The 144,179-nt window shown below is 41.7% G+C and overlaps 2 pseudogenes; one reads left to right on the forward strand and one right to left on the reverse strand.

The window, feature by feature from the left end:
- Positions 1-13,310: 13,310 nt before the first annotated feature.
- Positions 13,311-79,616, reverse strand: LOC104674316 (annotated as a pseudogene).
- A 4,627-nt stretch (positions 79,617-84,243) lies between these two features.
- On the forward strand, positions 84,244-86,230 carry LOC104674325 (annotated as a pseudogene).
- The last annotated feature ends 57,949 nt before the right edge of the window (positions 86,231-144,179 follow it).

Below are 144,179 nucleotides of genomic sequence, written 5' to 3' on the forward strand. Positions count from 1 at the left end.
GGCTTTACTGAGCAAAAAGAGTGCCCTTGTTGCAAGCCAAACCAAACCAGTGACCTCAAGATGAGCTTCCAGAGCCTGGAGTTACCTCTTGCTTGCAGCAAAAATATACACATTCACTCGTGGCCTTCAGCTCCTTCACCTCTGGGTGGTCACTCAGCAGGAGGGTGGAGACTCTGCCTGCTGGCAGAGACCAGATCCCAAACAAAACATTCCCCATTAAAGTTGTAAGAAACAGTTCTCTAGCTCCAACCCTGTCTACCACTGTTGGTTTCCCCAGTCACCCAAAAGCTTCTCCCATCATTTCTGGGACATTTCATGGATATTTGTGATTCTCTCAACAACCCCATGGTATACACTACTTCCTCCAATTCTAACACCAGTTTTCTGAAAGGACAGGCACTGCCCCTACTCTGAAAGCCTGAAAGCCCCAGGAAGGTGCTTCACCCCAGTCCTGCCTCCTATGCACACGTCTGTGGCCAAGCGGGACATCAATCCAGCCCCCTTGCTATGCACTTCTTCCCTAAAGAAGACAGAAGCCTGAATCACCCCCAGCACCCTAGCGTGGGGGCACGGCCTAGGTTCTCAGGCACTGCTAAGATCCCAGAAGAAGGTCCAGGAGGATGACGTGTGGCCTTGCTGCGCTAAAAGTTGCCTTTCAGGGTTGGTGCCAGGCCTGGAATCTGCCCCAACAGCCCTCCAGGCAAACCCAGATGGGGCCTGAATCCTGGAGATTTCAGTTTGATCTTCAGTTCCTGACATACCTGAAGTGTAGGGCCTGGGGTGCTGCAGCCAAGAAATCACAATATACTTCCAGTCCTGATCCCTTCTCTTCTAACACGCTATGATTACTGATATCAGAGGTGTGAGCACCACCCCCAAGACTCAATTCCCCAGGAAATTCTCTGCCTCCCCAGTCCCCAAACTGCCCAATATAAGATATTCTACCCACTTCCACCTAAGCTGGGGCCAAAAAGAAAAAGGATTAGTCAGACAGGAGCTCCTCACCCACAGTTATTTACTCATTTCCTCAACCTCTGATTTCCGGCAAATAGCCCCAGATGCGTTAACAAACATTTGACGAAACACTCATGACGACTAATGACTGAACAGGTCCTGTCCCTCGCCTGCGGGTTACAAGTGTGCAAAGGGACAGGAGGTCAACAGTAGGGCCTGTTTGGACTCAGGGTGAAGATGGGAAGGGGACAGAGGGGTAGCAAGAAAACCCAGAGATGAATAAAGTCAGGCCAGGGTTGTCACAGCCACCAACCAGCAGAGAGAAGGAATTTGAATACAGCACCATCATTCCCCTCCTCATCCTGGAGGCTGTGCTTTCAGTCTTGTAGCCCAGGGACCCTCTTTCTTGTTTCAAAGGGGCTTTATGTGAGGGGGAGACCGGCAGGAAGACTCCTCAGAGTGAGATACACACAACATGGGTGTCCTTCTGGCATCCTATTCTGCAGCCCCAGACACAGATGGGGGAAGAAAATACACCTGGAGTGACAGAGCCTTCCTCCATCCCTTTCCCCCAGTGAGCTGCAGACCCAAGGGCGGCCCCCTACCTAGGCTACACCAGCCCCTTACCTTCTGCTCTGCACACTGCAAAGGCAGATGGCTGGGCTTTCCCCACTCAGAGCTTGGGGAAGGAGGAATTCATTTCAAAGACAAGGGAAGGAACTTCTCTTCCCCTAGGGCCCTCTCCTCTCACTGTGGGTTTTGAGGAAATTATCAGGGGAAGAGGGCTCTGCACATGCCCACATACCCTCTCTGCACACAGGCCCAAAGACACTTGAGGACATGCCACCTGCCCCATCTCTCACTCTCATGCTCACACTCGCGTGTCAGACACCCGCAGAAACTCACGGTCCTGTCTCTGCATGCCAGGTCTTGGAGACATAGTGGTCCCTGCCGGCTTTGTGCCTCTGCAAGTCCACTTGGCACTGGGCTGGGGAGAGGCAGCCATGGAAGGCCCATGGCATCTTCCCAGCAGGAGCAGGGAGGGGCGGCCACCTAACGCAGATCTCAGAAACTGGGGGAGCTGGGGTGTGCTGCACACCCATAGGCCCAAGGCGTTTTTGCCCTCCCCTCGGACCACGGCTTCTGGCTTCCTCTTAGGCTCAATCTGTCCCTAGAGACTGGGGGTGGGCGTGGGGAAAAGGGGCTGAGGGGGGGAACTCCCTGTTCTCCTCCCCTTCCTGCGGCTGTCCTACAATTAAGAAAGGCGAACTTCACCCAAACTGTGCTTCCTGGGGCGCTCTTTGTTCACTGCAGGCCTGCCTGGGCAGGAGGCAGAATCACTGGATGCGAGGAACTCACCGGGAGGGGAGGGAGCGTTCACCCCGCAGCAGGAGCCCCATGCTCCTGTCCTCGCCCTGGAGGAGGGAGAAGGTGGAGAGAGAGACCCCGGTGGGCCAACAGACCCCGCTTTGAGAAAGAGAGGCAGAGCCCCTCGCACCAGTTCCTACACAACGTGGAGCCCCGTCCCCATCCCAGTGACAGGGAGTGGCTCCCACTGTGGGGACTGTGTGGAGCCCCTGCCTGGGGGTCCTGGAGTCTCTGCCTCCCCCAGCCACGGGACATGCGGATGTGTGAGGAGCTGGGTGGGAGGATGTGAGGGGAGAAGGGAGGCCTGGAGGCCGGGGCAGGTCTCAAGTTCCAGCCCCTGAGAGGCCCAGGCCCCTCCATCAGGATAGACACCCAAGCCGCCGGCCAAACCCAAGGAGAAGCCTCTGGGGAAGGAGCTCGGAGGTGGCAGAAAAGGGCTTCCGTAGGCAAAAGCAGCTGGAGCAGGGAAGGGATCTCAAGATGTGGCAGGGTTTAAAGAACGGAGGTACTGACGAACGGCGGGGGCGCCCGGGCTCCGAAGCCTCCATGCTCTCAGAAGCCGTCCCTCCGGGTTTCCAGTGCGCACTCTGCCGGCACTTGTGGCCACGCGGATCAGCTGCAGGGCAGCTCCCTCCTGAGGGAGCGCGGTCCTTGCAGGCGGCGCTGCAGTCGCGAGGGGCCCCGTTGCCTGGAGAGCAGGGCTGCGGATCCAGCCAGCCAGACCTAGGCCCCCTGCTGCTGCGGGCTGTGGCTAGGCTGCCGCCCTCCTGAGAACCTCGGTGCTCTGGATCCGGCCCTGCCCCGCTGGACCACCCGCTCTTCCCCTGCTCTTCCCAGCGTCCTGGCTCCGGACCCCTTCCTGGTTATTCTCTCTCGGGACTCTGGGAGTGTCCCCCGCCGCGCCTGAGCCTCTGCCTGGTTGTCAGACGCCTGACGCCGCTGACCGCTGAGCGCGCTGGGCTGTGGGAGGCTGCGCCAGGCCGGTTCACAGCCCCCAGGAGGCCAGCTCGAGTTCCCTTCCAGTCCGCCTGCGCCTGTCCGCGCTTGCCCGACTTTATTTATTCCACACTTAAGAATTTTAAACTTAACAAGCTTTTCCAAAAAATATTCTCTCCCATTCTGTGGAGTGTCTTTTGTTTGTTTTGAGACAGGGTCTCACCCTGTCGCCCAAGCTGCAGTGCAGTGGCGCGATCTCCCCTCACTCACTGCAACCTCTGTCTCCCAGGTTCAAGCGATTCTCCTGCCTCAGGATCCTGAGTAGCTGGGATTACAGGCACCCACCATCACGCCTGGCAAATTATTTTTTATTTTATTTTTTGTAGGGATGGGGTCTCCCTATGTTACCCGGGCTGGTCTCAAGTTATCCTGGGCTCAAGCAATCCTCCCGCCTTGACCTGTCAAAGTGCTGGGGTTACAGGTGTCAGCCACTGCGCCCAGCCCCATTTCTGAAATAGAAGATCCTCTTCTCACTGAAGTATATCCAGTCCCTTGTCCATCAGTAATGACCCATTTTAATCCTGTGATTTATTTCAGAGTTCATCTCTTTTCCACGGATGTGTTCCATATGCGTTTCACATTGTAAGTATTTAAAAATATTCACTCTTACGTTTTCCTTCCCGTCATATATACATACATGAAAAAAAACAACAACAACAACAACAACAACAACAACAATGCAGCAGTATCTGGCGTTCCATAAGAAAATTAAGCCATAAAGTTTACTTCTTAGTATTTTATACAGGTTAAATAAAATGTTTTAGAAAGGAAATGCTTTTGAAAAAAATTATTTTATGATCCTAAACCTTTGAAAACAGGTGTAGCACAATTATATTAATCTTGGAGAAGTGCTCAGTTAGATGTATCTCTATAGACATGTGTAGATATATAGGCATAGATATAGAGAAATATCAATTTTTCTTATAGCATGAAAAGGAAAGGCATTTCAACAATGGTGAACCAAAGAAAACATATCTCATTTAAACTGCTTAGACTGATAAAAATTTAAATGAATATTTAATATGATGATGAATACGGACAGAATTCTCATACATTCCATATTAGGATTATAAAGTGTTTCACATTTAGGAGTTGACAACCAGACAATATCTATTAACATTTAAAATACAGAAAAGGGGCCGTGCGCTGTGGCTCACACCTGTAATCCCAGCACTTTGGGAGGCTGAGGCGGGCAGATCACGAGGTCAGGAATTTGAGAGCAGACTGGCAAGCATGGTGGAACCCCGTCTCTACTAAAAATACATTTTAAAAAAATCAGCCAGGCATGGTGGCACGTGCCTGTAATTTCAGCTACCCAGGAGGCTAAGGCAAGAGAATTGCTTGAACCCGTGAGGCAGAGGTTGCAGTAAACCAAGATTATGCCACTGCACTCCAGCCTGGGCGACAGAGCGAGACTCCATCTCAAATAAATAAATAAATAAATAAATAAATAAATAAATAAATAAAATACAGAAAAGCAAGTAGTAATGCTAGTCCTGAGAATCTCCCCCCAGGGCCAAAAATGCAGGCGAAAAGACAAGAGCACAGTGCTGGACCCCAGTGCTTCCACAGGGTGAACTGTATCTGCCAGGATTTACAGAGGTTCCCCGCTTTCATGTATGCACTTTTTGCACATTTTCTGAGATTCCAGCTTTATAATAAAATTAACAGTAAAACAAATTTAATTTTGATATATCATTTTTCAAAATAAAAAGACGTTCCAAAAGGGACCTTTTTTTTTTTGAGATAAAGTCTCACTTTGTCACCCGTGCTGGAGTGCAGTGGCACAATCGCAGCTCATTGCAACCTATGACTCCTGGGTTCAAGCAATTCTCCTGACTCAGCCTCCCCAGTAACTGGGATTACAGGCACCTGCCACCATGCCTGGCTAATTTTTTGTATTTTTAGTAGTGACAGGGTTTCTCCATGTTGGCCAGGCAGGTCTTGAACTCCCGACTTCATAAACCACCCACCTTGACTTCCCAAGGTGCTGGGATTACAGGCATGAGCCACGCACCCAGCTGAGGCCCTTTCAAGTCGCTGTGCAGCTGAAGGGGTATGCCTGAGGCCACCCAGAAGAAAAGTCATTAATAAAGGCATGGCAAAGCACTACTCTGTTTTTTTGGTCTGTTTACACCACAGTGGAGAAATAGCCTGAGCTGAGCCCTGCTGACTTCTTCCCCGGCAGTGAGCCTGGACCTTAAAGCAGCATTCTTTGTTCCCTCCTCTCCACCAATGCCTCCCAATCTGCCAGGCTGTGTTCACTGACCTCAGCTGCATCTGAGGGTCACTGAGGCCAGTGGATCTAGGGGAGCTTTCTGCTGGGCCAGAATTCCTCCAGCATCACATGCTGGACACAGCAGTGGACACAGCAGTCAGCTCCTTCATAGTTGATTCTTACACATTAAAAGAATATTGGAGATTTAGAAACACACCAAGAAATATGGGACTTAATGTAACAGTGAAACAGCAAAATAATTCACATAACTAACTTCATTTCCATTTAAGGTGCCTTCTTCTATTCCTGCACGTAGGCGAGGGTAATTTTACAGCACTGAGATAAAATGATAAACAGCAATTATATAGTTTTTGAAACTAACTCTTAGGTTAAAGGGGAAGCATATGAACAACTATGCTTTGGTGGAGATTTACAGGAACATTGTGACCTGGCCAAGGACAAGGAAGTTCCCAACCTCCTCAGACCCTCGCTGGCTCCCAGGTGTCTGCCATCCTCAGCCCCCTCTGGAACTCAACCCTCTCCCCTTTGCCAGCCCTTTACATAAAAAGAGCCTGACATCTGTACTGACTTAAGCTGCTTCTTTAGAACATTAGTTCACCATCTTCTTCGTTTTCTGGCTCTTCAAACTAAAGTCACCTTACTTGCCCTAACTCCTTGTCTCCTGATGTATTGGCTGGTGTGTGGGAGCAGAATGAGGTTGGACTTGGTTACATTACTTTCTCTTCACAGAAAGTTTGGATTTTCTTTTGCAATGAAAGAACCTCTGCACTTGAGCGCTTCATTTTTTCTTCTAATTGAAACACTATCAAACTACATTTCTCAAAACAGTTCACTGTAAATATCATTTTATGTTATTGTAAGTGAATAAACTGATATTTTATTCTCTACATACTAATAATACTTTGAAAATATATGCACTTCACAGTAAAGACTTTCAGTACTCTGTAGCAATAGTTTTTCTAGAGTAATAGTTACAAGCCATAAATTAAAACCACCATTTTTTGCTTGAATATGTATACATTAAAAAACAAAAGGCAGCTGCGCGTGGTGGCTCACGCCTATAATTCCTGCATTTTCTGAGGCTGAGGCCAGCGATCACTTCAGGTCAGGAGGTCAAGACCAGCCTGGCCTACATGGTGAAACCCCGTCTGTACTAAATACACAATGTAAGCCGGGTGTGGTGGCACATGCTTGTAACTCCAGCTACTCGGGAGGCTGAGGCAAGAGAATCAATAAACGTAATCCATCATATAAACAGAACCAAAGACAAAAACCACATGATTATCTCATAGATGCAGAAAAGGCCTTAGACAAAATTCAACAGCCCTTCACATGAAAAACTCTTAATAAACTAAGTATTGATGGGATGTATCTCAAAATAATAAGAGCTATTCATGACAAACCCACAGCTAATATCATACTGAATGGGCAAAAACTGGAAATACTCCCTTTGAAAACTGGCACAAGACAGGGATGCCCTCTCTCACCATTCCTATTCAACATAGTGTTGGAAGTTCTGGCTGGGCAATCACGCAGGAGAAAGAAATAGAGGGTATTCGATTAGGAAAAGAGGAAGTCAAATTGTCCCTGTTTGCAGATGACATGATTGTATATTTAGAAAACCCCATTGTCTCAGCCCAAAATCTCCTTAAGCTGATAAGCAACTTCAGCAAAGTCTTAGGATACAAAATCAATTAAAGACTTAAATGTTAGACCTAAAACTGTAAAAACTCTAGAAAAAAACCTAGGCAATATCATTCAGGACATAGGCATGGGCAAGGACTTCATGACTAAAACACCAAAAGCAATGGCAACAAAAGCCAAAAGTGACAAATAGGATCTAATTAAACTAAAGGGCTTCTGCACAGCAAAAGAAACTACCATCAGAGTGAACAGGCACAGAATGGGAGAAAATTTTTACAATCTATCCATCTGACAATGGACTAATATCCAGAATCTACAAAGAACTTAAACAAATTTACAAGAAAAAATGAAACCACCCCATCAAAAAGTGGGCAAAGGATATGAACAGGCACTTCTCAAAAGAAGACATTTATGCAGCCAGTGGACACATGAAAAAAATGCTCATCATCACCGGCCGTCAGAGAAATGCACAAAGAGACCACAATGAGATACTATCTCACACCAGTTAGAATGGTGATCATTAAAAAGTCACGAAACAGGTGCTGGAGAGGATGTGGAGAAATAGGACAACTTTTACACTGTTGGTGGGACTGTAAACTAGTTCAACCATTGTGGAAGAAAGTGTGGCAATTCCTCAAGGATCTAGAACTAGAGATAGCATTTGACCCAGCCATCCCTTTACTGCGTATATACCCAAAGGATTATAAATCACGCTGCTATAAAGACACATGCACATGTATGTTTATTGTGGCACTATTCACAATAGCAAAGACTTGGAACCAACCAAAATGTCCATCAATAATAGACTGGATTAAGAAAATGTGGCACACATGCACCATGGAATACTACACAGCCATAAAAAAGGATGAGTTCATGTCATTTATAGGGACATGGATGAAGCTGGAAACCATCATTCTGAGCAAACTATCACAAGAAAAGAAAACCAACACTGCATGTTCTCACTCATAGGTGGGAAGTGAACAATGAGAACACTTGTACACAGGTTGAGGAACATCACGCACCGGGGCTTGTTGTGGGGTTGGGGGAGGGAGGAGGAATAGCATTAGGAGATATACCTAATGTAAATGACGAGTTAATGTGTGCAGCACACCAACATGGCACATGTATACATATGTAACAGACCTGCATGCTGTGCACATGTACTCTAGAACTTAAAGTATAATAAAAAAATAGAAAAAGGCATATCATGCAAACAATAATCAAAGGAAAAGCAAGTGTGGCTATATTAATATCAGATAAAGTATTTCGGAGCAAAAAAATTACCAGAGACAGACATAAAATAATCATAAACATGCTGACTCACCAAAAAGACATAGCAATCCTAAATGAGCATACACCACATAACAGAACTGCAAAATATGTGAGGCAAAAACTAATAGTACTGAAAAGCAAACAAATTCAGTTAGAGACTTCAACACCCCTTTCTCAACAACTGACAGAAGAAAAAATCAGAAAGAATACAAAAAAACTCACCACCACCAACCAATTTGATCTAGTTGACATTTTATAGAATATAACACCCAATGACAGTAGAATACACATTCTTTTCATTTGCTCACAGAGTATGTATCCAGATAGACCATATCCTGAGCCATAAAAGAAACCTAGAAATTTAAAAGAATTAAAATCATATAGTGTGTTTTCTATTCAATGGAATGAAACTGGAAATCAACAACAGAAAGATAATAGTAAAACTCCAAATATTTAGAAACTAAGCAACACACTTCTAAATTCTGCACGAACCGAAGGATGAAAATAAAATACACCACAATTTACAAAACAGCTAGAGCAATGCTGAGACAAGTTTATACCATTACATGCTTACGTAAGAAAAGAGAAAAAGTCTCAGATCAATAATCTAATCTCTCAGGTGGAAAACCCAAAACAAGTAAAATAAACCCAATACAAGCAGAAGGAACGAAATCATAAAAAGAACATAAAAAAGTAAAACTAAAAATTAAAATTAAAATAAAAAAGATCTAAAATAAGTGAAATTGAAAACAGAACAATTATCAAAAAGAAAAAAAAAAAACACAGAACAATGAAACAAAGTGTTGGTTGTTAAAAGAGAGAAGACACAAACTGCCATCATCAAGTATGAAACAGGGATCATTACTATATACCCTGCAGATATCAGAAGAATAAGGAAATACTACAAACAATTCTATACATATAAATCTGACAACTTAGAAGTAGTAGTCCAATATTACAAAAAGCACAAACTACCAAAATATACTCAATATGAAATAGGTCATTTGAATACCCTTTTAAAACTATTAATGAAATTGAATTCATAATTTTAAAAATTCCAAAAGAGAAATCTCCAGGCCCAGGTGATTGCATTGGAGAAATCCATCAAACATCTGAAGAATAAACAGCAATTCTCCACAATCTTGCCTACAAAATGGAAGACAAGGGAACACTTCAGTATTCATTTTATGAAGCTATTATTATTGATAATAAAACCACACAAAGACAGTGGTACAGAAAACCAAAACTAGAGTCCAATAGTCATGAATATAGATGCAAAATCCCAACAAAAGATTAGCAAATATAATCTTTATGCCACAGAGGCAAGGCTGGCTCAAAATCTGAAAATCAACCAATGTAACCCACCATTTTCTATTTTCCAATAAGAAACATCATCTGATCATATCAATCTATCCAGAAAAACATTAAAAGTCAGCCTATTCCTGAGAAAGGAACTCAGAAAAACAGAAGTCAAAATGCACTTATGATAAAAATTCTCAAAAAAGAAAAGAGCAGAAATTCTTCAACTTCATAAAGAAGATCTAAAAACCTGATCAACCTTATTCTTTTTGATGGAATACTAAATATATTCTCTCTAATATCAAAACCAAGGTAAGGATGTCTGCTTTCACAGTGCTGGAAATTCTAGCCAGCACAATAAGGCAAGGGGGAAAAAGTCATAAAGATTAGAAAAGAAAAATAAAGAACCTGCTCTTATTTGCAGATAACATTATTCTGTATGTAGAAAATCCCAAGGAATCTACAAAAACGTTCCTATAAGTACAGTTCAACAAAGTCATAGGATATAGCATAAACATATAAAAATAAATTATATTTCTATATACTAGCAATGAACATATGGACATTGTAATAAAAAATACCACCTACTGTGGGGAAAAGAAAGAGAGATCAGCCTGTTACTGTGTCTATATAGAAGGAAGTAGACATAGAAGACTCCATTTAGTTCTGTATTTGAGATGCTGTTAATCTGTGACCTTACCTCCAACCTTGTCCTTGCAAGAGACATGTGCTGTGGTGACTTAAGGTTAAAAGGATTTTGGGCGGTGCAGAATGTGCTTTGTTAAACAAGTGCCTAAAGGCTGCTTATGGTTAAAGGTCATCGCCATTCTCTTTAATCTCAAGAAAGAGAAAAACATTTGTCTCCTGCCCCTCCCTGGGCAATGGAACATCTCCGGGTAATACCCATTGTGTGCCTTGCTTACTGAGTGAGGAGAAACCGCCTTTAGGAATAAGGTGGGACTTGCTGGAGCAATACTGCTAAAAGGTTTATGGAGATGTCGCATATACATCTCAAGGCACAGCATTTTCCTTTAAACTTATTCATATTACAAGGATTTTTTCATATGTCTTACTGCTGATTTCCTCCCTACAATAATCCTATTGTCCAGCCACTCCCTTATCCTTTTAATGACTAAGATAATTCTCAATAAATACTAAGGGAACTCAGAGGCCAGTGCCGGCATGGGTCCTCTGTAAGCTGAGCGCCGGTCCCCTGGGCCCCGCTTTTCTTTCTCTACACTTTGTCTCTGTGTTTTATTCCTTTTCTCAAGTCTTTCGTTTCCACCTAACGAGAAACACCCACAAGTGTGGAGGGGCAGGCCACCCCTTCAACTTACAATCACTCAAAAAAGTGAAATAATTAGGTACAAATCTAACAAAACACATACAACATTTGTATACTGAAGAGTACACAATGCTGATGAAAGAAAACAAAGATTTGGCTGGGTGTGGTGGCTCATGCTTATAATTCCAGCACTTCGGGAGACTGATCCAGGAGGACTGCTTGAGCCTAGGAGTTGGAGAACAGCCTGGGCAACATGGCAAGACCCCATCTCTACAAAAATAAAGCAAAAAATATTAGCTCGCTGTAGTGGCAAGCACCTGTCATCCCAGGTACTTAAGAGGCAGAGGTGGGAAGATGGCTTGAGCCCAGGAGACTGAAGCTATGCCATAAGCCATGTTCATGCCACTGTACTCCAGCCTAGGCGACAGAACAAAACCCTATCTCAAAAAACAAAAAACAAAAAACAAAAAAACAAAAAAACAAAAAACAGAAGTTTTAAATAAATGGAGAAATACATTGTGTTCAAAGATTGGAAGGCATTAATCCTTCCCAAATTGACATAGGGGTTTAATTCCTATCAAAATCTCAGCATGATCTTTTGTGGATATAGACAAAATTATTTTTAACATTTGTATTGAAAAGCGAAGGAACAAGAGTAGCTGAAACAATTTTGAAAAAAGCAAACTAGGATAAATCACTCTACCTGATTTTAAGACTTAATATATAGCTACAGGTATAGGTGGAAGGATGGCTACACAGATTAGTGAAACAGAATAGGAAAAGAAATGAACCATGACCTAAACCTCACACCTTATACCAAAATTAACTAGAAAATGGATGACAACCTTATGTAAAATATAAAGCTGTAAAAGTTTTAGAAAAAAAAAAATAGGAGAAAAGCAAGATCTGTGGCTAGGCAAAGAGTTCTTATCACCAAAACCTCGACTCATAAAAGGAAAAACTGATCCACGGGGCTTCATCAAAATTAAATACTTTGCTCCATAAAAGCCCATATGAAGAAGGTGAAAAGACAAGCTACAGAGTGGCAAAAAATGTCTCCAAACCACATACCTGACAATGGACTAGTATCTAAAATATACAGAGAACTCTCAAACCTCTACAGTAAAGAAGAATAAACAATCCAATTAGAAAATGGGTCAAAAGTCACAGATATTTCAATAAAGAGGATATAAGGATGGTAAATAAACATATGAGAAAATGTTCGACATCAGTAACAACTGGGGAAATGGCAATTAAAACCACAATGAGATATCACCACACACTTATCAGAATGGCTAAAACAGAAATAGTCAAAACACCAAATGCTCTTGAGGACATGGAGAAACTGGACCACTCAAACATTGCTAGTAGGAATATAAAATGGTACAACTACTCTGAAAAACATTTTAGAGGTTTCTTTAAAAAAAAAAAAACTAAACATGCAACTATTATATGACCTACAATTGCATCCACTGGCATTTATTGCTTAAAAAATGAAAACTGTGTTCGCACAAAAACCTGTACCCAAACGTTTATAGCAGCTTTATTGACAATAGGCAAAAACCGGAGACAATCTAGACATCCTCCCACAAGTGACTAAACAAACTGTGGAACAATCACACATTGGACTATTCCTCCACAGTGAAAAGGAGCAAGCTATTGGTACATATAACGAGCTAGGTGAAGCTCCACAGAACCGCACTAAGTGAGAAAAGCCAATCCCAAAGAGCCACATACTGTGTGATTCCATTTCTACATTTTTGAAATGATGAAATAAATAGAAATGAACAGCAGCTTAGTAGTTGTGCCTGCAGTTAAGGAAGAGGTTGGTGGGAGAAGCAGGTGAGTTTGGCTCTAGGAGGGCAGCATGAGGGGTCCCTGTGGTGATGGGAATATTCTTCCACTTGACTGGATTGATGTCAGTATTCCGGTTGTGATGTCGCACAACGGTTTCACAAGATGTTACCATTAGGGGACACTGGTGAAGGGCAAAATGCAGGACCTCTCCCTGTTATTTCTTACAACACTGTGTGAATCTACAATTACAAAGTTATAATTTTAAGGATCTAAACCTCTCTTAAAGCTACATAAAGTAATTGTGAGATTTATGACTTTTCTTCCTATCATTTGAAAATCTACACGAGAAGACCCTTCCACAGTTGAGTTTGACTGACTTGGTAGAGATGACTGTCTGAAGAGAGTGGGAGTACGCACATACATCTTGGTCCCATATTTCATATTTTCATTTACAACTTAAACCCAAACTACTTCTCCAAGAGCTTCTACCTTGGCGCCATAGAAATCCGAGTTCTTCGTTAGAAATTCTGCCGATGTCTGCACTGTGACTCCGGTCTTCTCACACTGCAGCACACAGTTTTCCAGCATAGTCTTACCATGGTGAACAACTGGGTTGAAAAAACACGCTGATTGCTTTAAGAAGTAATGTGCCTTTCCCAATGTTAGAGATAGCCTGGTGCTGACATTAGCTATGGCCTAATATTTCTCAATGGCTATCATTTACATTTTCTTACCTAAATTACAAATTCATAAAATATAAAACAATGAATATTTTGAGTTATTTTCTACAATCTAAAAGCAACATTCTTTAGAAAGAATGACTTATACAAAAGTACTTTCCATTACCAGAAAAAAAGGCATCAGAGAGCAATTTTGCTGAGTATCTCGGAAGAAAAAGACCTTGATTCAAGAAAGGGGATACAAAGATTTCAGGAAACAAACACTACTCCCATGTGGAAATAAATTCAGTCTAGTGCTGCCTTGAATACAGAGAACAAAGACCACAACACTGGAAAGCTTTAAAAGAAAAAAATCACCACACAGAAAAGAAACTAATATTAAACAACAAATTATTATCAATAGGCTATTTTTCACTTCAGGGTTAAGATTGCTAAGTCGTCACACTACGTACATAAAAAAATAATTTTTTAGGCCACATGCGGTGGCTCACACCTCTAATTCTAGCACTTTGGGAGGCCGAGGGGAGCGGATCACCCAAGGTCAGGAGTTCAGGACCAACCTGGACAACATGGTGAAACCCCGTCTCTACTAAAAAATACAAATATTAGCAGGGCATGGTGGCAGGCACCTGTAATCCCAGCTACTTGGGAGGCTGAGGCAGGGGAATTGCTTGAACCCAAAGGGCGGAGCTTGCAGTGAGCTGAGATCACGCCACTGCACTCCAGCCTGGGCAACAGAGTGAGACCTCCACCTCTCCGGTTCAAGTGATTCCCCTGCCTCAGCCTCCTGAGCAGCTGGGATGACAGGTGCCTGCCACCACACCTGGCTAATTTTTGTATTCTTTAGTAGAGTCGGGGTTTCATCACATGGACCAGACTGGTCTCGAACTCCTGACCTCAGGTGATCCACCCACCTCAGCCTCCCAAAGTGTTGGGATTACAGGCCTAAGCCACCGCACCCAGCCTAAATGAATAAACTTTTTTTTTTTTTTTTTTTTGGAGACGGAGCTTTGCTCTGTTGCCTGGGCTGGAGTGCAGTGGTGCGATCTTGGCTCACTGCAATCTCTGCTTCCCGGGTTCAAGGAATTCTCCCGCCTCCGTTTCCAGAGTAGATGGGATCACAGTCATGTACCACCATACCTGGCTAATTTTTGTATTTTTAGTAGAGATGGGGTTCCACCATGTTCGCAAGGCTGGTCTCAAACTCCTGACCTCAGGTGATCCACCCTTCTCCTCGGCCTCCCAAAGTGCTCGGATTGCAGGTGTGACCCACCACGCCCAGCTTCATAAATAAATAATCAGCCTTCCATACACACTCATACCCCAGAGACATTGCAGGTTGAGTTCCAAACCATCACAATAAAGGAAATATCACAATTAAAGTGAGTCACACAATTTTTTTTGTTTCCCAGTGCATACAAAAGTTATGTTTATGGGAGTCTGGAGCAGGTGGATCGCTTGAGGCCAGGAGTCTTGAGACCAGCCTGGGCAACATGGAAAAACCCCATCTCAACAAAATACAAAAATTAGCCAGATGTGGTGGCGCACACCTGTAGTCCCAGCTATGATCATACTATTGCACTCTAGCCTACATGACAGTGAGACTGTCTCTAAAAACAAAAAATAACTAAAAGTTGCATTTATACTAATGAGCATATGAGTTTATACTAATGAGTGCTATGTTTATAATGTATCTGTTAAGTATACAAAAGCATTATGTTTTTTAAAAAATGTATACATCTTAATTTAAAACACTTTATTTTGCTAAAACATGCTAACAATCCTCTGAGCCTTCAGCAAGACATAATCTTTTTGCTGGTAGAGGGTCTTACACCTCAATGTTGATGGCTGCTTACTGATTAGAATGGTGTTTGCTGAAGGTTAAGGTGGCTGTGACAATTTTTAAAAATAAGACAACAATGACGTTTGCCACATTGATTGACTCTTCCTTTCATGAAAGGATTTCTCTGTAGCATGTGATCTTGTTTGATAGCACTTTACCCACAGTAGAAAGTTATTCAAAATTGGAATCAATCCCTTCAAAGTCTGCCTCTGCTTTACCACGTTTACATAATACTCTAAATCATTCGTTGTCATTCAACCATGTTCACAGCATCCTCCCCAGGAGATTCCATCTCAGGAACCCACCTTCTTTGCTCATCCATAAGAAGCAACTCCTCATCTGTTCCAATTTTGTTCCAAGGTTGTAGCAATTCAGTCACACCTTGAGGTTCTACTTGCTATCATCAGGCTCTAGTTCTCTTGCTATTTCCACATCTGCAGTTACTTCCTCCATTCAAGTCTTGAACCCTTCAATCATCCATGAGGGCTGGAATCAACCTCTCCAGAACCCACTTTAATGTTGAGATTTTAACCTCCTCCCATGAATCATAAATATTCTTAATGACATCTAGAATGATGACCTCTTCCCAGAAAGTTTTCAGTTGACTTTGCCCAGACCCATCAGAGGAATCACTATCAATAGCTGGTAGAGCCTTATGAAATGTATTACTCAAATAGTAAGATTTGAAAGTCAAAATTACTCCTTGATCCATGGGCTGCAGAATGGATGTTATTAGCAGACATGAAAACAACATTAATCTCCTGGTACACCTCCATCTTTAATTCTCTGATGAACAGGTACATTGTCAATAAGCAATCATATTTTTAAAGGAATCTTTCTTCTTTTTCAGTAGTAAATCTCAATAATGGGCCTGAAATATTCAGTAAACCATGTTACATACAGATGTGCTACCATTCAGGCTTTGTTGTTCCATTTCTAGGGCGCAGGCAGAGTAGATGTGGCATAATTCTTAAGAGCTCTAGGATTTTCAGAATGTTAAATGAGCACTGGCTTCAACTTAAAGTCACTAGTTATATTCGCTCCGAACGAGAGAGTCAGCCTGTCCTTTGAAGCTGTGAAGCCAAGCATTGACTTCTCCTCTCTAGCTATGAAAAGTACTAGATGGCATCTTCTTCCAATAGAAGGTTATTTCATCTACATTGAAAATGTGTTGTTTAGTGTATCCACCTTCATCAATTACCTTAGCTAGATCTTCTGGTTAACTTGCTGTAGCTTGCATCAGCACCTGCTGCTTCACCTTGCACTTTCATGTTACAGAGATGGCTTCTTTCCTTAAACCTCAGGAACCAACCTCTGCTAGCTTCAAACTCTTCTTCTATAGCTTTCTCACTTCCCTCTGCCTTCACAGAACTGAAGGAAGTTAGGGCTCTGCTCTGCAATAGGCTCTGACTTAAGGAATGTGGTGGCTGATTTGATCTTCTATCCAGACTACGGAAACTTTCTCCATATAACAATAAAGCTGTTTCATTTTCTTATCATTCATGTGTTCACTAGAGTAGTGCTTTTAATTTCCTTTATGAACTTTTCATTTACATGCAAAACTTGGCCAAATGACCCAAGAGACCTAGGTGTCAGTCTATCTCAGCTTTCTACATGCCTTCCTCACTAAGTTAAACATTTCTAGTTTTTAAATTTAACGTGAGAGACATACCATTCTTCCTCTCACTTGAACACATAGATCCCATTGTAGGGTTATTAACTGGCCTAATCTGAATATTGCTGTGTCTCAAGGAATAGGGTAGCCCAAAGAGAAGGAGAGAGATAGGAGAATGGCTGATTGGTGGAATAGTTAGAACCCATACAATTATCAGTTAAGTTCACCATATGGATGTGGTTCATGGCACCCCAAAACAATTACAGTAGTAACATCAAGATCACTGCTCACAGATCAGCATATCATCTATAGTTTTTTTAAAAAAAGGCTTGCAATATTGTGAGAGTTACCAAAATGTGACACAGGCACACAAGATGAGCACACGATCTTGGGAAAATGGTGCCAACAGACTGGCTTGAAACAGGGTTGCCACAACCTTCAATTTGTAAAAAAGAAAACTCAGTATCTGTGAAGTGCAATAAAATAAGGTATGCCTATACTCAAGAGTGACATTTCATTAAATTCCATCTTCTATAGAAAGTACAGTTTTCCTTCAAATCTTAGAACAAACGATAAACCAAACATTCAGATATTTACTTAAGATTCCCTCTACAGCATCGTGCTGAGCAAATTTTATGCCTGAGATTTTAATATCAGCACTGGTGCAGTCCACAAAAGTGTCCCCTTTGCCCCTCTTTTCTATCACAATGTCATCTGGTAGGCCCTATCATAAGGAAGAGAGAGCAAGAACACTCAAGATGGGTGAGGAAAAACGCCTAAACATGAACACTCTAGAACAGCTTTCTCTAGTTTAAATGACTGCAGGTGACAATGAGACCAGTCAACCATGTTGCATTTAAATAAAATATATCTCCCCACATATCCTGTTTAATTTAAACCAGGGTATCCAACTTTTAATAACTCTCTGACTAGCCCCTGTATCAGGAAGACAACCCTATCAACTATTCCACATCAGCTCAGCACTAAATTCACTTACAAAAGTGCTACAAAAAATAAATAATGTTCGAGACTAGTCCAGGCAACATAGTCAGACTCCATCTCTACAAAAAACAAAAAAAATTCATCAGGCATGGTGGTATGCACCAATTACTCACCTCACAAGGAGGCTAAGGTGGGAGGGTCACTTGACCCCAGAATTTTAAGGCTGCAGTAAGCTATGATCATGCCATTGCACTGCAGCCTTCATTCTTGGTGACAGAATGAGACCCCATCTCAAATAATAATAATAAGGACTTACAGTTGAGTCAAAGAACTTTAAAGCACTCACCCTTGGAAGTTTGTTTCTAACTCTAACATTCTATGATTCTAATATAAATTATATTTGAATAAACCTAAGCAGTTCTCAAGATGATCTAATTTTAATATTCTCTTAAACAGTTGGCTTAAAATCTGACAAACTGACTAGTTACTAGAAAAAAAAACAGCCCACCTCATTAGCAAATAAAAAGCATCAGATCAAGGCTGGGTGCGGTGGCTCACGCCTGTAATCCCAGCACTTTGGGAGGCTAAGGTGGGTGGATCACTTGAGGTCAGGAGGTCAAGGGCAACATGGCCAACATGGTGAAACTCTACCTTTACTAAAAATACAAAAATTAGCTGTGTGTGGCATGTGCCTGTAATCCTAGCTTCTCAGGCAGCTGAGTTGGGAGAATTGCTTGAACCAAGGCGTAGATTGCAGTGAGCCAAGATCATGCCATTGCACTCCAGCCTGGGTGACGGAGTGAAACTCCGTCTCAAAAATAAAGCATCAGATTTCAGGTGCAGTGGCTCACGCCTATAATCCCAGCACTTTGGGAGACCAAGGCAGGCAGATCACTTGAGGTCAGGAATTTCAGACCAGCCTGGCCAACATGGAGAAAGCCTGTCTCTACTAAAACTACAAAAATTAGCCAGGCATGATGGCAGACACCAGTAATCCCAGCAACTCAGGAGGCTGAGCCACGAGAATGGCTTGAACCCAGGAGGCAGAGGCTGCAATGAGCTGAGATCACACCACTCCACTCCAGCCTAGGTGACAGAGCAGACTCTGTCTCAAGAAAAACAAAAACAAAAAACCCATCACATTGGTATAAATCTTGCTCAAACCATTAATGCAAGTCAAACACCTGAGTGGGCTTACAAAAAACTGGAGTATCAGAAAACTAAAGAATTCACTTGACTTCCTTTATAAAACAGAAGCACATAGACAAAGCTGTAAGAAGTAACTCTCATTGTCTAAAGACGAGTCTTTGAGTAAATGAAAGCAGCAGCTGTTTTTAACAAGCAAAGCCGCTCAATGTATCTACACTGGAAGAGGACAAAGGCTTTGGGGGCCCTAGAGAATGCAAGGGGACTCCACACACTGAAATGCTACCAGGGGTGTACTCTGAATGCCTGAATTATGAATAATTTTGTTTCTGACTGTTGTATGTATCTGCCTGTGCTTTGCATATTTTCTACAATAACCATTGCTTTTTATCATCAGAAAAAAGTACAAAAAGAATTGCATATTGAGAAAAAAGATTTTTACATAAATTTTTATATAATGATGCATTTCTTTCCACTTAGAACATAAAACCATCACCTAAAGGAATAGATTTTCAAAACAAGAAAGAAAAACCCTATTGTAAGTACTACTGACAACCTGCACATAGTAGGTACTCAATGTGTATCTCTTCTTATACGGGCTAACTATAGATCACTATCAGATGAGCTTGAATCTAACTCATGAACACTCCATATATGCACACTAGAGATACCATCTGATTCCCCAATTCTCATACCTATACTGTTAGTCAATATACAGCCATTTTTATATCTAATCTATCAGCATTCTATATGTCTGTTTACAACACTCTGGCAATTACATTAAAATTTCCTCACCAATCTAGGAGGAATTCTTATGTACCTTACAAACTACAGTATCAGTGTTATTTCCACTATGCCAAAAAAGTGTTTTTATCACAGTGATTTATCTTGCACATGTGTTATTTATATACACACATATATTATACATCAAAAATTGGAGAGTAGAAAGAACAAAAATTATACACATAAAACAAAAAAGGGGTAAGATGATGTACTAGGAACAAGAGAAAACTAAACTTCCAGCCTTGCTTCCATTTAGAAGTTTTGACAAGATAAAGAGCATAGCTCAAGCAGTTTCGGAACAGCTGCACAAGTCCCAAAATGATATATGATTTTTTGCATTATAAGCTTCACTGCTAACTTGAAGCTATTTTGGTAAATAGTTGAACAGGTGTAACTAAATTTGACACATTATGAAAATATACAGGACCAAGACGAACAATTGTAAAGTAACCTAAATTTAGAAATCACTCTAAATGAACAATAAGATTATAACTGTCAAAAAGTTATTATTATTTTTTTTTAGACAGAGTCTTGCTCTGTTGCCCAGGCTGGAGCATAGTAGTATGATTTTGACTCATTACAACCTTCTCCTCCCAGGTTCAAGTGATTCTTCTGCCTCAGCCTCCCGAGTAGCTGGGATTACAGGTGTGCAACAACATGCCCGGCTAATTTTTGTATTTTTAGTACAGACGGGGTTTCACCATGTTAGCCAGACTGGTCTCAAACTCCTGGCCTCAAGTGATCTGCCCACCTCGGCCTCCCAAAGTGCTGGGATTACAGGTGTGAGCCACTGCACCCGGCCCAAAGAGTTATTTTTAATGGAATCTTTCAACATTAATCTTTTCTAAAGTATACTTTGGTCAAGACACAAAGCATATCATTTGTGACATTCAGCAAGCATTTAGAGAATTAAGATAATTTGTACCAATTTCAAGTTAAGTGCCCTTCATTATACCTCTCACAAAAATAAGCTAAGTGTAAAACAAAAAACAAAAAGCCGTGTACTAATATATCTGTAACATCTATGAGATAAGACCAAGGAACAAATTTTTAAAATATTAAAAATTTTTTAAATATTGCTAGAATTTTTTTTTTAATTCTAGAAATTAGATTTCCTTTCCATAAACCACCTACAATCTGGAAAGTATGTTTCTTCCTAATGGTCTTTTTTCTATATGAGCCTGTGAATATCTCCCCAACATATACACTGCTACAAAGAACCACAGCTCAAGTTGCTGAAACACTGGGTCAACCTCTTTCAAGCTTTCCCTGTCCTTAATGTTTCAAGGCAGCTAACTAGAAATCAAATGGGTTCAAATCATATTCTTGGAGTTTCAACAAGATCGGTGATTTATTGTTTACTTGAACATTTCAGGTGTGAGAGTTTGGCTGTGTGTCTTCCACACTCACCTTCCAACTCAATGGAGTCAGCAATGGAGAAAGTGCCAGGTATCACATAATGGCCAGGACAAACAATAACAGTGTCACCTTCGAAGCAGGCATTTATAGTAGACAGTGGATCACTACGGAACTAGAAAACAATAAGAACACATTTGTAAATATACATTCCCAAAAAACTAATTTGAGTATTAGTCTAGGTGCCTTCATGTCTAACTTTGAAAATGGAAGCCAAAAACCGCATATTGAAGCATCTCCTTTGATGGTGCACTGACCTAACACATGCCTGGTAAGTGACTACTGAGGACGAAAGGCAGGGATCTCACTACCTTCCACTGCACAGAAAACTATCTTGGGAAAGCTCCTGTAAATACTTTGTGGGATTTGTGAAAATCTGTGGTGAATCAGAAGAAAAAAAAGCCACCTGGAGCGAGAAACTGTTTACCTGAATTTCTCTTCCTTCCTCACCGGGCTCCTGGCAAAGCCCGTCCATGAGCAGGGACCGCAGGAGACCAGCCATCATAGTGGAGGAGATCACGTGAGTGACCTCTGACCGCTGGGACGGACACCCTTTGCTTGGATATTAGAATTCTTCTGATAACCAAACACATACCTTAAAGAAACAAAACAGGCCTATCAATAAGACAACAAGTAAGAAAAGATGCTAAGAATTACAAAGACACACATACCTCAACAAAGGATTCTCAATGAGTTTCAGCTTTTGTTTCAACTGTTCCATTTCTGAATAAAAGGTTAACCCTTCCACCACAGAGATATTTTCCTGCTTGGAATCAGAGTTACAATTTGACAGACTGCTTCTCAGATTTAAAAATTTCCTGTAACTCTCCTCACATTGAGACAACAGATTGCGGTAGTCAACAATAAGTCCTGATGGAACTTGGTCTTCAAAATGTTATAATGCCTGAAAGTTTAAAAGCAAATTGAAATCCGCTGCCTTTCAGGCACATTTTCCTATCATTAAAACAGCCCACTTAGCACTCCAAGAGCCAGTAAGAAAAGTGTTTTATGGTATATAACTCAGGTACATGTTAAATCATTCTGAATAGCACTCTAATAATAGTAAGTGGAAGCTGTTGGAAGTTTAAAACACCATTTCCGTAAGGTCACTAATTTTTCTTCTCTTGAGGAGTTGTTTGCTTTTTATCTTGGATCCAAGCATTTGTGATTTAGAAAAACTGAAAGTTCATGTTGCACAATTTGCAATTACTATTTAATAAGAAATTATTTTCTTCTCATATATTAGATTCAAAAGCTTAATAAGAAGGCAGCAGGGTGCAATTTGGGAGAGGGAGTAGGGAGAGCAGTACCTCAAATTGTTTCACAACAATGTTTAAGATTACTATATTTTTCATGGATCTGAATATGACTTTGAACATTTTTTAAAGGTTACTGTATTTATAGGATCAAAAAGTAGAAATGACTCAATCTACTCCTTCCTTCTGTTTAAAGCACTATGGCACAAAATTATGCTGAATATTCCCTAAGGAAGATTATTAAAGAATTTCAAAAACTAAACCCTTGAGATTCTGAGGAGGAGAAAAAGGTGCCATTACTAAACTAGAGAGTGACTGAAACAAAATAACCTTGTACTGGACAACCATACTGGCACTTCAAATGTATTAATTTACAAACTTTCTCAAATATAAAAACAGAACACAGAGTATTTCTAGATGCAATAAAATAATGTGTAAATGTGCAATCAAGTTAACATATAAAATAATGGATTTGAAAATAAAGTAAAATAAGCCAGGCACAGTGGCTTACACCTGTAATCCCAGCACTTTGGGAGGCCAAGGCAGGCAGATGACTTGAGCCCAGGAGTCTGAGGCCAGCCTGGGCCAACATGGTAAAACCCTGTCACAAAAATACAAAAATGAGCCTGGCATGGTGGCATGCACTTGTAGTCTCAGCTACTTGGGAGGCTGAGCTGGGAGGATGGCTTGAGCCCCAGGGCCCAAGGCTGCTGTGAGATCTAATTATGCCACTGTACTCCATACTCCAGCATGGGCGACAGGGCAAGACCCTGTCTCAAAAAACAAACAAACAAACAGATGTTCAGGGCCCCATCCAGACCAATTAAATGGTTATCTGGACATAGAGGGGTATTTTTTAAAGTTCCCTGGGGACGGTAATGTGTAGCCAAGAGTGAGAACTATTGCCTTAAATGATTTTTTTTTTTTCAGTTTAGTCATGCTTTGAATAACTTAGGGAAAAACAAAAACAAGATAGAACCATATCTTAAACAAACTTTTACATCAGATATGAACACTTAAACATAACTTTTCCCACTTTTCAAGTAAGTGAATTAGGCAAAGCTTGAAAAGCAAGGATTTTGTCTACTTTGGTTAATCCAAAAGAACGAGTGAACAGCTGTGAAAGAAAAGGAAAAACAAGAAAGTTTTAAAATTTTAAAAATAAAAAAAAGAAATTGAGGATGAAACTGTGGTCTGCTAAGTTGTGAAGTTCTGCTATGGAAAGAAAGCACTGAAAATGAAACCAGTCATCTCCTAATTATTGCAGACTGGGCTGTTAGTCCCTTTACCCTCTAGTGGAGTCTTTTGTTGTTGTAATGAACTTAAGCATGCCTCTATTCAATTAAAAAACCTCTGCTGGCTCGCGTTTAGTCCTCAAAAAGAAGTCCTGAACGTGGTACTATAAATAGATTCATAATCTTGCCATATTGCACTTCTCCTGCCTCAGAGCCGCTGTACATAAACTCTCAATTTCACAAGCTCTTTCAAACCTCCATGTAACTTGTTAGTCAAGCTGCCAGAAGTGTCTTCCGCCTTTTCCACATGATAAACTTACAGTTCTATTCCATGACTCAGCTTCAATGTCATCCTCACCAGTACCATGCCAAGCATTTACACATCATTCCCATCTGCACCTCCCCCAGTGTTGATTCTTTCAAGCCAGAAACATGTAAGTCAGCCTTGACTTCTCTCACCTCATTCACATCTTCTCATCTCCGATATTCACTTGACCACCAAGTCCCAGTCATTCTACTCTCTCAGTAAGCCTCCATCTGTCCTCTCCATATCCCCACTCTAGTCCTCTCTCTTGCCTCTTAACTGGTCTCTCTATTCCAACTCCCTCCATTTGTTTTCTATACAGAAGCCACAATGAACCCTTGAAATCACAAAGCAGCATTTTATGGGACTGAGGTGGGAGGACTGCTTGAGCCCAGGAGTTCGAGACCAGCTTGGGCAACATAAGGAGACCCCCATTTCTACGGAAAAATTTTGTTACAAAATTAGCAGGGTGGCTGGGCGCGGAGGTTCACGCCTGAAATCTCAGCATTGGGAGGCCGAGACGGGAGGATCACGAGGTCAGGAGATCGAGACGATCCTGGCTAACATGGTGAAACCCTGTCATACAAACAATTAGTCAGATGTGGTGGCAGGCACCTGTAGTCCCAGCTGCTCGGGAGGCTGAGGCAGGAGAATGGCATGAACCCAGGAGGCACAGCTTGCAGTGAGCCGAGATCGTGCCACTGCACTCCAGCCTGGGTGACAGAGCAAGACTCCGTCTCAGAAAAAAAAAAAAAAAAAATTAGCTGGGCAGTAGTGGCACATGCCTATAATCCCAGTTGATCCAGAGGCTGAGGCAAGAGGATGACTTGAGCCCCACAGTTCGAGCCTGCACGGAACCATAATTGCATCACTGCACTACAGCCTGGGCAACAGAATAAGACCCTGTTTCCAAAAAAATTAAAAACACAAAACACAAAACTAGTCATATTCAACCAAGAATAAAAACCCTTCAGTGGCTTCCCACTGCTCTTAAAGACAAAAATGACTAACCACCTAACAAAGCCCCACACTGTCTGGCCCCTGCCAACCTCTCTAATCTCATTTCCTAGGTCTCACCCAGCACTGTCTGTGTTCCAGCCATGCTGGCTTTTCAGCTCCTTCAACACACTGAGCGCCTATATCTTTTCCCTTCCCTACCCCTGCCTCCCCTTTCACCCAGCTAACCCAAGTTCAAATGTCATTATTCCAGGAAATAACCCTAGAACTGCAACTTGACCTAACCTCAGGACACTCTGTAATTCTTCACAGCACTGACTGCTATTTCCAATCATGCAGACATCTGTGCGTGATTATTTCATCAAGGCTCATCTCCCACCTTTAGACTGACAGCTCCCTGATGATGGCGTGTCTCATGCACCAGACATACCCCACCCTTGACTAAGGATCTGGCACTCAAATATTTATTGAATCAACGAACAAATGAAATCCCTTATAATTTGACCTTCTCTGGGCACTGACCCAAATCTCAGCCCTCAAAATGCAGTGTAAATTTAACAAGGCTCCTCTTCAAATAATACTAAAAAAAAAAAATTCCAGATACTTCCTTTTCTACGAACTTCTATGCCAATAGAGATTAGCTCCCTGATTCCTAATTTCCTAAACGTATCAGGTATCCCTTTATCTTCAAATGCTTCAAATGACAGATTTTTTTTAAATGAGAAAAACAAAAGGGAGTTATTTGGGTTCTGGACATAAACTGGTTCTTTAGATTCACTCTGCTTGGCCCAATACTGAACATCTAGGGTTAAATGTTCTTGCATACAATCGGAAACTGTCCGTAAGATGTTGGCAGCAGGGCCTGAAACGTTCTGCTTCTTTGCAGAGCATTCGAGTTAAGCTCAGCAAAACCAGGTTAACTCACCAATGGTATAGAAAATGGAAAGTACTTTTTATACTACAAAACACCAAGCAATATTATTTACATTATGGTCATTATATATTACTCAGTCTTTTAGTTCCTGAGGGAATATAAGTCTATTTTTAAATAGCTAAAAGTAAGCCTTCTTTGGTGAATATACTTACCTACAGAAGATCCAAAATAACATCTGTATAGGGAACTATCCAATAAAAGATTGATGTGAAAAATTGTTTAAATCATACCCACTGATCCAGGTATGGGCTTTCTTTCCCATGGAAGGGACAAGGGGTGCACTTGTGCAGTGGAAATAACTATGGCAAAAAATGCTGACAGGTATGAATACATCCCCTAAGGATCCTAGAGGCAGCCTAAGAAAACACTTGCTTTGAGCAGACATATGCTTAAAAAAAATGTGTATTCGTCTTTTAGCAGTACACACAGCATGGTATATAACCTGCTTCACTGTCTTTCTCTTTTTCTACTTTCTGTACTCTTGTATTGAAATATACCAACCATAAGCCTTAACATCCACAACTTTTAAGTCAGTTTATAAATACATACAAACCCAATTAAGAATCCCCTACTTTGTTAACATTTGCAAAAACCAAGTAAAAGATAAACAGGAATTCTTTATACACTTGACCCTTGAAGAACACAGGTCTGAATTTCGTGGGGTCCACTGATAATTTACACTGAGTGTGCCAGCCTCTCCTGCCTCCCTTTCCACCTCTCTTCCACCTGTTTTGCCTCTGCCACCCCTGAGGCAGCAAGACCAATCCCTCTTCTTCCTCTTCCTCCTCTGGTGAAGATGATGAGGATGAAGACCTTTATGATGATCCACTTCCACTTAATGAGTAGTAAATATATTTTCTCTTTCTTATGAATTTCTTAACATTTCCTTTTTTCTAGCACTTTATTATAAGATAATACACATAGCATACAAAGTATGTGCTAATCAACTATTTATATTAATGGTATGGCTTATTTTCTGGTCAACAGTAAGCTATCAGCAGCTAAGTTTTGGGAGAGTCAAATGTTATACTCAGATATTTGACTGTGTAGGGGTAGGGGGAGATAGGCACCCCTAAATCCCACATCATTCAAGAGTCAACTATACTAGTTTTGTCATCTTTTCTGTAAGTTTGAAATTATCATTAAATGATTTAAACCATTTTTAGCCAGGTGCACGGTGGGTAGCGCCTATAATCCCAGCACTTTGGGAGGCCAAGGCAGGTGGATCACCTGAGGTCAAGAGTTTGAGACCAGCCTTGCCAACATAGTGAAACCTCGTCTCTACTAAAAATACAAAAATTAGCCAGGCGTGGTGGTGCGCATGTGTAATCCCAGCTACTCAGGAGGCAGTGGCAGAGAATTGCTTGAACCCAGGAGGCGGAGGAGGTTGCAGTGAGCCGAGATCACACCACTGCACTCCAGCCTGGGTGACACAGCAAGACTCTCTCAAAAATAAAAAACAAAATAAAATGATTTAAAACTTTTAATTTTTTTAATTTAAAAAAGATTATCCTATCTTTGGATATTTTTAATTATTGCAATGACCAAGTTTACAGTTGAGTTTTAAATCTGGGTCTAACACAGACCAAAATTATTTCATTTCATCCAAAGTTTCTGGCCACAAGGTTATTTTTCTCAACTTCTTTCCCTACCTGACATGCTTAATTGCAAGGGCTGTCTGGTCAAACACTCCCGAATCATCAAACACCACCCAGAGCTCCTGCAGGGGCAACCGATGTTCCTTCAGATCGAGGAGCTCCTTCATGCACTCCATGGTAAAAGTGCTCACTTGAGAGTCACAGAGGTATGGTTCAGCAAGCCTCACCACCGCCTTCAAGGCTGCAAAGTCCACATCTGTGCCCTGAAATTTAAAATAATGTGACTTAACACATGGAAATCTAAATTAAGATACACCTATAAGATACTACTGACAATCTGATTTTTTTAAAAAGCATACAACATGGGTGGGGAGCCTTTACCCATAACATAAAGGATGAACAAGACAGGCTGGCTCTTACCCTCATGGAGCTTACACTGTAATCAGGAAGATCAATAAACACAATGATAACGAGTAGGTGACAGAGAATAACTAGCAGCGGTGGGGATCTGGTTCTGCTGAGATGTCCAAGGAAGTCAGCTTGGAGCAAGGCTGAGGAGGATGAGAAGGAAGCAGCCATCTGAAGAGCAGGGAAAGCGCAAAAGGCCTGTGGCAGAGACAGGCTTGGCAGCTGGAGGAGCAGGAAGGCAGTCCTTCATGCTGGAGCCAAAGGGAGGAATTGGAGCAGGGGGCGTGTGCAGTGGAGCAGCAAGACATGAGGTGAGAGAGAGAGAGGCAACAAGATCAGGACATGAAGGACATCTGAAGGAGCTTGGATTTTACGTGTTTTCTATACAATGAGAAGCCATAAAGCCAATACTAAGCCCTTGTAAAGACAATACATTAGGAGTTTTAAGCAGAGAAATGGCATGCTTCTGTTTTAAAATAATGACTTTGATTGGTTTCAGAGAACTGATTGGCAGGGGGGGCCCTATCATAACCAAATGAATAGGCCTGAACTTCAACCAAAAAATATTAGCATAATCCAAAATTTTAAAACTCACAAGCAGTAGCTGCAATCCACTGCCTCGTACATAATCACTGCAGTATGTGATGCCATTTTCTAAGGGAGCTGCAACAACAACTTGTATTCACACTCCCTGGTTTGTCATTTTAGGTTACTAGGGCTTTTTGTGGTCCGTTAACAAACACTGAGAAAAATTCAAAGCTGTAATTAGAATGCAAATGTAAAAGGCCTAGTCAGGTGAAAAATAAGATTGTTTTTACATTTTGCAGTGGGACCCACTGTCAAGAGATTAGTCACATATAAACAAATTTCTAGGCAAAAAATGGGCTAGTTTAAAAATGCCTCTTAGCAGAGGTTGCAGTGAGCCGAGATTATGTCACTGCACTCCAGCCTGAGCAACAGAGTGAGACCTCATCTCAAAAACATAAATCAATAAAAATGCCTCTTAGGTTTGAGCTGTTCAATGAACTACAATTAAGAAGTTAAAAACTTCTTTGAAACCATTAACTTCATAATTAGTCCTAATTTTTTAAGTGATCTCAAATACCCTCTTTTAATTAATTTAAACCAGTTTAATTATCTGGTAACAACTCAGTTGCCTTTAAATTTTGCAGAACACTTCCTACAACATGGCAATTAGATGTGAAAAACATGCTATTTGAATCAGCTCATAAACTTTAATTAAAAATAAGCACTTCAGCGGTGACAGTCTGAAGTAAAGTGCTTATAGCTAGAGACAAAGGTGTTAACAACAAAATTAACCTTACCTCAACTAGAACCTTGAACACATTAGTGTGCCAGACTGCCTATCATCCAGATGGCTCAAGGACCTTCTCTAAGAACTCAGCTGTGCATTCCTTTACCTCAAAGTCCTTACAGTCAGCTACAAACAAATGAAACACAAGAAGAACTGAAAATGCATGAAGCAGAGGGAAGTTCATAAATCCACTTAAATACACTATCTCAGAAACAACAACCGGCAATCTGAGGGACTGAAACAAATAATCTACCTGTAAACTAAAAAGACAAAAGATGGAAAAAACAAGCCAGGCATGGTGGTTCATGCCTGTAATGCCAGCACTTTGGGAGGCCAAGGCAGGCAGATCACCTGAAGTCGCGAGTTCGAGACCAGCCTGAACAACATGGAGAAACCCTGTCTCTACTAAAAACACAACATTAGCTGGGCATGGAGGCGCATACCTGTAATCCCAGCTACTCAGGAGTCTAAGGCAAGAGAATCGCTTAAACCCAGGAAGCAGAAGTCTTGGTGAGCCGAGATCATGCCATTGCATTCCAGCCTGGGCAACAAGAGCGAAACTCTATCTCAAAACCAAACAAACAAAAAAACACCTACTCAACTAAAGTGTAATCTTGATAGGCTCTGAATTGCTCATAGAACAAATGTTGATTTGTTCAGAAAATTTCTGGGAAAAAGGTTTTTCATTCTGGCATGAAACTTTGTAAACTAGAACCTGGTTTATCACCATAGCTATAATCACTGCCTGAATCTTCATCTAGGAACAAACCTAAAAAAATAAATAAATAAGTAAGCTACAGTGCCTTATTGAATGCTTCTCTTTTCATATCCTTGCATAGAAATCTCAAACAAAATACAAACAAGAATTTTAATATGAATGGTCTAATTACCTCTACCGTTGTGAACTAGTTTTCCAAACTTAAAAATATTTCAAAATGCAAATTCGACTTCAAAACAGTAAGAGCGTAAGATCTTTGGGGGAGGGGGGGTGAAAGATGGCCGAATAGGAACAGCTCCAGTCTCCAGCTCCCAGCGCGAGCGACACAGAAGACAGGTGATTTCTGCATTTTCAACTGAGGTACTGGGTTTATCTCACTAGAGAGTGCGGGACAATCACTGCTGGTCAGCTATTGCAGCGCAACCAGCGAGAGCTGAAGCAGGGCGAGGCATCACCTCACCTGGGAAGTGCAAGGGGGAAGGGAATCCCTTTTCCTAGCCAGGGGAACTGAGACACATAACACCTGGAAAATTGGGTAACTCCCACCTCAATACTGCGCTTTAAGCAAACGGGCACACCAGGAGATTATATCCCACACCTGGCCAGGAGGGTCCCACGCCCACGAAGCCGCCCTCATTGCTAGCACAGCAGTCTGTGATCTAACTGCAAGGCAGCAGTGAGGCTGGGGGAGGGGCGCCCACCATTGCTGAGGCTTAAGTAGGTAAACAAAGCCCTGGGAAGATCGAACTGGGTGGAGCTCACAGCAGCTCAAGGAGGCCTGCCAGTCTCTGTAGACTCCACCTCTGGAGACAGGGCACAGCTAAACAACAACAACAACAACAACAACAACAACAACAACAAAAGCAGCAGAAACCTCTGCAGACGCAAACGACTCTGTCTGGCAGCTTTGAAGTGAGGAGTGCATCTCCCAACATGGAGGTGGAGATCTGAGAACTGACAGACTGCCTGCTCAAGTGGCTCCCTGACTCCTGAGTAGCCTAAATGGGAGACATCCTCCTCTAGGGGCAGACCAACACCCCACACCTCACACAGTGGAGTACACCCCTGAGAGGAAGCTTCCAAAGCAAGAATCAGACAGATACACTCGCTGTTCAGCAGTATTCTATCTTCTGCAGCCTCTGCTGCTGACACCCAGGCAAACAGGGTCTGGAGTGGACCCCAAGCAATCTCCAACAGACCTACAGCTGAGGGTCCTGACTGTTAGAAGGAAAACTAACAAACAGGAAGGACACCCACACCAAAACTCCATCAGTACGTCACCATCATCAAACACCAGAGGCAGATAAAACCACAAAGATGGGGAAAAAGCAGGGCAGAAAAGCTGGAAATTCAAAGAATAAGAGCGTATCTCCCCCTCCAAAGGAACACAGCTCATCGCCAGCAACGGATCAAAGCTGGTCAGAGAATGACTTTGACGAGATGAGAGAAGAAGGCTTCAGACCATCAAACTTCTCAGAGCTAAAGGAGGAATTACGTACCCAGTGCAAAGAAACTAAAAATCTTGAAAAGAGAGTGGAAGAATTGATAACCAGAATAATTAATGCAGAGAAGGTCATAAACGAACTGACAGAGATGAAAACCATGACACGAGAAATACATGACAAACACACAAGCTTCAGTAACCGACTCGATCAACTGGAAGAAAGAGTATCAGCGATTGAGGATCAAATGAATGAAATGAAGCGAGAAGAGAAACCAAAAGAAAAAAGAAGAAAAAGAAATGAACAAAGCCTGCAAGAAGTATGGGATTATGTAAAAAGACCAAATCTACGTCTGATTGGGGTGCCTGAAAGTGGGGGGAAAATGGAACCAAGTTGGAAAACACTCTTCAGGATATCATCCAGGAGAACTTCCCCAACCTAGTAGGGCAGGCCAACATTCAAATTCAGGAAACACAGAGAATGCCACAAAGATACTCCTCCAGAAGAGCAGCTCCAAGATACATAAATGCCAGATTCACCGAACTTGAAATGAAGGAAAAAATCTTAAGGGCAGCCAGAGAGAAAGGTCGGGTTACCCACAAAGGGAAGCCCATCAGACTAACAGCAGATCTCTCGGCAGAAACTCTACAAGCCAGAAGAGAGTGGGGGCCAATATTCAACATTCTTAAAGAAAAGAATTTTAAACCCAGAATTTCCTATCCAGCCAAACTAAGTTTCATAAGTGAAGGAGAAATAAAATCCTTTACAGATAAGCAAATGCTTAGAGATTTTGTCACCACCAGGCCTGCCTTACAAGAGACCCTGAAGGAAGCACTAAATATGGAAAGGAACAACCAGTACCAGCCACTGCAAAAACATACCAAATTGTAAAGACCATCGAGGCTAGGAAGAAACTGCATCAACTAACGAGCAAAATAACCGGTTAATATCATAATGGCAGGATCAAGTTCACACATAACAATATTAACCTTAAATGTCAATGGACTAAATGCTCCAATTAAAAGACACAGACTGGCAAACTGGATAAAGAGTCAAGACCCATCAGTCTGCTGTATTCAGGAGACCCATCTCACATGCAGAGACATACATAGGCTCAAAATAAAGGGATGGAGGAAGATCTACCAAGCAAATGGAGAACAAAAAAAAGCAGGGGTTGCAATCCTAGTCTCTGATAAAACAGACCTTAAACCATCCAAGATCAAAAGAGACAAAGAAGGCCGTTACATAATGGTAAAGGGATCAATTCAACAGGAAGAGCTAACTATCCTAAATATATATGCACCCAATACAGGAGCACCCAGATTCATAAAGGAAGTCCTTAGAGACTTACAAAGGGACTTAGACTCCCATACAATAATAATGGGAGACTTCAACACCCCACTGTCAACATTAGACAGATCAACGAGACAGAAAGTTAACAAGGATATACAGGAATTGAACTCATCTCTGCACCAAGCAGGCCTAATAGACATCTACAGAACTCTCCACCCCAAATCAACAGAATATACATTCTTCTCAGCACCACATCACACTTATTCCAAAATTGACCACATAATTGGAAGTAAAGCACTCCTCAGCAAATGTACAAAAACAGAAATTATAACAAACTGTCTCTCAGACCACAGTGCGATCAAACTAGAACTCAGGACTAAGAAACTCAATCAAAACCACTCAATTACATGGAAACTGAATAACCTGCTCCTGAATGACTACTGGGTACATAATGAAATGAAGGCAGAAATAAAGATGTTCTTTGAAACCAATGAGAACAAAGATACAACATACCAGAATCTCTGGGACACATTTAAAGCAGTGTGTAGAGGGAAATTTATAGCACTAAATGCCGACAAGAGAAAGCAGGAAAGATCTAAAATTGACACTCTAACGTCACAATTAAAAGAACTAGAGAAGCAAGAGCAAACACATTCAAAAGCTAGCCGAAGGCAAGAATTAACTAGGATCAGAGCAGAACTGAAGGAGATAGAGACACAAAAAACCTTCCAAAAAATCAATGAATCCAGGAGTTGGTTTTTTGAAAAGATCAACAAAATTGATCGACTGCTAGCAAGACTAATAAAGAAGAAAAGAGAGAAGAATCAAATAGACACAATAAAAAATGATAAAGGGGATATCACCACCGACCCCACAGAAATACAAACTACCAGTTCAGAGAATACTATAAACACCTCTACGCAAATCAACTAGAAAATCTAGAAGAAATGGATAATTTCCTGGACACTTACACTCTCCCAAGACTAAACCAGGAAGAAGTTGAATCCCTGAATAGATCAATAGCAGGCTCTGAAATTGAGGCAATAATTAATAGCCTACCAACCAAAAAAAGTCCAGGACCAGATGGATTCACAGCTGAATTCTACCAGAGGTACAAGGAGGAGCTGGTACCATTCCTTCTGAAACTATTCCAATCAATAGAAAAAGAGGGAATCCTCCCGAACTCATTTTATGAGGCCAACATCATCCTGATACCAAAGCCTGGCAGAGACACAACAAAAAAAGAGAATTTTAGACCAATATCCCTGATGAACATTGATGCAAAAATCCTCAATAAAATACTGGCAAACCGGATTCAGCAGCACATCAAAAAGCTTATCCACCATGATCAAGAAGGCTTCATCCCTGGGATGCAAGGATGGTTCAACATATGCAAATCAATCAACGTAATCCAGCATATAAACAGAACCAAAGACAAAAACCACATGATTATCTCAATAGATGCAGAAAAGGCTTTTGACAAAATTCAACAGCCCTTCATGCTAAAAACGCTCAATAAATTCGGTACTGATGGAACGTATCTCAAAATAATAAGAGCTATTTATGACAAACCCACAGCTAATATCATACTGAATGGGCAAAAACTGGAAAAATTCCCTTTGAAAACTGGCACAAGAAAGGGATGCCCTCTCTCACCACTCCTATTCAACATAGTGTTGGAAATTCTGGCTAGGGCAATCAGGCAAGAGAAAGAAATCAAGGGTATTCAGTTAGGAAAAGAAGAAGTCAAATTGTCCCTGTTTGCAGATGACATGATTGTATATTTAGAAAATCCCATTGTCTCAGCCCAAAATCTCCTAAAGCTGATAAGCAGCTTCAGCAAAGTCTCAGGATACAAAATTAATGTGCAAACATCACTAGCATTCTTATACACCAGTAACAGACAAACAGAGAGCCAAATCAGGAATGAAGTCCCATTCACAATTGCTTCAAAGAGAATAAAATACCTAGGAATCCAACTTACAAGGGATGTAAAGGACCTCTTCAAGGAGAACTACAAACCACTGCTCAGTGAAATAAAAGAGGACACAAACAATGGAAGAACATACCATGCTCATGGATAGGAAGAATCAATATCGTGAAAATCACCATAGTGCCCAAGGTAATTTATAGATTCAATGCCATCCCCATCAAGCTACCAATGAGTTTCTTCACAGAATTGTAAAAAACTGCTTTAAAGTTCATATGGAACCAAAAAAGAGCCCGCACTGCCAAGACAATCCTAAGTCAAAAGAACAAAGCTGGAGGCATCACGCTACCTGACTTCAAACTATACTACAAGGCTACAGTAACCAAAACAGCATGGTACTGGTACCAAAACAGAGATATAGACCAATGGAACAGAACAGAGTCCTCAGAAATAATACCACACATCTACAGCCATCTGATCTTTGATAAACCTGAGAGAAACAAGAAATGGGGAAAGGATTCCCTATTTAATAAATGGTGCTGGGAAAACTGGCTAGCCATAAGTAGAAAGCTGAAACTGGATCCTTTCCTTACCCCTTGTACGAAGACTAATTCAAGATGGATTAGAGACTTAAATGTTAGACCTAAAACCATAAAAACCCCAGAAGAAAACCTAGGTAATACCATTCAGGACATAGGCATGGGCAAGGACTTCATGTCTAAAACACCAAAAGCAATGGCAGCAAAAGCCAACATTGACAAATGGGATCTAATTAAACTAAAGAGCTTCTGCACAGCCAAAGAAACTACCATCAGAGTGAACAGGCAACCTAGAGAATGGGAGAAAATTTTTGCAATCTACCCATCTGACAAAGGGCTAATATCCAGAACCTACAAAGAACTCAAACAAATTTACAAGAAAAAAACAAACAACCGCATCAAAAATTTGCAAAGGATATAAACAGACATTTCTCAAAAGAAGACATTCATACAGCCAACAGACACATGAAAAAATGCTCATCATCACTCGCCATCAGAGAAATGCAAATCAAAACCACAATGAGATACCATCTAACACCAGTTAGAATGGCAATCATTAAAAAGTCAGGAAACAACAGGTGCTGGAGAGGATGTGGAGAAATAGGGACAGTTTTACACTGTTGGGATTATAAACTAGTTCAACCATTATGGAAAACAGTATGGCGATTCCTCAAGGATCTAGAACTAGAAGTACCATATGACCCAGCCATCCCATTACTGGGTATATACCCAAAGGATTACAAATCATGCTGCTATAAAGACACATGCACACGTATGTTTATTGCAGCACTATTCACAATAGCAAAGACTTGGAATCAACCCAAATGTCCATCAGTGACAGACTGGATTAAGAATATGTGGCACATATACACCATGGAATACTATGCAGCCATAAAAAAGAATGAGTTTGAGTCCTTTGTAGGGACATGGATGCAGCTGGAAAGTATCATTCTTAGCAAACTATCACAAGAACAGAAAACTAAACACCGCATGTTCTCACTCATAGGTGGGAACTGAACAATGAGATCACTTGGACTTGGGAAGGGGAACATCACACACCGGGGCCTATCATGGGGAGGGGAGAGCGGGGAGGGATTGCATTGGGAGTTATACCTGATGTAAATGACGAGTTGATGGGTGGTGACGAGTTGTTGGGTGCTGATGAGTTGATGGGTGCAGCACACCAACATGGCACAAGTATACATATATAACAAACCTGCACGTTATGCACATGTACCCTAGCACTTAAAGTATAATAAAAACAACAACAACAACAACAACAAAAGATCTTTTATAGATTTTTGTTGTTGCTCTTTGAGGTTTTTTGGGGAAGAAGAAGGCTGTTTGCTTTTGTCTTAGAAACGGTCTCACTCTGTCACCTAGGCTGGAGTGCAGTGGTGCGATCATAGCTCACCACAACCTCAAACTCCGGGGCTCAAGCAACCCTACTGTCTCAGCCTTCTGAGTCGCTAGGACTACAGACATGCACCACCACATCCAGCTGGAAGACAGTTGAATTTTAATTCAGTGGAAATCACTCAAGTTCTCCTGCAAAGCATACAGCCTGTGATTTATACTACAGTTAGCAAGTTAAAATAATCAAGTATCTTAGTTTTTTCCAAAACAATTCCATAAAGCTCCTTTAAGAAAGGGAGCTTTTGGTGTTTTAGACATGAAGTCCTTGCCCATGCCTATGTCCTGAATGGTACTACCTAGATTTTCTTCTAGGATTTTATGGTATTAGGTCTAACATTTAAGTCTCTAATCCATCTTGAATTAATCTTCGTATAAGGAGTAAGGAAAGGATCCAGTTTCAGCTTTCTACTTATGGCTAGCCAATTTTCCCAGCACCATTTATTAAATAGGGAATCCTTTCCCCATTTCTTGTTTCTCTCAGGTTTGTCAAAGATCAGATGGCTGTAGATGTGTGGTATTATTTCTGAGGACTCTGTTCTGTTCCATTGGTCTATATCTCTGTTTTGGTACCAGTACCATGCTGTTTTGGTTACTGTAGCCTTGTAGTATAGTTTGAAGTCAGGTAGCATGACGCCTCCAGCTTTGTCCTTTTGACTTAGGATTGTCTTGGCAATGCGGGCTCTTTTTTGGTTCCATATGAACTTTAAAGCAGTTTTTTCCAATTCTGTGAAGAAACTCATTGGTAGCTTGATGGGGATGGCATTGAATCTATAAATAACCTTGGGCAGTATGGCCATTTTCGCGATATTTATTCTTCCTATCCATGAACATGGTATGTTCTTCCATTTGTTTGTGTCCTCTTTGATTTCACTGAGCAGTGGTTTGTAGTTCTCCTTGAAGAGGTCCTTTACATCCCTTGTAAGCTGGATTCCTAGGTATTTTATTCTCTTTGAAGCAATTGTGAATGGAAGTTCATTCCTGATTTGGCTCTCTGCTTGTCTGTTACTGGTGTATAAGAATGCTTGTGATTTTTGCACATTAATTTTGTATCCTGAGACTTTGCTGAAGTTGCTTATCAGCTTAAGGAGATTTTGGGCTGAGACGATGGGGTTTTCTAAATATACAATCATGTCATCTGCAAACAGGGACAATTTGACTTCTTCTTTTCCTAACTGGATACCCTTGATTTCTTTCTCTTGCCTGATTGCCCTAGCCAGAACTTCCAACACTATGTTGAATAGGAGTGGTGAGAGAGGGCATCCCTCTCTTGTGCCAGTTTTCAAAGGGAATTTTTCCAGTTTTTGCCCATTCAGAATGATATTAGCTGTGGGTTTGTCATAAATAGCTCTTATTATTTTGAGGTACATTCCATCAATACTGAATTTATTGAGCGTTTTTAGCATGAAGGACTTCATGTCTAAAACACCAAAAGCAACGGCAGCACAAGCAAAAATTGACAAATGGGATCTAATTAAACTAAAGAGCTTTTGCACAGCAAAAGAAACTACCATCAGAGTGAACAGGCAACCTACAGAATGGGAGAAAATTTTTGCAACCTACTCATCTGACAAAGGGCTAATATCCAGAATCTGCAAAGAACTCAAACAAATATACAAGAAAAAAACAAACAACCCCATCAAAAAGTGGGGAAAGGATATGAACAGACATTTCTCAAAGGAAGATATTCATACAGCCAACAGACACATGAAAAAATGCTCATCATCACTCGCCATCAGAGAAATGCAAATCAAAACCACAATGAGATACCATCTCACACCAGTTAGAATGGCAATCATTAAGAAGTCAGGAAACAGCAGGTGTTGGAGAGGATGTGGAGAAATAGGAACACTTTTACACTGTTGCTGGGATTGTAAACTAGTTCAACCATTATGGAAAACAGTATGGCAATTCCTCAAGGATCTAGAACTAGATGTACCATATGACCCAGCCATCCCACTACTGGGTATATACCCAAAGGATTATAAATTATTCTACTACAAAGACACATGCACACGTATGTTTATTGCGGCACTATTCACAATAGCAAAGACTTGGAATCAACTCAAATGTCCATCTGTGACAGACTGGATTAAGAAAATGTGGCACATATACACCATGGAATACTATGCAGCCATAAAAAAGGATGAGTTTGCGTCCTTTGTAGGGACATGGATGCAGCTGGAAACCATCATTCTTAGCAAACTATCACAAGAAGAGAAAACCAAACACTGCATGTTCTCACTCATAGGTGGGAACTGAACAATGAGATCACTTGGACTCGGGAAGGGGAACATCACACACTGGGGCCTATCATGGGGAGCGGGGAGGAGGGAGGGATTGCACTGGGGACTTATACATGATATAAATGATGAATTGATGGGTGCTGACGAGTTGATGGGTGCAGCACACCAACATGGCATAAGTATACATATGTAACAAACCTGCACGTTATGCACATGTACCCTAGAACTTAAAGTATAATAAAAAAAAAAAAATATAAAATAAAAAAAAAAAAAGAAGGGAGCACTATCCCCTTAGATGGGTTAACCTCCCTTTATTTCTAATATCAGTCTAAAAAAAAAAAAAAAAAAAAAAAAAAAGATTCCAGACACAAGGTTACATTATTGATTCCATTATATGAAACATCTAGACAAGTAATCCATAGGACAGAAGACAGATTAACGGTTCTCAGGGTTGGGAGGAGGGCTTAGGGGACATGTCTGCTTAATGGGCACAGGATTTTCTTTGAGGTAAGTTTGGAATTAGGTAGAGGTAGTGATTGCACAATATTGTCAGTGTATGAAATGCCACTCATGTATGCTTTAAGATGGTTAGTGGTACAGCATGGGATTATGGTTAATACGATTGTATACTGAAATTTCTCACGTAGATTTTAAATGTTCTGACACAGAATAAGCATGAATAAGCATTGTTCATTGGCTGATTAGCCTTACACAATGTTAAGTAGATATTCAAATTGCGTACATCATAACATGTAAATTTTTTTAATTAAAAATTGTAATGCTAATGGTTTATTAGTAAATTTCTCAATAAAAAAGAAACCAACCTAAAAAAAAAAAAAAAAAAAAAAAAAAAAAAAAAAAAAAAAAAAAAAAAAAATATATAAAAAATAAAAAAAAAAAGAAAGGGAGCTGACTTCCCCTAGATGGTAAACCCTCCTTATTTCCTACATAGTTGTCAATCGCCCCTCAATAACAGGGATAGAGAGTCTTATAATCCACAAGGTTTCCTCAGTAGGCATAGGTTCCTCACTGATTTCAATGACTGTGTCTAAGGAAAATCAGAAATGCAATCACATTAGGTTTGGGCTTATATAATGTTCATAAGGTACGATTCGACCAGTGGCATATCTATTCTGTGTATAGAGTTTTAAAAAAATACTACAAATAAGTAATGCTAAGAAGGGTAGCATTTAGAATGTAGAGTATTTTCCAGAAGTGGTTTCAGGGAAGGTAACTGAGCTGTTAGCAGATACCTTTTTTCTCCCTCCCCCTTGATTTTCTCCTTCCCTTCCCTCCTTCCTTCCATTTCTTTGTCCCTGTTCAGGCCACCAGAAGTACTTGACCCACAGATGACCAAAGTGTACTCAAGGGTCCACTGCTCACAAACACTGATGCACATGAGCCTTAGAAGGCGTCAGTATCTTACTGGCTGCGTGACAATCACTCTGTGCCTCAGCTTCCTCGTCTATAAAGGGAAGATAAAAATAGTACACCTACTTCAATTAAATTAAGAAGATTATTTGTTAATAATTTACAGCAGTGCCCATTATATAATGTATACATTTATTAAAGAAATAGTAGTACTTCAGCACCATTCTTTTTTTTCCCAGCACCATTCTTTATAGTTATATGGAGGTATAATTAACATATACAAGTTATATACATTTAAAGTGTATAACTTGACGGCCAGGGGCAGTGGCTCACACCTGTAATCTCAGCATTTTGGAAGGCAGAGGTGGGTGGATCACCTGGGGTCAGGAGCTCGAGACCAGCCTGGCCAACATGGTGAAACCCCATTTCTATTGAAGAGGGTTTTCTCCCTCCTCCATTTCAATCCCTCTACCTGTGGCCCATCACAACCTTCTACCTGCCCTAAGGTGGCTGCCACCTGCTCTTCCCGGCCTTATTTATAGCTTTGTTCTCTTTCTCATCACTGGGTCCACATGTCTACACATGCGCTCCAAAATACCTGTTCTCCTAAAAACACTTTAAGCCCATCTGCAGCCTTGAGATCCTGCTCTCTTTCTTTCTCTGTAGCCTCAAACTGCTCAGCATAGTGCCTTCCCACTCCTGCTTTCTTGGAGGCCAGTGGCCCCTCTGGAGGCCACTCCTCACACCCCACAGCAGCACTGACTCTGCTGACCACCCACCTCTGTAGTCTTCCCTCCCTTGGCCTCTGGGTCCTCACTTTCCCGGTCCTCCTTCTAGTTCACTGACTATAGTACCTCAGTCAACTGCAGTGAGAAAGTGAAAAAGTCCAGAAATAAACAATTGTGGAAAAGTCCAGAAATAAACAATTCATCAGTTTCAAATTGTGTGCTGTTGTGAGTAGCATGACTCATTCCTTTTCCAACATATCACACTGGCACTGTCAGGGCCAAGGGAAAGCTCAACACTCACCCTCTGAAGGTTCACTGGAAGTTAACTGTCAAATGCCAGATTAACAGAAGACCTATAAAATTATTAACATGCCCATAAATCACACTGATTACCTTACCATGCAATGAGGTACAGATGGTTCTATACCCTTCTGCTTAGGGTAAAGGGAAGCAGAGAAGCATGGATGATTTTAGAGGGGGGGTACTAAATGATTTTCAGGGAATTCAATGGGCTTAAATAACATACAGTGAGTGAGGCCGGGCGTGGTGGCTCATGCCTGTAATCCCAGCATTTTGGGAGGCCAAGGTGGGTGGATCACCTGAGGTCAGGAGTTCAAGACCCACCTGGCCAACCCCAGCTCCACTAAAACCCCATCTCTACTTAAAAAAAAATACAAAATTTAGCCAGGTGTGGTGGCGCATGCCTATAATCCCAACAGCCCAGGAGGCTGAGGCAGGAGAATGGCTTGAACCCAGGAGGTGGAGGTTGCAGTGAGCCGAGATCATGCCATTGTACTCCAGCCCAGGAGACAAGAGTGAACGTCCATCTCAAAAAAAAAAAAAAAAAAAAAAAGAATTAAAAGTAAGTACAAAAAAAGAACACACAGTGGTCTGGGACAAAGCCTATTGGGCCTGTAGAGAAGATAATGGTTTGTGACAAGTCTGTCCAGGTGCCTTGGCCGACTTCAGTCTTTCTTCCTGCAATATGGAATCCAGTTAATGAAAACTCAGGGAGGTGACCAGAGGTGATTGCTTCCTTCTTTGGTGGGTTCAGACTTTAGGCAGAATAAAGGAATCTCAGAGAACTTTGTTCTGTGCTTGGAGAGACACAGAGGATTAAGAGATGGGGGAAGGGGGGAGGTCAGCGAGTCCTCGAAGCTGCTTCTTCAGTTCAGCCTGACAAAGCATCATATTTCAGGGTATCAGTTTATGGGCCCCCATATCACTTAGTAGCCATTTTGATTATCAGATCAAAAAAACATAGTGCAATTTATATAGGTTTCAGTACTATCCTTGATTTCCAGCAGTCATGGGGGATCTTGAAACATATCCCGAGAATAAGGGGCACTACTCTACTCCTTCTTGCTCTCATTTCTCTTCCCACCTTTCTGACTCCATGAATGGAGGTGATTCCCAGGAGTATTTACTAGGCAAGGGCCTAGGGCAGGTGTGACCACCACTGTGGTCATGCAGGAAAGGAAAGCAGATTTGCTCATTCATTCCACAAATAATAAATACATATAGTCCAGACTATGCACCAGACATTGTTCTAGATTTAAGGGAAACAGGGCAAACGAGACAGACAAGGTCCCTGCCTGCGCAGAGTTCACAGGCTAGGAAGAATACCCAACAAACAAGTAAAACATCAATTAACAAGCAAATTTCAAGTATTAAAAAAATACTAACAATAAAACAAAGTGCAGGCTGGGTGCAGTGCCTCACGCCTGTAATCCCAGCACTTTGGGAGACTGAGGCAGGTGGACCACTTGAGGTCAGGAGTTCGAGACCAGTCTGGCCAACATGATGAAACCCCATCTGCCTTAAAAATACAAAAATTAGCCAGGCCTCGTGGCATGTGCCTGTGGTCCCAGCTACTCAGGAAGCTGAGGGAGGAGAATTGCTTGAACCTGGGAGGCAGAGGCTGCAGTGAGCTGAGATCACAACATTGCACTACAGCCTGGGCCACAGAGTGACTCTGAATCTCGGAAAAAAAAAAAAAAAAAATTGTAACAATGTGATAGAAAATGCTGGGGGGAGACAAATTCAGACTTTTATGCAAAACACCTGATTTTAAACTTAGCAACTAATTTTTAAAAAATTTAAACACTATACAAGCCAGAAAAACTATTTCCCAGGCCAAATTGTCCCATGGCCCACCAGACTGCAACCTCCATTCTAAGGCCAAACTACTCAGGGCACAGTGCAGGGACCAGGAGGAGATTGTTGGAAATGCAGTCTCTCCCACCCCAACCCCAGACCTGCGGGATCAGAATCTGTGTGTGGCAAGATACCCAGTCCCCAAGTGACATCATTCACATTTGATGCAAAGTCCTTCTGAACTGACCTCTCTCCTGAGGCTTTATCAGTTTTCACATTCCTGCTGGAAAACTTGATGTGGGTTCTTGTCTGTGATTCACCTTCACTGTGCTGCAAAGCCAGATCCCAGCATAGCCCTTCTTCCAGCGCGGATGCCTCAGCTTCATCCTACCTCCCTGCCACAGCATGTGTGGGCCCCAACTGTCTTGCACTCCCACTGCTGGGAGAGCCTCTGGGAAGTCGCCCTCTGAGAAGCCTTCACCTACCCTACCCATCTCCACAATTAACTGCTCCCCTCTCACTGCCCCTAATACAGGAGTCGCAAACATAAATGCCCCCAAAAGCCAAGCTAATACCAAGCAGAGAAGCGGCCACTGGTGTATGTGCAGTGGGGTGTGAACCCAGTGTTGTTAGGGTGACCTTTCAAGAAAAGTCAGAAATCAAGATTTTTAAAGATATCTTCGTACTGAAACGTGACCAAGAGGCCGGGCTCAGTGGCTCACACCTATAATCCTAGCACTTTGGGAGGCAGACTGCTTGAGGCCAGGAATTCCAGACCAGCCTGGTCAACATGGCGAAAACCCATCTCTACTAAAATTACAAAAAAATTAGCCAGGTATGGTGGCGGGCACCTGTAATCGCAGCTACTTGGGAGGCTGAGGCGTGATAATTGTTTTAACCCAGGAGGCAGAGGTTGCAGTAAGCCAAGATCACATCACTGCACTCCAGGCTGGAAAACAGAGTGAGACTCTGTCTCATAAAGAAAAGAAAATGTGACCAACGGGTTTCAAAAATGTTAAACACCATGCCAGCCAAATAAACGTATCTACAGACCACCAGTTTGCAGTTTCTGAGACTTGGCCACTTGATATATTGTGACAGGGGCTGTGAGTTCTTCCAAGTAGGACACATGTCCTGTTCCCTTTTGTATTGCTAGCACCTACAACTAAGCCTGACTTAGTAATGGGAAAAACTAAATAATACTTTTCCTCTTCTATAGAATGTGACATCACTATGTCATTAGCAAAATGGCTTTGGTTTAAGAGTCAAGTACCGGGGGCCTGGACCATGAGGCTCTGCACCCAGCTGCCTGCAGTAATCACAGATTCATCAGCAGTATCACTGCCTGAGTCAGGGTCGGTGAAGGCTGCCTGTATTTGGTGTCCTCTGCCTCCAAATCGGACTATCAGCTTCCCCAAGAACAGAAATTGCAATGCGCTTTGATCCCCTGGGAGACGAGGGTCCCACTATAAGTTGTTACTGGATCCTTATGTGAATGCTTTGAGAGCAGATACGGACCAGGACAGACAGTGCATATTCTAAACAGCAGAGAAAGGGAGGGAGAGAGCCCCTGTCCTAGGAGGGCGCCCATCGGGGTGAGGCTTGTCTCTCCATCAGCAGTTGTACCGAGCCTGGGTGGGCCTGAGCGTCTTCTGTAGGAGAAAAAGGTGGCCTACCTTGCCACAGACTGCAGGGAGAGGAGAGACACTAGGTCTCTGCCACTCTGATTGGAGAGTCTGGGGCTCCCCCCATGAAGAAAATGGAAAAGAAAAGCCAGGCCGGAATCTTGGATTGCATTTTCCACTAGAGGGCAGCTTAAATTTTCAAAAGAAAATATATCTTGTCCACTTTATGAAGCACTGAAGTCCTTTCAGTTTCCTCTTGAGTGACCAGGCCCTTCATGAGGCCCCTGGGGATGAGAAGGAATGAATTCAGCCCTTCCCTCATGGAGCTGTCAGTCTGGTGGGGAAGCAGCAAATGAAAAAGAGGACACCCAGCCAGGGTGCACTCAGAAGCTAGACCAGTTGCCGTCAAGGAGAGAGAGAGCTGCTGTCAGGAGACAGAATCCCAGGCAGGGCCTCGGCATGGAGGTCTTGGGAAGACTTCCCTGAGAAGAAGGGCATTGAGTAGGACCTTCAGGATAAGATGCAGGCAGCCACTGGCCAAAGGTGGAGAGGGACAGATTCTAGAAGAACGGAGATGGGCATTCAGGAGGGGGGTTGGGGATCCAGGAAGAGGGGAGCCCTAGCTCGAGAAGCCATGAGACATGAGAGAGGATGGGGTTCCAGAAACAGAAAAGCCTCCTTGAGGACTCAGCATAGAGTGAGAGAAAGGGAGTGGCTAGAGATGAGGTTCTGGGGTAACAAAGCCTCAAAGGCCTTTGAAAAAGTTCAGATTTTAATCTACACATAATGAGCTGCCATTGATTAGCTTCAAAGAAGAAAAGAGGTGACTTGACTGCTGCTTTGGCAAGAACTGTCTGGCTGTTGTGTGGAGGACACACTGCAGGACTCAGCATTTGGGAACATCTGTCTCCTAGACACAACACTGTGTAAAACGAACAGCAACACCTCACATTGCACAGTGCTCTCTTGTTTACAAAAGGGGTTTCATTGGATGCCTAGCCCTCCTCCTTCCCCTCTTCCCCAACTTTAGTATGAGATAATTTTAGCTTCAATTTATATTAGAGGAAATTTGTTTCGTGAGTTCTTATGAGGTGCCCAGAGTCAGAAGCATCAGTAAATGGAGGAGACTGGATTCAAACCAAGGTTGACCTGACTTCCAGCTGAGGGCTCTTTTAATTATGACCTTGACTCTACGGCCCAAATATATATACATACACACACACACACATTTATACACACACATATATATACACACACACATAATGTGTGCAAGTTTTATGTTTATATGTATATGTATTATATAAAACATACACATTATATATATATTTGTATATATGTGTATTTTTAATGTATTTTACAATTTATATATAAACAGGTCAGTGTGTGTGTGTGGGTGTATATATATACACCCACACACACACACATATATTTGCACACATCATGTAAAACGGATGCTCATATCCTCGTCTTTGAAACCCTACAGAAGCAGGTCCGGTATTTCACTCTATAGGCTCTATGTGTCTGGATGTATGTAGTCTGGGAAACCAGTCCAGGACACAACTGAAAATCCTTCAGAAAGTAAGAAGAGAGGGGAACCAGTGTCCAACCATCTTCCTCCTCCTTCCAAGCCACGGGCACCCCTAGCCCTGCACAAGCCAGTGTTTGTGTGTATATCACACCTACTGAAAGAACAGATCAATGTGCTTGCTTCTGGATATGAAGAGTAACTGGGGCCAGGCACTCATACCTATAATCCCAGCACTTTGGGTGGCTGAGGCGGGTGGATCACCTAAGGTCAGGAGTTTCAGAGCAGCCTGACCAATATGGTGAAATCTCATCTCTACTAAAAGTACAAACATTAGCTGGACGTGATGGCGGGCACCTGTAGTCCCTAGCTTCTCAGGAGGCTGAGCCAGGAGAATTGCTTTGAACTCAGGAGTAGAAGGTTGCAATGAGCCGAGATCTTGCCACTGTACTACAGCCCGGGAAAAAGAGCAAGACGCCATCTAAAACAAAAAAAAAGAGTAACTGGGACTAAATTTACTTTTCCATCAACAAACAACTAGAAAACTGGACAAAATATATGAGACAACAGTTTGCAAGCAATGGACACGATAGGATGATGATCCCTGAAAGAAGGGAAACAAATGATGTGAGTCCCATCATTACCCTGACTTTCTGCCTGAGGCACCTTCCAGACTGAAGCCAGGAAAGGGAAATTTCAGCAGAGCACAGCATCTCACTGAGTTGAGGAAACAGAGATCAGAGTTTGGCAGGAGAAAGAGCCGGAATTTTGAAAATAAAAAGTACCAAGAGACTTGATCACAGGCCGGACACAGTGTCTCACACCTGTAAACTCAGCACTTTGGGAGGCCAAGGAGGGCAGATCACTTCAATCCAGGAGTTTGTGACAAGCCTGGGCAACATAGTAAGATCCCATATCTTAAAAAAAATTAGCTGGGTGTGGTGGTGCACATCCGTAGTACCAGTAATCTGGGAGTTTCAGGTGGGAAGGTCACTTAACCTCAGGTGCCACTGCACTCCAGCCTGGGTGACAGAGCAAGACTGTCTTAAAAAAAAAAAATCACAAAAAGAACTCCAGAAATCTGCAGAGGGTTCTCCTCTAGTCTCTTCCTTAATACTAAGCCTCACGTGAATAGGGTGAAACTCCATGAGGCTGGTCAAAGAGCTCAGTTAAACCATTACCACAACTCACACAAGGATGAGAGACATTTCAGTTCAGACGAGCCAGAGTGGTGACTCCTGGAAGGACTAGTTACCTAGAATGCAAACACTCACAAAACAGCGAGACGAACAAATCAACTAGAAAATGGGCAAAAATATGAGCACACGTTTTCACTGAAGTGGATATAAAGATGGCAACTAACATGAGAAAAATGCTCAACATCACTAACCACTAAGGAAATGCAAATTGAGACTCTTATGGGACTTTAGGTGTCCATTTTCTGGTTGGGCCAGAAACCTCTGTGGCCCCACACCAAGTTCTTGTCTTGGCCTGTGTCCAGGAAGAATGAGGTACCAATGAGATATGCAGACAATAAAGGTGAACGAGATAAAGACGAACTTGATTAAATGTTAGAACAGCACACAGCAGACCATAGCTCTTCTCTGTAGTTAGGTCATCCATTAAGTGTTCAGTTCTCAGCAGAGGAGAGGCCCTGAAGACAGTAGGTCCTCGTTGCCTGCAAGTCCTCCCCGCAGTTCTTCAGCAAGAGAGGGTAAGTCCTCTACCCAGCTCTTCAGCAGGAGACGGTAAAGTCTGCACCTCTCAGAGGAGAGGCAGCCCTGGAGAGTGGCTCCTCGCTGCTGGCAGGTCCTCTCCACAGCCCCCCAGCAGGAGAGGGTAAGGGTCCTCTCCATAGCTCCTAGGTGGGAGAGGACCTTCTCCACAGCTCTCAGTGGCGGGGAGGCGGCCCTGGAGAATGGTTTCTCTTTGCCAGCAGTTTGACTCTGCACCAATCAGCAGAGAGGGTAGGTCCTCTCTGCAGCTGCTCAGGTCACCTCTGCAGCTCTCAACAGAGATGATAAGTCCTCTCTGTAGCCAGCCATCTCATCAGCTCCACCTGTCGGCAGAGAGAATACACCTCTGCAGGTGATGGTCAAATGACTTCTGTCCTCTTAGTTGTCTGGATGTCTTCTGCCCTTCTCTGGCTGATCCCAGCACTTTCATAGACCTCCAAGGGGAGGAAGTGCGTGCTGATTGGTCCATGAGTGGCCAGGGGTGCGCCCAGAAGAGACACCACAAGTCCCCACTCTACAGGAGTAGTGGAGTGCATCTTTATGTCCAGTTCAGTGAAAATGTCTGCTCACATTTTTGCCCATTTTCTAGTTGATTTGTTTCCCTCACTGTTTTGTGAGTCTTTGTATTCTAGGTAATTAGTCCCTTCAGGAGTCACCACTCTGGCTTGTGATGCCAGCAACACTTCTCTTTCCGTCCTCAGGGCTTCTGCCTTGCACAGCTTCTCCCACATCTCGTTCAGCTCAGCTATAATCTTCTCTGTCTTCTGCAGCCTCTCCATGGCTTCCTCAGGCCCAATCTGGGGCTCTGTGTTGGGGGAGAATCATGGCTCCAGCTCCCCATTATGTGGAGTTAGGGATGAGAGTGAAACTGGAGCAGGGGGCAGACGATACAGCTCGCAGGGTGCCTGACACTTCTTCTTCCACCTTCAGGTCTTCCGGAGCAGAGGCTGACATTCCCTGAGCCATCAGTAGCTCCCGCGGCAGGGCCACCTCCTCCTGCAGCTCTCTAATCAGTTGGGCATTAGGGTCCTTGTTGATGGCATTGCAGATTTGCTTGGTATGGTCGCCATACCTGAGGGTGATGAGAGTCTCCTCATAATTGATGTCAGCAGGGCTCAGGGCTGCAATCATTGCTGTGCATGAGATCCCACCCAAATTTTCCCAGAGCAGCCAGGTGAGCACAGAGTCTCTGTAGGGGATAAAATCCGACTTCTGCTTCTATGACTGCATATCCGCAAGGGCCGAGATCACCTTCCCTAAAGTAGTCAGAGACTTACTGATGGTGCCCTCCTTCAGGCGCATGCCCCGGGTCCCTGAGGAGTCAGCCACTCACTCCCAGCAAGGTCCACAAAAATGATCTTACTGACCTGACCAAGTCCAGCCCAGTGAGCTGGTTAAGGCAGCGCTGTGTGAAGACAACGGTAAAGAGAGCATGTGAACGGCTGCTGGTCTCATTCATGTTAGTGGCAGCCACAGTCCATGCTTTATTTCCACAGTCTATGAGGTCAGCAATGTCTGCGTAGGAGGTCACAGCCAATTTGGACGGGGCCTGCATGCAGAAGCCCAGGATGTGGTGCTCCCGGTCCCACAGGGAATCTCAACTCTCAGGGTTCAAGAGGTCTCGTACCCACTCACAACAGATCTCCAAATAGCTCACCTCCACAGAGTAGGATAGCTGAGCACTCTGGTTCTCACTAATGTGAGAAGTAGTCATCCAGAGAGCTGTGGCATCATCCTCTGCTACCCTGGCTCCTGCTGCCCCATCATGGCATAGGATTTCCCAGCCCCAGTTTGCCTGTAGGCAAAGATGCACACGTTGTAGCCTTCAAAGGCATGGAGCAGCAGGTCCAATGTGCCGATACACTTGCTACTGAGATGCAAACGGGATCTTTCACCGAAGTGTGTGACCAGTAGTAGTCAAAGGTGAAGCTTTTGGGGACATCCTTGTCTGTTTAGGATTAATGATGGAGGTGGTGTTGCCCTGCATGCCGACCACACGCTTGGCATCCTGTCTGTTCTAATGTGTGTTACAAAGGGCTGAACCCTCAGCTGCCACTTTCACTGAGGCACTAACCACGGCTCCAGACACTCCTGCCCTCCTCAGCTGGCATCTTGGCCCCAGACCAGGGGGACTGTATCAGTTCTGGCTGCCACGAGCCTTCATAGGGGGAGCCCCATCCTACTCCTGGGGCCTGGCCACACCAGCTGGGGCCCTGGGAGATACCCTCGGCATGGCGGGGCTCCCGATCCAGCTTGGTGGAGTGACAGGGACAAGCTTTCTGGGAAGCGTGAGGTGGGAGTGGGGAGGATCGGGGTTGGTTCAGAGCTGCCCTCGCCCCTCGCTGGGTCCCTGCGCGCCGAGACACAAAGAGCCCAAATAGCCATAGTAATTTTAAATGAAAAGGACAAAGCTGGAGCCATCACATTGACGAACTTCAAACTACACTACAAGACTCTAGTAACAAAAACAGCGTGGTACTGGTACAAAAACGGACACATAGTCAAATAAAACAGAAGTAGAGAACCCAGAAATAAAGCCACACAACTACAATCAGCTGATTTTTAACAAAGTTGACAAAAACTAAGCAATGAGGACAAGACACTTTATTCAATAAATGGTGCTGGGATAACTTTGTCTACATGAAGAATGAAACTGGACCCCTTCATATCACCATATACAAAAATCAACTCAATATGAGTTAAACATTTAAATGTAAGACCTCAAATTAGGAAAATCCTAGAAGGAAACCTAGGAAATGCCTTTCTTGACATTGGCCCTGGCAAAGAATTTATGGCTAAGTCATCAAAAGCAATTTCAAGAAAACAAAAATTGGTAAGTGGGACCTATTTAAGCCAAAGAGTTTCTGCACAGCAAGACAAAATATTAAGGAAGTAAACAGATATCCTACAGAATGGGAGAAAATATTCACAAACTATGTATCCGACAAAAATCTAATATCCAGAATGCAGAAGGAACTTAATGAGATCAACAAAAAACAAATAAACTCATTAAAAAGTGGGCAAAGGGTATGAACAGACACTTCTCAAAAGAAGACAAGCCAGCAGCTAACCGACATAAAGGTTTACCATCATTAATCACCAGAGAAATGCAAACTAAAACCACAAGGAGATAACATCTCACCAGTCAGAATGGATAGTATTAGAAAGTCCAAAAATAACAGGTGCTAGTGAAGTTGCAAAGAAAAAAGAACATTTTTACATTATTGGAGGGACGGTAAATTAGTTCAACCATTGTGGACAACAGTGTGGCTATTCCTCAAAGAGCTGAAAACAAAACTATTTGTCCTAGCAATCCCATTACCAGGTATGTACCCAAAGGAATATACTCTGTCGTAATGACACATCAATGCCTATGTTCGCTGACCCACTATTCACAATAGCAAGACATGGAACCAACATAAATAACCATCAGTAGTTGACTGGATGAAGAAAATGTACTACATATACACCATAGAATACTATGAAGCCACAGAAAAAAACAAAATCATTCACTTTGCAGCAACATAGGTTCAGCTGGAGACCATTATCCTAAGCAAACAAATACAGAAATAGAAAAACAAACACCACATGTTCTCACAACGGGGAAATAATCATTGAGTACATATGAACATAAGGATGGGAACAAAAGACACTTGGGACTATTAGAGAGAGGAGAGAAGGCTGGGGGCAAGGGCTGAAAACCTACCAATTGGGTACCGTGCTACTACCTGAGTGGTGAGTTCAGTCATACCCTAAACCTCAGCATCATGCAATATACCTTTCTAACAAATGGGCACATGCCTCCCGATTCTGAATGAATGTTGAAAAAGAAAAAAGATATTGAAGAGAAAACATCAAGATATATATATATATAAATAAATACAGGCTCAATAATAATCAGTCGTAAGTTGATAATCAGAACTATAAACCAACAATCTATCAAATTAACAAAAAAACTGACCAGCAGCATAATCGATAAAGTAGCTAAAAACTATAATACAAAGTAAAACATGCATCATATCAATGATGTTACACTGATATTAAACAAAACTGTTAAATGACAAAGTAGTAAACTGCAAGAGGATACATAAGTGTGCTAAATTTCTTATCAATGACAGAAATATATGACTTTACTTTACTTTAAGACAATTTGCGTTTTGTTTCTTTCTTGTTTTTTTGTTTGGTACAGACAAGGTCTCCTTATGTTATAGCCCAGGCTGAACTCGAACTTCTGGCCTCAAATGATCCTGTTGCCTTGGCCAGCCAAAATCTGGAATTACAGGCATGAGCCACCATGCCTAGCCTGAAATATTTAATTTTAAAACAAAACCAGCCATACATTACTTGCCAGAAAAGAAGAAAAAAATCTGAAAATAAAGAAATTGACAAATACCAAATATAAGGCAGAAGATATAAACAAAATTAAAGAAAGACTGCCTATATTTATGATAGATAAAGTAACACTGAGGACCAAATAAATTAAGTGGCAAAGATAATTCTCCAAGGAGAATTCATTCATATGTATCTTTTGAGGCAGAAAATATCAAGAAGCCAAACACATATGGAATAAACTACTATGAGTACCAGAATACCAGAATACTTTGATTAAAACACACTCATATACTGACAAAAATACAGGAGGTGGCAGATTGCACTGGCTCACGCCTGTAATTCCAACATTTTGGGAGGCCAAGGCAGGAGAATGACCTGAGGTCAGGAGTTTAAAACTAGCCTGGCCACAATGGTCAAATCCTCACTCTATTAAAAAATGCAAAAATTAGCCAAGTGTGATGATGTGTTCCTGTGGTGGCAGCTACTTGGGAGGCTGAGGTGGGAGAATCGCCTAAACGCATCAGGTGGAGGTTGCAGTGGGCCATGATTGTGTGACTGCACTCCAGCCTGGCTGACAGATAAGACCCAGTCTCAAAAAATAATAAAAAAATACAAGTAATACAGCAGGCCAGTTCTTCCTGACAATCACACAGATAGGCCTCCATAGTACACCAGTTATATAAGCAAACTTCCACAGACTTACGGGAAATTGATGTCTGGGCACCAAAGCCAGAGAATGAACATATGTTCATTAACAGCCTTGCCCAGGCTTCTCCTGAAACCTGGAGAAGGTCAAGGTAATAAAAACAGCCCTATATCCCATGTACCAAGAGTTGGGCTACTGGGGGCTCTTCTCAGGGAGCAGGGGTAGCAGCTGGAGCCACAGGAGCAGCAAGTGCCCTGAGAGCCCCACATCAGAGCTTTGCATTTAGGAGCAGCTTCAGAAGACCTTGTTGCCCTTGAAAATCCACCCCCCTCACCAGGGCCAGACAGCTTAGAGGTAGAGACGATCCCCCTCCATAAGCTCACCAAAAGGTGCAGCTGGCTGTATGTTCTTTACTCATATCCTGTAAACCCTTAAGGTATTTCAACAATGAATATCTGATTTTCTGTAGATTTATGGAAGAAAATGTCTCTCTCCAAATGTGTATAGTAGTTCCCCCGTATCTGCAGGGGATAGTGTCAGGACCCCCCAGTGAATGCCTAATACTGCAAATACACAACCCTATATATACTGTTTTTTTTACTATGCATGCATACATACATACACACACACACACACCGGAAATACAGTTTGACTTATAAACTGGGCACCATGTGATTAACAACCATAACTACCGATAAAATACAACAATTACGACAACAGGTTGTAACAAAAGTCATGTGACTGTGGTCTCCATCTCTCTCTCAAAATACCTTACTGTACAGTACTTCCTGTGGTAATGTGAGATGACACGGTGACTATGGGATGACATGAAGTGAGGCAAATGACGCAGACATTTTGACGTATCATTAGGCTACTACTGCCCTTCTGAAGGTACATCAGGAGGAGGGTCACCTGCTTCAAGTGATCTCAGAGCATTGCGCCATGACAATGTATTTTTTGTTGGGTGTCGGGACCACATGGTGCTGTTTGGGGGTTATGGGGAATTGAAGATTTTTGTTTTATTTGCCAAGACCTGCTGGAAGAACACTGCAATCAGTTGTTGTTTTCTTTCTTTTAATCAAACTGTTGCTGCAGAGGCTATAATTCTTCGGTGAAAACACGAGTAATTTTAACATTGCATTCCATCCTAAGATATTCCATAATTCTTTTAATGCCTGTGCAATTTGAAACACTTCAGCACATCTCGATTATGTCCACAGTGCTGGTTCTGCTTCATTTCTTCACCTTTCTCTGCAGACGACTCAAGTTCTTCCAATTCATTTGTTAACACTTTCTGATGGCCTTCAGTATCTTCTGCCACTTCAGCAAGCATGTTGGCAACCGTTCTCCATCAACTTGTCTTGCTGCATGAATGGTTTTCCTAACTTCTCCACTGATGCCAGAGAAGCCTTTAAAATCATTCATGACTTCACTCCGTAAGTTCCTCTAGCAGGCATTTACAACTTCTGGTTTTAATTCATCCACTGCGGCTTTCGAGAATGTTACTGCATTAGCAATAGTGAATAGTGGCGCTACATTATGTCCAGATTACGGTCTGCATCAATTGCTGATAAAATGTGATCAAGTACAGTCATTCATCAATTAACATAGATACGTTCTTAGAAATATGTCATAAGATGATCGTGTCTTTGCATGAATGACAAAAGTGCATTTACACAGACTTAGATGTAACAGCCTACTACACACCTAGGCTGTATAGTATGGCCTACTGCTCCTAGGCTACAAACCTGTACCACAAGTTACTACACTAAATACTGCAGGCAATTGCAACACAATGGTATCTGTGCACCTAAACATAGAAAAAGAACAGTAAAAATAGGGCATAAAAGATAAAATATGGCATATGGTAAACCCAAATAGGGGACTTAGGATGAATGGAGCTTGCAGGATGGGAATTAACTCGAGTGAGTGAAAGACTGGTGGCTGAATGTGAAGGCTAGAACAATACTGTGCACTACTGCAGTCTTTATTAAACACTGTACACTTGGACTGTACTACATATATTTTTTCTTTCTTCAATTATAAATTAACCTTAGCTGTTACATTTTGACTTTATAAACTTAATTTTTCTTAATTTTTTAACTCTTGTAATAACAGTTAGCTTAAAACACAGATTGTACAGTTGTACAAAAATATTTTATTCTCAGTTTTCTTTTTTTTACTTTGTAAGCTTTTATGTTAAAAACTAACACAAAAACACTACCTGCATTAACCCTCATAGGCCTACACAGGGTCAGGATCAACATCATCACTGTCTTCCACCTCTATATCTTCTCCAACTGGACGGTCTTCAGAAGCAATGACATACATGAAGCTGTCCTCTCCTCCAATAACAATGCCTTGTTCTGGAATACCTCCTGAAGAACCTACCTGAAGCTGTTTTACAGGTAATTTTTTTAATAAGTGGAAGGGATACATTCTAAAACGACAAAAGGTAAAATATAGTAAAGACATAAACCAGTAGTCATTATCATCGTTATCAAGTATTATGTACTGTGCATAATCCCATGTGATAGATTTTGTATCACTGGAAGCACAGGTTTGTTTACATCAACAGCACTACAAACATGTGATGTCTTGCATGATGACCTTACCAAGGCTACCACTTCACTAAGTGATAGGAGTTTTTCAGCTCCATTGTAATTTTATGGGACCACCATCATGGTATTTGGTCCATCATTCACCTGAACATCATCACACGGAGCAGGACTGTACCAGGCAGGTGTATGTGACCTTGACAACATGACTGATGCCTTGGTCAGGGGACTGAAATCATGCAGTCGTATTTGGAGGTAAAATGGAACAGTGACATTTTCTTCTTCATAGCAAACAGATTCAGGATGGCCAGGTGCATTGTCTATTCTCAGTAAGACTTAGAATTCCAACCCCGCCTCTTTCAAGTATTTTTTTCACTTCTGGGATGAAGCATTTGTGGACTCATTCCCTAAACAAAATGGCCATCACCCACACTTTCTGATCGTGATGCTAGAACGTGGACAGAAAATTTTTTGTTGTTTTTAAGTGTGTATTCTGTCACTATACCTGGCTTTGTAATATGTCCTGAAGCACTGCCACCTAGTACCAGAGTTAATTTATCCTTCCATGTTTCATGCCCTAATGCCTCCCTTGCACTTTTTGGAATGTAGATTCTTTGGGACATCTTCTCCCAGAAGAGCCCAGTTTCATTGCAGTTGGAAGACTTGCTTAGGATGATATCCTTTCTCCTTAATCAACTTCAACTCTGCCAGAAATGTGGCAGCAGCTTCTCCATCAGCAAATACAGTCTCTCCAGAAATTTTTATATTTTTCAGTCCAAACCTTTTCCTAAATCTGTGTAATCATCTCTTACTTGCAGTAAATGGCTTTGTCACTTGTTTCATGGAATCCCTTGCTCAAGTCTTGATATCAGCTCAACACTTTCCGATGCAACATGTTGCCATCAGTTGCAACATATTTCAAGCCTTCCACCCACAAATATAATGCCTTTTTTGCCTTAAGCATTTATGCACTGTGGCTATAACTTCTGCAGTCTGAGATGTGACAAAATATTAGGACAACTCCCTTCTCATTACTTCATGGATAGATTTGTTCTTATACCTCAACAGTTGGCCTGATAACTGAGGCTGCTCCTAAGTGACTGCCAGGCAGGCAGCATCACAGTGTGAATGGACACCCTGGACAAAGGGAGGATTTCTGTCACAGGTGGGATGAAGCAGGACAGTCTGAGATTTCACCGCACTATCCAGAATGATGTGCAATTTGAAACTTATGGACTGCTTATTTCTGGAAAACTGTATTTAATATTTTCAGACCGAGATTTGTGGGAACTGAAGCCATGGAAAGCAAAACCTGAGAGCAGTGAGAGAGGCTTCAATTCAAGTCAAATTAACAAGCATGCACTTGATGCCTTGTGCTGTGCCAAGTCCTGGAAAAAACTGAGAACCACAAAAACATGGTTTCTGGCCACTCTCCAGTGTGGAGGGCAGGTAGGGCAAATGAATGATCGCCAGGTTACCTTAGGTCAGAGGAGCTAACAGAGATGTAAGGCAGGGGACATATTTTGCTCAGGACAGTTAAAAAGATTCTTGAGTGGAAATCATTTTCACCTGTTTTATGATAAGACCTGCATGTTGTAGGACAGCCTAACATTTTCTTTCTTTTTTTTTTTTTTTGAGGCGGAGTCTCGCTCTGTCGCCCGGACTGGAGTGCAGTGGCCGGATCTCAGCTCACTGCAAGCTCCGCCTCCCAGGTTTACGCCATTCTCCTGCCTCAGCCTCCCGAGTAGCTGGGACTACAGGCGCCCACCACCTCGCTCGGCTAGTTTTTGTATTTTTAGTAGAGACGGGGTTTCACCGTGTTAGCCAGGATGGTCTCGATCTCCTGACATCGTGATCCGCCCGTCTTGGCCTCCCAAGGTGCTGGGATTACAGGCTTGAGCCACCGCACCCGGCCGACAGCCTAACATTTTCTAACAAAATATGATGAAGGCAGAAAACAAACAAAAACAAAAACAAAAAATGAAACAACTCCCCAAAAGTCTGGCCATCAGGGACAGCCACTGTTAGCTTCTTTCTTGCTTACCCCTTTCAGACCTCCCTGCTCTGCCTGCTTTCATTCAGGATTGACCCTGGGCCTGGCACTGCACTAAGGCTTTTAAATCTCAGTTTATCCTCACAGCAAACCTGGGTGGTAAGCAGTGTTAGAAGTGGTATTGATGCAGCCATTGGCACAAATGTCAACCTGATATTACAGGGAAGGAGACAGGGAGGTTTGCCAAAGGTTATTAGCCTGTCCACTGTCCCAAAAGTGGCAGGACACACTACCGTCTCTACCGTCTGACTACACAGCCCAGCTCTTAGCCTCCTCAGAGGGTGAGTCCTATCCCCAACTCCAGCTGGGCCTCCCGGTGACCCAGAGGGGCCTGGGTAGAGAGAAGCAAAATGGATAGGGCAGGAACTGAGGCCGAGTGGGGAAAACATTGATGCTTTGTTGAGAGGCTTATGCTTCAGCTGGAAGGCAATGAAGTGCCTTCTAAGACTACTGTGCACGAAAGTAACAAAACCTGTTTTGTGTTTCAGAAAGATCCCGCTTGCAGCCAATAGAGTGGTGGTATGGGACAGTGCCCTGCAGCAGGGTGGGTGCTTCTGAGACAATCCAGATAGAGACTTAGGTAGGGACACCCCAAAAACCAGTCTTAAGTGGCATCACTGGGCTTCACAGCAGAATGGATGGAAGTGAGAGACAAGGGAGAAAGGAATCAAAAAGAACCCTAAGTCGGGGTCCTGGGAAGACTGCCTAAAGACATTTAATAATCAACTCCCAAAGTTCCAAGGATAAAGAATCCTAAAAGCAACAAGAGAAAAGAAACAAATAACATACAATGGAGCTCCAATATGTCCTGCAGCAGACTTTTCAGTGGAAAGCTTACAGGCCAGGAGAAAGTGGCAAGACATATTTAAAGTCCTGAAAAAAAAAACCTTCAATCCTAGAATAACATATCTGGTGAAAACATCCTTCAAACATGAAGGAGAAATAAAGATATTCCTAGACAAACAAAAGCTGAGGGATTTCATCAACACCAGTCCTGTACTACAAGAAATGCAAAAGGGGTATATCAATCAGAAGGGAAAGGACACTAGTGAACAGTAAGTAATCACTTGAAGGGATAAAAGTCACTGGTAATAAGAAGCACACAGAAAGAAAACAGAATATTTTAACACTATACCTGTGGCATCTATACTATTAAGTAGGAAGACTAAAGAATGAAGCTATCAAAAGTAACTACAACAACTTTTCAAGACATAGACAGTATAGTAAGTTATAAACAGAAACAACAGGCCAGGGATGGTGGCTCATGCCTGTAATCCCAGCACTTTCGGAGGCCGAGGTAGGCAGATCACTTGAGGTCAGGAGTTCAAGACCAGCCTGGCCAACACGGTGAAACCCCATCTCTACAAAAAATACAAAGATTAGCCAGGTGTGGTGGTGCACACCTGTAATCTCAACTACTTGGGAGGCTGAGGCAGAAGAATCACTTGAACCCGGGAGGCAGTGGTTGCAGTGAGCTGAGATTGTGCCACTGCACTCCAGCCTGGGCGACACAGCAAGATTCCATCTAAAAAGAAAAAGAAAAAACACAAAAAGCAGAAGAACAATGTTTATTTAAGTTGAGAGTCTTCCTCAGTCTTTTGGCTTGTTAGTTTATGCAAGAAGTGTTAAATTGTTACCAACTTAAAATAAGGTTATAAAATAGTACCTGCAAGCCTCATGGTAACCCAAAATCAAAAAACATAGAAAAGATAAACAAAAAGTAAAAAGAAAAAAAATAAATCATATTAGAAAAAATCACTTTCACTAAAAGGAAGACAGGAAGGAACTAAAAAGGGAGAGAAGACCTTAAAACAACCAGAAAAACAGACAAGATAGTAAGAGTAAGCCCTTATCAATAATAACAATGAATGTAAGTAGACTGAACTCTCCAATCAAAAGACATACGTGGCAGAGTGGATTAAAAAAAAAAAAAGTAAGACCGATTTATCTGTCGCCTAAAAGAAACACATTTCACCTACAAAGACACACAAATCTGAAAATGAGGGGATGGAAAAGATTCCCTGCCAATGGAAACCAAAAAAGGAGCATAAATAACTATACTTACATCAGACAAAATAAACTTAAAACAACTATAAGAAGAGACAAAGAAGGCCACTATATAATGACAAAAGGGTCAATTTAGCAAGAAGACATCACTATTGTAAATATATATGCACTCAGCAAGCACCCAGATATATAAACAAAATATTATCAGAGTTAGAGAGCTAGAACTCTGTACAATTATAGCTGGACATATCAACACCCCACTTTCGGTGCTGAACAAACAATCCACACAGAAACTTAAGAAACAATAAACTTAATCTGAATTATAGACTAAGTGGATCTAATACATATTTACAGAATATTTCACCCAAGAGCTGCAGAATACACATTACTTTCCTCAACACATGGGCCAGTCTCAAGCACAGACCATACCTTAGCTCACAAAACAAGTCTTAGAACACTAAAAACAATGGAATTTGAAAAAGCACAAGGCTATCAACAAGCAAACAAGGAGACAGATACACAAATAGTAACCCCCTAAATTTTGAGAGTGAGATAATGCTGCCACTCCGGCCTGGCTCAGGTGCCAGTAGGAGGAGGGCACTCTCCAGATTCTGCAGAGAAGGAGGCCTCCTCCTTTTCTGGGCTGCACCTCCACCACTGCCAAAGAGGTCCAAGATACAGCACCCACAGCTTCCTACCTACCCTAGGCCTGGTGGGGTCAGCCCTGCAGTGCTCCTACCACCCCCATTCCCAACTCCTAGACTTGCTGCTGCTACCACCACTAGCACAACGCCAATAACACCGCTGCTGTTGCCCTTAATGCACCGTCACTTCCTACAAGCCTCCTACTACCTGGCCACTGCTATGGTCCTGTCCTGAGCCTGGCCGCAGCTGGAGGCCCTCCTACCATGGCCACCTTCCTACCACTCTGGTGCACTACAGTCTCTGTTGCCACTACCATCCCGCAGCAAGGTGAGCCACAGTGTCCCAGGCTCCAACCTCCATGGTGCGGCAGGGGGTTCCTCCTCCTCCTGGCATGGAACAGCTGGGCGGGCAAAGCCAGAAAAGCCTAGAGGAGGATGCAGGGACTAGTAGCATTAGAGCCTTACCTTGCCATGTCAGCGACTGGGTGGCAGGGGCCAGTTTCAGCAAAAGCACTCTCACCCAACCTCCAAAGTCCAGCCTCTCCTTTTGGCCCAAGCTGGCCAGGAAACGGGGACTGGGGTGGCTGCTGCAGACACCACAGTGCCTGGCTGCCCACTCCAAAACAACCGCTCAGCCCACCAGGCCTACACCCCTTGGGAAACAGGAGCAGTAGAAACTCAGACCCAGCCAGCCCTCCACACCCAAGTGCCAGTTCCTATTCCTGACGCCCCCACCTACAAGGCCCTGTCCTCCGTGGTGTCCTCTACTTCGTAACTGGGGGTCCCAAGCAGTCTCTGAGGCACTGACTCAGAGTGTGCGGGCCCAGGAACCATGATGGGTGTGGGGGCTCTGCCATGCTCACCATTACTATGGAAATCATGTGCGCCCGCCATGCTCCAGCACAAGCAAGATGTCACCCTCTGGAGTGTGAAGTCCAAGGAGAGAAGAACCGCTCCTTCCCTGGATGCCGCCACTATTGCAGCCACCTCCACTGACCACTGCCAGCAGTGCAGTCCCCAATAGCTCCCAGCTCACAGCCCACCACAGCCAGTCTGGCCCTCAATAGCGACCCTCAACTCCCCCACTCCCAGCCCAATGCCACCAGCAGCTTAGTACCCAACAGTGCCCCTAACCTGCCCGCCTCCACGGGCACTCCAGCCCCAGAGAGCACCCATAACCCACCCCCCACCGCAGGCAGTGCAGCCTCATACAGTGCTACCAACCAGTAGCCCCAACGCAAGCAGTGACACCTGAATAGCACCCCCAACCCACCCCCCACTGTGAAAAGTGCAGCCCCGGATAGCCCCTGTCATACCACTCTGGTCATACTGCATTAGTCTCTGTTGCCACCACCACCCACCACAGTGAGGTGAGCCGCCAGGCCACAGGCTCTAGCCTCCAGCCTGCAACAGATGGTTCTCCTTTCTCACTCCTCCTGTAGCTGGGCAAGGAGCAGCTCTCCCTGATGGCCACCTCCTACCACTCCAACCATGCTGCTGTCTTTGTGGCCATCTTCTATGACTACAAAGGAATAAAAATAGGTATCAGTAAGAGGAAGAATTTCGGAAACCATACGATCAAATGGAAGTTAAACAATATGCTCCTGAATGAATGACTAGTGGGTCAATGAAGCCATTAAGATGGAAACTGAAAAATTTCTTGAAACAAATGGTAACGAAAACACAATATACCAAAACTTATGATACACAGAAAAGAGTACAAATTCAAATTTATAGCTGTAAGTGCCCACCATCAAAAAAGAAGAAAAACTTCAAATAAACAATACACCTCAAACGCCCAGAAAAGGTCAAACTAAACCCAAAATTAGAAAAGAAATAATAAAGATCATAGCAGAAATAAAACTGAAATGAACAAAATACACAAAATGAAACAAAAATTTGGTTTTCTGGAAAGTTAAACAAAATTGACAAACTTTTAGCCAGGCTAAGAAATAGGAGAAGATTCAAATAAAATCAGAGATAAAAAAAGGAGGCATTACAATGGTTACTGCAGAAATTCAAAGGATCATAACTGGCTATTATATGCCAATAAATTGGAAACCCTGCTAGAAACTGACAAATTCCTAGACGCATACAACCTACCTAGGTTGAACCAAGAAAACATCCAAGACCAGAACAGATTGGTAACAAGTAACGAGACTGATGCCATCCCAGTAAAGAAAAGCCCAGGAATCGATGGCTTCACTACTGATGGCTTCACACCAAATGTTTAAAGACCTAATACCAATCCTACTCAACGCATTTTGAAAAACAGAGAAAGAAATACTTCCAAACTTAATTCTTTTTTTTATTTTTATTTTTTTTGTGTGTGATGGAGTCTTGCTGTTTCACCCAGGCTGGAGTGCAGTGGTGCAATCTCAGCTCACTGCAAGCTCCACCTCCCTGGTTCATGCCATTCTCCTGCCTCAGCCTCCTGAGTAGCTAGGACTGCAGGCGACTGCCACCACACCTGGCTAATTTTTTGTATTTTTAGTGGAGATGGGGTTTCACCATGGTAGCCAGGATGGTCTCTATCTCCTGATATCTCATGATTATCTCAATAGATGCAGAAAAGGCTTTTGACAAAATTCAACAGCTCTTCCTGCTAAAAACGCTCAATAAATTCGGTATTGATGGAATGTACCTCAAAATAATAAGAGCTATTTATGACAAACCCACAGCCAATATCATACTGAATGGGCGAAAACTGGAAAAATTCCCTTTGAAAACTGGCACAAGACAGGGATGCCCTCTCTCACCACTCCTATTCAGCATAGTGTTGGAAGTTCTGCCTAGGGCAATCAGGCAAGAGAAAGAAAATAAAGGGTATCCAGTTAGGAAAAGAAGAAGTCAAATTGTCCCTGTTTGCAGATGACATGATTGTATATTTAGAAAACCCCATCATCTCAGCCCCAAATCTCCTTAAGCTGATAAGCAACTTCAGCAAAGTCTCAGGATACAAAATTAATGTGCAAAAATCACAAGCATTCTTATACACCAGTAACAGACAAACAGAGAGCCAAATCATGAATGAACTTCCATTCACAATTGCTTTAAAGAGAATAAAATACCTAGGAATCCAACTTACAAGGGATGTAAAGGACCTCTTCAAGGAGAACTACAAGCCACTGCTCAGTGAAATCAAAGAGGACACAAACAAATGGAAGAACATACCATGCTCATGGATAGGAAGAATCAATATTGTGAAAATGGCCAAACTGCCCAAGGTTATTTATAGATTCAATGCCATCCCCATCAAGCTACCAATGAGTTTCTTCACAGAATTGGAAAAAACTGCTTTAAAGTTCATATGGAACCAAAAAAGAGCCCGCATTGCCAAGACAATCCTAAGTTAAAAGAACAAAGCTGGAGGCATCACGATACCTGACTTCAAACTATACTACAAGGCTACAGTAACCAAAACAGCATGGTACTGGTACCAAAACAGAGATATAGACCAATGGAACAGAACAGAGTCCTCAGAAATAATACCACACATCTACAGCCATCTGATCTTTGACAAACCTGAGAGAAACAAGAAATGGGGAAAGGATTCCCTATTTAATAAATGGTGCTGGGAAAATTGGCTAGCCATAGGTAGAAAGTTGAAACTGGATCCTTTCCTTACTCCTTATATGAAAATTAATTCAAGATGGATTAGAGACTTAAATGTTAGACCTAATACCATAGAAACCCTAGAAGAAAACCTAGGTAGTACCATTCAGGACATAGGCATGGGCAATGACTTCATGTCTAAAACACCAAGAGCAATGGCAACAAAAGCCAAAATTGACAAATGGGAGCTAATTAAACTAAAGAGCTTTGCACAGCAAAAGAAACTACCATCAGAGTGAACAGGCAACCTACAGAATGGGAGAAAATTTTTGCAATCTACCCATCTGACAAAGGGCTAATATCCAGAACCTACAAAGAACTCAAACAAATTTACAAGAGAAAAACAAACAACCCCATCAAAAAGTGGGCAAAGGATATGAACAGACATTTCTCAAAAGAAGACATTCATACAGCCAACAGACACATGAAAAAATGCTCATCATCACTCGCCATCAGAGAAATGCAAATCAAAACCACAATGTGATACCATCTCACACCGGTTAGAATGGCAATCATTAAAAAGTCAGGAAACAACAGGTGCTGGAGAGGATGTGGATAAATAGGAACACTTTTACACTGTTGGTGGGATTGTAAACTAATTCAACCATTATGGAAAACAGTATGGCAATTCCGCAAGGATCTAGAACTAGATGTACCATATGACCCAGCCATCCCACTACTGGGTATATACCCAAAGGATTATAAATCATGCTGCTATAAAGACACATGCACATGTATGTTTATTGTGGCACTATTCACAATAGCGAAGACTTGGAATCAACCCAAATGTCCATCTGTGACAGACTGGATTAAGAAAATGTGGCACATATACACCACGGAATATTATGCAGCCATAAAAAAGGATGAGTTCGCGTCCTTTGTAGGGACATGGATGCAGCTGGAAACCATCATTCTTAGCAAACTATCACAAGAACAGAAAACCAAACACCGCATGTTCTCACTCATAGGTGGGAACTGAACAATGATATCACTTGGACTCGGGAAGGGGAACATCACACATCGGGGCCTATCATGGGGAGGGGGGAGGGAGGAGGGATTGCATTGGGAGTTATACCTGATATAAATGACGAATTGATGAGTGCTGACGAGTTGATTTGTGCAGCACACCAACACGGCACAAGTATACATATGTAACAAACCTGCACGTTATGCACATGTACCCTAGAACTTAAAGTATAATAAAAAATAAATAAATAAATAAATAAATAAATAAAATGTAGACTGGATAAATTATATCTATTACAATCAGCAGCAACTCATAAATTACACTAGGGACACCATTAAAGGGATAGCTGAACAATTAGGAACTACCAGTCAGATGGCCTTGGAAAGCAGAGTAGCCTTAGATATGATATTGGCAGAAAAACAAGGTGTTTTTGTTATGATTGGGACCCAATATTGTACCTGTATTCCTAATAATGCTGCCCCTGATGGAACTATAATGAGAGTGCTGCAGGGATTAACAGCCCTATCTGATGAACTTGCCAAAAATTCTGGAATAAATGATCCTTTTCCTAAAATAATAGAACCTTGGTTCAGTGGATAGAAAGGAATTTTGACTTCAGTTCTCACCTCGTTCACTTTTATTGGTGTACTTATTCTTGCAGGCTGCTGTACTATTCTCTGTCTTTGAAGTTTTATATAAAAACTTGTCTCTGCTACTCCCACAAAATTATTTCCTAACTCTCCTCTACTTTATTTGAAAAGATTACTTCTTTTAGAAGAACAAACAGAGCAATCGAGTCAAGACATGTTAAACAAGTTTGAAGAGGAATTATAAAATAAAAAGGAGGGGAATTGTAGAAAGTAAAATAAGTAGAGGTTCTTCTTCAAAGGGACTTTCCTTGAAGTCTAATTGAGAATAGACAGTAACCTCTCTTAAAAGCAAAATTTACTCAAAGACCTGTGCTAATATTTTTAGATATCTGCTCTGTTAGCCATAATAAAGAAATCAATATGCTCTATGTTCTTAGTTCCCACATTTTAGCCTAGGTATTTTCCCTGGCATGCCTGAACCGGTCCAAGCAAGCATTAGGTTATAGCCTATTCCTCTTCCTTACATGGAAGTGTTTTTGCCTCCCTCAGCATTCCACAAGTTACTTCCTCTCCTCCTTTGCTGTCTTCTGCCTTGGCCTCTTTTGGGAAGTTCTAAGTTGCTAGCCAGTCAGGTCAAGTACAGAATGTGAGGTCCTGTTCCAGGCAATGGAAACTGGACATAGCAGTAGTGTGGACGTGTCAGGTTATAAATAACCCTGTCTCCTTTGTGTGTGCTGTCATGGCAAGACTGCTAGTGCACAGTACCCTTTCTGCAGAAAGTAAACTAGCCTTTCTGAGAGAGCTTTTGTCCCAGTGTTGATTTTTGCAACACTGAACACTCGTTCCCAACATTAGCAATGTTCAAAAACAATACATTAACTGTAGTCACCAAATGTAATAGATCTTCTGCACCTAATCCTCTTGTCTAGCTGAAATTTTGTATAATTGACCACAACCTCACTCCTCCACCTCCACCACCAGATACCTCATTTTAAGGCAATTACCTCTTCAATGATGCTATCTTCAAATATAGTCACTTTCTTAGGTGCTGGGGGTGAGGGTGTCAACATACTAATTTTGGGAAGCACACAATATGGCTCACAGCAGCCTCTGTCAGGATGTAACATTTACATGGAGATCCTGGTAACCTAGCAACAAAGGAAACGACATGAAAAGATTCTGGTGAAGAAAATTCCAGGCAGATGATTCTATTGAGCAATGGTCCAGAAATGAGCAAACAGGGTGTGTTTGAGGAACCAGGGATCAGTTGCAGGGAGAGGGGACGTGGAAAGCAAGGTGAGGAGGTGAAGTCGCAGAGTTCTGGGGAGGTGTGTAAACATGACTGTGATTTAATTCTCTATGTGGTGAGAAGTCACTGGAGGGTTTTAAGCAAGAGTCACGATAAGATTCATATGTTTAATAGCTTTTTACAGTTGCTTTATGGAGAATGCATTCTAAAGAGGGTAAGCATGGAAACAAGGAGACTTTTGTTGCCAGTCAGATGAAAGTGATGGTGGCTTAGACTAGGTAATGTGGAATCAGAATGAAGCAGGTGGATTGGGGATACATTTGAGCATGAGGCTATAGAGACTATAGGAAATGTTGATTTGTTGCATGAAATGGGGAAGTGTCTTCAAGACTACTGCTACATATTAGTCAAGTTAGGATAATTTCCAGAGATATGTTGGGGCCCTTTACTGAGATAGACAAGAATGGCAGAACAGGCTTTGGGAGAACATCCAAGTGATCTAGTACTTTTCTAAGAGCATGGATCAGGAAACTTGGTGGAGCCTGGGCATCCTCAGAAGAACTGACACTCTCCTCCTGCTGGTTATTTTTAGCACTGACACCAAGACCCAGAGCACAGAAATTCCCAAATGGGAAAAGGCATGATGTTGTAGGAATGCAAGCATGATGATGAGGTTGTTGGGGCTTTGCAGCACACCAGCTGCATGATCCTGATGCAGATTTGCTGCATCTGGCCAGGGTGAGGTCAGTCTCCTGTGAAGTGCAGATAAGGCCACCCACCTCATAGATCTGTCTTGGCAATTCAACAGAGTCACACTCATAAAATGGATGCAAGTCCTGGCACACGCTGGGTGGCTGGCATGGATTATTGGTAGTATTGTTATTAACATCTTTGGTGTTATTAATATCCTCAATGTTGGTGGGACATCAGCTCAATCACTCCAGAAAAACCTTCAGAGATATCCAAAGGCCTTCAGACAGTCTTAACTCTTCCATACATTATGCAGACAATTGCCAACTAACTCTCACTTCAGTCTTGTTTTTGCTTTTAAGTTAAGTGGCTCTAGGTATGACCCTAATGCTCTAGGCAGTGTGAGGGTTGTGTTCTGTTCACCCCAGGCCTTTGAAGGATGAGGGGCAGGGAGAAGGTGGCAGATGTAGGCCCAAGGAGACAGTGGCATGAGCAGGTTGCTTCCCACATGCAAGGTTGCTTCTTTTTGTTTGTTTAGCAAATAGAATCCCACTCAGTCTCACAAAGTTTGCTCCCCAGTGAGACAATATACATTTTGTTCATAGCTGTATTTTCCTACTGTTGACAACAAATGAAAGTACAAAAGTTAAGTACAGTACTCCCCCCATCTGCAGGGACTATGTATGTTCCAAAGCCCCCAATGAGTGTCTGAGACAAAGGATAGAACCACACCTTACATATACAATGCACAAATTTCCTTTTGCTTTTTCATAATTTCACTGGTAGATTTGTTCTTACAGTAGACATTAGCAACCTCAGCCTACAAGGTTGTTTTTCTTTCCTCCATTAAGTTGAGAACTTTTGGGTTTTCACTTTTAAAAAGGACTTTATAGCTTTTCTTTGGCATATCTGAATTGGCAGTATTACTACTCTGTGCTTTGAAATTATTATGAAGTGAAATAAATGTTCGTTGAACCCATGCACTATGATAACACAGCAGTCGATCTGATAACCAAGACAGCTACTAAAGTGACTAATAGGCAGGTAGTGGGTATAGTGTGAAAATATTGGTCAAAGAGATTATTCAAGTGCCAGGTGGGTGGGGGATTTCATCAAGCTACTCAGAATGGGTGAGCAATTAAAAATGTATGAGTTGTTTACTTCTGGAAATTTCTATTTGGTATTTTCAGACTGCAGGAAACTGAAACTACAGGAAGCAAAACAGAAGATAATGGGGGGCTACCATATCAGTATTCTCTCGGAGAAGCATAGACACAATTAAACTGCCCAAACTAATGAGAATTCACTCATCGAATACTGTTTATTGAGCACCTATTAAGTGTCAGATCCATGCTGGTGTGCCTGTAAATTGGGGGTGTCAGTTTGCCTCCCATGGTGGTGTTGAACCTCATTGTGCCAGGTTTTGTTGTCCCTGCCTCCCAGTCACCCATCTACTTGCAGAGGTCCCAAGCCTGAGCCCAGTCTACCGGAGCAGTTGGTCATCTTCAGCGGTTGGTTTGATGAAGCCACTCTCTTGGTCAACAATGGCACAGGACTAGTTTCCTGGATCACATCTTTGTGGGGCTCCAGCAGCTGTGGTGCTGGATGCCTCCTATCAGGACATTAGGGCCTACAGCTGCCAGGGCTCACCCCATGCATGCTGTGCCCTTTCATTGTCTATGTGACAGGTGACTGCTTTTGATTTCTTTTGAGACATGGAGTCACTCTGTCACTCAGGCTAGAGTGCAGTGACACAGTCATGGCTCACTGCAGCCTTGATCTCTTGGGCTTAAGGTATCCTTCCACATCAGCTCCTAGCTGGGACTCAGACATGTACCACCATGCCCAGATAATTTTTAACAAATTGTTTATAGAGATTGGGTTTTGCCATGTTGCCCAGGCTGGTCTTGAACTCCTGGGCTCAAGCAGTCCATTCACTTCAGCCTCCCAAAGTGCTGGGATTACAGATGTGAGCCATGTGCCTGGCCATGAGTGCCTGCTGGGGATGCATTAGGCTGAATGAAGGGGGCCTGGGCCACTAAATTCCCTAAGTGGGTTCAGGGTGCTGGGGGTCTCAGGAGGTGTGGCTGCAGAACCCCTGCTCTGAGGGTCTCCCTGATCTTTGGTGAATAGTAGATCACCCCAGGGGATGATGTCTGAAAAAGTGGTTCCAGCCCTACCTCTGAGGGGCACCTGGGGTTCTCCTGGCACGGATCAAAGACTGAGTTCCAGACAGAAAGCTGCTGCCCCCAGCTGAGAAGAAGCAGGCTGCTGGATGTGGGCTATCCTGGGGCAACTGCCCACTCTCACCCTTCCCTGCATTGCAGATTGGGAGGTGAGGAAGGTTAGAGGACCAAGCTAAGACACAGGCAAGACCACATTCCAGGCATACAGGCTGACCAGGGGTGAGGCCTGCTTCCCTCCCAACAAGCCTTGCCCTTGTAAGGTAGGTGAGGGACTGAGGCCTGGGGGATGACCTCCCTGGGTCACACAATGGTTGGCATCCCCTCAGAGTGGGGGTTGGGTTGGGCCATCCAGATGGCTCTGGATGCTTTGTCCTGGGCTCTGGAGGGCAGGCTAGGGGTGGGAGGAGACACCAAGGCTGGACATGGAGAGATTGGGGCACAGGGCCCTGAAGGTCCAGGTGCAGTGAGAGGCCAGGACTGACCTGTGGGAACTTGGATGTTGGTTACTGCAGATGTGAGCACGGCAGTGTACCGGGGCTCAGGTGGCTGCCATGGGGCAGATGTATGGAGAGGTTAAAGCGCCAGAAGACAAATCTACAGCCCAGTGGGAGGGGAGGATGGCTGACAGGGCTGTAAAATGGGTGCCAACAACATTTTTGGGGATGAGCTGTGGGTGTGAGAGAGCAGGCAAAAGGGAAATGCCTGAGAATTCTGGCCTGGAACAGTGGTAAGTGGACTTTGCCCAGCCATAGAGGGGCCTGTCAGGGAGTGGGGCTTCTGGTTTCAGAGAAGCCCAGAGATGTGCTCATGCAGATGAAGGTCCTCATTGGTTGGACATGGAAGGGGCAGCTACAACCTGGGGACCACTGGTGGTGGGCTGAGCCCCTGGGACCTCTGGGGTGAGCAGACAAGTAAGTGAGGAGGAACCAGTCAGGGAGACAGAGGCAAAGGGAAGAATAGGAAAGTAGACCCCAGGAGAGGAGCAGACCCAGGAAGAGGATGAAACTTTCTGCTATCCTGCCCCATCGGCCTCTGCCCCTGCCCACACACCCTAGTGCTCTCACCCTGAGTCTCTGCTTGCCTCTGCCTACATGGCCGTCCCAGGCATGTGTGGGCTTGAGCTGTGGGGGTAATTGAAGGGCCACTTTCAGAAGGCACAGTCTAGAAATGGTCAGCATTGAGTCACTGTCATCTCCCAGTCCAGGGAACAACCTCTGCCACAGCCTGCTGAGCTGTCTTTGTCACCCAGCATCTCCTTTCCTTACTCCTGGAGGCCTGGAAAACAGCTCAGAGCTGTGAGACATGCCTCTTCGCAGTGTCTCTCTACATTGCTCCCTCCTGTGCCTCAGCATCCTCCTCTGAGAGGTGGACCTGTCACTGCATGTGAATGGTGAGATCACTGTGAAAAAGAGACTGTCTCCTTCCTCTTTCCTGGGCCTCTGGTACCTCCCTCCTGGAAGTAAAGAAATCCAGCCTACCCATGAGTCCAGGCAGGAAGGCAGCCCCACCCCAGCCCCCAGAAAGAAGAAAATCTCATTGAGCTGTGAGGGAGGGAACGGTGACAGCCCTGGACGCTAGGACAGAAAAGAGCTGAAGCCTCCGGAAGGTCATTCTAACCAATGCCCACTAGGCCCTGGAGCTCTGAATGGGGTGGTGTAGGGGATCAGAAGCTTGCGGACCAAGGCTTTTCAGCTGCTTCGGAGGCTCCTAGCTCTGAAAGGGGCTGGGTTTCCCCTTATAGTAAACTTCTCTCAATGCCTGTCCTCTCTCGTTCACTTAGCTGGGCTACCTGCTGGGCCTCCTTCCTTCTGGGCCCTCCCTGTGTGTCTCCTTGGGTGGGTGAGGGTTCCCCTGGAGACTCCCTTATGCCCTGAGGCTTTTAGTCCAGAATGGAGCACGCTGACCTCTCAGCATGTGCAGCCACTTGGAGGAAGCAGAGAAAATGGGAGGGGACGCATGACCCAGATCTGAGCATAACTGGGCAGAAACATCTTGTTGAAGCTCCTGGCAGCCTCCTTCAGCCCAGGTAGAGGTCCTTGAAAGTCCAAAAATCCCCCTACACAGGAGGGGAAACTGTGGCTGGGGGTGGGCAGGGGCGGCCTCATATTGGGGGTCTGGTCAGATGGGCCTCTGCTCCTCATCTCAGCTGTGGCCTTTATGTGCGCTTCCACCAGCAGAGGCCCCTTACTGGACTTGGCCCCAGTGGATAGACAGGAAACTGCCAGCCATGCTGGCCACCCAAACCAACTTTCACTGCCTGGCTACTCGCAACCCCACCCTCTCGATCTCCTGGCTTAAGAACCACAAGAGTTCTAAGGAGAGCATCACATCAGTATATCAAGGTGTACCTGGAAGTTAGTGGGAGTGTGGCCTGGATGTGGAAGGTGGGACCTGTCCTCAGCTTACCTGCCCTTCCACCTGGAGCAGTGGCACCAGCATTAGAGCCTGGTCATGTAGTGTGGTGCCCTCAGACTGCTGTCACCCCACCTCTATGATGGAGAAAAGTTCAGCAGCCTTCAGCAGACATACACGCAGTACAGCTGAGGGAGGGCTGTGGCCCGTGGGCAGGGGGCAGGAAGGTGGGCAGTCTCTGAGCTCCCATCTATTCTTTCAATGTGCTCTGCTGACCATCCCATTCTACCGCAGGGCTTCTGGCCAACCAAATGCAGCAAGGTGGAATTCTACTGCAAAGTGTACAGTGACTTAGTATGTGGAGGGGAACAGCAGTAAGGCAGGTGTCACTGGCATGCCTATATCACCGTGCTCAGGAGAGATGCTGCTGCTGGCCAGGAGCGTGGGGATGACAGGCCCAGGACTCTGTTTCATTTTAAGGGGGACTGCCCCTCCACACCTGTGGGTATTTCTCGTCAGGTGGAAACAAGAGACTGAGAAAAGAAATTAGACACAGAGACAAAGTATAGAGAAAGAACAGTGGGCCCAGGGGACTGGCACACTCAGCATGCAAGGACTTGCACTGGCACTGATCTCAGTATTTACTGATCATTATTTTTACTATCTTGGCGAGGGGAGTGTGGCAGGGCAACAGGGTGATAGTGGGGAGAAGGTCAGCAGGGAAATGTGTGAGCAAAGGAATCTGTATCATGAATAAGTTCAAAGAAAGGTATTGTGTCTGGATGTGCATGTAGGCTAGATTTATGTTTCACTTTACACAAACATCTCAATGTAGCAAAGAAACAGAGCAGTATTGCTGCCAGCATATCTCGCCTCTAGCCACAGGGCGGTTTTCTCCTATCTCAGAATAGAACAAATGGTCAGCTTTACACTGAGACATTCCTTTCCCAGGGATGAGCAGGAGACAGAAGCCTTTCTCTTATTTCAACTGCAAAGAGGCCTCCCTCTTTCACTACTCCTCCTCGCACAGACCCTTCACTGGTGTCAGGCTGGGGGATAGGTCTTTTCTTTCCCATGAGGCCATATCTCAGGCTGTCTCAGTGGGGGAAAACCTTGGACAATACCCAGGCTTTCATGGGCAGAGGTCCCTGTGGCTTTCCGCAGTATATTTTGTCCCCGGTTAATAGAGAATGGAGACTAGCGATGACTTTTACCAAGCACACTCTCTGCAAACATATTGTTAACAAGGCACATCCTGCACAGCCCTAAATCCATTAAACATTGATTCAATACAGCATATATTTCTGTGAGCACAGGATTGGAGCTAAAGTTACAGATTAACAGCATCTCAAAGCAGAACAATTTTTCTTAATACAGATCAAAATAGAGTTTCTTATGTCTTCCTTTTCTACATAGATACAGTGACAATCTGATCTCTCTTTCTTTTCCTCACACTCACTGAACTCTATCATTATTATAGAATATTTGGAGTAGCCTATGAAAGAGAATCATGTCATTAGCCAGGAGACAAAATCCTCTACAGTGATCAGTTTTCCTGGATATGAATTTGGTGTTGATTCATTTAGCATCTGCTATGAACCAGTGTCTAAAATTAAAGGCAGTTTCTCCTAACATAAGATTTTATGAGCCAACTGATGAAAGTGTGAAGCACTTGTGTGAGTATTGTCCCTTATAATTCATTGAAAAACGTTTGTTTCTGCCTTTGCAACTTTATGCTCTCTGAGTTCCCACACTGACTAAAAATCTCCTTGGTGAGCTTACAATAAATCTCACATACTTAACAATTTGGATTTTATCTTAAGATCCCCTATAAAATATGGAACAAAATCTATTTGATTTATAGTAGGTGTAAAATAGAAAAATTAAGATGGGCTGTTCTGGATATGTAGAATTAGTTCCTTTTATGAGTTTTCTACCAACCTGTATTTATTACAATAAAAATTATGATAAATATGTTTTATTTTATTGTGTGAAGTTTAAATGGATACACTTGACAATGGAATATTAATTAAATCAACATTGATGCCTATTTGTTTCAGTTTTTTAAAAATTTGTTTTAACAAAGTTTTTTTCAGTGTAAAACTGCACTTGATTAAATCTACACCTAAATATTTCTTTCTTTTTCATACATATTGAAATTGAATTTTTTTCTTAATTTTATTTTCAAGTTGATCATTGTTAGTAAATAAAAGTACAATTAAACTTTGTATATTGTACAAGGGGCTAAATATTGTAACTTTTTTTTTAAAGAAATGAGGCTGGCGCGGTGGCTCACACCTGTAATCCCAACACGATGGGAGGCCAAGGTGGGTGGATCACAAGGTCAAGAGATCAAGACCATCCTAGCCAACATGGTGAAACCCCATATCTACCAAGACAAAAAAAAAAAAAAAAAAGATAGGCATGATGGCACGTGCCTGTAGTTCCAGCTACTTGGGAGGCTGAGGCAGGAGAATTGCTTGAACCCGGGAGGCAGAGGTTGCAGTGAGCTGAGATCACGCCACTGCACTCCAGCCCGGTGACAAACGAGATTCCATCTCAAAAAACAAAACAACAAAAAACAAAACAAAAAACAGAATCCCATCCCAGACACTTTCTCCATGAAATTCAGTGTCTCATTTATTCCTTTAATCTATTCAGCTAAATGACCTTATTAAAAAAATGAATCCTTGACACATTCCCTTCAAATTCAGTGTCATTGATTGATTGATTGATTGACTGACAGAATCTCACTCTATTGCCCAGGCTAGACTGCAGTGATATGAACATGTCTCACTGCAGCTTCAACTTCCCAGGCTAAAATGATCCTTCCATTTCAGTCTCCTGGGTAGCTGTAACTACAGTTAGGTGCCAGCACACCCAGCTAATTCTTCAAAATGTTTTAATATAGATTCCCACTATATTGCCCGAGATGGTTACAAAGTCTTATTGTTTAATTATATATCTTGTGTAGAATGAAAAATATAAATATTAAAATGCAAAGTGGTTTATCTTACCACCAAATGTGTCAATTGCACAGGAAATGAAGAAGGAAGGCTTCCATATGCATGAAACTCTAAATCCTCTCAGGAGCTCAGGAATTGCATGCACCATTCTAGGCTCACCCCCTTGTTCACTTCCTCCCACCTCTGACAGGATAGCCCAGTGAGATTTCCAAGTCCTAGCCCACGTTGCCCAGGGAAGGGGGAGGTTGTTTCTCGCAGACCCAGGCAGACATGTCTGGCCAAGAGCCCTCTGGCAGAATCTTCCCAGGGTCTATTTTGGATGCCAGAGTCATGCCTTTAGGAAAAACTTGTAGATAAGTTATTCTTGGAGTTCAATCCATGGGTGATACCAAATGACATATCCTGGAGATGGCAACACGTCTAACACAACTACAAAGTGTGGTAAGATATATTTGCTGACAAAACCCAAGATATGAGAAATGAAACATTTTTAAGCTTTGCATGAAAGGACAACAGACTAGAAGTAGTTAAGGTTGGGTTTTCTTGACAGCTGTTGTCAGGATGACTTGAGAAATCCATCAGCTCAGAAAAGATTGTGCTACATGACAAACTGGAGGGGGCATGACAGATGAAGGCTCTAAATGGAATGTGTGAAGTAAAATGGAAGTCCCACTTCATGACAACCAAACTTTCTTAAATCAATAGTGAAGGAAAAAAAAAAAAAAAAAAAAAGAGAAAAGAAACCTGAAGTCTTGCTTTATTTTAAAAAGAAAATAAACATTTTATAGCAAGGTTCTAATTAGGCTGTGGATGTCATACCTGTGCCTACAAGCAATGATTGGATAAAACTTGCTGCCAGCACATCCATCATTCCAATTTTCAATTGGCTACAGGGCTTCAGAAAATGTTTTTAAGTGTATACTCTTGTCATAGTCATGAGAAACTCAATTTCCATGTATTATCATGAGAAAAAAAGAATTGCCCAGATTGATTTGGTGATGGGACTAATGACCCCTGGAAGAAAATACACTCAAATATATTAAAATGTTTCTCATGGTGTGTGTGTGTGTGTGTGTGTGTGTGTGTGTGTGTGTGGTGGGGTTTGTGGTGTGTTTGTCATTGAGTACCAGAAAAGCTGCCTGCTTGATTTAAATAAAAGTAATGTCCTATAAAATCCCAGAATCCCCCAGAGCTCTCCAACCTCAGTCTTGGCTCCTTTAAGAGCAGCCATCCAGCAGACCAAGTACTATGAGTGGGAGACTTGGTGATGAGTGCTAAGGCCTTTACTGGGGGCAAGGTACTACTTGGGAAGAATTCTGTGAAAGGATTTATCCCCATCCACAACCAAGAACAAAGTTCTGATTTTGACTCCAGAGGCAAAATGGCCAATTCTCACTTCTATGCTTTATTCTCCACTCTGAAGTTCATCATCAGGTGGTGGCTGAAGTTAAACAATCAATGTCACTAGGACCAGAACTGGCCACAAGTCCTGTGACTTTGTCTTTCTTATGATTGGTGAATAATAATTTTATATATTTATGGGTACAATGTGATATTTTGATATATGCATATATTATAGAAACATTCAGTCCAGCTAATTAACATATTTATTACTTCACCACTTTATTATTTTTGTGGTGAGAATATTAGAGATGTATTTTTGTAATTTTGAAGTATATATCATTATTAACTTTGCTAACCATGCAGTACAATAGATCATTTTTTTCCTCCAGTTTGACTGAAACTTTCCATAAACATCTTCTCTTTCCCCACCCCTCCCTTTTCCTCCCCCACTCTCTGGTAACCACCTTTCTCATCTCTATTCTCCGTTGCTCTGAGACTGTTTTTTTTTTTAATTCCACATATAGGTAAGAATATACAGTATTTGCCTTTCTTTGGCCTGGCTTATTTCAATTGGCATATTATCCTCCAGTTTCATCCATGTTGTCACAAATGAGTTTTTTTAAGGCTTATTAGTATCCCATTGTGTCTATGAACCACATTTTCTTTTTCTATTCATCTATCAATGAACATTCAGCTTACTTTGATATCTTGACAAGTGTCACATGAAAGTACAGACATCTCTTCAGCACACCAATTTAAATTCCTTTAGATATATACCCAAATATGAAATTATGGGGTCACATGGTACTTTATTTTTAGGTTTTTGAAAAACCTTCATACAATTTTTCAAAATGGCTGTACTATTTTACGTTCCTACCAACAGTGTTCAAGGGTTCCTTTTCTCCACATCCTTACTAGGACTTGCTATCACTGGCCTTTTTGGTAAGAGCCATCCTAATTGCTTTGAGGTAATATTATTGACACCAATTTCCTCTTTTCTCAAGTAAGTGGTTTAATGTTGTATTTAAGGTCTGTAAATGGCCTCAATCTCTTTCATCTGAAAGTATTTCTCATTGCATTAGTAAAATTGTAAACTAATCATCAGAATGACAAAGTGCTGTGTTAGACAACATCAGGTGGGGAGAGCAGTGAGAAGCTGTATCCATAACACAGGAAGAGAAGGAGGACTGGAATGCCTGTGCAGCTGAGGGTGAAACTGAAAAAATAGAAACTGGAAATAATTAGAATAAAGCCAATATAATTCATATTCCTAAATTCACAGGGAATCAGTTGCACAGCCTGGGAATAGGTAATTTCTCTTCATATGTAAAAGCAATGCTCCTTCTTCACCTGGATGCTTAAGCCTCTTACCTGGAGATAACATCTCACTGCAATGTGACCATTTATTAGTCCTACCCACAATCTCTAAGGTAGGGAGGGGAAAAAGGTTAAGTTGATGTCTAATAGCCACTAATTTAATTAAACATGCCTAACTAATAAAGCTTCCATAAATCCCCAAAAGCACTTAGTTCCTAGAGCTTCCGGGTATCTGGATACATGGAGATTTCTGGAGGGTGGGGTCATGATACCAAAAGAAGACACTAAAGTTCCAGATGAATAATGCCAGAGTTGAATTAAATTCTAGAAAACCCAGCTTGTGTCTGCTGCAGAATTGGCTGTTGATGGGGAGAAATCCTCACACATTTTGGTGATTAGAGGTTATAGAACTATTCTATGTTGATTGTCGAATGAAGAAAAAGAAAATCCACTTTGTTTTCACTCCCCCTATATCTATCTATCTGAGTTAGAAAAGTGAACAATAAGGTGGGAATTGTGTATATGTTAATGATAATAAAAGCTGTTCAAGAGAAAGACTTATCAAACTGATATCTACAGAGGAGAAATAAGATGGTTGTGACGAACTTATTTCAAGTTAAAGAAACAGGTCTAAGAGATGTACAAATATACACATTTTGTTGTTTCCTGGCAAGGCCACTGTGTTTGTGAATATCTTTCCTAGGTGTGACTATCTCCTTGAGTGATTCTCACATCCAGCCTGTATCAAGATCTGCCTCCTTAGAGAAACATGGTTCCCTTTACCATAACTGACGCTGGGTGCAAGGGTAAACTTGGTCCTTCCCCACCTCAATGTGTCACAGGGAGGAGGACTTTAGGAACTGTGAGTCACATCCAGGTGCAGATTAGAACTCCCTGCTGAGAGTTTCCAGAGAATTCAATGGCCAGGGAGCTTTATTATTTTTCCCCCTGAAACAATGAAGAGAAATTTATGAACACCTTGGGGCCTAGGGCAGAGACTCTGTGGAGCAGGGTGTGGATTTTATAATAATGTGCTTTCAAATGTTTTTAAGGCTGCCACTCTTTTGGAAGATACACATAGAAATGTTTGCTTTCAACTTCAGAGCTTAGGGCAACATTATTTTTTTAAAGTTTATTCTATATTTTTGTATAAAATAGTTTTCCGTGTAAAATGTATAATTACTTTAATTAAAACATTTTTACATCCAAATTGATTTGATACATTTTTTAGCTGAATATTTAAACTAAGGAGATCACTGTGTTAGTATATTATTGAAAAAGTAGTAGAAGTTAATGAATGCATTAGATTTTTCTGGATGGGGGAAGGTCTCCACATGTCACACATATGGGTAACTGGGTGGGCCACAGAAGTCAAGAAAATGATGTGGAAATACTCTGTTTACTGAAATAGAACACAATTATTGCAAATTCTTGAATGGCTAAAAGAAAATTCCATTTTAAAAGAGACTAAATGTCTGAGGACAAGAGACTATTCAAAGAGAAAGAGAGCTGTCATGTCACTTCCTTGAGGACTTGTTCTTGCTGATCCTGAGAACATGCGCGCACTTGGTTGTAACTGCCTGACTAGGAGTAGAGTGTTTCATGCTTATGAAGTGGAGTGTCGACGTTCGGCAGTGACTCATGCCAGAGGCGCAATTAGCAGCCACCTCTGCAGCTCCTGGCTGCGACCTCCCGGCCCTCTCAGGCTGTGTCCGCGAGGCCCTCCAGTAGTCTGCCGCAGGCTGCCCGCACTGCCCTCCGGGTTCGTGCCAGGGTTGCAGGGGCAGGCGAGGACCACTGCGGGGGCCCGGACCTGCGCCCCAGGGAGTTACAGCAGCTGGCCTGGCGCCTGCTCCTGATTTCTGTGCCCTGCGTTCTCCCGGCTACTCTCTCCTGGGTTTTTCTTGCGGAGCTGAGTAAGGGGAAAAGTACAGCCGTCAAGCCCCAGGGCAGGCTCTCCACCAAGTACAGGGTGGCAGTGCTGGGCTCCGGTGGTGGGGGAAGTCAGCACTCACGGTGCACTTTGTGACTAGCTTTTTCCTCGATCAGTACGCCTAACCCTTGAGGACTTCTACCACAAGGTGAGCTAGGTAAGGACTGGCAGGAGTTGGCGCTGGAGATCCTGGACACGGCGGGCACCGAGCAGTTCATGTCTAGGCAGGATCTGCACATCAAAGACGGACAGGCTGCTTCATCTGCAGCCTTGTCCACCAGCGCTTCCAGGACCAGCCTCGTCTACCAAAATTCCAGGACGTCGAGCCCAGGAGAGACCAGATAACCTGCATGAAGGGGTACAAGTGCGTGCCCAGGATCCCGGTGGGCAACGAGGTGGACCTGGAGGGTGAGCGCGACGTCTTGGATGGTGCGGGCAAGGCGCTGGCTGAGGAGTGGAGCTGTCCCTTCATGGAGACGTTGGCCAAAAACAAAGCCTTGGTAGGCGAGCTGTTTGCCAAGATCAGGCAGCAGATGAACTAGGCGAGCAGTCCAGCAGTGTTGAGGGCCACTACTCCGTCCGCAGGCTCCTCTATGGCGCTGGCAGCCGTAGGCACACAAAACCACACAAAAGCCAAATGCATCCCACTCTCTAATGTGATTTATTGCTTGCTTTGAGATTGGAGACGACTTTGCATTGGCAGGGGTGTTCCCAGAGTCCGACTGGCCTTCTCCGCTGGCGTCCCCTGCCTTCACCCTGTGCTCAAGGGGGTGTCCCGTCCTGACCATCTGATACTCTGGTGGGAATGTGGCTCTTTGCAGCATGTACATTTCTCAGCGATTTTGGTTGACACTGTTTCTCCACTTAAGCAGCCATTAGGGCACGGTATTGGCAGCTCGACAACCACCAAACAAAAGTTTTAGCCTGGAAAAAAAAAAATGGGCAGGGCAAAGAAAAAAGAGGGAGAGAAGGTGGAAAGAAGAAATTATTTTTTGGTGGGGCTCAACAACCGTTTTTTAGTTCCAAGTTTTAAATGCTGGGAGTCAGGGAGAACTATATGAAGGAGCAGGAGAGGAACAAACTTCTATTTTTCCCTTGCTTTCCGGAAGTAGCTGAAAATTAATATCCGGTTCTTATTCTGCCACCTGGGAAGGGCAACCCCATGACTGACTGCCATTCTGCGGATGTCTGTGCAAAGCGGGATTCCTGTTACAATGTGTCCCCTCCGACATACTGCACATCTGAAGTGTTGACACTGATGACAATACAGTGTGGGGTGCCAGACAGTGTCTGCTGATATATGTGGGAAAAAAAAATCTATTTTGTTTACCTACTGTATCAAAGGGGAGCTTGGGGGAGAACGGTAGTATTTTTTTTATTAGCTGTGAGAAAAAAATGTTACAGATCTGCACATTTTTGTGTGTGTAAGTTTAGTTCTTTGTTTTGTTGTTGTTGTTAGCAGTAACAGATTTTAATTCCTAGCTTTTAAAAATATAGTACAAAGTTTTGTAAATGTGATTCAGGGACCCCAGCACCCTGTGACTGCAGAGTGCCTTCAAAATTCAGCTATTCCAGCTGGTGCAACCTGTGAAAGTCCCACCACATCCCAGAATCTGTTATTCCCCAAACAACTTCCCAACTTCATCTGAGTAATCTTTCTGAAGGAGCCAGGACAATAGGGCCTGTTAGTTACTGAATTTATATTTTTCACCCTTTAAAATGTCATTTCATCTCTTGCAATGAATTTGTTTCCTTTTTATTGCTTTATTTTGTTTAAATTTTCAGGTATTTAGCTCCCCTTTTATATTATTTAAGAAAAAAATTGTATTACATGTTACAAGGTGCTCATTCAGAAGCTAAGAGCAAAATTTTACTGTTGTGATGTACCAGTTCTAATTGTAATTTTTAATTCCATGCATTTAATTATTGTCTCATCAAGACTTTTAATACAAATGTCATTATTAAAGAAACAAACAAAAGATTCTAAGTTGTAGACTCCTATCTTAGTTGATTGCTTTGCATTTTGGGTCTCAAAAAATAGAATCTAATGGCCCATATCTAATCCTATAATCTTTATTAGTTGCAGACTACATCTGAAAATAGACATAGCAATATCTAATTCTCTCTGAAGCCCAACTGATAGCAACAGAATCTAAAGTTTTAAAGACAGAAAAAAGCAATACATTTTTTTTTAAAAGAGGGTAGAAGGATTTCAAACATTTGAATTTAAATTGCTATGAATATATTAGCTTGTTAGAAGCTAATAGAGTGAGCAACACTTGCTAAATTCCACGCTTTTCTACCAGAATACTGAGATGAACAATCCTGAAGTCCAATAACTTTACAAGTGTTTTTATCCAGTGATATAATTCATTACCCTGTGAATCAAATAATACTACTCATAAAATAAATGATAAAAGCATGACACATACTCTCTAACTAAAAGCAAGTAAGGCAAATTAGCAATTAGGTATCAGTATAGTAAATTATGTACAGGGATCTTTCTGCAGCATTTTTTTTGTAATAGTGAAATTACAAATAATCTCAATTTCTATAAAATAATGAAAAGTTAAATTTTGTATATCCATTAAGAATATATTTAAGATATTAAACATAGTGAGTTGGAATCATGTGCACAAATATGGAAATATGTGAATTACACTTGGCATGGAAAATAGCAAAAATAAAATACATTATAGTATGACATGATTTGTTTTAAAACTTTATGTGTATTTATAAATTTGTGTAAACATATATAGAAGAACAAACATCATTCTATTAACAATAGTTTCTTCTAGGAAGGGAGTGAGTTTGGAGGGAAGTGGGTAAAAGGGAAGACCCTAACTTCAAAAAGATTTCTATGGTTTGACATTTTCTACAGCATGTCTTTGTTTTATAATTAGAAACAAGAAAAATGAGTGTTGTTACCATTTGGTAGGAGGGTAATTATTTTATTTTTATTAATATTGATATTGTATTTTAGTGCACAGCATAATCTCATAAGTTCCAGAGGAATCATTAGAACAAACAGATTATATCTAAAAAGTGGGTATTCTTTACATAACAACAAAAGTTCCAGGTGATAACAAAAAAAGTTCCAGGTGAGTGGTGGTCAGAATCTACCACTGTTCCAGCTCACTCAAAACACCTTCACCTGCCAAGAACAAGGTAGAGGCCAGGGAAAGCTAAGACAGTGAGCTACCTCCCCACCAAGGGCCTGTTTGTGAAAGTTTCCTGTCACCAAGTAGAAAATAAAATCAGAATAAAATGTGTACCCTATGGAACTGTGGCAGAGAGACACAAAGTAGAATATGAGATAACCATTCACACCTTAGGGGAAGACTTCTAGATTATGATTAAAAAATTATTGAGAAATTGTGTGAAGTTAATAAAGCTACCTAACTTCTGTGGGTGTCAGTTTCCTCACCTGTAAAATGGGGACTACATGCCAACTTCAAGTTGTTGCAAGAGTTAAATTCACAAAGATATTTAAAAGTGCCTGTTACTGTAATGGTCTACATTGTTAATAAAGTACTATCAGACTTCAAAGAACACAAAAGAAATAATGTCACTGAGACCAAAGACAAGATGCCTAGCTTCATTAGCAATCCAGCAGCATCAGAATGAGATCCATCTGTAACTAGAATTCTTCACCATTCCACTGGAGAACACAAACATGTGGGCTGCAGCAAGATAAATACGTAGCCAGTACGCAGTGACTGGTGTAGTGAGGGTGTACCCTTCTCAAATACAGTTACACAACTGGTTGTCAGAAAACAAGTTGAACAAACTAGGCAACCCAGCAGATACTACCTTGAATGGGGTGAGCAGAAGAGGGTCAGTGTCACAAATCTCACCAGAAGACAATAAACCACAAGGAGCTCTCAGCTCTGTGAAGAGCAGAAGTCGGACCACTAGAACTACTCTTCTAGAAAGCGGCTGTCAAACAGCTGAGAGCACGGTGTCTTTGCAGCCACACACACAATAGCAGTACATCTAAACACAGAGTGCAAGACTCTCCTCTCCATTAATCTTTGTTTTAAGATGAAAAATGATGGATACCCTTATGTTATAACATACCCACCAACACGTGGATAAGTTTATTCAGAAACTCCTAACTAATGAGGGCACAGGAAGGAGCAGGATGAGAATACTGAGGGATGAGGGAAGGATGTGAGCACTTGACCACACAGACTGTCCTCATAGGCTCTATTTCACACCAGAGAAGAGTCCTAGTGCTGTGCTGTAGTCTCCCTATACTTCCTCAACTTGCCCCCTTCATACATGCCACATGGTTTTATTCCTTTCTTTACGCAGGTGCTGATGAACCCATAGGTACTTAATCCTAAAGGTGTTTCATGGGTACTTAATCCTAAAGGTGTTTTTTTTTGTTGTTTGTTTGTTTTAAATACAGTAATAGGGTCCCATTTACAAGACAATGTTTTTCATTTCCCTTGATTGTACCCCACATTCAGGAATCACAAATAAAACCCATTGAAATGTGTGGTATGAATAAAGTCTTAATTTTATGGAGATTAATGCTCCAGATTTTACAGATTAAGCAGTATGAAAGCTGGTACCAACCAGGAATCAAAGAAACCGTTCCTGAGGACACAGAAGTCCTCTTCAACAACGTCAATTATTAAGAGGCTACGTAAAAGCAGAAATGCTCCTGGATGTTTCCATTGTCTAAACATAAATGTTCAGCAGATCAGCCCCAGCAAGTAAAGGCACATCCTGGACTACTATGGGTCACGAGCTTTTCACCCAAAACAGAGATGTGAAACCTAACAGGTTTTGAAGAGCCCCCACGTGCTCCATACCTTGAAAGTCAATCCCACAAAGATGGAGCCCAATCCGTTCCTGAGGGATCAGGTCATGATCTGTGTCTTTGAGACACTGGCCACTCAGGCTTCAGTTGACATGAGGCCAGAGATTTTAACTGTAAAATGCCTAAACCATTGAGAGACGGGACTAGCTGGATTTCCTAGGCCAACTAAGAATCCCTAAGCCTAGCTGGGAAAGTGACCACATCCACCTTTAAACACCAGGCTTGCAACTTAGCTCACGCTGGACCAATGAGGTAGTAGAGAGAGCTCACTAAAATGCTAATTAGGCCAAAACAGGAGGTAAAGAAATAGCCAATCATCTATCGCCTGAGAGCACAGTGGGAGGGACAATGATCAGGATATAAACCAGAGCCCGCAACAGCAACCCCCTTTGGGTCCCCTCCCATTGTATGGGAGCTCTGTTTTCACTGTATTAACTCTTGCAAATGCACACTGTTCTGTTCCATGTTTGTTAGGGCTCTAGCTGAGCTTTCACTGACTGTCCACCACTGCTGTTTGCCGCCTTGCAGAGTCACCACTGACTTCTACCCCTCCAGATCCGGCAGGGTGTCCACTGTACTTCTGATCCAGCGAAGTGCCTATTGCTGCTCCTGATCGGACTAAAGGCTCGCCATTGTTCCTGCACATCTAAGTGCCCAGGTTTGTCCTAATAGAACTGAACACTAGTTGCTGGGTTCCACGGTTCTCTTCCGTGACCCACAGCTTCTAACAACACAGCGCATGGCCCAAGGTTCCATTCCTTGGAATCTGTGAGGCCAAGAACCCCAGGTCAGGGAACAAAAGGCTTGTCGCCATCTTGGGAGCGGCCTGCCACCATCTTGGGAGCTCTAAGAACAAGGATCCCCTGGTAACATCATCATAATCTTTAGGTAGATATCTGGGGGTCTGCACACTTAAACAGGTTGGTGAAATGTCACATCAGACACATGGCTGGGAGTTGGGGTTTTCTCCTCTGCTCTTAGCAGCACCTTGGTAACCTAATGATTACCCTCCCTCATGCCTCCGAGTCCAGATCTACGAAAAAGGCACTGGTGAGGGTGACTTTTTACGAAGCTCCAGCCCATGGTCACTCCCTGCAAAGCTCTGAACGTGTGCATCCACAGGCCAGGCAGCGGGTGTCTACAAAGGCGGCCGAACTTGTGTTCTGCTTGGAGAGAGTAGAGGGCAGCAGCACAGTGGACAGCGTCTGGGACCTCAGGCCAATTCCTACAGCCACTTAGGAAAGCAGAAGGCTCCAGAGGCTGGAGAAGTCGCCATGCTCTGGAAAGACCCTGGGTGTGGGTGGGAGAGAAAATTGAGCTGAGCAGTAGGAAGCCGGCTGAGTGAGGAACAGACACTCCCAATGCAGACAAAGGCAGGGTGCACTTCGCAGTAACACACCCTCCTCGCTGCCCAGTCCAGACCTGCTGCTCAAGTTCCTCTCCTGACTCAATCCCCTTGGCGAGGGTTTGGCACGGAATCAATGGCCAGCAAAGCTTGGTAAGTGAAGAGCCCTACACTGCCCTGCCCCTCCCTCCAGGGCTGCACCCCGCCTCCGCTCGTGTCTCAATCTGGGATTGCCATCTTGCAACCCCGCCACCCACTGTCCGGAACCTGTGAAGGGACTACAACTCCCAGCATGCCCCGCCAGGCACGCACCGCCCTGTCCCTACCCTAGAACTGCGAACACCCCCAGCCCGTAGCAGGCCGGCATCGTGGACCCTCCGCCCTGGGACCAACAGCCGGGTAGCCGACAAGACACTACAACTTCCCGAACGCCTGAAGATGATTCCGCTCCCCGCCCCGCCCTTCCATGCATCCTAGCAGTTTCACCTTGAGGACGGAAGACTTGGCTCTTTCCAAATCTCTCCTGCTGTGGACACAGTGGAGCTAGGGCGGCTAGTTTCACCTTGTAATTGTGACATGCTATCTCTCCAGGCTGCGGGCTTAGTGCATGTCATGTTCGAAGTTTGATTTCTGGCAGACCAACAAAGGGCTGCTAGCCTTTTAAGGCCTCTCTGCAGGGTTGCCATGGTTAGTTCCCCCGGCGGGAGTTGGTCTCCCCCCGCTGTTTTTCTTGCGTTGCCTCTCCCTCAGCCCCGCCCCCTCTCGTCCCTCCTCTGTCCTGCCCTAGGGGTGGTGTAATGAGCCTGCCTTTTGGACATGCGCAGTGCTGCCCGTCCCCCAGGACTGCGGCTAAAGGTCTTGCCTTTTCAGACATGTGCAGTGCAGCACGTCCCTAGGGGTTGGGTAATGGGTCCGTCCTTTCAGACATGCTCAGTGCACCAGTTCCTAGTGGTGGGGTAACCGCCTCGGACCTACCAGTTCTCAGGCTTCTTGGGATCCCCTCAAGAAGTCCCCTCGCGAGTGTCTGAAACTGGCAGTACACTGCCAGAAATGGAAACATCCTGTCCCTAGTCACCTGCCATTTGCCTTTTCCAAACCACCATTTCCTCTGTTCTCTGGGCTGTCACAAATCCTCATCTGCACCCCAGGAGCGCCCCTTGTACTCCCGGTCTCCTGGCAGAACCCACACCTGGGTTGGGCCTCCCACAGGGACGCTCCCGCCACTGTAACAAAGAGGAGAAAACCTCCCAGTGGAACGTCCTGACCATGTTGCATCCAGTCATAAAACAGCCACAGAGAAGGGACTCCCTCAGTTGCTTTGAGAACCAGATCCACCACTTGTTTGACCCCACCTAGGCTGGTTCCCAGGCCTTGCAGTCCTAGTGTGGACCTCTCGGCCGTGATTAATGCAGGTCAGCAGGAGCAGAGTGCCCCATGGTCCCTCCCAACACGAGATAAATTTGTGTGGTGATGTCAGGAACAGTGTCTGCCTTTCTGCCCTGAATAGGGCTCCCCTGGAAAATTGTGTAATATGTCTTTTTAAATACCTCCTTTGGACCACTTTTAATAGTTTGCTGATACAACTAAACAGTGATCATTCTCTTAATTCATGTTTCCATTAAGTTTTTCAGGTTAAGTATTGCACGACTACACGCTTCTGATGCTGTCATAGGCACAGCCTCAGCTTCGTGCATGGTGGACCCACAGGAACAGAATCTCCATGGGGCATCTTTGTGGGGCATCCATATTACTGCAGGATTTGGAAGAAACACATTTAAATAACTTCTAAGATGAAAAAAATTGAACATTTAAGGCACAGCAGAAAAGTCATCTGCCTTTAATAACTGTCATCTGTGCCTCACATGTCAGACTTTCTCCAAGAAAAAAACTCTAAGGAGAACTTACTTCCATTCTTATAAATAGTAAAAGTTATCAATCATATCAAGTCAATTGGAAGCCGTGCCCTGCTAGTTTCCAAAATCACAATATGGCCTTAGTATTGTTTTATTTGTATTTTTGAGGGGGGGGGGTTGTGAACCTTTGGATATAAAAATTTAGGTTTTTGAACGATTTTTGTCAGTTTTCATATATTAGTTGTTGATCTACTTTTATACCCCATCTAATTCTTCTATCTCCTCTCCTTCTCAGATTCAATCATTCTGCTTGTCTCTAAGGCTCTGTTTATCTTCTTTAAATTTTGTTGATTTACTTTTGTACCCCATTTAATTTTTTTCTGTCTTTCCTCTTTTCTCAAACTCAGTCATCCAACAGGTCTGTAAAGCTCTGTTCATTTTCTTTAAACTTTTTTTTTACTTCTATCTTCAGATTGGATAATTTATATTGCTGTGCCTTCTGTTTCTAATCTATAGCTATGCTCAAAATTATTATTTTTATTCTTATTTCTCTATTTGGCTATTTTTCATTTCTCTGCTGAGGTTCCACATCTGTTAATTTATGAGAATATTTTCTTTGCCCACATGAGCATGCTTATAATAGCTGCCTTTAAATTCTTGTCTGCTGATTATATCTTGGACATCTTGGAGAGGCCTACTGCCTGCTTTTTATCTTGCATATGTATTACATTTTCACATGTCTTCATGCATCTCATAAATTTTAAAAAGGTACACTAGAGACTGTATAAAAGAGTTACAGAGACTCTAGATTCTGTTATGTCCCTTTGAAGAGTGTTGATTTTTAAAGAGGGTGTTAATTGGGCTGGATTCTGACTTCAATACTTATCTCTAATATGGAGGGCACAGCTGAAATATCAGTTTTTATATACACGTATCTCATATATGTATTATATATAGAAGTGTTTTTATAAATATATATAATATTTTACCCAGGATTCATCATTTTTCTCTCTGAGAGTGTTAGTTTAGCTACTTCACCATCAGTGGAAGCCAGAACCTTAGTTTTGATTTTTGGATTTAATATAAATGAAATTATATATTATGGATACGTTTACATCAGTTTTCAATGCAATATTGTATTTGTGATATTCATTTATGCTGTTGCAGATACCTATAATCCTTTCTTTTCTTTTTTGAGATGGAGTCTCACTTTTTTGCCAGGCTGGAGTGCAGTGGCACGATACCTGCTCACTGCAACCTCCACCTCCTGAGTTCAAGTGATTATCCTGCCTCAGCCTCCTGAGTAGGTGGGACTACAGGCATGCGCCACCACTCCCAGCTAATTTCTGTATTTTTAGTAGAGACAGGGTTTCACCATGTTGGCCAGGATGGTCTCGATCTTTTGACCTCATGATCTGGCCCCCTCAGCCTCCCAAAGTGCTGGGATTACAGGTGTGAGCCACTGTGCCCAGCCAACCCATTCATTTTAAAAAGTCCTTTTTTATATTCTGGTTAAATATACGCAAAGTTAACCATTTTAACAATTTTTCAATGTGCAACTCAGAGGAATTAATCACACATTGTTCTGCAACCATCATCCACATTCATAGGGAATTTTATTTATTTTGCAAAACTGAAACTCTGTTAAACAACAGCACCCCTTTACCTTCCTTTTGGCCCCTGGGAACTACTCTTCTACTTTGAGTTTCTGTGAATGGAACTACCATAAGTACCTCATATGAGTGGAATCATACAATATAGTTCAGAAATCATGAGGAAGAATAATACACACTGTATAACATGTTTATTAACTTAAATAAACACACAGATCATGAGGATTATAGAGAAAGAGGAAAAAGCAAAAGCAGTTAGAAGAATGTGTTATATTTATGACTATGGTGTCTCAAGTTCCAGAGCAGAAGGCCCCTGCTCCAGAAACAGTTCTGGTCATGGTGGAGCTGGGAGCCCAGTGCAGCTGTCTGACTCCCAAAGCCCGTGCTCAGCCCAAACGTCACTGAGCCCTGAGGCACTCTGCCCCTGCCAGCCCAGGCACTCAGTGGCTGTGAGATACACTATGGCCTCTTCTTAGTCTTGAGGGTGTTGCTTGCTTACTGGGATGGAGGCTCAGCTGACAGAACAAGTAGGAGCTTCAGGAAATAGTGGCAGCTGTGAGGCTATCAGGAGCCACACCTCAGGCTTCCCAGTGCCTGCCTAGGGATCCCCATGCAACACTGCCTAATGTTGGCCACTGATGAGCACAGACACCAGCCCTGTTTGTGGTGGCTGAGAGAGGTCCTGGTGAAACGTGCTGAGGTCTTTGCAGAGGAGAATGGAGATATATAAGTTCCACACCCTAAACCAAGCTTGTCCATCCCATGGCCCATGAGGTGCATGCAGCCCAGGATGGCTTTGAATGTCACCCAACACAAATTCATAAACTTTCTTAAAATTTTATTTTTTTCTGCGAATTTTTAGCTCACCAGCAGTTGTTACTGTTAGTGTATTTTTTGTGTGGTCCAGTGAAATTCTTCTTTCAATGTGGCCTAGGGAAGCCAAAAGATTGGACACCCCTGTTCAGAAAAAAATGCGATCTGCTTCATTATCAAACTTCTGTTTAGAGCCTCATGACTCTCAGTTCAGACAGATGCTGTCACCTTTCTCCAGGCCACAGTGTACCTGAGAGCCACAGAAAACTTCTGTTCTACAGTTCTTCATGGGAGTGGCTATGGGGAAGAACCTATTAACTCAGCCCATACACCTGATCTTTTGTGGTTCAGCTGGTCTTCCATGCAGGGATGTGGCTGCTTTCTTTAGAGGGGCTGGGCTCTACCTTTTGCCACACACGGGTGTGCGTCAGCTGTGGTGGTGTTAGTTGGTCGGGTCAGCCTAGCCACAGACCCTGCGGTGAGTGATAAGGTGCCAGGAATGGTGGACTGGGCTAGGCAGTCTCCCAGTCTTCAGGTTTCTAGATGGCCCCCTAAACAGCATGAATGAGTCATGGAGGTCCTGGACATGAACTGGGCCAGTGAACTTGTCCTCAGGTCTTCAGGGTGCAGGTGTTGACGGTGACATGGAAGAGAAGGCTGGTCCCTAGGTCACCAGCAGAACTCTCAGGCAGGGCCAAGCAGAGCACTCAGAAGGTGGGAGCTCAAGGGCAGATCATAGGCCTGTGAGGGCTGGACTCACAGAAAGGCTCCAGGCCATGGCTAAAATCATCACATGGGAGGAGGGCAACTGTGCTGCTGGCCTGTCCCAGGGAAGGCAGGGCCCCTTCATGTGGAGAGTGGAGGCAGATAGATGCTGGGTACATTGTCCACTCATGGTTTTCTTCCACGGGAGCAGCAGCAGTATCCACTGGGGTGTGTGACGGTGCCTGGTCACCAGTTGCCTACCTGGCTCAGCAGTGGCCATGGCAGTGGCAGCAGTGGTGATGGCAGTGGGGGCCCCAGGACAGAATGCAGACCTCTGCAAGGCTGGAATCTCAGAAGACCACTGGGCAGCAGCCAAAATTCCTGGGTGCAGGCAGAGCAGCTCTGCTCTAGGGCTGTCACTGGTGAGCCTTGCCCCAATCCCTTGGAGGGTGCAGTGAAGACTGACAGCTGTGGGCATGTGTCCCACTCACACTTCCATCCTGCAAAAGCAGCTGTGGATTTCACCTCTGGGTGCACCAATGTGCCCAGGTTCCATGCTTCCTTGCAGGCCTGGTGGCAGCAGTGGTAGTGCCCACTGTGACTGCAAGGGGAGCCTCAGGGAATTTCACTTACCTCTGGGAGCTAGGCTCTCAAAGAACACTGGACCAGAGCCAAAATGCTCAGGCAGGGACAGGTCATCTCACTATGGTCCAGGCAGTGGGGAAGACAGGCCCTGTTTAGTGGGACTCATTTATCTCACAAGTCTCTAAGTCTCTGTTTATTTTTCTTCAAATTTTTATGTTTATTTTCTTCAGACTAGATAATTTCTATGGCTCTGTCTTTTATTTTTTCAGGTTCTAATCAGCTGATAAGCTCAACAGTATTTTTTTCATCTTACCTTTCTATTCTATTATTTTATACTTTCTGTTTCTCTGCTGAGGCTCCATATTTGTTTATTCATTATGAGAATTTTTTAACCTCCTTGAACATATTTATAATTGTTGTTTTCAAATCCTTGTTGGCTAACTGAAATGTCTTGGATATCTTGGGGATCATTTCTACTGCCTGTTTTTTATCTGGTGTTTTGGTGACACAAAAAAGAGGTCCTGTTTCTTCATACATCGTATACATTTTAATACATTTTAACGTTATATACTAGAAACTATAAATGACAGTTGTTGAGATTTTGGATTTCATTGTGTTTTTCTGAAGAGTACTGTTATATTTCTAGAATGAAGTTAACTTGGCTGGACTCAACTCCAATCCCCACATCCCTTACAGTGGGCAAAGCTAAAATTATCATTTAATTCTTACCCATATCATGTCATATGTATTGCATGCAGGTATGTTTGTATGTTGCTACATATAATATTTCACTAAGAATTTATTATTTTTTCTGTGAGTGTATTAGTTCCACAAGTTATTCCACCCTTACATGAAGACAGAAACTGAAAGTTGTTTGCTTTTTGAATTTTTAATAAATGGGATTAGATAGTATGCATATTTTTAATCTGGTTGAATTTATGCAAGATTATATTTGTCATGTTTATCCATCTCATTTCATGTACATATAATTTGCTCATTATTCACCAATAATACATTTGGTAATATGATATAAAAATAAAAAATGTCTGAGGTTATAGTTATTCTTTAACTTTGGTTTTATTGATGAGGACTGGCACCAGACAATGCACCTGGGCAAGGTTACTGAAGAAAATGAGCTTATTCATTACCAAGTTTAGGACCCATCTGCTGCTACTCTACTTTTCCAGGAATTAGGTAAATTCAGTTTTCTCTTTGGTGTCTCTCATTTCTACTAATCCCAGAGCCAACTGTCTTACTTCTACAGGTAACATGACAATTATGAGTCCAGTGGGCGACGAAATGATAGCACTTATGCTTTATAACCATGTCCCTGGGACAAACATTCATATACACAGAATGACTGCAAGATAAACCTCGGTATCTGTTTCTTAGCTTCATTACTGATGAGTACTGAAGACTCAGGTGGAAAATTGAAGGAGGCAGAATTTTATCAATGAGTTCTGTAATTTTCTCATGGTTTTTCTCTCGGATTTCAATGAATTATAACTAATTGGTAGGTGTTTCTAGATAAAATATTTATATTAGGAACAGATAAGTTTATAGATTTGTGTAAGAAAATGTGTAATTTTGTAATGTTGTACTGTAATTGCAATTTCATTTGACTGTTTCTCATTTTACAACAAATTGTGCATTTATGAAAATTTTTATCTCAAGACACAAAATATGAGTGAATTTATAATGATTCAATATGTTTAAGTTTGAAGATATTTTAATATATCCTAATATTTAGAATTGTTTGAATAATCATGTGATAAACCAAAATTTTAAAATATTTTACTATAATGATAGATTCAGATGACCACAAGGAACATTATGTTTATTTGAATTAGAGTAATTGCTAATAAACAAGTCAGATTTGTTTTTCTACCACAAAACTATCTAAAAACATTACCTTTGTCTGTGTCTGCTGTAACTCTGTAGGGTGACTGAATACCTTGTATGCATGAAGACTGGTGATATTAAGAATGATTTCAAATATTTTCTTAAATTCAGTTTAATATTTTGTGTTTTGTAAATGATCTAAAACTCATAAAATGTTATATGTATTAACTTGTATGAGATTGTTTAGTGCTCAAGAATAATTTGCAAACTTGAATGACAGCATTTCCTCATTATAAAAATTATCCTTGAAATTTAGTAACTCTACTTTTTCTCAGAAATTTTCAGATCTTGGTTAGCTCAATAAAACATATATTTACAAAAAGTGACAGGTATATTTTAATTTAAATGTTTGAATTCACAAATTAATGTTTTCTGTATTCAGTAGGATTACTGTCTTCTAGTATCTATATGTTCTTAAAATGGAAGGCAGAGATGATGAAATTTGGATACTATTAAAAACAAAAAGGAATAAAATAATGATGGAAATTGTCCATTTGTGGCTCATGTGGGCATCAAACCTTAAGAAACTTTATCAGTGGAAAATTTCCTGTTCCTGATCACAATTTTAAGTTTTGACTTAAAAAATTTCATGTTAAAAGCTCTACATTTCATATAGAGGAAGAAGCCTTTCTGATATGATGAATCTGAACTGATCTTACTCAGGGTTCCCGAGCACAAAGGACATGTCCTCCATTCCTTTCCTAATACAATATTTTACACAGTTCACATGACTCTCATCTTCTTGTTACTTTGATACACACAGATGTGATGGTAAAAGATCTTAGTGACTTTGGAGAAAAAAAAGTGTTCTATTTTGCTGATATGATTTTGGGTTTGTTGGTCAGAAAAATGTACTTGCACGCAGGATGTTAAGGTTTCCAAAAATTTGTGGCAGAAGATTTGTGATGAAGCCCCTCCAGTGTTTTTCTGTCTGCTGCCTCTACAGCCATAGTTCTGCCCAGGCTTTTCTTACATGAGCTGAGAATAAAATGTCTGGAGATCATGAATGCTGTTAGTAAGCATTGTGCTTTCAGCTGCACCTTACTCTAAGTTAAATTTCCAGTGAGTAGTACGTTCATTTCACTTTGTCAATGGTATCGGGAACTTATCAGAATAATTATTTTACTTTTTGAACATTTTACAAATGATTTTCCTGAATTTGTTTGAACTGGGAGAGAGTATCCCCTTTCCTGGCGATGCCAGCTGTGTTTCTCAGGTTAACAACTATTGTCACTGAAAACAAACCCTCTTTTCTCTGAAAAGATATCTGCAATTCTCCTAATCACATTGTGCTGTTGAGGAACAGTTATATGTTTTATAATGCAGCTTATAGAATATGACGAAACTAATGATAAATATGACACTGACTGTTATATTAAAACATAGGATGCTATTTTATGATTGGTATTTATACTTAAATGTATGTCAGGCAGAATGCAAAGGACTATATTAAAATGGGATCACTCATGAAATACTAGAGCACTAAATATTAAATATTATTAAAGATAAGAAAATGGGTTTTATCAAACTTTATGTGGTTCAACATAACATTTTCTAATGCAAAAACCATTGGGTTTGTATTGCGTCTTTCTGTCTTACGTTACAATTTTTACTCAGACATCGGATCTTAGCCCATAAAGTCTATGATGAGTCTGTGACGCCTGGTCTATTTAGTGGTGCTGTTTTCTCTAACATTTCTGTAACTGTGCACATGACTTAGGGTTTTCTCTACTAAAAACAGACTAAGATGAAATGAGAAAAAGGAAGATGAACTTGATCTGCATTATCTATCTCTAAGAGTGCTCAGGACCTTCACCCCAAGTCCAAGGACAAACTCACTGCTCCTAGCAATCTGAGTGGTAAATTCAGATTTGTACACATTTATGGTATTAGATAGGACCCAATTTTTTTTTATATTCAAATAACCCATATGACTTCTATGAGTTTTTCTTCTGTTCTATTTCTCCCATGTCTATGTAATGTTTTTGGATGTCATGATTTTTTTTTTTTTTGGTGAGGTTGTGAGATTCATAAAATAAACATACAGGGCAAAAAGATGAGTTTAAAATTTAAAAAGACAAGAAAAAACTTTTTAAAAGTGTTTTTTAGGTTTTTTATTTAGCATTGAGGGATCTCAAGGGCAGATCATAGGCCTGTGAGGGCTGGGCTCACAGAAAGTCCCCAGGCCACAGCTAAAATGATCACATGGGAGGAGGGCAGCTGTGCTGTTGGTTTGTCCCAGAGAAGGCAGGGCCCCCTCAGAGGGAGCAGTGGAGGCAGGCCATATTTCATAACTGTAAAATACTTAACTATAAAAACAAAGTGTTTTATAATTATAAAATATTTAGATTCTTAAATATATGTTAGAACCATAGTCCTCCCTAATCCAGGCTCAGCACCAATGCCTTCCAGTGAAATGCCCATTTCACTGGAAAAGGAGGCCATATGAAGATCTGAGAGAAACATCCCTTTTTTGAAGAGTGAAGGACATAAATTAGAAATGGTGATCTGGATATTCCTTGGACTAAGAGAAGAAAATACTTAAAATGATCTGTGTTACTTTCTTCTTGCTTTTATATCTTTTGGTACATGGCCTGTGATAGATGCAGGATAATAGTAAGAATGATTCTGATATATAGTTATTAAATAATTCCACATATATTAGTAGTGTATGGTCAAATTGTGTTACATTTATATTGGATTATACACCTTAAGATGTGGAGATCATTGGGCTTTTAAGTCAATATTCTCTTGGAGCTTCACCTTATTTCAACATGGCAATATACTCCAACTGAGCTGAGGGTGAAGATCAGTTGTTTGGCTCTAGTGATTAAATTTAATGTCCCTTTACTGGATTAAGCATTTGTAGGAGTTAAAAATTTACTTATTTAACTGTGCAATTACTCCTTTTATAAATTAATACATATCAGGTGGTTTTAGAGTAATGTTCTTCTTCAGCTATCGTTTTCTGAGTATGAGCCAATAACATAATTGTCACACTATCTGCATTGCCATCATGGAGCAGTGTAGTTTTAAATAACCTTGAAAATATGTGAACCATTTTCCATCTCAGCAAAGGAATAGGGTGAGTGTGGATGATTTTTTAGCATCATACAGCTGAATTGTTATAAGACCCTTATTGAGTTCATTTGACATCTAGAGGAAATAACATGAGAATATAATTTCTAAATTATTTGGTGAAATTTTATAAGAAATTATTCTACAAAGATATCTTGATTAAGACATGAATGGACTCATTATTACTCTGAGAAACCTATGTATTTTTTAAAGCATGGGAGAGTATAATAAATGAAGTCTCAAAAAAAAGTCTATGTGTAAGTGTTTTGGTGCAACCTCATGGATGTCATAAAGTTTAACAACATATCATTCATCCTTAAGAAAGTTGAGAACAGAACTTGAGCAGTTCTCTCTGAAGATACAAAGAGTTTACATAAGAGGTCTCTAGCTTGAAAACTACGCTGGGAGAGAACTGGGACCACCGTGGGTGGTAGAGTTAGTAAAAACATGTCCACATTCTGATATCCAGAACTTGTGAATATATTAGGTAATATAACATAGGGGAATTAAGGCGAAGAGGGTATTCACATTAACAAGCAGCTGAAATTATAGTAGAGAAATTATCCTGCATTATGAGGGTAGGCCCCACACAATTTCAAGTGTACTTAAATGAAGGAAAAAGGAGAACAATTGTCAGAGTACTATAAGATCCACTCAATGGATCATTTTTTTCCAAAATGTTTTTGGCTATTCTTCCTCTATTAGCATAAAATTTACTTCAGTTCAGTTGCAGAAACACACATTATTTATTTTTACATGCACCCGCTATTCTTTGTTGTTAACATTGAATAAAGGAAATCAAAACTTAAAGTGTTCTAGATGAATGTTTCTTAGGAAGTACAGGAGTATAGATAATGACTATCTACACCTCTAATTGTTCATATGTGGGTATTTGATCCATTGTATTAATAACTTGGTGTATAAAATAATGTCCAGGCCATACTTGTAAGAAATTATATGAGTTACTCAAGATTAATCAAGATAAATGATTGGAATTAAGATAATGCTGGTGATAATTTTTACTGTGGAATAAACATTGATTATGGTAGTTTTATTTTTTTTTGTTTCAGATATATAAAATGTTTCCCATTTTCCATTAAGATTGAACACACTTGCTACCTATATTATCATTAAAAATGTCTTCTTTTCCCAAGCTGGTATTGGTGTCTCAGCCAATGCCTTCCTCCTTTTCTTCCGCATCTTCACAGTTCTTGTGTAGTAGGCTTAAGCCTACCGACACGACAACCAGTCATTTGGCCTTTGTCCATATCATGATGCTGCTCACCATTGTGTTCTCGTTATCTGAAGACATTTTTGAGTCACCGAATTTTCAAAATGACTTCAAGTGTAAGATGCTTTTCTACATGAACAGGGTGATGAGAGACCTCTCCATTGGCACCGCCTGCCTCCTGAGCGTGCTCCAGGCCATCACCATCAGCCCCAGTGCCTCCTAGCTTGCAGGGTTTAAACACAAATCCAGAAATTACATTTTACATGTTTTTTGTCTTCTTATGGCTCCTCAGTTTGTTCTGCAGTAGTTACCTGATCTTCTACACTATGGTTTCTTCCAATACAACACAGCCTAGTCTTCTGATCCTCAATAAATACTGCCTCCTTTCTCCAACGAAGTACCTCATGTCTTTTTTTCGCTCTATCATTATCCAGAGATGCATCCTTTTTGGGAATTATGCTTCTTTCAAGTGCATACATAGTGATTCTCTTGTGCAGGCATCAAAGGCGATCCCAGCACCTTCACAGCACTAGCCTCTCCCCAAGGACCTCCCCAGAGAAAAGGGCCACCCAGACTATTGTGCTGTTGGTGAGGTTCTTTTTTTGTCATATACTGGGTAGACTTGAGCATCTCAGTCATTCTCAATCATCTTATGGGCATATAGCCAATTCATTCTGGGTGTTCAGAGACTTGTGGGCACTGTCTATGCCACTGTGAGTCCTTTGTTGCTAATCAGTTCTGAAAAAAGAATAATCAATATTCTGCAAATTCTATGAGAGATGTTTCATAGATTTAAAAAAATATGAAGATAATTATCTTAAATATAGATTATCTTAGCATCAGTTAAATTATTCAAGTAACTGATAATTTGATATTTAATTTAATTATATAGAAATAAACTTTTTTATACCTACTTTAAAAACTGATGCTGTCAAGGACTTGGTGGATGCTTTCATTCTACCATAATTTTAGAGTCCGATATGTTTATAATTTCTTACCTTTCATCTTGATTTTCTGAACTTAATTGAAGAAACAAAAAATTTTTCTCGATGTATATGTTTAAGAAGTTCCTATTGTTAATATAATTTCTTATTTTTTAAATTTGAAAATCATATAGTTTACCCATATTCATAAAAATATGTTAATGATGTATCCAATTATAAATTTAACAATAACTTCTCTCAGCACTCTTAATATTTATTTCTTAGTTTTCTGGCTCTACACTAGCTGTGAAGATTCTGCTTTCACCTTTGTGTGTTCTCTGTTTCTCTCCTACCAGTTTTAAGTTTCTTTCTTTTCTTTGGTATTATGCAGTTTGATTTTTTTCTATTGAATACTTTTATTTATTATAATTATTTTTTGAGGTATGGTCTCTCTCTTTTGCCCAGGCTGGAGTGCAATGTCATGATTTTGGCTCAAAGCAAACTCCACCTCCCGGGTTCAAGTGATCCTCCTGCCTCAGCCTCCCAAGTGCCTGGGATTACAGGCACTCACCACCACACCCAGCTAATTTTGTATTTTTAGCAGAGATGGGGTTTCACCATGTTGGCCATGCTGGTCTCGAACTCTTGACCTTAAGTGATCCACCCACCTCGGCCTCCCAAAGTGCTGTGATTACAGGTATGAGCCACTGTGCCAGCAGGAATACTTTTATTAAATTAGTTAATTTTAGTCACTTCTGCATTCAAAGGTTAATGTCTGGTATTCACATTTAGATATTAATAAATAATTATTTATTAGTGTCACTTCTTATTTGTATGTATTCTAGTGAAACAAAGTGTTTCTCATTACATTATTTATGTGTACATAATTATACTGGTATTGCTGTTATTTTTTGGCCTTTATTTGGTTATATTTATTCTGCTCAATATTCTTGTTCACTTATCTTTCCATAATTAACTCAGTCTAATTTAATATGTAACCCATACATATATATTATATTTATTTATGTTTTAATTATTCAATTTTCATTTGGCTCATTTCCAAATATGCCTGTTCAGTTTATAATTTTGTATACTTTCAAAATTATTTTGATGTCCTATTTTTCCCTTGTCTTTACTTGATCATGTTAAATAAATTTCTAAAGTGAAATTTATGTGGTGTATAACATCGTCTGACTCATATTTTCGGTAACTTATTTTCTGGTGTGCTTCATAATTTATAATTTTTATTTTCACATAAATGGAAATCTCTTGTTTGGACATCCCCAGTCAGTACTTTTCTGTTTATTCCAAGGGCAGGTGGGCATTTTGCAGGGGCTTGAGGTCTGTGTCATCAGCCACTACCTGAAGGCAGCTCTGGCTCCTCAGTTTGAAGATTCCTATGGACACTTCTCCTGATTTCTTCTGGTCCTGGACAGTTACCCTGTTTTTCTATTACCTCTGCTGGGCAGTTTACAATTCTTCTAACTTTTGAAGACTTTTTATTGTCTACATTAAATAAGATTTGGGAATATCTACCATTCTGTTCTAAAACATGGAATGTCCACCTTGTATACGTGAGCAAAAAATTTACATAAATATTTTATACAGAACTGTGTCTTCTAAAATTTTCCAGTTTATTTACAACACCACAACCTCCATATACCATATGGTAACATTATTTGTAGAGCATAATTATTTTCTTAATACTTTGGTGTACTTTATGATTTGCACACATATCTCAAATAATAATCCTCAACTTTAATGAACAACAACTTTACATGACCAGAATTACTGTTTTGCTGTAACATTAAGATACAATTAGTAGAACCAACTATGTAAGTTTGTCTTTGGCTCTAGTCACAAAACTTCCTTTTTAGCACTTTTCTGATGCTGTAAAAGTAAGCACAGTTTGGATTTTCTACATATTCAGGTGTTATTTAAAATAATCTTAAAGGAAATTTAAGTGGGGCTAGATATGACTTATTGGTTACACTTTAACTGATGATGTTTATTCTCATTTCACAGTGTTTAAAAAGCATTGCTTGTAGGATTTCTGCCTTTATGAAGTTAAGGGCATTTTTCAAGGCCTAAGACTTAGTAATTTTAAATAAGTTTTACAGAATTTGAAAATTATCTTCATTCTTCATTTAGTGCTCAAAAATATTATCCATTTGTCCATCTGATTAGTCAAATTTTTAATAACGTTATTTAATACTCTTTAGTTTTTTTCTATACAAGAATAGTTCATATGACGGTTTTAATATTAATTATGATGCAAATTTGTCTATTTTTCATTTAATAAATGTTTTTGTATACATTAAATTCTTTTATATTAAGTCTAGATATGCAAATTGCTTGGAATTGTGCCTAAGAGGTCATTAATTCTATCTAATCATTCCAGTTCATCAGATTTTGATCTCTTTTAACCATTTTTTATTTACTGTTATTTTGTGTTTATTCAAATTTATTATTTCTTCCTCTTATTTATTTATTTATTTATGTTTTTAGAGACAGAATCTCGCTCTGTCACCCAGGCTGGAGGGTGGTGGCACGATCTCGGCTCACTGAAACCTCCACTTCCCAGGTTCAGGCAATTCTCCTGTCTCAGTCTCCTGAGTAGCTGGCACTACAGATGCATGCCACCACTCCCAGCTAATTTTTATATTTTTAGTAGAGATGGGGTTTCACCATATTGGTCAGGTTGGTCTTGAACTCCTGACCTCAGGTGATCCACCTGGCCTGGCCTCCCAAAGTGCTAGGATTACAGGCGTGAGCCACTGTGCCAGGCCCCTATTTCTTCCTATGTTAATATTGATGTTTAGAAGGTAGTCTCAGTTTGTCATTTTGTCAAAATCAAGCCAAATGGCAGAGTTCCCTAATGCATTTTATTTTGTGTTAGTTATTTATATTGTTTAAATATAATGTGTCTATTGCTTTATATATTAATCACTACAGTTAAACATTTTAACATATTCATCAACTCATGTAGTTATCTATTTTGTGGTAAAAAAAACACTGAAAATTTACTCTTTTTGGAAATTTTTCATGCACAATAAAAAATATTAGCTATAGTTCTTTTTTTTTTATATACTTTAAGTTCTAGGGTACATGTGCATAACGTGCAGGTTTGTTACATATGTATACTTATGCCATGTTGGTGTGCTGCACCCATCAACTCGTCAGCACCCATCAATTCATCATTTATATCATGTATAACTCCCCAATGCAATCCCTCCCTCCTCCCCCCTCCCCCCTCCCCATGATAGGCCCCAGTGCGTGATGTTCCCCTTCCCGAGTCCAAGTGATCTCATTGTTCAGTTCCCACCTATGAGTGAGAACATGCGGTGTTTGGTTTTCTGTTCTTGTGATAGTTTGCTAAGAATGATGGTTTCCAGCTGCATCCATGTCCCTACAAAGGACGCAAACTCATCCTTTTTTATGGCTGCATAGTATTCCATGGTGTATATGTGCCACATTTTCTTAATCCAGTCTGTCACAGATGGACATTTGGGTTGATTCCAAGTCTTTGCTATTGTGAATAGTGCCGCAATAAACATACGTGTACATGTGTCTTTGTAGTAGACTAATTTATAATCCTTTGGGTATATACCCAGTAGTGGGATGGCTGGGTCATATGGTACATCTAGTTCTAGATCCTTGAGGAATTGCCATACTGTTTTCCATAATGGTTGAACTAGTTTACAATCCCACCAACAGTGTAGAAGTGTTCCTATTTCTCCACATCCTCTCCAACAACTGTTGTTTCCTGACTTCTTAATGATTGCCATTCTAACTGGTGTGAGATGGTATCTCATTGTGGTTTTGATTTGCATTTCTCTGATGGCGAGTGATGATGAGCATTTTTTCATGTGTCTGTTGGCTGTATGAATACCTTCTTTTGAGAAATGTCTGTTCATATCCTTTCCCCACTTTTTGATGGGGTTGTTTGTTTTTTTCTTGTATATTTGTTTGAGTTCTTTGTAGATTCTGGATATCAGCCCTTTGTCAGATGAGTAGGTTGCAAAAATTTTCTCCCATTCTGTAGGTTGCCTGTTCACTCTGATGGTAGTATCTTTTGCTGTGCAAAGCTCTTTAGTTTAATTAGATCCCATTTGTCAATTTTTGCTTTTGCTGCCGTTGCTTTTGGTGTTTTAGACATGAAGTCCTTGCCCATGCCTATGTCCTGAATGGTACTACCTAGATTTTCTTCTAGGGTTTTTATGGTATTAGGTCTAACATTTAAGTCTCTAATCCATCTTGAATTAATCTTCATATAAGGGGTAAGGAAAGGATCCAGTATCAGCTTTCTACTTATGGCTAGCCAATTTTCCCAGCACCATTTATTAAATAGGGAATCCTTTCCCCATTTCTTGTTTCTCTCAGGTTTGTCAAAGATCAGATGGCTGTAGATGTGTGGTAGTATTTCTGAGGACTCTGTTCTGTTCCATTGGTCTATAGCTCTGTTTTGGTACCAGTACCATGCTGTTTTGGTTACTGTAGCCTTGTAGTATAGTTTGAAGTCAGGTAGCGTGATGCCTCCAGCTTTGTCCTTTTGACTTAGGATTGTCTTGGCAATGCGGGCTCTTTTTTGGTTCCATATGAACTTTAAAGCAGTTTTTTCCAATTCTGTGAAGAAACTCATTGGTAGCTTGATGGGGATGGCACTGAATCTATAAATAACCTTGGGCAGTATGGCCATTTTCACGATATTGATTCTTCCTATCCATGAGCATGGTATGTTCTTCCATTTGTTTGTGTCCTCTTTGATTTCACTGAGCAGTGGTTTGTAGTTCTCCTTGAAGAGGTCCTTTACATCCCTTGTAAGTTGGATTCCTAGGTATTTTATTCTCTTTGAAGCAATTGTGAATGGAAGTTCATTCCTGATTTGGCTCTCTGCTTGTCTGTTACTGGTGTATAAGAATGCTTGTGATTTTTGCACATTAATTTTGTATCCTGAGACTTTGCTGAAGTTGCTTATCAGCTTAAGGAGATTTGGGGCTGAGACGATGGGGTTTTCTAAATATACAATCATGTCATCTGCAAACAGGGACAATTTGACTTCTTCTTTTCCTAACTGGATACCCTTGATTTCTTTCTCTTGCCTGATTGCCCTAGCCAGAACTTCCAACACTATGTTGAATAGGAGTGGTGAGAGAGGGCATCCCTGTCTTGTGCCAGTTTTCAAAGGGAATTTTTCCAGTTTTTGCCCATTCAGTATGATATTAGCTGTGGGTTTGTCATAAATAGCTCTTATTATTTTGAGGTACGTTCCATCAATAGCGAATTTATTGAGCGTTTTTAGCATGAAGGGCTGTTGAATTTTGTCAAAAGCCTTTTCTGCATCTATTGAGACAATCATGTGGTTCTTGTCTTTGGTTCTGTTTATATGCTGGATTACGTTTATTGATTTGCGAATGTTGGACCAGCCTTGCATCCCAGGGATGAAGCCCACTTGATAATGGTGGATAAGCTTTTTGATGTGCTGCTGAATCCGGTTTGCCAGTATTTTATTGAGAATTTTTGCATCAATGTTCATCAGGGATATTGGTCTAAAATTCTCTTTTTTTGTTGTGTCTCTGCCAGGCTTTGGTATCAGGATGATGTTGGCCTCATAAAATGAGTTCGGGAGGATTCCCTCTTTTTCTATTGATTGGAATAGTTTCAGAAGGAATGGTACCAGCTCCTCCTTGTACCTCTGGTAGAATTCAGCTGTGAATCCATCTGGTCCTGGACTTTTTTTGGTTGGTAGGCTATTAATTATTGCCTCAATTTCAGAGCCTGCTATTGGTCTATTCAGGGATTCAACTTCTTCCTGGTTTAGCCTTGGGAGAGTGTAAGTGTCCAGGAAATTATCGATTTCTTCTAGATTTTCTAGTTGATTTGCGTAGAGGCGTTTATAGTATTCTCTGATGGTAGTTTGTATTTCTGTGGGGTCAGTGGTGATATCCCCTTTATCATTTTTTATTGCATCTATTTGATTCCTCTCTCTTTTCTTCTTTATTAGCCTTTCTAGCAGTCTGTCAATTTTGTTGATCTTTTCAAAAAACCAACTCCTGGATTCATTGATTTTTTGGAGGGTTTTTGTGTCTCTATCTCCTTCAGTTCGGCTCTGATCTTAGTTATTTCTTGCCTTCTGCTAGCTTTTGAATGTGTTTGCTCTTGCCTCTCTAGTTCTTTTAATTGTGATGTTAGAGTGTCAATTTTAGATCTTTCCTGCTTTCTCTTGTGGGCATTTAGTGCTATAAATTTCCCTCTACACACTGCTTTAAATGTGTCCCAGAGATTCTGGTATGTTGTATCTTTGTTCTCATTGGTTTCAAAGAACATCTTTATTTCCGCTTTCATTTCATTATGTACCCAGTAGTCATTCAGGAGCAGGTTGTTCAGTTTCCATGTAGTTGAGCGGTTTTGACTGAGTTTCTTAGTCCTGAGTTGTAGTTTGATTGCACTGTGGTCTGAGAGACAGTTTGTTATAATTTCTGTTCTTGTACATTTGCTGAGGAGTGCTTTACTTCCAATTATGTGGTCAATTTTGGAATAAGTGCGATGTGGTGCTGAGAAGAATGTATATTCTGTTGATTTGGGGTGGAGAGTTCTATAGATGTCTATTAGGTCCGCTTGGTGCAGAGATGAGTTCAATTCCTGGATATCCTTGTTAACTTTCTGTCTCGTTGATCTGTCTAATGTTGACAGCGGAGTGTTGAAGTCTCGCATTATTATTGTATGGGAGTCTAAGTCTCTTTGTAAGTCTCTAAGGACTTGCTTTATGAATCTGGGTGCTCCTGTATTGGGTGCATATATATTTAGGAGAGTTAGCTCTTCCTGTTGAATTGATCCCTTTACCATTATGTCATGGCCTTCTTTGTCTCTTTTGATCTTTGATGGTTTAAAGTCTCTTTTATCAGAGACTAGGATTGCAACCCCTGCTTTTTTTTGTTCTCCATTTGCTTGGTAGATCTTCCTCCATCCCTTTATTTTGAGCCTATGTATGTCTCTGCATGTGAGATGGGTCTCCTGAATACAGCAGACTGATGGGTCTTGACTCTTTATCCAGTTTGCCAGTCTGTGTCTTTTTATTGGAGCATTTAGTCCATTAACATTTAAGGTTAATATTGTTATGTGTGAACTTGATCCTGCCATTATGATATTAACTGGTTATTTTGCTCGTTAGTTGATGCAGTTTCTTCCTAGCCTCGATGGTCTTTACATTTTGGCATGTTTTTGCGATGGCTGGTAATGGTTGTTCCTTTCCATGTTTAGGGCTTCCTTCAGGGTCTCTTGTAAGGCAGGCCTGGTGGTGACAAAATCTCTAAGCATTTGCTTATCTGTAAAGGATTTTATTTCTCCTTCACTTATGAAACTTAGTTTGGCTGGATATGAAATTCTGGGTTGAAAATTCTTTTCTTTAAGAACGTTGAATATTGGCCCCCACTCTCTTCTGGCTTGTAGAGTTTCTGCCGAGAGATCTACTGTTAGTCTGATGGGCTTCCCTTTGTGGGTAACCCGACCTTTCTCTCTGGCTGCCCTTAAGATTTTTTCTTTCATTTCCACTTTGGTGAATCTGGCAATTATGTGTCTTGGAGTTGCTCTTCTGGAGGAGTATCTTTGTGGCGTTCTCTGTATTTCCTGAATTTGAATGTTGGCCTGCCCTACTAGGTTGGGGAAGTTCTCCTGGATGATATCCTGAAGAGTGTTTTCCAACTTGGTTCCATTTTCCCCCTCACTTTCAGGCACCCCAATCAGATGTAGATTTGGTCTTTTTATGTAATCCCATACTTCTTGCAGGCTTTGCTCATTTCTTTTTCTTCTTTTTTCTTTTGGTTTCTCTTCTCGCTTCATTTCATTCATTTGATCTTCAATCGCTGATACTCTTTCTTCCAGTTGATCGAGTCGGTTACTGAAGCTTGTGCATTTGTCACATATTTCTCGTGTCATGGTTTTCATCTCTGTCATTTCGTTTATGATCTTCTCTGCATTAATGAGTCTAGCTGTCAATTCTTCCACTCTTTTTTCAAGATTTTTAGTTTCTTTGCACTGGGTACGTAATTCCTCCTTTAGCTCTGATAAGTTTGATGGACTGAAGCCTTCTTCTCTCCTCTCGTCCAAGTCATTCTCTGACCAGCTTCGATCCGTTGCTTGCGATGGGCTGTGCTCCTTTGCAGGGGGAGATGCGCTCTTATTTTTTGAATTTCCAGCTTTTCTGCCCTGCTTCTTCCCCATCTTTGTGGTTTTATCTGTCTCTGGTCTTTGATGGTGGTGACGTACTGATGGGGTTTTGGTATAGGTGTCCTTCCTGTTTGATAGTTTTCCTTCTGACAGTCAGAAGGACTGTCTGTTGGTCTGTTGGAGATTGCTTGAGGTCCACTCCAGACCCTGTTTGCCTGGGTATCAGCAGCAGAGGTTGCCGAAGATAGAATATTGCTGAACAGCGAGTGTACCTGTCTGATTCTTCCTTTGGAAGTTTCCTCTCAGGGGTGTACTCCACCCTGTGAGGTGTGGGCTGTCAGACTGCCCCTAGTGGGGGATTTCTCCCAGCTAGGCTACTCAGGGGTCAGGGACACACCTGAGCAGGCAGTCTGTCCGTTCTCAGATCTCAACCTCCGCGTTGGGAGATCCGCGGCTCTCCCCAAAGCTGTCAGACAGAGTCGTTCGCGTCTGCACTGGCTCCCGCTACTTCCCCTGTTGGTCTTCAGCTGTGCGCTGTCCCCACAGGTGGAGACTACAGAGACAGGCAGGCTTCCTTGAGCTGCTGTGAGCTCCACCCAGTTCGAGCTTCCCAGCGGCTTTGTTTACCTACTTAAGCCTCAGCAATGGCGGGCGCCCCTCCCCCAGCCTCGCTGCTGCCTTGCGGATAGATCGCGGCAGGCTGCTGTGTTAGCAGTGAGGGAGGCTTCGTGGGCGTGGGACCCTCCCGGCCAGGTGTGGGATATATTCTCCTGGTGTGCCTGTATGCTTACAGCGCAGTATTGGGGTGGGAGTTACTCGATTTTCCAGGTGTTGTGTGTCTCAGTTCCCCGGGCTAGGAAAACGGATCCCCTTCCCCCTTGCGCTTCCAGGTGAGGCGATGCCTCGCCCTGCTTCAGCTCTCGCTGGTCAGGCTGCAGCAGCTGACCAGCACCGATTGTCCGGCACTCCCTAGTGAGATGACCCCAGTACCTCAGTTGCAAATGCAGAAATCACCGGTCTTCTGTGTCGCTGGCGCTGGGAGTTTGAGACTGGAGCTGTTCCTATTCGGCCATCTTGCTCCGCCCCCCCCCAAAAAATATTAGCTATAGTTCTTAACCTGTACTTTAGTTCTCTAGTCTTATTCATTTTTTGTGATTGTAACTTTGCACCCTTTCATCATCATCTCTCCATCACCAACACCCTTTCGATTCTGTTTTTATGTATTTCACTTTTTAAAAATCTTTTATATATAACAAATCACGCAGTATTTTCTTCTCTCTTTAGCTTTTCTTACTGAGTGTAATATTCTCCACGTCTACTCATGTGATCACAAATGGCAATTTCTTATTTTTAAAAGCTGAATAATATTTATATGTATGCATTTGTACATGTAGGTATGAACATATATATGCATTTGTGTATACAGACATACAGGTGTTTGTGTGTGTGCTCCCATTTTTTAATCTAGGCATCACTTAACGCAAATTTAGGTTGATTCCATATCTTGGCTATGGTGAATAATGCTTCAGTAAACGGGGGGAACAGGGCAGTGAAGATAACTCTGTAAGCTACTGATTTTATTTTACTTGGGTATATACCCAGAAGAGGGATTGCTGACACATGTGGTTGTTCTAATTTTAAATTTTAGAGGAACCTCCATACAGCTTTTCATAATGGTTATATCAATTTACATTTCCACCAGCAGTGTATAAGGGTTTCTTTTTCTCTACATGCTCACCAACCAAGAGATTTGCTATCTCTTGTCTTTTTTATAATAGCTATTCTAACAGGTGTATGGTAATATCCCATTGTAATTCAACCTGAAAATGTAAAACTCCTAGAATAAAATAGTGGAAAAATCTCCTTGATATTGGGCTATACAGTACATTTTTGGACAGGACATTAACAACACAGGCAACAAAAGAAAAACTAAACAAATAATACTACATCAAAATGAAAAGTTTCTGTGCAGAAAAGATACCAATTAATGACATTAAAGAGCAGCCTATAGATTGAGAGAAAATATTTGCTGGTCATGTATAAGACAAAGAGTTCATATCCAAATATATAAAAAACTTGCATAATAGCAAAAAGCAAAAATACCCAACTAAACCTAATAATCTCATTGAAAAAAGAGCAAAGGACCTGAGTAGACATTTCCGTAAAAAAATAAAAATAAAAATGGCTAACAGGTGCTCAACATGACTAATCATCATGGAAACGCAAGTAAAAATTTTTAATTTACTTTAGATTCTATAGTATACTTATCTCACACAATAACTATGTGTATTCAGTACAACAGGTACATTAATCTCCACCCTACAAAACAGGACCGTGAAACATTGGGTCATCATGGACTGCCAAAATCTTCATTTTTATTTCATTTTTAATTTTTCTCTTTTCTTCATCCAAACCACTGTACTAGTTCATTCTCATGTTTCTATGAAGAAATATCCAAGACTGGTTAGTTTATAAATAAAAGAGGCATAATTGACTCACAGTTCCCCATGGCTGGGGAGGCCTCAGAAAGTCATGGCAGAAAGCACCTATTCATAGGTGACAGGAGAGAGAATGAGTGCTAAGTGAAGGGGATGCCCCTTATAAAACCATCAGATCTAACCATACCCATGATTTAATTATCTCCACCTGGTACCACCTTTGACATGTGAAGATTATTACCACTCAAGGTGAGATCTGGATGGAGACACAGAGTCAAACATCAACCACCACAAAAATCTAAAAACACAGAAGAGCAAAACTTAAAAATAAATTTATGGGCAGAAACAAATTATAAAAGTTAATTGAAGAAGAAATATATTAATAGACATATGTGAGGAAATAGAATATATGAAGAGAATTCTAACAAAATGATATTTAATTAATTAAGAATCTTTCCATAAAGAAAAGCACAGATACAGTTGTCTTCACTGATGAATCTTACCATAGAATGAAAAATTAATACCAACCATTCATGATCACTCCAAAAACATAGAAGAGAGAGTAGAATGGTGTTTACTAGGGGCCAGGGTAAGTAAGGTCAGAGAGATGTTGATCAAGGGATACAAAACTTGGGAGGAGTAGGTTCAAGAGCTCTATTGTATAAAATAATGACTACAGTTAATAACAATTAATCATATTCTTGAAAATCATTGAGAGAGTAGATTTTAAGTATTCTCACCATGAGAAAAATTAGTATGAGAGGTAATGCCTATGTTAACTAGTTTGGTTTAGCTATTCCACAATAAAACCATATTTCAAAACATTTGCATGTAAATATATACAATTCTACTTTTTACTGAAAAATAAACTTAAAAATAGAAGAAAAGAAAAACTTTACCAGTTTATTTTATGAGGTCCGTATTACCCAGACAAATTGACACAAAAGCATATGAAAGAATAAAACTATAAATCATTATCCCTTATGAACATAGACATATATTCTTAAAAGTACAAGCAAACTGAATGTAGCAGCATATAAAAATGTAGGACGTCATTACCAAGAGAGTTTATCTCACAAACACAAATATAATGTTTTTTATTTTTATCTCACAAATAAATATATAATGTTTTATGTTTTGGATTATAATATAATTCAAAATCAGTCAATATAATACAATACAAAATTTTTTACAAAAATTATGTGATAGAAATAAATTCTTGACAAGTCTGATGCTTGTTTAGGGTAAAACATAGAAAACCAGGCATAGAAGTAACTTCCCAGACCTGCTAAAGGGCATCTATGATAAAACCTGAAGCTACTATCGTAATTAATGGTGACACCTCAGAAATTTTATGCCTGAGTTTGGGAACAAAACAAGAATATGTGCTTTTACCACTTTTATTCAACATTATACTGAAGGTTTTACCTGGAATATTTTACAAGAAAGAGAAATAAATGGCCTCCAGATTGGAAGCCTATGAAGATGACATTATCCTATATACATCAATTTCTAAGAAATTCAATTGCACACACACACAAACCCCAAAATGGAAGCAATAAATTAGCTCATCAAGGTTCCCTGTTACAAGGTCAATTTAAACATATAATTTTATTCATTGGCAATGAAAAATCTCAAGACAAAATGAAGAAAAACTTCTATTCACCATAGCTCAATAATACATAGAAATAATTTTCAAAATTAAAAAAAAAACTTAGAAATAAATTTACCAAAAAAAGCTTAAGGCATGTCAACTGTAAAGCTAAAAAATTGAAAGAAGATCTAAGTAAATGGGAAGGGAACTAATAGCTAAGGATAAAACAACTTAATTTTGATAAAATCTCTAATTGTAAAAACAAATTTAAAGATTAAATGCAATTCTCTTCAAAATCCCTAGTCTTTTTATATAAATTGGCTCACTAATCCTAAAAGGTATAAGTAAGTGCAAAGGAAATAAAACAAATAAGTATTAAAAATATAATTGGATGACTTGCCCTGCAATTTATGCTGAAAGTATTATATGCTATATAGGATGGCATATACTAGCGGTAAATGTTTATTAAGGTTATCAGTAAGCACAGCTTTTCCTCAGATAGGCCTTAGTGCAGAAGCTTTTGCTAATATACACAAGAGTTAGGCTGGGATTAACATTTGGTGCAGCAATAGCCTTCTGAGAAATTAGAGAATTTAAATTATTTTCATGATATTTTGCTAATATCTCCCAGGTTTGCTATGGCTTCCCTTTGTGCTACTTACCAGAGATAGTCTCTTGCATTTGATGTAGCTATAGTCCACTGTATTTTTACTTCACACTTCTTAACCTGGTGGCAGGAGTGAGGGAGTAAGGGCATCCCAATGTTCTGATGAAGCCTCAGGCTTAGCACTGTTAAACAAAGTAGCAAGATATTAATCTTTCTAGAATTTTTTGCCCCTTCTGCAGACAATGCTGAGATCAAAGCACATCTCTGCCCCTCCCCTTGTGGTAGATGCTCTTTATCTGTTTCTCACTCCTAGTTGAAGTGGGTTTGCCACAATGCCCTGTAAATTAAGGCTTTACTTTCCTTATGGGAGCTGCATCGGTGCAGAGATTTGGAAGTTGGCTGTGTTTTCTCACCCTCAACGGTTTTTCCTTGGGGAAAAACGGTGAGTTTTTCCCCAAGTTCACTCTGATTCAGGTACTTAATGCTGTTTCCCTGCAGATGAAACCTTGTTCTCTGAAGGAGAGATGGGAGAGCTATGTCTCCACAGGGTTCTAGTAGTGGATGACAGTCCCACCCCATCAGAACCATGGGGGAGGCATTCTCAAGATTCTACCTCATTTTTTTCTGGTACACCTTGAAAAGTCCACAGAATGGTGCAAACCCTATGGCTGCAGAGTGCAGGGTTTCAAATTCTTCTTAATTCATCCACACTTGGGCTTCAGAGACTTCATCAAAACTTCTGGTTTAATTTATCAGTTTGCGTGGTCTTCAGGTTGCAAGCAAAGGCTTGGGGTGTGTGTATCCTACGGGCCCCTGCATCCCCTGCTGCTGAGTGGGAACTGTCTGCCCTGAGACCTCAGTTCTCTGCAAGATTCAGAAAAACTACACGTTTATCTGTAGTTTCTTCAGCTTTTTTGTTTGTTTTTATAATAGACAGGAGCACCTTTTTTGTGTCAGCCCTCTACATTTACAAATTTAAATCAGAAACTAATTATATATAAAATATATTTTCTCTTCTTCATAATTCAAATCAAAGTCACATTATAACCTGATTAGTGTGTCTTGTACCTATGCTTACTGTACTTTAGTATGTTTTATATATACATATCTTTATCTCTCTGTTTTAAAGCGAGGCTTAATTCTTTCTTAATTCACTACTTCTGTATTTTCTTTTATTTCATTAATTTCACTATGTGACTTTAATTCTTTTCAGATATTAAAAGCATTGTGGTGTGACTTGAGTGGAGAAGGTCAGATTATACCATGACATTTCTCTTTGACCACTGGGCATAACACTTCAGCCCTTGTTATAATTATATCTATAGCACGGTCCACTTTCAACCTGTATGTACATTACTGTTCAATGAACAGTCACTAAATATGAACTCTATGTCATGATATTTGCAGGCTTCATAGACCTAAATAGACTGTAAACTAAATAAAAACTATATTACCTTGTCTCAGTGGGGTATAATTTCATGGTTGATTATATATTGTTTTCTGTTTTTGTTATTTGAAATCTTGAGTGATAACCTTGAAACAGAAACCTGAGTTGAGGCTAAAAGTAGGTATTCATGAGATTTTTATGGCTAAAAACTTTAGGCTATTTTTGTAATGGGAAGAAAAATAAGAACATTGTAACCAGTTCTATATGATTAGAATGTATTTGGAGCAATTACCTTTGTGGCCCTGTGATTACTGTATTTTGAGAGAGCAGAATTGAAGAAAAAATGACCAAGCATAAATCTGACTGAGTCTAAGTAGGATCTTTGTCTTTAATATATATCTGCAATACTCACACAGACAGTGTATAAACAATTTGTCAGCAGTATTATTGATGCCCAGATTCTTTATTTCCCAGGGTTTAGTTTCTCCAGTAATGAGTGTGTTATAGAGCAAAAGAGGCTTGCTGGCCAACACGCTAGAAGTCAATACCATGACATCAAATTTTTGAGAAAATGAAAGTGTTTTATTGTAAACCAACTCACAAGAAGACAAGAATCAAGCTCAAATCTGTCTCCCTGATGTAGGCTTCAAAGCAGTATTTTAATTAGAAAAGATTCAGGGAATAAATTCTGAGATTAGCAGGTGGTTGGTAGATGGATATGGAATGTCTGTAAAGTATTTGGGCATGCGTAGTTATAACTTCATGCTACCTCATGGGTTGCAAGTACAAATTCAGGGGTAGCAAGTATAAAACATGTGGTGAAAATTCAGGCCTTGATGTCAGCAAGTGTGTTCTGTGCAAACTCATCTTGGTCCCAATAAATTTCAGCCCATTTCTTCTTAATGCAATAGGAAGAGGGAGTTTCAGCATTTTAGCAGATTGTTTCTTTTCTCATTTGCTGTCATGTAAGGCCAATGTAGTCGTTGCTTTCCTTAACTTTTAGGGGCATGGTTTCATCTGCAACTTCCCTGTCTTAGATAGAAAATCTGCCCACGATTCTGGACCTTACTGGAGCAGAGCCTGGCCTTGGAAGAACCAGCAGCACAGGGCCTCTATTGACAGGGTGGGAGGTTTTCATCAGTCCAAGCCTGTGTCCTAAGATGGGTCCCAGCAGGAAGGGTTTCATCAACTCGGACTTTGGGTGTGGTCACTGATGGTCACTGTGGGACCCACCAGACGTGTGGGGTCTGCATTCTTGGAGTGCAGTGGGGAGGCTTCTGTCCTCAGGCAGCCATGAACAATGAAGGAGCCCTGGAAGAATTGCCAGCAGGTGCTGAGCCTTCCTCCCATGGGTTGGGGACAGGGACTTTCCCTGCATGGCCCTCTATCTGTCCTATCCTCCAGCAGCATCACCCTACCTCTGCCCTGAGTGTTCCCAGGACAGATGGTCCCTCTGGGTGTTCTCCAGAACGACATCTCCAGAGCTTACTTGTTTGTTCTTTGTACCTAGGAAAATAAAGCTCCATTCCTGCACTGGCAACTCAGAATTGGGAAATCTGCTGCCTCTTCACCTAAGACCTTGTCTCCGTGAGCACAGAGGCTGCTTTGGAGTATTTTCCTTACACCAAAAACCCTTCTGCTTGCCTGGTGTTATTCTTTAAGTTGCTTCACAGGTGGAGAATGAAGGGGAAAGGCCGACTCAGGGAAGGACAAGTGGTAGAAGGACAGCCAGGTACCCCATGCATGGCTACTACAGTGAAAGGAAGGTGAATGCTGGCTGATGTCCTGGGGAGCCAACTGAAGCTGAAGATGGGGGATGGCATCATCCCAGCTGCCAACAGGGCCTCCAGGACCCTCATTGCTCCTGGTGTCTCCAACAGTGATGAGTAGCCCAATTAGAACATGGACAAGGCAAATGTGTGATCGGATCTGGGGTGTCTTGCTTAGAAGTTCTGACAGGACATCATGGGTGAAAGAAGGGCCAGAATGGCTGGAGGAAGGATCACAGTCTCTGGGCCAGGCAGAATAGAGGCAGGTGGATGCTTAACGGTCAGAATCTGTGATGCCCATGGGGCCCTCAAGCAGAATGGGCTTCAAACTGTCTTCAGTGCACTCTGCAGTTCTCAGGCCAGGCTCCCCGGACCCCAGCCTGGTGATGTGGTCACTTTTTGGGTGACTGCTGTCAGGGGCCACACACACATCCCTGGGTGTCACTGTCACATCTCAAGACTGGACTTTTCCAACAGAGGAGATTGCCTGCATCTTAGGAAGGGCAGTCCCATTGTGCAGCTTGAATCCCATGATACTGAGCAACACCTGCGTGGCCCTGAACTTCCCCTGCTGTCATGTCTTGGCTCCTTCTGAGTATCAGCCAGCAGGGAGCGTCCATCTTCCTTTCCTCATGTATTCTCCTGGGCTGAGACTTGTGGGGAGATGGGGTTGTGGCTGGTCCTTCCCTAGGGCCCATGTCAGGAGGGGCTGGCTCTGGGCCTGGCCTAGGTCCTCAGTTATCCTCCATTGCCTTATAGTGAGATGAGCTATCCCCTATAGAGCCTTGAAGGCTATGGTAAGAGCCTGTCCCTGCTGCATCGGAGGCTGGTCCATGGGCGGGTGGTCAGTGATGCAGAAAGCACACCCTGTGTGCACAAGTGGTGGTGAGTGGGAGCAACAGACCATCACTGGGAGGAACTACAGTTCTTGTTGTACCTGAGCCCAAGACCCATCCCGTCAGTTGTTTTAACAAACCCACCACTGAGAACCACAGTAGTGGCTCAGAGGTCACTGCCAGGACCCCACCTGCAAGCTGGGACCCAACCAAAGCCAAGGACAGCTGTGGCCTAAGGAGATTGTGTCCTGTGGTCATGAAGCCAGACCACCAACTTCCCCTCATTCAGAGGGTCTCAGTCCCAGAGTCTGCCTTTTCCTTGTTTTTTCTAGTTCAGTTCCATGAGGTCTTCCAAGCACATGAACCAGAGTCCAAGAGACACTCCGAGAAGCTTGGCAGCTCAGCTAACTTTGTTATTTCTTATATACAGAAAAAAAAAAATCAGGACATCAGAGGTACAGATAAATGGTTAAAAATGTTTGGTAAGTAGAATAAATATAGTGGCAACAAGAAGGTAAACTGGGAACTGAGGGTCCCCCATGACTGTTCACCACCAAGTTAGGGGGACAGGAGCCCATTGCTGTTGCCTGGTGCACCTGTCTCTCCAACAGTAGGTGGCACATGGTTCTCACTCAAAGCAAAACAGGTCTGGACCCCAGCTTTCCTGCCCATTGCTACCAGGGTCACTTTGCTAGGAAAGGATCTGATGTCAGGGCCTAGGACACTCTTAAGTCAGAGAAAGGGACACCTTCTGGTGACTTGGAGAAATGGAATAATCCAGACCAGAGTTCACAACCCTGAACACTCATCCACTCTTTAATCATGGAAGGGAAGGCCTGATCCTAGGAAGAACTAACCTCTCCCAAGAAAGCACAGAGCCAAAGTCTGGAATTTTCCAGAATACTTATCCTCTGATGTCCCCAACATTTGCCCTAAGGCCTGTCGCACCAGGGCATTCTTGTTTGTAGATGCCTCAGCAGATCTACAAGGGAATCCTCCCACAGGGGCAAAGTCAGACATGTTCACATCTGCTGGGTGTAGAGAAGATGAAGGCTGAGAATCCAAGTGAATACCAGGCATAAGCATTCCACACCTGGCCAGAGTAGGACAAACAAGCCAGGTCATGTCAAAAGCCAAGATCTTCATCTATAGGAAAGTTGAACCTGGGGTTTGATTATCACACATCCTGGACATAGAAAGTGACACGGGCACCACAGATGAACTGGGTTCTAGTGACATTATTTGGCTTTGAAAACAAGCAAGAAAATGAGTTTTCTGCCGGAAAGAAATATACTTTCTTTCCAGAAGTGCTGATTGTTTTATAATGGCTGTTTGTGGCATTGAGTCTTGTGCTTGTTCCGAGGCTGATTCCTCCCCTTGGTCCTGCCCTGCAGGAAATAAAGAAGCAGGTCAAGATGTCCTCAGTGAAAATGAACCAGACTGACCTGGATGCAAGCCATACCTTCAGAAACCATGTCATATTCAGGGAGTACTATGGCATCAAGTAAGCCCTATGGGGGATGAAGGGTTGCGGAGGAGATGAGAAAATCTGTAAGGGTGGAAGGGGTGTCCCAAAGAAAATAATGAGGTCCCAGGGGAGATTCAGCAGTCTCAGAGAGGGGACACCAGAACCACCAAGGGCTCTCCTGGTCCAGGGAGGTGCCAGCATTATGTACTAAGCACCTACTGGACCCCAAGCCCTGGGTTGGGCTGGAGTTTGTGGGGCCAGGACCACAGGAGACCATCAACAAACAAATAATACCACGTGGTGAAAACTGAGGAGACAAACAGTGACAAACAAAACAATGCTGCATGGTGAAAACTGCTCTCCATGACTGGTGAGGGCATGTGGTGTGGACCTCTGGGAGGATGGCAGGATAAGGGGCTTATGAGCATTCATAGGAAGCACTGACAACACCAAATTCTAGGGAGGATGTGGAGTCATAGGAACTCTCATCCATGGCTGATGGTAATACAAAATGTGCAGTGAGTTTGAAGCATAGCTTAGCAGTTGCTTACAAAGCTAAGTGTACTGATACCACATGACTCCAAAGTGCTCATAGATATTTATCTGACTGATTTGAAAACTTACATCCACATAAAACCTTCATGTCACATTCACTGCTTTATTCATAATCACTAAAACCTGGAAGCTATCAAGATTATCCTTCAGCAAGGGAATGGGTAGAGCGATGATGGTACACCCATAAAACAGAAGAGAGCTCAGTGATGAAAGGGAACAAACCATTGACCCCACAGTTACATGGATAGATCTGAGGTGCATTTTGCTAAGTGACAGAAGCCAGACCCAAAAGGCTACCCATTGTATGATTCCAATTCATAGGCCATTCTGGAAAAGGCCAAATCCTATGGATTGAGAACAGATTAGTGGTTTCCAGGGGCTGACAGAGTCGGGAGTGGTTGGCTCCAAAAGGAACACACTGGGGACTGTGAGGATGAAGGAGCTTCTCCCAGGGGTGTTTGAGTGTTGAATGGGAGATGCTCCACATTGGTTCAGTCCTATGGAACTGCACCTCCTAAAGACTGAACTTTCATGTTTGCAAATTAAAAATTATAAAATAAGTCAACTAGAATGACAATAGTAACTTATCAAAATGTACAGCTGAGATATTTGCATTTCACCATATACAGATTTTATCAATACTTTTTTAACTGAGATGCCCTGAATAGCTAACTGACTATTTGCTGAATAATCTTAACCTGGTCTTTGTTTCATTGTCAGTGTTTGTTAGAGAAAATTAAACTAACAGCATCAGCGTGAAACAAAGAAAATCCTACTTTATTTCTTTCATAGGCAGCAGAATTTAGAATTTTCAGGACTCCTGAAGGGCACTGAAGGGGATGGACCCATATCGCAAGCCAACACCCACATCTGTGAGCACCAATAGTCCCAGAGAATAGCAGGGGCACCTCACTCCTCAGAACCCCTCCAAGGGTGACAGGACAACAAGTCTTGAGGCATGGAGTGAAGTGAATCATTATCTTAGACCCAGAGAAGATTCAGGGAAAGGGCCTAGAGCCAGAACGCATTGAGCTGAGTGTGAGAATGGTCCAGTCCTGGCATGGAGTGGACTAGTCTTGAAGGGCAAAGGGGGGCCTGGGTCCTGTGGGCATCTCATCCACTGTGAAGACAGATTCTTATTTTAGGTGGCAACGGCCAGGTGACAGATAAGGTCTCTCCCAGCTGAGTTCTGGGCCAGGGTTTAAGGCCAGACTGAGCAGCCCTGGGGTGAGGGTATGTGGCAGGGAGCCCTGAGTCAGCCTGAATGTTGAGGAGCTGTCCCAGAAGCAACCTGAGGTGCCCCCAAAACACCCATGTCCCAGGCTGCACACACCCCTCACTCTGGAATCAACAGCCTGCAGGGGTGTCCTCACTGTTAGACAAGTGGGGGTCAGACAGGGACTCTAAGGACTATAGGAACACAGGCCTGTGGGCCAGGCCCTGCGAGGCTCAGATTGGCTCAGGAGAGAAACTGATCAAGTCTGTTTTTCTTTTAGCAAAATCTGAAGAGTTCCAGAAAAGCCCTGGGCCTGCAGCCAGTGTCCCAGGCATCCAGGCCTCTGCAGGCATCCCTCAGCACCGAGACCTTCCCCAAGGGTGTGAGCTGGATCTCTCCTATTCACCAGTCCAGCTCCCACAGCTCATTGGGGAAGTCCCATTAAAAGAAGAGCCTCTTGAAACTCGACTGGCTAGGATGTCCCTGAAGCCAAAGCCCAGTAGAATCAGGGGGCTTCCACAGAGCCCAGAGATTCAGGCTGCTGTCTGGGGGACCAGGGGGCTCAGAGTGTACCCAGATTTTCCCTGACTTGGGACAGACCATGAGTTGTTTGGTGATTACTGCATTGGAATTTGCTCCCAAAGCTCCCCGTGGACCTGAGCATTGGGTGGCTATGGTTTCTGCAATACAGTTTGGAGAAGGAATGCTTAGCCCTGTTTCTTCCACGTCTGTCCTGAACACATCTAGAACCATGGAATGGGTCCTGCTCCTAACCTGTTTGGAAACCTGACATCAGACTCTGCCCAGTCCATTAAAATTTAGAGGTAAACCAGAGATGTTTGCTTGCATTGTGGCACCTGCATTTAACCTTCTTCAGGGACAGTGACCAGCACAGCTCAGAAGGAGCCAAGGCATTAGCTAGCAAGTTGTCTCCAGCTGTGAGATAGCTTTTTAGCCATGTGAAATTAATATCAAAGGGGAGCGGGGAACGTCAAGGCTGCTGGAGGGGAGGGTGAGTGTAGTGTCCCTGAAGTCCAGCCAACCAGCAGCATGCCCTGTGTACTCACACTGGCCAAACCACATGACAGAGCCTCTTTCACAGGACAAACATCCCAGACCTAGAGGGGCATGACTCAGCCTCAATCTAAGCCTTGAGACAGGAGAAGCAATGGGACACCATGGGCCCCCAGAAGTAGCCAAGATGACCATGCAGGGTACTGTGCTTTCTGTGGCCCCGGCCAGAACTAGAATTTGGCCAAATAGGCCAGGTGCAGTGACTCATGCCTGTAATCCCAGCACTTTGGGAGGCTGAGGTGGGTGGATCACCTGAGATCAGGAGTTCAAGACTAGCCTGGCCAACCTGGTGAAACCTCATCTCTACAAAAAAAAAAAAAAACAACAACAAAAAAAACACACAAAAATTAGCCAGGCATGGTCGCCAGCACCTGTAGTTCCAGCTGCTCAGAGGCTGAGAGGCAGAATCACTTGAACCCTGGAGGCAGAGGTTGCAGTGAGCTGAGATCATGCCATTGCACTCCAACCTGGGAAACAAGAGTGAAGCTCCATCTCAAAAAAAAAAAAAAAAAAAAAAAAAATAATTTGGTCAAAGGCAGGGAAACCCCCCTAAAGCAGTGTGTGGTTATCTGGCACCTATGCATACCCAGCAGGACCAAGCTGGTGACATTAACTAAGCTCAAAGAAAAACTGACCAGCTTCGTGAGCATAGGGCAGGACTAGACAGAACAGCTGCCAACTTTATCCACTGAAAGACACAGGGATGGCCAGGTCCCCATGACCTGAGTGGCTACCCCCTGACAACCAAAGGGAAAGAGGCCTGTGACCAAGCAGATGGTACTGGGGCCCTGGTTTATAGAATTCAATAACTTCTTCAGGTGATAGAACCAAAAATAAAATTAAAATAAAATAAAATTAAAAAAAAACTGAGCAACTGAAGGCCAAGGAGGGGAGGTTCCTAAGTCTATCATCTTTGGCAGGTACATTTAATGGTCAAAATTGAGGAAAGGTGGCCTCACTCTGTACAAGGAGAATCTAAGGTGGGGAATAGAGCTGCAGGGGAAAAAGAGCTCCTGACACTGATAAAATAGGCTCTGGCTTGACTCTAGAGTCTATGGATTCATCCTCTTTTGTCTTTCCTTGGAGTGCTGGTGATCTTCCCCATTTTACACTGAATCTGCAGCCATGGACAATCAATTTATTAAAGGAATTCTCAGTAGCCACGTCTGCAGCCTGACGTGTGGAAATCTGAATGAAAGCATAATGTTCTCTTTGCACAACAGTGACTGTCCAGATCCCACCCAATGGGTAGAGATTATTTCTTAGATCTGACTCAGTAATGATATTCCCCATACCGCCAGCATGTAGTCTGTTAATAGTCTTGTCGTGTGGGGATTCCAGACAAGACATGGCTGAAACCTGTTTTAGAAGCTCATCTTCTACAGGGTCTGATCCAGATGAGCCCCTTGCTGATCAGAATCTTAAAGACTGATCAGCAAGGGGATCATCTGGATCTGTAGGCTTCTCACGTCTGTGTAGATGCTCCTCTTCTCTCTCACACTCTCCTTTCACCCAGAAGAAGCAAATGTGTGACTTATTCCTTAGGTAGTAGGTGTGATCTTGGCACTTCAAGCAGCATGTCACTGGTGGATGTGGCTTTCCCTGCAGGCCAACTGACCATATTCCATTAGAAAGAGAAATCCCTCTCACCATATTCTGCATATAGATGTGGCAGGTATAAGAATAAGTACAAATAAAAAATAATAAATTTCCACAGTGAAAATGGGAAAAGGCACTCCACTTTTTTTTTTTTTAATTTCTGAGCACTTTTAAAAGAAAACTTGTCATTATGAATATCTTCCTGTTCCTTTGAGATCCACCGAAATCTCTTCAAAAACTAAATAAGACTCTTGCCAGCTCTCAACCCAGGGTTGTCTTTTTCAAGGACTTGGGAGGCTTTTCTTTGAGATGGACTGATAAAAGGTGATAGTTTTTATAAGAGAGTAAGCAATTCCCTGGCTCTAAGTTACTAACCTATCTCCTGTCATAAACTATGAGAAATTGATTTTTTGTGATAAATGCACATAATACTCTTCATTGCCTTCTGACTGTGGCAAGACATCTTTTGAAGACAATTCTGCATCATAAACCTGGGCATGCAGTCTACTCTAGGCCTGAAGGTCACGTCTGGTCAACATTCCTCAATTTACTGCAGGTTTCATACACTTCAGTCTTCCTGAAACACCTGTGCACCCCAGGGCACCAGGCAAACTATAGGAATGGGCTAGCACAGATTTTCTACTATTTTTTCTTAGTTTTCTTTGGCCATTCCAATATATAAGTCTTCCACAAGACATGTCTGGCACAAAATGGAGAAGTCTGCATCCTCCCAGTTCTGCTTGTTTTTGGTATTGGAAACAAAAGAGGTTATTACCTTGTAAGAGTCTAGAGGCAGCAGAAACTTTCAGGTAGGAGACAGGAACATCACCATCCCACCAGGCCCAACTCTTTTTTATGTCCCTGTTCTTCAGAACCTGGGAAAATGCTTTGACAGTATGTGATTCTCCTTTCTTGTCCCAAGGTAAACCTAGCTTCTAAGGAATTCTCATTCTTTTAGGGAACTCTGGATTTCCTGGGCTCTCTAAAGATTGACCCAGAAGAGAGACAGGCTGACAGACCCATCTTCCATAGAGTTGCCACTAATGTCCATAATGAAAACTACCAAAACTGCCAGAGGTAACAGAGGCTGGACCATAAAGCTTAGGGACTGGTGGAAAGAAAGCTAACTTTAAAAATTAAAGAAAAAAAGTATTCTATCATAAGGTAATCTCTTTAGGAATGTCTTTCCTGTGAATTACGTGTGTGAAATCACAATAGTAAAAACAATAATCTGAAATTCTAATCCCCAGTGAACCAAGCTACAATATTTGCATTATTGTAAAGTAATAAAAAATTCATCTCAGCCCAAAATTAATAACCAATAATTCATTTCAAATTCAATTCAGAGATTTGACCTTTTTGTATCCTGGAAGAACAAGATCCAGACCCCCTCCAACATTAAACAAGCAGAAAAACAGACCAACTATGTGAACTAGATGTTTTCAGACACAGGAAAGTATCTTGAAGGAATACAGCACAGTGGCCTGGAGGCCAAAACCAGGGGAGGAGCCCCCTGGCTATACCAGCTCAAGGCCTGCAGAGAGAGACAGAGCTCCCAGGAAGCAGTGCAGGGAGGTAGGATCCAGGCAGAGCATGGATGTCCCCTTGAGAAGACAAAAACAAAAACAAGAACAAAACAAACAAACAACCCCCAGTACAGAATCTCGGACAGTGAATGTCAGTGAACATTAAAAAAAAAAAAAAAAAAAAAAAAAAAAAAAAAAAAAAACAAACAAAAAAACAGAATTGAGAATGCAGAGATAGAAAATCAGCTGAGGAGCAAGATGGCCAAATAGGAACAGCTCCAGTCTCGAACTCCCAGCACGAGCGACACAGAAGACCGGTGATTTCTGCATTTTCAACTGAGGTACTGGGGTCATCTCACTAGGGAGTGCCGGACAATCGGTGCTGGTCAGCTGCTGCAGCCTGACCAGCGAGAGCTGAAGCAGGGCGAGGCATCGCCTCAACTGGGGAGTGCAAGGGCGAAGGGAATCCCTTTTCCTAGTCAGGGGAACTGAGACACACAACACCTGGAAAATCGGGTAACTCCCACCCCAATACCGCGCTTTAAGCAAACGGGCACACCAGAAGAATATATCCCTCACCTGGCCGGGAGGGTCCCAGGCCCACGGAGCTTCCCTCATTGTTAACTCAGCAGTCTGCGGCGATCTAACCGCAAGGCAGCAGCGAGGCTGGGGGAGGGGCGCCCGCCATTGCTGAGGCTTAAGTAGGTAAACAAAGCCGCTGGGAAGCTCGAACTGGGTGGAGCTCACAACAGCTCAAGGAAATCTGCCTGTCTCTATAGACTCCACCTCTGGGGGCAGGGCTCAGCTAAAAAAACAACAGGGGAAGTAGCAGAGGCCTGAGCAGAAGCGAAGGACTCTGTCTGACAGCTTTGAAGAGAGCAGTGGATCTCCCAACACGGAGGTTGAAAACTGAGAACGGACAGACTGCCTGCTCAAGTGGGTCCCTGACCCCTGAGTAGCCTAACTGGGAGACATACCCGACTAGGGGCAGTCTGACACCCCACACCTCACAGGGTGGAGTACACCCCTGAGAGGAAGCTTCCAAAGTAAGAATCAGACAGGTACCTCGCTGTTCAGCAATACTCTATCTTCTGCAACCTCTGCTGCTGATACCCAGACAAACAGGGTCTGGAGTGGACCTCAAGCAATCTCCAACAGACCTATAGCTGAGGTCCTGACTGTCAGAAGGAAAACTAGCAAACAGGAAGGACACCTATACCAAAACCCCATCAGTACATCACCATCATCAAAGACCAGGGACAGATAAAACCACAAAGATGGGGAAAAAGCAGGGCAGAAAAGCTGGAAATTCAAAAAATAAGAGCGCATCTCCCCCTGCAAAGGAGCGCAGCCCATCGCCAGCAACGGATCGAAGCTGGTCAGAGAATGACTTTGACGAGATGAGAGAAGAAGGCTTCAGTCCATCAAACTTCTCAGAGCTAAAGGAGGAATTACATACCCAGCGCAAAGAAACTAAAAATCTTGAAAAAAGAGTGGAAGAATTGACAGCTAGACTAATTAATGCAGAGAAGGTCATAAACGAAATGACAGAGATGAAAACCATGACACGAGAAATACGTGACAAATGCACAAGCTTCAGTAACCGACTCGATCAACTGGAAGAAAGAGTATCAGTGATTGAGGATCAAATGAATGAAATGAAGTGAGAAGAGAAACCAAAAGAAAAAAGAAGAAAAAGAAATGAACAAAGCCTACAAGAAGTATGGGATTATGTAAAAAGACCAAATCTACATCTGATTGGGGTGCCTGAAAGTGAGGGGGAAAATGGAACCAAGTTGGAAAACACTCTTCAGGATATCATCCAGGAGAACTTCCCCAACCTAGTAGGGCAGGCCAACATTCAAATTTAGGAAATACAGAGAATGCCACAAAGATACTCCTCCAGAAGAGCAACTCCAAGACACATAATTGCCAGATTCACCAAAGTGGAAATGAAGGAAAAAATCTTAAGGGCAGCCAGAGAGAAAGGTCGGGTTACCCACAAAGGGAAGCCCATCAGACTAACAGCAGATCTCTCGGCAGAAAATCTACAAGCCAGAAGAGAGTGGGGGCTAATATTCAACGTTCTTAAAGAAAAGAATTTTAAACCCAGAATTTCATATCCAGCCAAACTAAGTTTCATAAGTGAAGGAGAAATAAAATCCTTTACAGATAAGCAAATGCTTAGAGATTTTGTCACCACCAGGCCTGCCTTACAAGAGACCCTGAAGGAAGCCCTAAACATGGAAAGGAACAACCGGTACCAGCCATTGCAAAAACATGCCAAAATGTAAAGACCATCGAGGCTAGGAAGAAACTGCATCAACTAACGAGCAAAATAACCAGTTAATATCATAATGGCAGGATCAAGCTCACACATAACAATATTAACCTTAAATGTCAATGGACTAAATGCTCCAATAAAAAGACACAGACTGGCAAACTGGATAAAGAGTCAAGACCCATCAGTCTGCTGTATTCAGGAGACCCATCTCACATGCAGAGACATACATAGGCTCAAAATAAAGGGATGGAGGAAGATCTACCAAGCAAATGGAGAACAAAAAAAAAGCAGGGGTTACAATCCTAGTATCTGATAAAACAGACTTTAAACCATCCAAGATCAAAAGAGACAAAGAAGGCCATTACATAATGGTAAAGGGATCAATTCAAGAGGAAGAGCTAACTATCCTAAATATATATGCACCCAATACAGGAGCACCCAGATTCATAAAGCAAGTCCTTAGAGACTTACAAAGAGACTTAGACTCCCATACAATAATAATGGGAGACTTCAACACTCCACTCTCAACATTAGACAGATCAACGAGACAGAAAGTTAACAAGGATATCCAGGAATTGAACTCATCTCTGCACCAAGCGGACCTAATAGACATCTATAGAACTCTCCACCCCAAATCAACAGAATATACATTCTTCTCAGCACCACATCGCACTTATTCCAAAATTGACCACATAATTGGAAGTAAAGCACTCCTCAGCAAATGTACAAGAACAGAAATTATAACAAACTGTCTCTCAGACCACAGTGCGATCAAACTAGAACTCAGGACTAAGAAACTCAATCAAAACCACTTAACTACATGGAAACTGAATAACCTGCTCCTGAATGACTACTGGGTACATAATGAAATGAAGGCGGAAATAAAGATGTTCTTTGAAACCAATGAGAACAAAGATACAACATACCAGAATCTCTGGGACACATTTAAAGCAGTGTGTAGAGGGAAATTTATAGCACTAAATGCCCACAAGAGAGAGCAGGAAAGATCTAAAATTGACACTCTAACATCACAATTAAAAGAACTAGAGAGGCAAGAGCAAACACATTCAAAAGCTAGCAGAAGGTAAGAAATAACTAAGATCAGAGCAGAACCGAAGGAGATAGAGACACAAAAAACCCTCCAAAAAATCAATGAATCCAGGAGTTGGTTTTTTGAAAAGATCAACAAAATTGACAGACCGCTAGCAAGACTAATAAAGAAGAAAAGAGAGAGGAATCAAATAGATGCAATAAAAAATGATAAAGGGGATATCACCACCGACCCCACAGAAATACAAACTACCATCAGAGAATACTATAAACGCCTCTATACAAATCAACTAGAAAATCTAGAAGAAATGGATAATTTCCTGGACACTTACACTCTCCCAAGACTAAACCAGGAAGAAGTTGAATCCCTGAATAGACCAATAGCAGGCTCTGATATTGAGGCAACAACTAATAGCATACCCACCAAAAAAAGTCCAGGACCAGATGGATTCACAGCTGAATTCTACCAGAGGTACAAGGAGGAGCTGGTACCATTCCTTCTGAAACTATTCCAATCAATAGAAAAAGAGAAGAATTTGATATTATCTTTTTTCTTTTCTTTCTTTGGTGACACAATCTTTGCATTTTAATTATGTGAATTATAGAAGAAATGATTGTGATGTTTTACACAAGGCCTCAAAACTCAGAATAAACAATGTATTTTTCATTTATTATATAGTAGAGTATCAGCCAAGTGGTATGAGGAGTGTTCTGAGTACTTAAGTTGAAATAAAACATATTTCTTGGTCTTTCAGAAAAAAAAAAAAAAAAGAAAGAAAAAGAGGGAATCCTCCCTAACTCATTTTATGAGGCCAACATCATCCTGATACCAAAGCCTGGCAGAGACACAACAAAAAAAGAGAATTTTAGACCAATATCACTGATGAACATCGATGCAAAAATCCTCAATAAAATACTGGCAAACTGGATACAGCAGCACATCAAAAAGCTTATCCACCATGATCAAGTGGGCTTCATCCCTGGGATGCAAGGCTGGTTCAACATTCGCAAATCAATAAACGTAATCCAGCATATAAACAGAACCAAAGACAAGAACCACATGATTATCTCAATAGATGCAGAAAAGGCTTTTGACAAAATTCAACAGCCCTTCATGCCAAAAAACGCTCAATAAATTCGGTATTGATGGAACGTACCTCAAAATAATAAGAGCTATTTATGACAAACCCACAGCTAATATCATACTGAATGGGCAAAAACTGGAAAAATTCCCTTTGAAAACTGGCACAAGACAGGGATGCCCTCTCTCACCACTCCTATTCAACATAGTGCTGGAAGTTCTGGCTAGGGCAATCAGGCAAGAGAAAGAAATCAAGAGTATTCAGTTTGGAAAAGAAGAAGTCAAATTGTCCCTGTTTGCAGATGACATGACTGTATATTTAGAAAACCCCATTGTCTCAGCCCAAAATCTCCTTAAGCTGATAAGCAACTTCAGCAAAGTCTCAGGATACAAAATTAATGTGCAAAAATCACAAGCATTCTTATACACCAGTAACAGACAAGCAGAGAGCCAAATCATGAATGAACTTCCATTCACAATTGCTTCAAAGAGAATAAAATACCTAGGAATCCAACTTACAAGGGATGTAAAGGACCTCTTCAAGGAGAACTACAAACCACTGCTCAGTGAAATCAAAGAGGACACAAACAAATGGAAGAACATACCATGCTCATGGATAGGAAGAATCAATATCGTGAAAATGGCCATACTGCCCAAGGTTATTTATAGATTCAGTGCCATCCCCATCAAGCTACCAATGAGTTTCTTCACAGAATTGGAAAAAACTGCTTTAAAGTTCATATGGAACCAAAAAAGAGCCCGCATTGCCAAGACAATCCTAAGTCAAAAGGACAAAGCTGGAGGCATCACGCTACCTGACTTCAAACTATACTACAAGGCTACAGTAACCAAAACAGCATGGTACTGGTACCAAAACAGAGCTATAGACCAATGGAACAGAACAGAGTCCTCAGAAATACTACCGCACATCTACAGCCATCTGATCTTTGACAAACCTGAGAGAAACAAGAAATGGGGAAAGGATTCCCTATTTAATAAATGGTGCTGGGAAAATTGGCTAGCCATAGGTAGAAAGTTGAAACTGGATCCTTTCCTTACTCCTTATACGAAAATTAATTCAAGATGGATTAGAGACTTAAATGTTAGACCTAATACCATAAAAACCCTAGAAGAAAACCTAGGTAGTACCATTCAGGACATAGGCATGGGCAATGACTTCATGTCTAAAACACCAAGAGCAATGGCAACAAAAGCCAAAATTGACAAATGGGAGCTAATTAAACTAAAGAGCTTCTGCACAGCAAAAGAAACGACCATCAGAGTGAACAGGCAACCTACAGAATGGGAGAAAATTTTTGCAATCTACCCATCTGACAAAGGCAAACGAAAACTCTATTTTTTCAACAGGCTTTATTTCTCCTTTGTGTTTTACGAATTGTATTTATGTTTTAAGAACAAAGTATAATATTATCAACTATAATAATTTATGTATATAATGTAATATCTTTAACACTAAAAGAAGCTATGATCACCCGGTGTGGTGGCTCACACCTGTAATCCCATTACATTGGGAGGCTGAGGCAGGTGGATCACCTGAGGTTAGGAGTCCTAAAGCAGTCTAACCAACACGGTGAAACCCAATCTCTACTAAAAATACAAAATTAGCCAGGTGTGGTGGTGCATGTCTGTAGTCCCAGCTACTCAGGAGGTTGAAGCAGGAGAATCACTTGAACCTGGGAGGTGGAGGTTGCAGTGAGCTGAGATCACGTCATTGCCCTCCAGCCTGGGCAACAAGAGTAAAACTCCATCTCAAAAAACCAAATAAATAAAAGAAGCTATGATCAAAACACTATAAATAACTCAAATGGAATTCTAGAACAAGTTAAAAATGTACATGAAGATAGTATTAAAACACAAAGGAATAAAACAGAACAAACAGAAAACAAAAAAAAAATAAAATGTCAGACTAAAGTGAATGATAATTGCCTTAAATGGAAGTGTAAGTAGTCTTAAAATAACCAATTAGAGATAGAGATTGACAAAGTGGATTAATGAATATTATCATGCATATGTTCTCTAGAAGAAATTGAATTCCAATATTATAGGTAAATAATAAGAAGCTGGAAAGAAGATGGAAGTGATAATCAAGGAAAGCACGAGTAGTCAAATTACTATCAGACAAAGTAGGCTTCACAGAAAAAAATGTATTTGAGATGTAGAGAGAAATCACATATTGATAAAAATCTGAAATTGTTTCAGAAGGCATAGTGATGCTGGATGTGTATGTACCAAACATCAGAGTTAAAAAACATAAAATAAAAACTGGAAGAAACTGAGAAGAGGAACAGTTAGACAAATACAAATTTATAGTTGAGGAATTTGACATTTATTTCTAAAGAAAATAGGATAGAGAATGTTTCAGCAGCAAATATGGAAGAAAATAGAACAATTCAACATCATCATCAACCACCATGCAAATAGATAGGTGATATTTGTAGAATAATATAATCAACAACAGCAGAACATACATTCTTTTCAAGTGTCCATGGAACATAAGGCGAGATAGACCATCTCCTGGACCATGCAAGAAAGCTTATAAAAATTTAAGATTATATTATACAGAGTGTAATTCCTAACCATAATAAAATCCGACTCAAAGTCAACAACAACAAAAAAACACAAACATCTCCAAGTCTTAGAAAATTTAAAAGAAATTCTGTAGAAAAAACAGAACTACATTGAACTTAAGAACAATAAAAAGACAACATATCTAAATTTGTGAAACACAGCAAAAGCAGTGCACAGAAGAAATTTATAGCTCCAAACTCTCATCTTGGAGAAAACAAGGTTCCAAATAATTTAGCTTCCCATATCAAGAACCTGGAAAAAAATAGTAGACAAATAAAAGGAGCATGAAGCAGGAAATAATAAAGATGTAAAAAGAAATAAAATTGAAAATATGAAATAATACAGAACAATTAATAAAATTGCCAATTACTTGAAAAGATCAATAATAGACAATCCTCAAGCAAGACTAAGAAATTTTTTTAGAAAGAACAAAATGCAAATTACCATATCAGAAATAAAATAAGGGATGTAATTACAGACCCTGCAGACATCAATATTATAATAATGTACATTAGTCTGCCAGGACTATCATAAGAAAATACCAGAGTCTGGGTGGTTTAATAAAAATAATATCTATCTCACAGTTTTGGAGGCTGGAGGTCTAAGGTCAAGGTTCCAGGACAGTTGATTTGTCTTGTGGCCTCTGTCCTTGGTTTGCATATGGCCACCTTTCTGTGTCTTCACATGGCACTGTGAGCAGCCCACTCTGGTGTCTCACTGTCTCTTATAATAATAACAATAGTCACATTGGATTGTGGCCTCACCCTTATAACCCTCTTTAACATTAATTACCTTTGAAAAGACCCCATCTCCTCATAAAGTCACAATGAGGGTTAGGATTTCAATATATAATTTTTGCATAGACACAACTTAGTTCATAACATAAGGATACACTACAAACAACTCTATACATATAAAATTTAACAGCTCAGTTTAAATTGACCAATTCCTCAATGAGCAAAATCACCCAGTAAGAAACTGGTACATTTAAATAGTTCTATACAGTGAAAAAATTAAATTATAATTTTAAAACTCCAAAAAAGCTAGGCCCACATGGTTTTACTGAGTTTTCTATTCAGTGTTTATAAAATAATTAACACCATTTTCACTCAATGTTGTCCAGAACATGGAAGAGGATAGAAAACTTCCCAATATATTTTGGGAAGCTAGTATTACCCTCCAATAGAATCAGACAAAGGTAGTAAAACAACAACAACAACAACCACAACAATGACAGAAAAACCCTGAAGAACAGTATGCCTCTTGAATACTGATGTGGAAATTTCTAACAAACTATTACCAAATAGAACCACATATTTTTTACTCATGGGTGAAAATCCACTAGGATTCATAAAGACTTAGAAAACCAATGAAAATTCTTTATTAAGTGTCAAAGTTGTAGACTTCTATGGATTTGATCACTTTGACTTTTCGCCTCCCATAAATATATACCTATTGTAACATGTCAAATTGCATAGTATTTATCAGATACAGCCAACAGCTGAAGAGAAATTGAAGTAGCTACAACAGTCATATTTTATTTTTTCTAAAGCCTAAACAAAAATCCCTGGAGTCAAAAGTTTTAAAACAGAAAAAGATGATACTTTTTCTTAACAAAGAAAGTAGAAGCAACTCAAATATTTAAGTTTAAGTTGCTATGAAAATACTGACATTAGAAATGAATGAAGTGAGCAGTGCTTCTCTGCCAGAATATTGAGATGGACAACCTTGAAGTGCAGTTTATTCACAAGTGACTTAATCCAGTGATAAATTAACTTCCCTATGAATCAAATAAAAATCCTCATAAAATAAATGCTCAAAATATGACAAATATTATCTTACTGAAGGAAAGCAAAACACATTGAACAGTTAGATCATTGTAGTACATTACGTACAAAGATGTTACATAATATTTTTGTATAATGGTGAAACTAAAAATAATCTAAATTTTTATCAAAGAATGAACAATTAAACACATCTTGTCTGCCCTTTCTTTGAAATATATTTAAGACATTAAAAATAGTTACTTAGAATCACATGCATTGATACTGATTTACAGCCTGTAGTCCCAGCTACTTGGGAGGCTGAGGCAGGAGAATGGCGTAAACCCGGGAGGCGGAGCTTGCAGTGAGCTGAGATCCGGCCACTGCACTCCAGCCTGGGCGACAGAGCGAGACTCCGTCTCAAAAAAAAAAAAAAAAAAAAAAAAAAAAAAAAAAAAAATAGTTACTTAGAATCACATGCATTGATACTGATTTACACCAATGATGTATGGCTTGGGAAATAGCCATATTAAAGCAAAGCAGTATGATATAATTTGCACTAAAAAAACTCATGTGTGTTATAAATTTGTTTAAAAATTCTTAGAAGAATAGAAACCAACTTGATAGCAATAGTTTTATTTCCTTTCTTTTTTTCTTTTCTTTTCTTTTCTTTTTTTTTTCTTTCTTTTTTTTTTTTTTTTTGAGACAAAGTCTAGCTCTGTAGCCCAGGTTGGAGTGCAGTGGCATGATCTCGACTCACTGCAACATCCACCTTGGTTCAAGTGATTCCCCTGCCTCAGCCTCCTGAGTAGCTGGGATTACAAGAGTGCCACACCACACCTGCTAATTTTTGTATTTTTAGTAGAGATGGGGCTTCACCATGGTGCCCAGGCTGGTCTCGAACTCCTGACTTCAGGTGATCCACCCGCCTCAACCTCCAAAGTGCTGGAATTACAGGCTTCAGCCACCCCGCCCAGACAACAATAGTTTTTTTTTTTTTTTTTTTTTTTTTTTTCTAATAAGAGATTGAGTTTGGAGGGAGAAAGATGAAAGAGGAGAATTTTACTTCACAAAGATCTCTATGACTTTAATATTTTAAGAGCAGTTTTTTTTTTCAAAATTAGAAAAAACTATGAGTTTTTACCATTTGATAGGAGGGCAATAGTTTTATTTTTTTTCGATATTTGTATTGCATATTAGTGAAAAACAAGAATGTGTAAGAGAAAGCCCAGAAAAATAATAATCATTATTCTTATCATAACAGTAAACTTTAAATTTTTCATGAAAGAATTTATATTTTTAATCTTTGTGGGTACATAGATGTACATATTTGTTAGTCAGATATATTTTCATATAAGCATGCAATGTATAATAATCACATCAGGATAAATAGGGTATTCGTCTCTTCAGGCAGGTGTCATTTGCATTACAAAAAATCCAATTATATACTTTTAGTTGAAAGGTACAATTAGATTATTTTTAACTATACTCACACTGTTATGCTAGCAAACACTAGATATTATTCTTACTATTTTTTGTAACCGTGTACTGTCCCCAATTTCCTCCAACCCAACCCCTCACTACCCTTCCTAGCCTCTGGTAATCATCTGAGATTCTCCTCTCTCTGTATGAGTTCAGTTCTTTCAATTTTCAGCTCCCACAAATAATAGAAAACGTGAAAAGTTTGTCTTTCTGTGCCTATCTTATTTCACTTAACATAATGACTTCCATTTCCATCCATATAGCTGCAAATGACAGGATTTTGTTGTTTTCTATGGCTGAATAATACTTTCTTGTATGTGTGTACCATATTTTCTTCATTCATTCATCTGCTGAAGGACACTTAGTTTGCTTCCAAATCTTGTCTATTGTGTTGAAATGAACGTGGAAATGCAGATACCTCTTTGATATTCCAATTTCCTTCCTTTTGGATATATACCCAAAAATGGGATTACAGGATCATATGGTAGTTCTATTTTTAGTTTTTCAGGGAACTACCAAACTGTTCATCACAGTGGTTGTAGTAATTTACATTGCTACCAACAGAGTAAAAGTGTTGCTTGTGGATAAAAGTAATTTAAACTGGGATGAGGTTATATCTCATTATGATTTTGATTTGCATTTCTCTGATGATCAGAAATGTTGAGCACCTTTTCATATACCTGTTTACCACTTTTATGACTTCTTTTGAGAAATATCTATTCAGATCTTTTGCCCATTTCTTAATCAGACTGTTAGATTTTTTCGATAGAGTCATTTCAGCTTCTTATGTGTCCTGTTCATTAATCCCTTGTCAGATGGATAATTTGAAAATATTTTCTCCCATTCTGTGAGTTGTCTCTTCACTTTGTTGATTTTTTTCCTTTGTTGTGCGGAAGCTTTTCAATTTAATATGACCCCATTTGTCCATTTTTGCTTTGGTTGCCTGTGCTTGTGTTCAAGAGAACTTTCCGCAGTTCAGGTCCTGAAGAGTTTCCCTGAGTTTTTATTTTAGCAGTTTCACAGTTTGAGATTTTAAAGTTGTTAACTCATTTTTATTTTGTGTATACGATAAAAGACAGGGGTCTAGTTTCATTCTTCTACATATGAATATTAACTTTTCTCAAAAGATTGTCCTTTCCCCAATGTATGTTCTTGGAAGGTCTGTCAAAAATAAGTTCACTGTAGATTTTGGATTCATTTCTGGGTTCTCAATTCTGTTGCATTGGTCTATGTTTCTGTTTCCATGCCAGTACCATGTGATTTTGGTTACAATATCTCTGAAGTATAATTTGAAGTCAGGTAATGTGATTTCTCCAGTTTTATTTGTTTATTCTTAAGGTAACCTTGGCTATTCTGGGCGAATTGTGATTCCATATAAATTTTGTCTTTTCTATTTCTATGAAGAATGCTCTTCGTATTTTGGTAGAAATTGCATTGAATCTGTGGATTGCTTTGGGGAGTGTGGACATTTTGACAATATTTATTCTTTCAATTTATGAGCATGAAAAATGTTTCCATTTTTGTGGCCCCTTCAATTTATTCTATCAACATTTTATAGGTTTCATTGTAGAGATCATTCACTTTTTCAGTTAATTCTTAGATATTTTATTTGTAGCAATTGCAAATGAGATTATTTATTTTCAGATTGTTCAATGTTGGCATATAGAAATGGTATTGATTTTTATCTGTTAATTTTTTGCAACTTTACTGAATTTGTTTATGAGTTCTAATAGACTTTGGTGGGTCTTTAAGTTTTTTTAAATACAAAATCATATCAATTGCAAACACGGATAATTTCACTTCTTCCTTTCCAATTTTGATTTCTTTCTTTCTTTCTTTCTTTCTTTCTTTCTTTCTTTCTTTCTTTCTTTCTTCTCTTCTTTCTTTTTCTTCTCTTCTTGCTTTCTTTCCTTCTTCTTGCTTCCTTCTTTGTCCTCACTTACGTTCTCTCTCTCTCTCCTTCCCTTCTTCCTGTCCTTCCTCCATTTCCTTCCGTTCCTTCCTTCCTTCCTTCCTTCCTTCCTTCCGTCCTCCTTCCTGTCTTTCTTTCTTTTCTTTTATTTCTTCTTTCTTTCTTTCTTTCTTTCTTTCTTTCTTTCTTTTCTCTCTCTCTTCTTTATTTCCTTTTTTCTTTCTCTCTCTCTTCGCTTTCTTTCTCTCTCTTTCTTCCTCCACCTTTTTCTCTCTCTCCCTCTCTCCTTCCTCCGTCCTTTCTCTCTCTCTCTTTCTTTCGTTCTTTCTTTCTTTCTTTCTTTCTTTCTTTCTTCTTTCCTTCTTTCTTCCTTCCTTTCTTTCTCTCGCTCTTTCTTCTTTCCTTCTTTTCTTTTCTTTCTTTCCTTCTTCTTTCTTCTTTCTTTCTTTCTTCTTTTTTCTTTCTTTCTTTCTTTTTCTCTTTCTTTCTTCTTTTCTTTCTTTCTTTTCCTTCTTTCTTTCTTCTTTCTTTCTTTCTTTTTCGTTCTTTTCTTTTTCTTTTCTCTTCTCTCTCTTTCTTTCTCTCTCTCTTTCTTTCTTTCCCTCCCTCCCTTTTCTCTCTCTCTCCCTCTCTCCTTCCTTCTTTTCTTTCTTTCTTTCTTTCTTTCTTTCTTTCTTTCTTTCTTTCTTTCTTTCTTTCTTTCTTTCTTTCTTTCTTTCTTTTCTTTTCTTTTCTTTCTTCTTTTCTCTTGTCTGATTGCTCTAGCTAGGACTTCCAGTGCTATGTTGAATAACACTGTGAAAGTGGGTATCCTTGTTGTGTTTCAGGTCTTAGCAGAAAGGCCTTCAGTTGTTTCCCATTTAGTATGATACTAGCTGTGGGTTTGTTATATAAGGATTTTATTATGTTGAGGTATGTTTCTTCTATACCCAACTTTTTGAGGATTTTATCATGAAGGGATGCTGAATTTTATTAAATGCTTTTTAAACATCAGTTGAAATAATCACACAGTTATTGTTCTTTACTCTGTTGATAGGATGTGTCATATTAATTATATGCATATATTGAACCATCCTTACATCCTTGAGATACATCTCACTTAGTCATAATGGTTGATATTTCTAATGTGTTGTTTAATTCAGTTTGCTAGTATTTTGTTGATAATTTTTGTATCAATATTCACCATTTTTATGTGTGTTGTCCGGTTTAGGTATCAGAGTGTTGTGGGACAGTCAAAGATAGGAGAGACTGAGCAGAGTTCAGGAGAGTCCTTTATTAAAAGGTGATCTCCTGGTTCAGTTGGACTAGCATCCAGGAAATTCTGAGCCCCGGACAAAAAAAGCAGCCACCTTTTAGGCAGTCGGTGGTTGGGAGCTACGTGATGCAGGAAGAGTACTTACAGAAGTGAGAACAAAGGCAATTATTTGTTATTTCTTGTCTTACATCCTTGGGAATACATGGTTCTGTAACACATCAATCTTACGACTTTGTAGCTATGCTGGGGAGGTAAGCAAGAACTTGCTGAGCCTCAAGGAATGTGAAACTAGTGAGAACAAATAAGGCTCGCTGAGCACAGAAGGAAAAACAGGTTGTTAGCATTCTCTAACTTAGAATATGGGTGTGTGTGTGGGCGGGGGACGGCTACACTACACTAAGCCTTGAGGGGGAAAGTTAATTTTCTGGCTTTACATATTTTAAAATTCATGAATTCCTTCTTCAACAATAATACTAGTCTCATAGGATGAGTATGGGAATATTTCCTCCTCCTCTATTTTTTGGATTGTTTGAGTACAATTGGTATAGTTCTCCTTTAAATGTTTTGTGGAATTCAGCAATGAAGCCATCCAGACTTTTCTTTACTGGGAGACTTTTATACAGTTTTATCCTCATTACCTGTTGTTGGTCTGCTCAGTTTTTGGATGTCTTCATGGTTCGAACTAGGTAGGTTATACATATTTAGAAATTTATCCATATCTTCTAGATTTCCCAATTTATTGGCATATAGTTGTTCACAGAAGCCAGTAAGGATCCTTTGAATTTCTGCAGTATCAGTTGTAATGTTTTTTGTCTCTTATTTTATTTATTTGGGTCTTCTTCAATCTTGTTTATCTTTTCAAGAAACAACTTTTTTCATTGATCTTATCTACCATTTTTTATTTCAATGTCATTTATTTTTGCTCTGATATTTACTATTTCTGTTTTTTTTTTTTTACTAATTTGGGGTTTGGTTTATTCTTACATTTTTAGTTATTTATGATGAATCATTAGATTATTGATTTGAAGTTTTTAATCTTTTTTGACATAGGTGCTTATAAACTTCCCTCTTAATACTAATTTACTGTATTCCATAGCTAGTGTCATGTGTTTCCATTATTTGTTTCAAGAATATTTTTCAGTTTCTTTGTTAATCTCTTCATTGACTCACTGGTCACACAAAAGCATATTGTTACATTCCATATGTTTGTATAGTTTTCAAAATTCCTCTTGTTATTGATTTCTAACTGTATTCCATTATGGTTAGAGAAGATTTTGGATGTTACCTCAATTTTTTGAATGATTTAGACGAGTTTTCTGACAGAATATTTGGTCTATCTTTGAGAATGATCCATGTGCTGAGGAAATGAATGTGTATTCTGCAGCCACTAGGTAAAATGTTCTGTAAATACCTATTAGGTCTATTTGGTCTAATCCAGATTAAGTCTAATATTTTTAATTGATTTTCTCTCTGAAAGATTTGTTCAGTGCTGAAAGCGGGAGTGTTGAAGTCTTCAGCTATTACTGTATTGTGGACTATTTCTTTAGCCTCAAAATTTCTATATCTGGATGCTCCCGTGTTGGGTGCACATATTTCTACAATTATTATATCTTCTTGCTGAGTTGACCCCTTTATCATTATATAATGACATTTTCATCCCTTTTTATACTTTTTGTCTTGAAAGTTCTTTTTTCTCATATAAGTATACCTCCTCATGCTCTTTCTTGGTTTCCATTGCCATGGAATAACTTTCCATTTCTGTTTATTTTCAGTCTATGTGTGTCTTCATGTGAAAAGTGTATTTCTTGTAGGCAATAGATAGTTAGTTCTTGTTTGTTTATTCATTCAGCTACTCCATGTCTTTTGATAGGAAAGTTTGGTCTATTTACTTTCAGTGTTATTACTGACAGGTAAGGACTTACTCCTGCATTTTTTTATTTCTTTTCTGGTTGTTTTACAAACCTCTCTTCCTTCACTTTCTTTTTCTCTTCCTTTTATTGAAGGTGATATTCTCTGGTGGTATAATTTAATTTTTTGCTATTAATTTTTGTATATCCGTTGTGTGCTTTTTAAATTTAGTATTTTTCTGTATCTTGGGAAATTCTCTCATTATTCCTTTGAATATACTTTCTACCCCTATTTTTCTACCTCTTCTATAAGGTCAACAATTTTTAAATTTGTTTTTTGCAGTTGTTTTTGAGATCCTGTAGGCATGCTTTTTTTTTTTCACTATTATTTTTGTCTTCTCTGATAGTGTATTATCAAATAGGCTATCTTCAAACTCATTAATTTTTTTCTTCTGGTTGAATAATTTTGATATTAAAAGACTCTGATGCAGTCTTCAGGATGTCAACTATATTTTTCAGGTCGAGAATTTCTGCTTAATTCTTTTTACTTTTTTTCAGTGTATTTGTTATATTTATGATATAATTCTGTATTACTTGTTTGTGTTATCTTGAATTTTTTTTTTTTTAGTTTCCTCAAAAGAGCTCATTTGAATTCTCTGTCTGAAAGATTACATATTTATCTTTCTGCAGGATTGGTCCCTAGTGTCTTACTTAGTTCATTTGATGAGGTTATGTTTTCCTGTATGGTCTTGATGCTTTTGGAAGTTCATCAGGGTCTGGGTATTAAAAAGTAAGGTATTCACCGTAGTCTTCACCATCTGGGCTTTTTTTTTACCTGTCCTGTTTGGGAAGCCTTTACCAGGTATTATTCAGAGACTTGGGTGTTGTGTGCTAAACCGTATATGCATTAGGGGGCACCCTAAGCCTAATAATGCTGTGATTCTTGCAACTTCATAGAGGTATGCCTTCTTGGTCTTGTATATGCCTTGCTGGTCTTATATAAGACCTTATAAGATTGAATGAAAGGTATTGAAGGTACAGGTGGGGCCTGCTGTGTGACTGTGCAGATGTTTTGCTCAGCCAGGGCCTTTTGACAATAAGTGAGTTACAGGTCGGGTAAGAAAAATATATGCAATAAAAATTGTTCTTTTTTTTTTCTTTGGAAGGCTGAAAGGAGAAATGCACAGGTTCTAAACATGTGTAGTGGAGCAAGGATTGTCCGGGAAAACTGAGAAGGGCTGAGCTGGAGCACTGACGATTGAGGGCGGGGTGAGACAAAGCCCCACCTAAACGATGCCAGGGTCTGGGCGCACCCATGGATGCTGGCGGGGGCCTTCTGAAGACCATGGGTGATACCTCAGGATACAGAAGGTTCAAGCGGGCCATCTAAGCCAAAGATCTCTACAGATTGTGCTGTATCTCAGCAGCCCTGTGAAGACTGTCTGACCAGCCCTGGGATCCCAGGGTCTGGAGGCAGCCAGTGGATGGAATGGCGATCTACAGCACATGCGAGTCTATCGGCAGGTGGGCTACTGAGAACCTGAGCTTGTGCTGGCCCTGGGGCTGTCACTCTCCTCCTTTAAAGTGAGGATTCAGACATCGCTGGCCACACTCATCTAACAGAGTCCCGACTCCTCCATTCTCAGAAGTAGAAACTGGTGGAAACAGAATAGGACATGAATGGGGAGGGGGAGGGGGGGAGGGGTTTGCTGGCGGCAGGGCTACAAAAGGCAGGGTACCATGTGGTTTGGCCACACTGCTCCAGGCAGAATCAGATGCCCACCTCTTTCCCTTCTTCTCTCCGCACCCAGTACTGGAGCGAGGCTCCTGGTGATCACCTCCTTCTCCTGCAGTTCATTACCCCTGCGCTCTCTCTAGGCAGGACAGAGATCAGGCAATCCAGGATTTTGCACAGACAGAGGAGGCATGACCCAGAAAAGCAGGGCAGTAGAACAGGCAGCACTCCCACTGGCACCAGGGACCCGGGCTGTGGCCCAGTTGGCTCTCGATGCTGGTCAAGCAGCACAGGTCCATGACTTGGAACAGCTTCTTCAGCTGCCATTTCTTCTGTTTCTTGAGTACCCAGGGCATAAGTCCTTCCCGAGGATTTTCAAATCCTGCCGGCGCCCCCCGTCTGGGGGTCGGAATGGTGGTGAAGTCTGGCGTGGTGGACCACCTTCCACAGGCAGCAACCACTCCTGTGTTCACTGCTGCCAGTGCCACAGGTGGCGGTCCTGATGGGCCTCCCCTTCCCACAGGTTGCCTCCTCCTGCTCCTCCTTGCCTCCCTAACCCCGCCACCCTTTGCCATCCTCCTTGTTGTCACAATGGGGCTCCACAGAGACAGAGGTCCTGAGCAGATTTTGGGCTCTGCCCATGTCTGGCAACAAAGCCTGGAGGCTGGCAGAGAAGTTCTATGCCAGCCTCCAGGAGGAACAGAACAGAGCCCTAGCACTGCCAGCAGTCAGGGACCCAGTGGGGGCTGCAGTCACAGCACACAGCAGCCGTGGTCTGTGGGGCGCTGGGTGGCTGGTACAAATGTCTCCATGAGGCTGCCACACACAGGTGACAGGTGAAGCTGGCTGGGCTTCTGGGTCAGGTGGGGACTTGGAGAACTTTTCTCTCTAGCTAAAGGATTGTAAACACACCAATCAGTGCTCTGTGTTTAGCTAAAGGTTTATAAACGCACCAATCACTACTCTGTAAAAATGCACCAATCAGTGCTCTGTGTCTAGTTAAAGGTTTGTAAATGCACCAATCAGCACTCTGTAAAAATGGACCAATCAGCACTCTGTAAAATGGACCAATCAGTGCTCTGTAAAATGGACCAATCAACAGGACATGGGTGCTGCCAAATAATGGAATAAAAGCTAGTCACCCAGGCCAGCAGCTGGTAACCTGCTTGAGCTCCCTTGCAGGCGGTGGAAGCTTTGTTCATTCGCTTTACACAATAAATCTTGCTACTGCTCACTCTTTGGGTTCGCACTAACTTTATGAGCTGTAACATTCACTGTGAAGGTCTGTGGCTTACACTCCTGAGCTCAGTGAGACCACGAACCCACCAGGAGGAAAAAACAACTCTGGATGTGCCTCCTTTAAGAGCTGTAACACTCACTGCAAGGATCTGCAGTTTCATTCCTGAAGTTAACGAGACCACAAACCCATGGGGAGGAACAAACAACTTCAGACATGCCACTTTTAAGCGCTGTACCACTCACTGCAAAGGCCTGCACCTTCACTCCTGAAGTCAGCAAGACCACAAACCCAGTGGAAAGAAAACTCCGAACACATCTGAACATTGGAAGGAACAAACTCTGGACACACCATCTTTAAGAACTGTAACACTCAACGCGAGGGTCCACGGCTTCATTCTTGAAGTCAGTGAGATCAAGAACCCTCTGAAAGGAACCAGTTCTGGACACACAGGCATCCAGTTTCTCCCTACTTAACTACAAAACCAGCGCTTGGGCTGCCTGCCCCATCCCAGGCGCAAATCTGGCCAAAATGCACACTTTTAAAAATACAATCTGTGTCATAAATTATGTATGCCTATCATGGCAATTTGGACATCAACAAACATTGCCAAATTCAGTAAGAGAGACTTGAAAACTCAGGGCTGTTAGAAATTTTAACTCCTATATCCTATCAGAGCATATTCTCCCTGCAAACTTGTCCAAATCAAGCTTGAGATGTCTGTCTCCTATAGAACACCTACAGAATCCCAGCAGCATTGCCACTCTGCCCCTACCCCCACAACTCTGATATCTGTTGAATCGCACTTCCACCAGCTTCCATCGGTTCCCGTAATGTCATAAAAAATTAATGAAAGTGTGGTATCCAAAGTTATTGCAGCAAGGGGGAGGTCTGCTGCATGGATGGGAGAAACTCTCTTTCAGCTATGATTTTTTGACCATAAATGAGTTCTAGGTCAAGTTAGAAAAAGAAAAATACAGTGGAAAGTGTTGTTTCTTCGTGCACCAAAAAGTGAAACGCATGGAGTCTAGACACCTGGCGGGGAGAGGTACCCCTAGGAAAATGGGAATGGCTGAGCCAAAGCCCTGGCGATTAAGGGCAGAGGAGGTGGGGCTTCCACAGGGTCTGAGCCTTGCCCACTGAGGCTAATGGGAGGCTTCTGAGGGCCAGGGGAAATGGCACAGGACACTGAAAACTCAAGCGGGCCATCTGATGCAAAGATCTGCCCATATTGCACTGAATCTCAGCATCCCTGTGAAGGCAATTCGACCATCCCCGCGGTTTGCAGACATTGAAAGTGGGAGGCCAGTGGGTGGGCCCAGAGGTCTGTGTATTGTGAACTGGAGAGTTCACTGGCAAGTCAGGTTGCAGAGTATCTGCGTGTGCTGGCTCCAGGGCTGTCAGGTCCAGCTGCGTTTCTACCCTTTTCTGGCTATGCCCATCTACTGCAGCCTGATCTCCTCAGTCTTAGAACTGTAAGTCGTTGGAAACGGAATAGGACAGCAATGGGAGGCCTCCTCAACAGACGGGTATCACGGGGTTTGGCATCTCCCTCGCAGGCAGAACCAGATGGCCATGTCTCTCCTGTCTTCTCTCCTCTCCAAACATGCAGCAGGGCTCCTGAAGATGTCCTTCGACCCCTCTGCTTCTGGCCCCTGCAATCCTCTCAGACATCAACAAACATTGCCACGTTCAGCGAGGGACTTAAAGTCTCAAGGTTGTTTAGGAACCTTGACTTCTGCACTATAACATGCAGAGTAATTTTTTTTTCCTGTAAATGTGTCTAAACCTTGAGATGTCTATCTTCTATAGAATTCCTATAGAATCCCACTAGGCATCGCCATTCTACCTCTCAACCTCCCCCACGGGCACCACAGAACTGTTATCAGTGGAATTCCACTTGAGTGGAATTTTCCCAATTACCCAGAGGTCATGAATATTTAATAGGAGGGTGGAGTAGGAAGGTATTGGAGAAAGGGATTGGCCTGCTGAGTGGGAGTGCAGAAGTCTTTGGCAACCAGGACCTTTTTACAATAAATGAGTACAGGTCAATTTAGAAAAAAGAAAAATAGAATGAAAATCGTGCTCTTTCAACATTGAAAAAAGAAGCGCACAGGGTCTAGATGTGTCTGGTGGAGCAAAGCTCTCATGATAATGTGGGAAGAGCTTGGCAGAATTCCTGAAGATTGAGGGCGTGGTGAGCTGGGGCTTCCAAGAGGAGAAGACCAGTATCCTGAACTCTCCCACTGAGGCTGACAGGAGCCTTCTGAAGGCAGTGAAGACAACCTAGGACATTGAAGGCTTAAGGAGCCAGTGTGAGGGAAAGATCTGTCCAGATCTCGCTGAATAGCAGCACGCCTAATAAGGGCCAAAAATCTGTGTACTGTACCTGCGCATGTTCACTGGCTGGCAGTCTACACAGTGTCCACGGAATCTGGTCTTAGGGTTGTCCCTCAAGACAGTGTTACCACCTCGCTGGAAACATCCCTCTAACCAAAGCCACAATCTTCTGTCCTCAGAAGAGGGTAGCAGTGGAGAATGGACAAAACTTGAATGGGAGGCCCTCTCAAAAGACAGGGCGCCATGGGTCTGATCTCTCCCCTTCAAGCCGAACCAGATGGCCACCTCCTCCATGCCAGCACTGGATCAGGTCTCCTTGGGATGTCCCCCTCCCCTCCAGCTCCCTGCCCCTGTACTCTTCCTGGGAGGTCAGAGATCAGGCCACCTTTGCACAGTTGGAGGAGGAGGAGCCAGATGAAGGCGGGCAGCAGAAGCTGCACCCCACCCGCGTCACAGAACCAGGCTGCAGGGCCAGGCAGCACTTGGAGCCTGTCTGCGTCGCCCCTCTATGGCCTGGAACAGCCGCTCCAGCTGCCTCTTCTTCAGTTTCTTGAAGAAACTGAACGAGTGTGTGAGTACTTTTTTTCTTTTTTTTTTGAGATGGAATCTTGCTCTGCTGCCCAAGTTGGAGTCAAGGGGCGCAATCTCAGCTCACTGCACCCTCCGCTTCACGGGTTCAAGCTATTCTCCTGCCTCAGCCGCATGAGTAGCTAGGATTACAGGCACGGCCCACCAAGCCTGGCTAATTTTTGTGTTTTTAAGTTGAGACTGGATTTCACCATGTTGGCCAGGCTGGTATCGAACTCCTGACCTCAAATGGTCCACCCACTTTGGCCTCCGAAAGTCCTGAGATGACAGACATTAGCCACCACACCCAGCCTTGAGTATTTTTCGAAAGTTTTTGGAGCCAGCCAGAGTCTCCAATGGCTGGCAGTGAGGACACTGGCCACTTCTGACACTGTGGACCACCTCCCTAGGGCAGCAGTCAGTCATGCTTGCACCACTCCCATGGGCCCAGGCCAAAGGCAGTCCCCTTGGGCCTCCTTCCCACAGCTCGCCTCCTCCTGCCCCTCCTCTGCCTTCCCCACCCAT

Source organism: Rhinopithecus roxellana, chromosome 20 (genome assembly GCF_007565055.1).
Source record: "Rhinopithecus roxellana isolate Shanxi Qingling chromosome 20, ASM756505v1, whole genome shotgun sequence".
NCBI classification, from domain to species: domain Eukaryota; kingdom Metazoa; phylum Chordata; class Mammalia; order Primates; family Cercopithecidae; genus Rhinopithecus; species Rhinopithecus roxellana.